Source organism: Talpa occidentalis, unplaced genomic scaffold (genome assembly GCF_014898055.3).
Source record: "Talpa occidentalis isolate TD23 unplaced genomic scaffold, MPIMG_talOcc4v2.1, whole genome shotgun sequence".
NCBI lineage: Eukaryota > Metazoa > Chordata > Mammalia > Eulipotyphla > Talpidae > Talpa > Talpa occidentalis.
Window position 1 is genome coordinate 36,547,479 of NW_026555331.1, and position 144,179 is coordinate 36,691,657.

The window sequence follows — 144,179 nt, forward strand, 5'->3', positions numbered from 1 at the left end:
TCAACTTTTACTATATATCAAATGTCATAATTTAGTTGGAATTTTAGAAATAGGCTGGAATTTTGGAAAAGAATTTTCAAATGCTATAAAAATGTTTCTAAAACTCTCTAAATAAACACATTTTTAAATTCACAACTGGAAAACACTACATACTACTACATATACATAGATATACATAATTTCAAAAATTTTTATTTTAACAAAATACTATATCAGGTCAGCTTTTGGTAGAGCAGTATACAGTTAGCGTTTATATATTTTGAGTGGAATATGCCACCCTTCTTGAGGAAATGTGAAAATGTTGAACATCTATGTTCTCCACAAGTAAATAACACATTATATGGCTACATTATGACCAGATTATATCTATTAGTTACTGCTGTGCACCATGTAAATCTCTAGATTCCCCTGGGAAATGAGAAAATCATTTCAGACTTCAATAACTAACAATCAGTTATTGCTCTGGGCAATAATAAAGCTGAATGCAATTACCTAAAGTGAAGTTAGCAGTGTAACAAATGAAATTCAGATTTTTTTCTCCTCTGTTAAAATAAATGTAGCATCTCCTTATCCCACACTACTGTGTATTATAATAGGGTCTTCTAAACAGTGTATTGTTTGCATAATCTGTTTGATATTTGAAATATGTGATTAAAAGTTGCAAAGTTACTTTTTATGGTATCACTTGCTTGTTGTTCAAAACAACAATAACACAAATATCAAACATTAAGACACACAAAATTACGGAACCTCAAACGTTAATTTTATTTTAAAGATTTACTAAGATAAGTTTGTGTTTTTAATAACAAGTTTTGCCAATGAAAATGTCTACATTTTTTTCCTGGTCTTTTTTCACATAATAGCAAAATGATCATAACAAAAAAATGATAAATCATTTCAGAGTTATCTACAATGGGATCACATGCGTATCTTTAGATTGTTAAAGTACTTATTAAAATGAATATTAAAAAGAAAGAAGAAATTTACACTAAAGGCAAATTCACAAATTTTACTTAGAATTCCTTCTCTTTTGTAACATTATTTATCCAAAATTGATTTCTAATTCATTATTTGCATATATTTCCTATTTGTCACAACAGAATGCAATTATACTGAAACAGATTTCCCAGTAGAAAGTTAATCCTGCTGTTTCACATTTTGTTTAACCATTTTTTATGTATAATTGTAGTCTGTGTTTTGGCATAGACCACTCCTGAAACAGTAGATTTTCTGGTAATTTGGCTGTTAGCATACATTTGATGGTGAATATAGCCTTTCATTAGCTCTGTATTCAAATAGCACTGCCAAAGTATTTTTCATGTTCTTTACTCATTTCTGTTTATAATAAATCCTTGGAAGCTTAAAGCTGACATCTGTTTTCTGAAGTAATCCTTTCTTTTTCCTCTGTATGGGCACATACTGACTTATTATTGTAGTATTGTTTATTAGCATTGGGCTGCTAGCAATTATTATTATTTAAGAAAAATGGATTGTTTTGTAGGGGAAAACACATAGGAAAACTGCATGAATAATATTACAAAGGGATATGTAAAAACTGGCACCTACAAACACTGACAGCATCTGCTTAACTGCATATTTATTTTATGTAGTTTTATTATATGCAGAGTAATTTGAGGGATGCTTTTATTTCGTGGACCACACGCTATTTGAAAATCAGAGTCATGTATCAGAGTAAGATATTTATTGAATTTACTTATCTAAAAACCCAATTTTAACTTTTTATCTCATTCAAGTTGGTTCCTTTTTCTTTCCCTCCCTTTCAATTTCTCTTCTTACTATCCTTCATTCCACTACCACTTACTGTCCACATAGTGTGTTCCAGACTCTGTCACTGACAAAGACCATACAATGGTCAATAAGATATGATCCCTAACCACATAAATCTCGCCATATAATACGGAAGAGACTAATAAATGGTAAATGAATAATTATTTTATATGTCGATGAGAATCAAGTCAGTCAAAGTATTACTAAATAAAGCCTTATTGAGTAAGCGCACATTTTTAACGAGGGGCCTTATGAAGATGGGATGTTGGGAAAACTCTTCTTTTCTCTCTAATTACCATTGAGTGATTGAAATGTTTCACATAATGTAAAGGTTTTAGAAATCTTCTCATGGTGCACTGTGGACAATTCTGAAGAAATTCAGCAAAGCCAGTGTGGGTGATTCATCTTGTGTGTGATATCACTTTTTTTCAATACTCTCTTCCCATTCATTCCCTGCACACACACACACTGTATTTGTAGCTTTCAAAGTTAGCATGCAGAACAATAATGTCAAGGGCTTATGAAAACAGACTTTTGAGCCTCAATCTCCAGTGTTTCTGGTTCAATTGATTTAGGGCAAGGCCTGAAAATGTGCTTTCTGACTAGTTTTCAAGTCATGCTGATGCTGTTGGCCTGTACTTTGAGAACCGAGGCATAATATCATTTTGGAATATTTTCCATTCTCTGAGAAGGCTTAGTAAAGAAACAAAACCTGCTGACAAAGTGTTACAGGAGTTCAAGATTTAAGCAGGTGCATCACCTTGCTAGCAGATGGCAAATTATTGCTCATTTACCGTCTGCTCTGATATCAGTGAACAAATAATTATAAGTTTTTAAATACATCTAACTTTTGGTTTAAAATTAAAGAATAAAAAGAAAACAGAATTAAAGACCAGAGAATATTTTCACTATTTTGTCTGGTTTCTGAAGGTGACCAAATGGTGTACTGGATTCACAATCATAACAAAAAGGTTGCTCTCCAGAAATCACTGTGTCCACCTGCAACCACAAATTTTCCCTCCAACATATACATTCATTAGATTTTGGCATGAGGGCAGAGCCTAATCACAGAGGTATTTCAAACTATGTTTTTCCTTTAATTTAGGATGTTTTCTGGACCAATGAAAAGAGAAAATGCTAATCATATTAACAAAGATATAATAATTTTAGAAAATGTAATTATGAGATAAAAATAAAAGTCATTATAAGCGTGTCATTCAGTGATATTACTGAGAACCATATACCATATCTATATCTTTTCTGTATCTATGTCCATCTTGATTTGGCTATATTAATACTGAGATCATAGAAAACACAGTTTATTTTCTTGATTTTTCACTTAAGCAGTTACGCCCATGTTTTCAATATTTTAAAAATAAGCTCTTAATAAGGTAAATAGAATCCTAGAATATAAACACACTGTGAAGGTTTTTGCATTAAAATTAATATAGGTAATTTGTCTAATTATTGTTTTCAGAAAATTATGGTTTTCATTTATTTTGATGAATCATATATTTACCTGCCATAATTCTGATCATTATTAACTATACCAAGCAATTACTTCTGGTAATAACTCACCAATAAACTAAGCTGCTTTTTTAGACTGCTAGTATTCGAAGATAGTAATAGTACACATTCATTCTATGTTTGTGTTAAATATATAGGAGAAACCCAAATACTTAACATGTATAACCAAATGACTTACTTATGTAAGCTATATGTCACAACACTGTATATGATTTAGGAGTACAGATTCACACATCTTCAAATGTGTGTTATCACAACACAACCACCACTAAGGCCCTGCAATCCTACACCACTTTCTAGATTTGAGGCCAAAAACACCTTCCAGATAAACTGAGTTATTTCCACATAATTCAGATATATGAAGAAAATATAGTAGTTGAATAGAGAGAGACATAAGATATCCTTAACATTTAAAATACTCATTGTAAAGATTATTATATTGTTATTAATTTCTTTAAAGATTTATTTATTTATGCATACAAGAACTGAGGTACAGACCAGAGGTGTGGGAGGTGAGAGGATTCAACAGACACAGAGTGGGGATCAAAACAGGCAGATTGACTGAAATGCACTGTTGAGGGGAGCAGTGGGCGAGTCAGGAGAGGTCTGCTGCACCATGTGGTTAGCTCCCTGGCCAGCTGGGCATGGAACTTGTGCTGTAGTGGCTGCAGACAGCTTCACAGTGCTGTGCCTAACCCTTTGCGCCACCATGGAGGCCCATTATTAATTTTGGTAAGCTGATAAATCACAGTTCTTAGCCTGAAAATGTGAAGCATTAGAACCTTGATCATGCTAATGTTTATGTTATTTCAGAGCCTGAGCATGAATGTATAAAACAGTTCCTTATGAACAAAAACAACAGAAGACTGATTTTACAAGCATTTCCCTCATCTAACAAACATATTTTTGGTCAAATTTGTTTGGCTTTTTGTGACAACTAGGTCAGGTGAAACCTAGACGCGCTCTAGGAAATGTCACCCATGGATGGACAAACAATAAACACTTGAGATTAATTTTAGCCTTTGGCTCCCATAAAAATGGCAACAAAAATACGGAAAATACAGTGACATCAAATCTCCTTCAAGGTCTCTAAATTAAGCTAGTCCCAGTTTCTTGTACCAGGAATAAATTAGGTCCACTGATTTCACCTACCACTTGTATGATGGACATTGCTAGGAAATCAAAGGGAGAAAGCAGCAGAAGAATTAGGGATAGAGCCTTGAAGCAAATGCATGCTCATGAACGCACAGCATGATTACTAGCAAAATTCAAAATGAGGGCCACCCCTGGTGGTGCAGCGGTTGAGCACTGGTTTCGAGGCTGCCCGCAGCCTCTGCAGCGCCGGTTCGTTCCCCAGCCGCTGGCAAGGGTCCCACATGGCGTACAGACCTCTCCTGCCGCCCGCTGCTCCCCTCAGCAGTGTACTTCGTCAGTCTGCCTGTTCTGTTCCCCGCTCGGGCTCTGGTGAATTCTCTCACCCTCCCGCGCTTCTGACTGTACCCAGTGCTTGTATAAATAAATAAATCTTAAAAAAAAATTCAAAATGAGCATTTATAGTAGTCTCTCTTTCACTCGCACAGGTAAACACAGACTTCTTTTAAAGATAAAAAAGTTATGCATTTAATAAATGGTCTTATACAAATGAGGAGAACAATAATAGACATTCAAAATCAATCACAGTGTCTGTTGACTTTGAAAAAGAAACCGAAATGAAACAAACATATAGTCATAGCTAACATAAGTCCAATAAAAAATAATACAATGAATCTAATAACCTTTGGACATATGACTGGTTGAGAGAGATTTGTCATGATAGTTGGCAGAAGAACTACCTTATTCTTACTTGGAATTTAGCTCAGTTAGAGGTAACAAGTGCAGCATTACATATAAGAGTTGAATATCATTTTGTAGTTTCCACATTTTATGGAATAAAGACATAAACTATGAGGTCTAGAAAATTTGAGGAAAATAAAGACTATAGACAAAAAAGAGAAAAAGGCAAAATGTAAAGTAAGAGAGGAGAGAGAAAATAAATATTTTTTCATTTCTCCTAAATACTACACTATGGAGCTCCAAATAACTGGTACACTCCTAATTTGCATGAAAAAACTATTACTATTTGATCTTAAATTTCCATTCAGGTAATTAAAAACAGGGTTGTGAATGTTAAATAAGTAATGATTTATTGCAAAGAAAATATGTTTTGAAAGGTAGGCTAATGTCTATAAAAGAATAAAAGGGAAATAGAGAATTAATTTCTCCTTTTCAATTCTTTGATGAATAATTAATTTAAGTAGGATCCTATATTTATGTTTCTTTTGTATTCCTATCTCTAATCTAATGTAGATGACCAACTGAACTCCACTTTTTAAGCCCCTGTCCTAATTGACCTTTTAAAACTCTTTTCTCAACTTCATCTGAATATTTATGTCCCAAATCCTTAACTCATGTGTACTGGTAAGATCCTGTCTCCTGTGTGATGATTTTGTTGTTTTTATATCATAGCTTCTTGGAAACCAGGAGGTGTAAGAAAGTGTTAACTAAACATAGATTCCAACTGTATAATACATGTGAAATTCAAATACATACCTGACATTTAAACAACATGATTTGCTCAGTGATGCTAATGGACTTGATGAAGATAGGGCAGAGTGGAAAGGGGCTGCCAAATCACTATTATAGTAATTTTTCTGCCATATTTTCATTAGCAAAAAATAATGCCCCATGCCTCTTAATTTACAAACACATTTTCATGGATTATCTCAATATGATTTTCCATTTCTATGATTTAGACGGACTTTTTCAGGTAACTGAAGCTTGGAGAATTATGTAACTTGAAATTTACTAAGCTAGTCATAAGAATCCAGCACTGAATCAAGATATGCCAATTTGAACTGATTAGTAAATCATAAACTATTCTTGGATTTATTCTCCATTTTAAGGAAAAATTTTATGTTTGCTTCAAAGATCATTAGAAAGGAACATGAAAAAAATGAGGTGAGGAAATTAAAAAAGATTTAGTGCATCCCTGTCCTTATTCTAGCATTAGACCATATGGCATTTGTGGCAAAAACAATGCTGTATGTTTATCATACCCTATTTTCTTTCCACCTTCTGCACACAGATTAATTATGTCTCCAAATCTCTTTTGTCCTAATAGGTGGGACCATGTAATTAAGTTCCAGTTAGAGCAATACGAAAATGTGGAAATGATACATGCTTCTAAGTAGGGTCTTTAAATACATACCTGTGTGAGTCTCTATTCTTACCCTCTTTTCTTCCCTTTCCAGACATGATAAATTCACCTAAGATCGTAGCCACTCTGGAATACTGGAAATTCTAGATGAAAAAATCCTGACTTCCTGTTTTGACTTCCTAGAGCAGAGGTGTCAGCGCCTTCCTGTATCAGCTGCAATGCTGGCAAGAAATAAATCTTTATTATGTTAAATGACTGAAATCTGGCACTTGTTTCTTATAGAAGTTAATCTACTGTGCACGTTAACAGCAGCAAAATATTTTGTCTTGACTTGACTGAAATTACGTTCTCTTATTTCCTGTCTGCCTAATACTTTGTGTCTGTTGTGGCATTACTTGCAGAAGAGAGTCTGATGAGGCTAGCAGAATCCCAGTATGCGTCTCTTTATCTTAGCATTTCTGGAGTAAAGAAAAGTAATTTAGATAAATTTAATTCTACAAAACTGTATCATGTATACTACAGGCCTTGTATTTACAACTTTTCAAACATCATCTAATAAAATATTTATAGCAGCATTGTGAACTGTATATCATTATCCTAATTTTATGGATGAGAACTTTAAGGCAAAGAGACATTAAATAACTTGCTCGATCTGTTACATATAGATTGGATAGACCTATCATTTAAATTTGATTCTGAAAGGTTTCAAAACCCTTCTAAATCAGTTGTTACTGGGCCTCACCTTTCTCTTACTATTTCCTTTAGGCACTATCTCCTGACACCCAAGAAGAAAAAGAAACTCAGTATCACAGTACAGCTTTATCCTTTTCTGTGCTTTTAACATGACCCTCTTCAGGAAGCATCATGGAAGATAGCTAGCTATGAGAAGAAAGAATGTAATTATTCCAAATGATATGTAGGGTATTTGCTTCTACAGGAATACTTAAAAGATCAAGGTATCCTTAATCTAATATAACATATAGATATAGAAAAATTATTCCTCTCAGATTCTCTCTCAGAATATATCTCAGGACAGATATATTTTAATATTTCATCATAATTATATTATACATAAAATTTTGATTTCCATTAACATTCAAAGAATATATTTTACTAAAATTTTCAATGTGACAACAGTCTAGGTTTTTCTATTTTAAGTCTAATTGACTCAAAATATTTTCTATAAAATAATCCATATAAGGTAGTATAAATAACACATGATGCAATGGCTAATCTGTCAGATTTCAAATAAAAGTTCACCAAAGACAAGTCAAATTTCCCTATTAATAATCTTTTTTACTAGCAATCACTAACATTTCTAGTCTTAATATTATCACATAAATGGAAAATTTTATTTATCTGATTTTATTTGGTATCTTGAAAATGGGGTTTTATTGTATGTTCTGAAATGTGCAATGAATATTTTCACAAGGAAAAATAATGCCATTTAGATGTGATGATAAACTGTAGAACTTAAAAGTGCTGTAAAATATTAGGATCAAAAGTCATGCTATATGCACATTATAGGTGCATACTGTAGTGATACTTCATTGGTAATGCCAGTGACTTCAGTAACACACTTACCTTGAGCTCTGAGTCTCGCTGAACAGATCTCATGTATCCACCAGAATTCTGTATTCCTGGTGTATTCTGCACTCCATGTGCAAGTAGGTCCAGAGAAGGGGGGAAAAATAGCATATTGTGCATCAATTATCCAATTAGATACCTTTGCAAAACAAGAGTGCAAGATAAAATGCATTTAAGAGAAACATATGACAAAAATACAGAAGACACAGTGGGGGAGAAGATACATGTAATTATAATGTTACAGTTCTTATATTTGTGGAGTGTGGTGTATTTACTGGAAGAACAAAGCATTGTGTGTGAAATGTGAAACTCTGACTTTCAGCTCCAAAAAGCTTATGTTGGGGAGAAAAATGAGAGTATTGTGAAGTAGGGACATAGGTCACTCTTAAATATGAAATATTAAATGAATATAAGTTGATGAACATAATTTAGGGTTACATATCATTAATAATATGTATATATGGCTAACCAGCCATTACAAGAATAAAACCAAAAAAATTAAACATATTTGACTAAATACAACAAAATAGGAAAAAGGAAGGTAAAATATAGAAAGGAAAATAAAAAATATAGAAAAATTGTAGCTGGAAACACTCATATCAATAACAACAGTAAATACAAATGGAATAAATATTGCAATAACAAATCAAAGATTATTAGACTGGATGAAAATGCAAACTCAACAATATGATATTTATAAGAGATAGAATGAAATAAAAAGACATGGTTAACTTAAAAGTATGCAAATGGGTCAAGTAGAAAAACAAACCTAAGAAACCTAGTCTAACTTTATTAATATCAACAAAGTTAAAAAAAAAATTCATGGACCTTCCTGGTGGCGCAAGGGATAGAGCACGGCACTGTGGAGCGGTCCGCAGCCTCAGTAGCACGAATTCAATCCCCCGCCAGCCAGGGAGCTGACCCATATGGCACAGCAGACCTCTCTTGTCTCGCCTGCCGCTCCCCTCAGCAGTGAATTTCAGTCAATCTGCCTGTTCTGCTCCCCACTCTGTCTCTGGTGAATCCTCTCACCCTCCCGCTCCTCTGGCCTGTACCCCAGCTCCTGTGGTCATAGATGGATGAATCTTTAAAAAAAAAATCATGAAAAGAAAAGAGTTGATTCATTAGGAGCACAACAATCCTAAATGTGTAGGTACCTAATAAGAGAGCTTCAAAATACATGTAGCAAGAATTAACATAATTAAATGGAAAAGTAAACAACTACATAAGTATAATTGGAGATTTAACACCTGTCTCTCAGTGATAGAATATGTTACACACATCAATAAGGATATAGAGCATATTTGACATTTATAGACGACTACATGCAAAAATTGCCCAGTACACATTCTTTTTTTAAGTACATTGGGAATAGTTATTGAGATAAGCCATATGCTGGGATATAAAATAAGGGTCAATAATTTTCAAAATTTGAAATCTTATACAGTACTTCTAATAGCAATGGAATAAATTAAAAGTCAATAACAATAAGCAATTTAGAAAGCCACCAAATACTTGAAAACTAAGCAAAATAATTCTAGACAAATAGTAAAATGATTTAAAAAATAACTGACAGAAAGGGGAATATATGAAAATATTCCCCATGCTAATTAAAACGCAACATGACAAAATTTATGGGATAACACTAACAAAGTCATTAGAAGAATTTTTTAAGCTTTAACTGCCTGTATTATTAAAGAATAAAAGTTTAAATAAATTATTTTAGTTTCCACCTTGAGGACACAGAAAAATCAGAGAAGTAAGCAGAAAAGAAACTATAAAGCTAAGAACAGAAATCAATGAAATAGAAAACAAAGAAGTGAACAAAATCAGAAGTTGATTTTCTGAAAAGATCCCACAGAAATAGGACTATGTGTGTTTGATCTATTAAGTAACTAATTCCAGCTTTTGAGAGAGCCAAGTTGAATAATTCAATTTTTAAAAATTAAGGTAAAGGACCACTGAGCAAGAGTAGGTAATTTGATATTATATTTATTAAGATATTAGATGAATATCATACATTTTTACAGAATCAATCTGTAAATGATCCAAATTGTTCTCCCAAATTTTAAGTCATATGTATGTCATCAAATTTGTTGGCATATTTAATTATTAGGTTTTAATTTACATTTCAACTTACAACAATTTAGCTTAATAATATGTCTCTCATTACATGGTAAAATAATAAATATATTCATAACATCCACACAGGTGTTTTAATTTTTCATGAAGTCTTTATCTTGTTCAATATCCCTAAGATTTATTTTATTTAGTATATGGCTAGTCTGTTTCTCATAATTTTTCTTACACATTTCTGTTCATAAGAAAATTTAAAATTATACATGTTCCACATATTGGAGCAAAAGGTAAGCTGAAAAGTTAATGGAGTCATGCTTAACATGAGACTCTCCTCCTCTTCTAAAAGTGGAAATAATAATAGGCAGCAGGAAACATTCTCTTTTATTTTATTTATTTTTTTTTTTTTAAGTGACAGTCTTTTTTTTTTATTTATTTATTTGTTTGTTTTGTTTATACAAGCACTGGGTACAGTCAGAAGCGCGGGAGGGTGAGAGAATCCACCAGAGCCAGAGCGGGGAGCAGAACAGGCAGAAGGACCGAAGTACACTGCTGAGGGGAGCAGCGGGCGGCAGGAGAGGTCTGCGCGCCATGTGGGACCCTCCTCTGGTGGCCGGGAAGCAGCCGGGGATCGAACTGGCGCCGCAGAGGCCGCGGGGAGCTTCGCAACCCAGCGCTCAACCGCTGCGCCACCGGGGAGGCCCAAACATTCTCTTTTAGAGATTATTTTGAAAGACACTTCCAATATTACTTTACCCATTTTATGGATCAGTAAACTTCTTACAGAAAACTCAGCAGGACAAGCTCTCTCATAATGTTATGTTAAAGATAAAAACTTCAAAGGCAGAGACATTATTTTCTGGTCTAATCTTATTTCCTCACTGCAGATAAGTTATTAAATTTATTTTTATGTATATGTAATACAGCATTTTTTACTGGATGTTTTACTAAGTGCCAAGGTGTAGAGTTCCAGAAATTTGAATGTATGCTTCAAACATCTGGAGCTATACATATGGGGAATATACAGCTGTGTTTATTTCAATGATTACACATTTACATGCATACAATACATTTATTTAAATGTATAATCTCTTCTATATGTGAGAATATTCAAACAAATACATTTCTGTACTTATTTGAATATGCAATTGAAAGGGATTCAAAGAAATAATTCACCACTTTTATTTAAATCTTAAAGCATTTATTTATATAATATACTTATTAATTTGAAATTATAGTTTCTTATTTTTATTCTAAAATCCAAATATTTTCAAAGATTAAAAAAAATGTGGGACTCACAAGTCATATAAATCAGGAAATTTTCATAGAGCAATACAGAGTAAGCAAGTTTTTGGAAAAATTTCAAAATTCAGCAGGATAAGAAAATAAAATTATTTGCAGTTGAAACATGCTTCCTCCCTTCAGAAAAACAGTTCTATCATATCATTGTGGACATATTAATTGAATATCAAAGGTATTATTTTTTGTTTTTACTGGGTATTGACATAATATAGCATATCAGTTTTCACTTTTTTAAAGCCACAGACAAATCCATTTAAGTGTATTAAGATAATGTCATTTAACTCTACCCTTTTTTTTTTCTTTCTGGGAAAAGTAATGGAGACTAGCAAATGGTTTCTGGGACACAAAATGAAATTACATTTTGCATTCTATTCCTTGCCCTGATATCCTCAGAGATATCGGAATACCTTTTAGTTAGTCTATTTATAGTTCTCTTAGTTCTTTCACTTGCTATTTCCTTTCTCAAGGGTTTAGTTTGTTTGTTCGAGAACTAAGATGGGCTGGCCTAGAGGAAAGCGCAAGAGAAAAATTAAATTGGAAGTTGCATAATCTTCGGAAATAATTTTAAATTCAGCTTTCCACAGTATAAAAATAATGACTACAGGCACTTTTTCATTTGTTGCATGATTGAATAAAAATAACCTCTCTGAGTCTCAGTTTTGTTGTTCATAGACTGAATAAGTAACATCTCTCATTGGATGTTGTGAGGATTGCATGAGTATAAGGTAAGAAATCATTAAGTTGTCCAATGTTTTGCAAATAACTAACAGCTTAATGTTTCATTCTCATTTTTCAGTTAGATGACTACCTCCAAACCATAATTGTTGGTCATGTTTTTCTGGATTGATTAATCTGTTAAAACATAAAATGCTTTTTTGTAGTTATTTGACTTAGCCCACTACAATGTTTTCTGAGACAGTTCATACTTATATGTAGGGATGCTTCCAGAAATGTAGATTAAAGAGTGTGTGCACGTTAGGTGGGAAGTGTTTTAATGGTTTGCATACATATATTTAAAAACCCTCACATTTATATTTTTAACTTCTACAATCACTTTGCAAGACATGTAGGAGAGCCTGGGATTCTCCAGAATAGGAAGGAAAGCAGCAAGGCTGGTCATTTGCTTCCAGGACCAACGCAACGGCGGGAGAACGGCCGACCAATCGGGGCGCAGGCTGAGAAATGGCCCCGCCCCCATCTCCCAAGCCCCGCCCCCTTCCCCTGCCGCCTTGCAGGAGCAGGGGCTGTGCAGTTGGCTCGTCCCGCCCCTGCCTGTGAGTGACAGGACCGTGGACAGCATCATTTCGAGCCGGACCTGAAGTTTGTGGGCCCCTGCCTTGGCTGAGCTGAGGTGTGTGTGTGTCCGGCGAGGGCGAGGGGGCTGGGGAGGCCCTGCCCGGGAGGCTCTGGATCTGGGATTGAAAGCGGGGCCCTCCCCGCCCCCCCACGTCGCTAGCCCCACAGCGTTTAGGGGATAATCGTTCCGCCCCGGGGTGCAGCCCTTGAGCGGGCTGGGCGGAGGGAGGCTGTGGAAAAGGGGGAACCCGGAAGCCCAGTGGGTACGGCAGAAGACTTAGGGAGCCCTGCCCGGCGAGCAGGGCGCCCGCGGTGGGGGCGGGGATGGCGAGGGGCTTGTCCCCTGGGTGGGCGTGGCCGCCGCGGTTGGCGGGGAACTCGCGGTTCCCGCCCTGCCAGCGTGTCCGGCGCGGGCGGCTGGGCCCTGGGCTAAGCCCCGCCCACCTCCCGAGTGCCGCTGCTTGACTGGCGATTGGCTCCCTGGGGCTGTCAATTAACTCTCGTCCCTTCATTTCACTTTCCAGCCGTCTAGTTTTAGTAGTTCCCGCGGAGGTCTGCCTTTCCCGTGTTACTGCTCCCCACACTTTCCTCCTCTCCTTAAGGAGCAGGTACCTGCAGACGAAAACATTTGCAATGAAGAGTTTCAGTTAGCATGAGATTGTTCTGCTGGTGTCGGTGGGGGTGTCTTCTCCTCCTGCTTGGTACATCCCTGACCCCACAAAGTGTTTGTGCCACGTGGATGACTTGAAAAAGGATACAGGAGATCCGGTTTCTTCTACCTGGAATAATTTTTCTCACTGCTACCTGTTTGAGCTCAAAGAGTTAAGGGATTTGAGGCGATGGGACAAGCACCCATAGAGGATCTTCCATTAAATCCTTCCTGTGGGGAGGGGTCATACTAAGCTAATAAAGCAACCCCCCCTTTTTATTTGATTTATTAGGTCATATTTAATGATTGCCTTTAAAATAGTAAGCAAAGATAACCGTGTCAAATCTCTGCTCCTATCAGCTGCCTCCATTTCATTCAGCAAAACAATATTCCAGAGAAATAACAAAGGACTAAAAGTCTGCTTTTACTTCCTTCTGTTAGGTTTACTGTATAAAACCTTAGGAAGGAAGATTATGCTGTTTGTTACCACTGGGAAGAAACTTGGCCTCGAAGTCAGGAAACTGGCAGGTTTAGGAAGTGTTTATCCCCAGGCAATAACCCTCATAATTGTTTTCATATTTGTAAAGTGGGAATTATTTGCCCTTTGTTCCTAAAAAGTAATACCAAATAATTGATTGCAACTGTATTAATTATCTACACAGATGTAAAGTATTGATTACACTTTATTTTTTAAAGATTATGTATATTTATTATGTATATTTATTTATGTATACAAGAGCTGGGGTACAGGCCAAGATGTGGGGGGTGGGAGGACTCACCAGAGAAAGAGTGGGGAACAGAACAGGCAGACTGACTGAAATAAACTGCTGAGGGGAGCAGCGGGCGAGACAGGAGAGGTCTGCTTCGCCTTTTGGGTTGCTCCTTGGCTGGCTGGGGATCGAACTCGTGCTGAGGAGGCTGTGGATTGCTTCATAGTGTGCTGCTTAACCCCTTGCGCCACCAGGGAGGCCCTCATTACACTTTTAATCTATGTTTTTATCTACATGATTTGAATTTTTAAATGTATTATCATTCAGCTTAAAGTATTTTCAAATTTTCCTTGTGATATCTTTTATATTTGGATTATTTAGAAATGGGAAGAAGCCCAATCACCTGTTATTCTTTGTTTTGATTAGGTGGCATGAGAAATACCTTTGCATGACACTTTTTCCCCCACACCACAATTTTTTTTCAAGTATATGCATAGCCTAAAATTACTGAAAATGATTACCTTCTAATGTTAGGTAACACTACAATGACAAATAACATCTTTGCTGTCCTTTACCACTTTGAAAAGCCAAGGAAATCTATTGACTCTCTTACAAAAAGACATAATTTCAAACATAAGGGGAGCCTGGACTAAGAGCAATTGTTTGTAGTTAACTTTTTGTGAGATGAGGAAAATATTCTTCCTTTTTGACTCACCCAAAGAGAGACTTAGTAACTTATATCAAAGCTTTATAACTGATAGAGTTAGATCCTTTTCCTCTCTGTCACCATAGCTTACCTTAGGTTAGTGTCTTCAGCCAATCTTTTCTTAGCATTTAACAAGTAGGAACTACCAGTGCTCAATAAATTGTTGCTATCTTTCAACACCATGTGGGCTGTATTTTATTCCAGATGCACTTTGGTAAGTCTCTTAAAGCACTTCCTTGTTTTAAGCAAGTGAAAAGAGAAATCATCACTTATTTTTTTGAAAAAATTATTTGTAGTTTTGATATAAAACATTAAGTGCACGAACTTTCTTTACAATCAATCAAAGTGCATTTTAGACAAAGAAAGTTCATTACATTTAGTATATGACACTATGATGATATTACCTGACTCCTAGAACTCTTCACCTTAAGTGAATGATTTTTTATAGTATTTTAATTTCCTGTGGCTAAAAATTATTTTGCTTGGTTCTACAGTGGCTTTTCTCCTGTTTTCTATATTCAAATAGAAGGGTGTAAATAGCGTTATTTTCTTTGCTCTAGTTTCTTTATATAGCTTTACCAGTGAAAGTGGGCATGAGTAGTAGGTATTAGATAAGGAAGAAATGAAGAGGAAAAATGTATTGCTTTGATAACAAACAGAAGAGTATATAGGAAACCTGGTTCTTCTCTAATACTTGTATTATTCAAACTTTAGTGTTTGAGTATTCCATTTTATTTACTTATTTTACTTCTGATAGAAGAACTAAAGTAAACTAAAGAAAGCATCCCAGTGAAATTAGAAATTTTTTTAGGTGCTTAATAATAGCTCTTTCCTTTTATTGAATGTTTAAACAGATTATATTACCTTGTTACTAAATTGCTGGTTGGGGATAGTACTTTAGATGGGAGAACAAAAATGATTACTAGTATTTCTTGCCCCTTTCAAACTCCATTCCTTTTCTTAGAACCTACACTTTAATCTAGCTAGAGAAAATTTCAGTGTGATACCAGGTGAAACCACAGGGAATCAGAACTGATAATCTGGAAAAACTAAGGCATACCACGGAACTCCAAACTTTTAAGGAGAAAAATCCATGTTGCACATTCTATGCCACTTGTGCTCATAAAGCAAAGTAATTAAAAAAAGTTTTTAATCAGTGAGGTGTTCAAAGGCGAGAGGGGGATGAAAAGGAAGAGGAATAGGGGAGAGAAGGATTTTAAAATACAGATTCCTGATCAAACTTCAAAATTAACCATAGCCTTATGGGCAAATTCAGCTGAAGAAGCAGGGACTAAAGCCGAGCAACCAAGGTTCAAGAGCAGAGCCATTAGGAGAATGAATCCAAGGCATTCCACAGCGAGAAATACGAGGAAGAGGTTGTGCAGGATCCAAAGGACTGGGAGAGGAGATAACTAAACTTTAAAAGTACCACCCAAGCTGAATCCATCACAAGGTCAAGATGGCAGGAATCAGTCTCTTGAGAACTGTATTGTGTCTCCTACTAAAGTGCTGACCCTAGAAAAAGGAAGTGGGCACACGTGTGTTTTTAAATTGTGTTCAGTGTTTTTAAGTCCAACATAGCTGCTCAGCTGGACCCCTAGTTTCTAGTGGTCCCATTTTGGAAGTCAGGTTCATGTCATGCTGGGAGCTGGTTGCCTGATATCTCAGTAGCACAGAGATGGCAGTGGGAAAAATGGCAGGAGGTGGAGTTAGTTCAGGAGGTCATTCACTGGCTTGGAGTTTATTCCTCACTGTTCTTCTAATGAATTTGCATAAAAGATACATCTTCCCAGGATTACTGCTCTACAAGTGAATTTCAAATGAGTTTCAGCCACTAATCAGATAACTCTCCTACTGGGAAGCTATGAATAAGGAGTGGAACCCAAGGCCAAACTGTTAAGCTGGTGGTCTGGTTTTCCATATTGGGTAATACCTCTGGCGATTGAAATATGTGGTAGTGATTTTAAATTCTTACATTACCTTTAAAAAAGGTGCTACTGGTTTTTGAAAATCTCAAGTTTAGGGATTCTAAATATTGTGTAATGCGGAAGTCCATCTATCTTCTCTAAGAATTTCTTTCCCCCACTCCACTGCCCAAATGCCTTCATTTGGGCATTTGAGAATCACTAGAAGTCCTCTGTGTAGAAACATCAGACACAGATTGCCCTTGAGTCTGTTAATACGTATCCATGATTTTATAACAATAGATTTGGCTCTATATTTGGAAGTCTTTTTTTTTTTTAATTCAACCTTTATATTTTATTTTAAAGATTTATTTATTTATACAAGCACTGGGGTACAGGCCAGAGGCGTGGGAGGGCGAGAGAATTCACTCGAGACAGAGCAGGGAGCAGAACAGGCAAAAGGACCAAATCACACTGCTGAGGGGAGTAGCGGGCGCGACAGGAGAGGTCTGCTGCACCATGTGGGAATCTCCCTGGCCAGGAATCAAACCAGCGCTGCAGAGGCTGCGGACAGCTCCACAGCGTGGCGCTCAACCTGCTGTGCCATCAGGGAGGCCCATACATTAGCAAATCTTAATAAAAATACCACTTAGAATCCAGGGGATCTCTCTCTCTCTCTTCTCTCTCTCTTTTAGTTTTCTCCTCCAATGACTAAAATGGTATTAATGGAAAATAGACATATTTTATCATATTCAGTGTCCTCAAGACATTCCTTATTGAACAGATTAGGATCATAGTCCTAGAGCCAAATCTCTTCATATCTATTATATACATTTAATCTTTTCTTATATGGTAGAAATGTTAAGTGTCTTTGCAACAATAGAGTGCAATAGGTATATATTTTCATGAAAAAGAAAATATTAAGCTTACCTCTTAATTTTTTCAAAAGTTAAATAACAGTAGAAAGATTATTCTGAGAAGTTTAAACAAATTGTTTTGTTGAGGCAGAAGGTGGAGAGAGCTCCATGAAGGAAAGGATCTTGTCAATTTTCTGGTTTTCGTGCCACTCAATTGGGAAATGTCAGCAGAAATACAGTAGCTTAGTTCCTCAATGGTGGTATTACGTAGTAACATTGATACAAAAATGGCAGAGCAGTTACATTGAACAACTTAAAAAATTGAAAAAGACCAAAGGAAGATGGGTTAATCCAAATAACATTTTAAAACATAATTTGAATATTAAATATATTCAGTGTTGTAGGATGTAGAATAAATTATGTGCAGACCTGTGACAAAGTCATAATTGTGCACTACAGCAATAGGTATGCTATTTGTTGGGTCTTATGATGTTTCCAGGTACCAGGTTCTGTATTTATGAATCGGAACAGTCGAAGATTTGTGATATTCTACCATTATTTTCTGATCAATATGCTTGAGTATTATAATACATTCCTATTATTCACAGCAATTCAGTATAGCACTAATCTCTCTGGCCAGAAACATATCAAAAATTTTTTTTTGCACAGGAAGGTGTAATTTTAGAGATTCTCCTATTTTCCAATTCCATTTTGTCTGTTTTCCTAGAGGCCCATTGTCTATCTCCTCCCCTTCCCAACATTGCCTTCCCTCCCCAAGGAATCATTACACCTTTTGAAAACACTGAACTTTATAGACATGATTTGTATACTCTCTTCCTATGCCAAAATATTGTGAACAATTTAGCATTTGAAAATTAATAAAGTGTAACAAAAATCCCACAAAACCAAGAGATGCAGGTATTCCTATGAAAATTTGAGAATTTTAAACAAAGAAAGAACATTTTTAGGAAATTTTTTAAAATGTAACACATGCAAAAATACATGTGTTACAAAAATACAGATAGGAAAGCTTCACATAAAAAGAACAATGACTAAGTGTGAAGATAGTAAAATAAAACAAAAAGGTCACAAAGGAATTAAAAATATGAGAGCTATATTTTTTATTCTTTATTTAACATGTTACCACAAATTTAGTGTCTTAAAACAATATAAATTCATTATCATATAGTTCCACAGTTCAGAAGACAGACAGATTTCATTCACCTAAAATCTAGGTATTGGCAGGATTACATTCCTTTCTAGATGCTCTGGGAGAGAATGTTTCCTTGCATTTTCCAGCTTCTGGAAACTGCTCCCATTCCTTTATTATGGCTCATTTCTTACATCTTCAAAGCCAACAATATTGCATCTCTCTGACTATTCTGTAATTAAATGCCCCACTGACCACAACTATGAAAAGTTACTACTTTTAAACACCTGACTGGATAATCCAGCATTGTGTTCCCATTTCCAGATTTTTTTAAAATCATATTTGCAAAGTACCTTTTGTCATGTAAGATAATATTCACAGGTTCTGGTGTTATATCTCAGCAAATTATTGCCTAATCCAAGGTTATGAAGTTTTACTCCTATGTTTTCTTCTAAGCATTTATTATATGAAGGTTTTTTTGAAAATAGTTTTAGCCTTTACGTGATATTATTAGAATTAATTATATGTGTATTCTCAAATACTTGGGTTAAATTTTGAATTGATATTGTTATTAAATGAAACCATTTAAATTTGATTCTCTTCTATATGAAAGCAATTGTAACATAAAACTAAAGGGAAGTTTAGTGCCTTGCACATAATCAGTAAATATTCATTGGACAAAAATGTATACCTCATGTACTACTGGATTATTTTCCTTGTTGCTTTTTTATTAGGCATTTAGTTTAGAAAGTAATATATATTTAAAAGTTTATGATAGAATAAACACAATTATTTTTATTGGTCAGCTCTGTACGAATTGCAGTAACCAAAAATAAATTCAGATCAATCCTTTTACATTCATATTTGACTTTCAAGTAAAATGGAAACATCTCTCACTACTTTTCAGGTAATCACTATAATGAACCATTCCTAAGGTGTGATCAGCAAAAACAATGTTGCTATTTATTAGCATGTAAAGGGGGGTCTCTACTTAAATAAATCTGGGACATATGGATCAAATAAATTTAAATAGGCTTTTCTATTTAAGTAGACTTTTTAATGAAAATGCACCTTGTGAAAACAGGACATAGTATACGGCATTTTGTTTGGTTATAGAAACTTAATTAGATTGAACATATCACAGAGTTAGCAAAAGAATAAACACTTTTTGGAAAATGCTACCACAGTGACTTTATTTTGTGGACAATTAGGGACCTAGAATTCATTGATGTTATTTTCATATACTCTATATTTAATTCCAGTAAGAAAAACCAAGAATATTATATTGGTACCTGGCACTGAATTTGCCAAGAATGCAAGCACAGCTTCCTCAGTAAAAGATCTTGCCTCTGGAAACATCTTAACCCTTGGCAGCTCTCCAGAATTCAGACTTGGCAGCATCAAGGACACAACACAAGGTGTGTTTATTTGATTAATGTTTGGTGAAAGGTGTTTTTTGATTTGTGGTTTGTTTCATTCATTTACTTTCTTGTTTTGGTTTGCTTCCGGGAATGAGCTTGGGTTTGGAATGCAGTTCTTTCTTATGGAAGGGAAAATTTTTTCACTAAAATGATATTCTGTGGTACTTGGTTAATCCAAGTAAATGAAGCAAGACTCACAGAACTCTAAGTCTATAGCTGATTTATTTGTTAAATTAGTTAATGTTATTGTCTGTTAGGATTTGCTGCTGCATTCATTCATTATTTAGTCTCTTGCTATTTGAGACACTATGATACTAATTATATATTGGCTGTAATCAATGTTGCTCTAACAGGTTAAAAACATTATAAAATATTTAAAATTATTTTTTATCTTTCTTAATTTATACATCTATGTTTGCTGGGAGAGGTAATATGTCTAAAATGAAAGAATTTGGTCCCCAATTACATCTGACCTTTTTTTGTACTGTCCTTTTCTTGTACTGTATTTACCCATCACTCTACTCAGAATTTTTCAATGACTCCCTTTTTCACTCAAGATGAAAGCTAGAACTCTTCAACTGGCATATATGTCTCTGCAAGACCTGGCCCCCTGTCATCTCTCTAATCTTACTTCTACACATTCGTTTGCTTAGCCATACTGACTCCCCTACTGTTCTTTAAACATCTCAAGGTTTTTGTGCCATTCTTTCTACCGATTTCCTGTAATTCTATATTTCTACATACAGAATTTTTCTTTGGGTCTTTGCTAAAGTTTCCCTTCTAAATGAGGTCTGCCTGGTTATCATCTAAACATCTTTGCTCTATATTTTCTACATAGCATTTATCACTGTTTAATAAAATTATATTTTATACTTATTTGTCTTGCTTTTGCCTTTATCCTTCATGAAAGCATTAGTTCCTATTAAACAGGGGTTTTATTTACTCTAATTTTACTGCATCTCTAGCAACTAGAGTAGTCCCTGTCTCTTGAAGAGTTAATGAATGAATGAAGAATTATTTAGCAAACATTTTTAAAGCATTTTCCTATGCAATGTGGTGAGGATACAGGAATGAAATACATGGCTCCTGCCCTCAAACAGTACTGTATTAGGAGAGATGGGTAATTACAGCAGCCATCTCACAACTGTTGTGTTGTGAGAACAGTATAATTAGTACACTGTCATTTGGAGAAACAGCGTTCTAATCAGACTTTGTCGAGCTTATGAAAGTCTTCTTGAAAAAGGTAACCTGTTGTATCAATCAGAATAGTCTACTTTGTGCTGGGAGCAAACCATCCCAAATCTTAGTGTTTTAGTACAGCAAATATTTCTCACACATGCTACATGTCCAAAATGGACTGGTAGGAAAGCTCAGGGACCTAAGACATCAAAAGCTTCCTTTGATACGAAACACTTGCAACAGTGTGAGGAGAGTGACCAATTATGTCCTGGCATTTAGAGTTTCATGAGTCAAAGCAAGTTTCTCAATTTCATATGGGGAACTACTGCCTTCTTCCCAGAGGAAGAGGGGAATTAGAAGATATGTGAATGGAACTAACATCTGCCATACCTTTCTGCCATTTTAGAGGAGTGTAAGATCACCGGGTAAGGAAGAATTTGAAAGCATTTTCAGGGAAAGGAGTAGCATGGGCCAAGACAACAAGCTGTTATATATTATGATAATTTCAGGGAACTGTATGTATTTCAGAGTAGCTGGAGCATGGTATGTGTGCGGGATAAAGAAAGATAAAGAGACTTAGAGGGAAGATAGAGGTTAGATAATACCAAATTATGGAATTAAAACTCTCCTAAAGGACATTGAATGATGTAGTTCAGGAGACTTTCTCGATTATATTTAATATGTGAGAAAGCGTTCTGGAAGAAGTGTGCAGGATAGGTTTGAAGGAAGACCAGATACAGTAAGACTGATTATGATATGAAATACAGAAATGCTTGTGTGACCCCACATGAAGACAATGATAGAGGACTTGGAAAGGAAGGAAACAAAAGGTAAAGGCAGAGAAAGAATATAGGGACGTGGGCTCCAGGGTACAGATGTAGCCTTGGCAGGGAACAGGACACTTCTGATACTAAGATCAAAACAAAGGTACTTACATGGTGAGTACTGTGCCTAAGTACTGTTTGTTTCTGAGCATGTGTGTGTTTAAGAAAGTGAGAGCAACCCTAACGTTAGCCATTCTTTTATCTGTGTCTGTCTATCTATCATCTTTGTGCCTTAGGAAACAAACTCATGTGCTCAGATTTAAGTTTGGTAGGAGGACTTTAAGAGAGATCTTCATATTGGAATGGCTGCTGAGTCAAATGGGAGATATGGTCAACTTGGGGCAGAGAGGTTGCTGAAAAATTGCTGTAAAAATTGCTTTGGAAAGGTCAGTTGCTTTTTATTTAGAGTTCAGTAATAAATTGAAAATACATATTTTTAAAAGAATTTATAGGGGCCTCCCCAGTGGCTCAGCGGTTGAGCGCTGGGTTGAGAAGCTGCCCGTGGCCTCTGTGGTGCCGGTTCAATCCCCGGCTGCTCCCCGGCTACCGGAGGAGGGTCCCGCATGGCGCGCAGACCTCTCCTGCCGCCCTCTGCTCCCCTCAGCAGTGTACTTCGGTCCTTCTGCCTGCTCTGCTCCCCGCTCTGGTTCTGGTGAATTCTCTCACCCTCCCACGCTTCTGACTGTACCCAGTGCTTGTATAAATAAATAAATAAATCTTTAAAAAAAAATAAAAGAATATATATATATATATATATATATATATATATATATATATATGCCATTCCCTCTAGAGAGATTCGTGAGATACAATCTAGTCCTGCCCCCAATTTTTGTTTAATGTGTTAAAAAAAAAAGGGACCCAGTCATTTTATGAGGAAAAAATTTAAAACTTGTGAATTAGTTATCTAGCACTTTTACAAAAAAATTCTATGATAGACTTTTAAACAATGTAAGTATAAAGTTATAGTGAAATTTAATTTAAAAAAATAGAGAAGTGATTGGGATACTTACAATATTTTTCTTAAATGTTTTTGGAATACATTGTCTGCAGTGTTCTATAATTTAAAGGAGATTCTACAATCATGTTTTTGTTTGTCATTGTGTCTTAGACCCAAGGTTTTTTTTTTTTTTTTTTTATTTTTATGTTCCCCTTACAATTACCACCCCCTTATTTTGACCCCAAGCACTCCTTTCCCCGCCCCCCACCCCCCATAGAGTGTCTCTGGTTCATAGTTGTTTGTTGATTTTTATATTTTCTTTCTTATAGTTATTCTTTTTCCTGGTCCCTTATTTAAGTTTTCTAGATTCCTGCTATGAGTGAGACCATCCGGTATTTTTCTTTTTCTTTCTGGCTTATTTCACTGAGCATGATCCCTTCCAGCTCCATCCATGTTGCTGCAGATTGCATGTGTTTATCTTTTTTGAATGCTGAGTAATCTACAAAGAGCTGATGAGACTCAACAAAAACAAAATAATTTAGTCAAAAAATGGGCAGAAGAGCTAAAAAGAAACTTCTCTGAAGAGGAAATGCAAATGGCCAACAGGCATATGAAAAAATGCAAATCAAAACTACCATGAGATACCATCTTACACCAGTGAGAATGGCACATATTAAAAAAACTAGCAACAACAAATGTTGGCGAGGTTGTGGAGAAAAAGGAACTCTCCTGCACTGTTGGTGGGAGTGCAAACTGGTCCAACCACTATGGAGAGCTGTGTGGAGATTTCTTGACATAGAGCTTCCATATAATCCAGCAACTCCACTCCTAGGTATTTACCCAAAGGACACAGAAACATCAATTCCAAAGACCCAAGATTTTTAAAAACATTTAGAAGGCTAAATTAATGATTGCAAATTGAAGTTTTGAGGGCTCAATAACAGATCCAGTTTTAGCCAGGCCACTGCTCTAGTAGAGGGGACCCCACTGATGTGCATAATGCATGTAGTATGTGAGAAATGGTGACGTACAGACTTAGTAGAAATAACATCAAAAGCTTACAACTTCTGAGGAGAGAAAAAAGAATTAGTGGAATTTTTGACCTGAGAAGATTCTTTTCTTAGGAGGGAAATTTGGGACTTTTTGACAAAGATTAGAGATCTGGTTTTCAGTTTGAAAATAGGTACTAGTGGATATGGTTTGTTGGTGTTAAGTCTTCCATTTAAATAAGTAGCTATATTTGGCACTGATCATGTAAGAATATACATAGAAAGTAAGCATGGATGTGATATTCTGTTAAACCAGAATTTCCAGTACTTACAGAGAACAAAAAACACATGCTATTTGGCATCTTAAATGTTAACCAAAGATACTTTTGTTGAAGTCACTTAGCTGATAATGATTGAAGATGATTAATAGAACAAGTAATAGCAGAAACTGTACAATTAATATCTAATTAAGTTGTTACAGCCTTCGTATATTATGAGACCATGTGTATATCTAAGAACCTTAAATATAAGGGAGCTCAGTGGCTTTTTAAATAGTACAAGGTCATCAGGGTTGTTTTTTGTCTATACAAAGCTATTTGGACTGTGTGGTGCTTCACCAGTGAGTAACTGATTAAGCCAGCATGATGTTATCATAGTAATAATAGTTATTGAGCATGAGAAGCACCATGCTAAGTACTTTTATGAGTTAGCTATTTAATTTTACCTTTACAACATTATGGGACAGAAATTCTTACTTACCTCTTTTTGACATGTTAAATGAGCTTAACTATGTCAAGAACTAAAAAGTTACAGAACCAGAAAGGAAACAATTTAAACTAGGGAAGAGTTAACCTACTCTGTATAAGACTCCTGTTCATATAAAACAGCGTGCTTATAGTAATATTTTAAAATTCAAAGCATCTTAAGTTTATAATAACTAAGCATAAATTATGGATGTTTTACATGTTCAAAACTGTACAGAATATTTACTCAAAAATATGTATTGCCTACTTTGTGTCACACTTATTTGAATAGTGTGGATTCTTCATTGTGCAAAACAAAAATCCATGCCCTTTACATTCTAGTAAAGAGAATCAGAAAATAAACAGAAGACTAAATTTAATGGGGAAAAAAAATTTAATTTTGAACTAATAGTTGTTAGGTTGAAGGCAAAATAACTTTTCTGTTGCAATCTTGGTAATCTAATTGTTCATATCATTTTGTAGTGCTTGCATCAAATCATGAAAAGAATGAAATATTGATTGCTATAAAATGGTTATTCATTTTAAATAATTAATTTGAGATTAAATATTATTGACCATTACTTTGAAGACAGCTCTCCCACTCTGCTGCCCTACTTACACACTAAAGATGAAGCATTCCAAGAAAGCAATTAAATGTCATTTGTCATTTGTAAAAGAACTTTGTTTTCTTTAATTACAGACCTAGGTGGTCCATGACTAAAACAGAATAAAAGTAAATAAAAAGTGCCCTAGGACATATTTTTCCTGTAAGGGCACATTTAATTGTAGTCTAGGCACCTTAAAATAACTACAAATGCTCATGATTAAGATTTGATCTTGTTCTTTTTGTTTGCAGTATGTAGGTGTGTCTATGTGTGTAAGAGAGAAAAAGAAAGGGGGAGAATAAAAATGAGAATGGGCATGAATTTGCAGTGTTTCTGTAACTGCTCTGTTTCAGTAGCTTTTCAGAATTCTACCACTATAATTCAGGGAATTGACTGAACATTTACATATATATTTATTTATTTAAAATAGAGGATGCCATATATCTCCGTCTTAAATTTCTTCTGCTTTCTCTCTAGTGATCTCAGTATTAGTATTCTGGATTTCCATTTTGTAGGTGTCTCTGTTACACCACTCTGAACCACTCTCTTTGGAAACTATCTTGCCTTTAATTTTTTCTAGTGAATTCTTTAAGGAGTTAAATAATGGATATGGCTTATGGACTTCATTACTGGACTAGTAATGATGTGGTACAGTGAAAAATTAAAATGTTCAATCACAAGGTCATTAACAAAGAAAGAAAAATAATTAAGGGTAAAAGAAGGAAGGTTTTAAGATAAAATCCAAACTCGCATATAAAAAGACCACTGTATTAAGAGAGGCATAGGAAGGATTTTTTCAGAGGATAGAATTTGTATTAAAAGAAAATCCCAGTTTTGTTACTAACCAGATTTTTGTACTGAAAGTGGTAACAGGAAAGTTTGTTGAACAGACTCTAAAAATGTTTTGGAAACAAAGTAGAGGTAACAGAGGTGACAAAAGTAGTTAAAAAAATCAACAGTGACAAAAGTAGTTAAAACAATGAACAGGAGGGATTATGACGCATTGAGAAGAAATAGGTCTGTCAGAGATTGTGATTGTAGCCAATAATGTAAAAAATCAGAAAAGAAAGCTCTTCTTGATTTCTTTATTAATGGCTGAAAGCAGTTTATTCAAGAACCAAGAGTTATATTCCTTCATGAAATTTCCTTTTCTGATCTGAGCTACATAGGGCAAGTTTAAAGCTAGGGACTCAGAGCAGTTCACAGCCTTTTTTACTACATTCATTTTTAAATGCCTTGTTTGAAACAGAATGTCCTGGTTTATGATTTTCATATTTTTTCCCTTTTAGAAAGAGGCAGATGGTATGAAAACTGGACTCACTTATTTAAAGGGAATGTTGATATTTATAACCAAGCTTATCTCCAGCAAGATTTGTTTTTTGCAGCTGTTCCAGGTTGGAAAAAAATATTATATTAAAGTCCTGGCTTGTTTTTCTTTCCATATTTAGGGGGGGAAATCTTTCGAATGTGAAAAAGTGATGTTTGATTTAAAACATGAATGCAATGTAAACTGTGATTTTTTGCTTCTATATGTGAATTTTCTGTTTGTATGCTGTGATGATATTACTCTTTTTGTTTCACTGATCTATTTCCTAGATACATCACACTTGAGAAATAATTTAGTCATCATTTTCATATCATCAAAGTATTCTAGGAAGTGTGGTAGGTTTTCATTAAGAGTTAGCCTATATTATTAAACAAACCACTTTCTAATTTTCTGTTTTGATATTTTAGGCGTTTTCTATCTGCCCAAAACTTCTTTTTCAATGGAAAATTAACTTTTTTGGTTTTTTTTTCTTATAATTACATTCTTTATTATATGTCTTTTCCTTTTCTCTTCTATTCTTTCCTTTTAGTTTTAATTATAAATGCTACTGCTGTTCTCTGGACATATTCTAGTAGTAACTTTCCTTTATAATTTAACTGAGCATTAATTTTGTTTTAGACACTAAGTTTAATTTATGGAGCTATGTATTTGGACACATGTTAAACTAGAATGACTATCTATGCCTGTACACACAGAATCTTTATACATATGTTTTATATATGCACCCACACATGTAAAATTTTCCATAAAGAAGAATGTTTTTCTAATAAATATTTTGATTTATTATAAGTGACTATTATTATGTAGATATAGCATAAACAGCTTGCTTATCAAATTAAGGCCAGCATCACTGTTTATATAGAGTACCTTCCTTAGTATGAAATACTATGCAAATTATGATTATGCCAGACCTGTGTATTTTTCCTTTATAATAATTGAAAGAAACCAAAACTTTTATTTAACAGTTTTTATTGCCTCTCTGTCAACATTCCCAGTTTCACTATTTACTTTATCATCATGAACACTACCATATTGCTTAAGTCTATGAAATTGATATTATAAGCAGCAAATAATTTAATTATTTCCAGAGAGATTTCTGGTAGTTCTCTGAATAATCCCTTTAAAATTCAGTCTTCAGTTCACCAAAGAAACAATCACTCTCTCTTTAATCACATAGAACATGAGAGCCTTTAATAGCTTTTATCTGTTCAGTTTATTCCATATATTTTATTTTGCCCTTATTCTTTGTAACAGTATTCACAATTAATCATATTAGGTGAAGAACATGAGAACTCTTTGTTGGTGTATCACCTCTCTCTGCTTTTCACTTTAGCATTTCATTGCTCAAATGGCATTCTACATGGGTTTAATAAAAATTTAAATGAAATTTTCAAATTTAAGAAACAAATTGACGTGAAACAATAAAAGCCACATTCTATTACTCTCTACTCTCACTGTGTAATAAAGCAAGTGATTCTACAAAAGTAATAAAAATCTTGTCCCTCACCATCCCTGGTTTTGTTGTTAGGGCTATATGTTCCCCATGGAAACCTATTTAGGTGAGCATTGAAGGACCATGTGACCTGAGGATGTCTATATTCATTTTCTACTTCCTTAGCCAAGAGGCCCAAAGTATGTTTTTCTGAAATTATTTGAAAATAATAAAGATGAAAAGATATCCCAGTCAGTATCTTATATATCTGAATGACACTTAAATTCAGAAACAAAAAGCTAGGGCAGAAATAAAATACATTCTTTTTTATTATATGACATGGCTGAAGAAGGAAATGCTGTTCAGTTTTATAACTATAGAAACAATCATGAATAAAAGAAATTTAACTAAAATATATTTCTAAACTACAGTAAAATAATTGAATTTCTATTCAGATAGCATTCATGTATTTCCTGAACTTGCAGACTCATTATGAACATCAATGATCATTTTCTATTAGTTCATGTGGGCAAATAGCAAAATGCTCATAATAGTCACCCTCTTTTAGAAACACTCTTCTAGAAGACCTGATTCAGTGAGAAAATGTTAGTTTCTGAAAAAGAGAATTTGATCAACATTGCTGAAAATTAACCAGTGGGAAAGAGAAGAAAAACTACAGAGAACTAATGTCATTTTATAGTAGAAAAACATTCTCATGTAGAAACCATTCAAACATGTTAACAGGTTATAATTACATTTTAACTTCTTAATATGAATATAGTTTAGGAAAGTAGCAAATTATACAGTCTCTCCTCTTTAAAAATAATTACTAATAATAACCTGTATAGCTATATTAACTAATTCAATAATCTAGATATTAGATGACTAATATCCAGATATACACTAGATTTCTATTGCTGCATAACTAATTGCATAAACTTAGTGGCTTGAAACAATTTTGTAAGCTAGAAGTCTAGCATCTCCTGACTGGTTTCACTGCTCAGGGTCTTATAAACCTGGAATCAAATGTCAGTCAGGCTGTTCAAGACTGTGGAAGAATCCACTGAGTTCATATAGATTATTAGTCAAATGTAGTTTCCTGTGGTTATAAGACTGCAATCCTCATTGACTGACAGAAGTCCTGTAGACTATCCATATTTGTTGTCATGTGGCCCCCTACAGCAATGGAGAATTTCCCATTCATCAAATTCCTTTCATTTGAATTTCTCTGAAGTCTTTGACTTTGACCTCTAGACCTTGATTTAAAGTACACAGCTTTAGACTAGGCCAGTTCCACTTAGATAGTATAATATTCCTACTTTAAAGCCAGTTGATAATGGAATGTTAATTACAAATATACACAGGAGTTATATTTCATCATATTCATATATCCCTGCCCCACATTCTGTGTGTGTAAATATGTAAGGGTAAAAGTATTGAAGTCATCTTATAATTCTGCCTATCATATTTGATATAATTAATGCCTTTTGATGTCCATGTGTGGATCACTTAATTGGCTATGTGATGGAAGAAAACCTTGTTATTTTTGTAGCTTACCCTAGGTCTTCTTTGTTTATCCATGCGACATTTTTTATATTTACACTTGGCATTCCTCTTCCTACATCTATATTGCTTTTATCATGGGTTTCTTCTTATCTGGTTTTAGTAGAATAGGGTAGACATAGGGAACCCACATATGAAGATTCTAGTCTTAAAAAGCAGCTTATTAATTCCTAGGGAGAGTTACTCTGGGTCTCTATTGAACATTCAAACTGCTGTAAGAAATCACAGAGTATCCCATTTAATCGCAAGAAGATGTGATATATTTCGAATTATGGGTCAAAAGTAATGAATTATCTACCAGATAACAGAGCCAGATAACAGAGCCAGAGGCCTATTTGGGTGCAATAGTAAGTAAACAAGAGTGAATGAAAAATGGAGGCAAACCCCAGTTGATAAGGAGGGAAAACAAATACATGAGGTTTACTAAGCTGGTCATATCTGCATGAGAAAGCAGGCTTTTGTGTAGAGTCATATGGGGCATCTCCTAATAGACTCTACAGAACCAGTTAGACTGGGGAAGAGAAAGAAATTTATCTGCCAGTATCTTCATTTTCTACTTCTTTAGCCAGGAGGTTCTTGTTTCTCATTAGTCAAAGCTAATTTTACTGTCCATGTACTTTTCAGATTGTTGCTGGGAAAGTCAGATCTCATGCAATGTGCTATGTACTTTATTGGAATCTGGAAGTGGTGGGAGGAGCTGAACTTTTATTGGTCTAGGTACAGGGTATTACTATGGCTGTGAAGTTGTTGATAGTAGCCGTGCCTTTATTTTTACCCTAAGCAGAAACCAAGTCAGCCAGTTGAAGCCAAGTCAGCCAATAGTATTAGAAGATGAGCTGAAGTAATGGCTGGTGCTTCGTTACTTGACTAAGAACCTGGTAGGCATAAATGTACACAAATGTGTCTAATTTAGGATGATGTGTAGTGATTGCCTCTGGCCAACTACTTTGAAGATTGTTTATCATATATAATATACTTTTGATAGTATGTAGGCCACAGATCTCATTAAATGTCCAAGTTTAATTCTTGGCTCTTAGTTTCTTCAGTATTTGATAGTTTTTTTTTTGTTTAAATGGGTGAAATACTGGATTCAAAATAATGAATGTGAGAAATAATCAACTTTATGCTCTTGTATATCCTTTGGTAGTTGAGATGTAAAGTTAGACCGAAAGGCATTGATCTTTTGTATGTGTTGCTTTTTAAATGTGAGTACACAACCACTTTAATATTTTTTTTTTTAATTTTTACATCATTGTTCATTTTTAAACAATATTTGCTTCCCCCCACTCCCTCGGGTGTAGTCCCCATAGAGTTTCCTTCACCAATGCACCCGTGCACCATCACCTTAGCCCCCTGTGCGCCTCCCTCCCTTCCTCTGATCCCTTTCCTGCCTCCTTCTTTGTTGTGTTTTGTACTGTTATTATTTTTTTACACTGATGTCTTATTTGGTTCCCCTAAATTCCTCCTATAAGGGAAACCATCCGATATTTTTCTTTTTCCTTCTGACTTATTTCATTGAGCATAATTCCTTCTAGTTCCATCCAAATTGCTGTGAATGGCATGAGTTTATCTTTTTTGATTGCTGAATAGTATTCCATTGTGTATATATGCCACATCTTCTCCATCCAGTCATCTATTTTTGGGCATTTGGGTTGTTCCCAGGTTTTACCTATTGTAAATAGCCCAGCTTAATATTCTTTACCGATATAGATAAAAGTCAGTTGTCTGATTTCCACAAACTTACTAGAATAGTAGTAGTTAGATTCATATTTACACGGCATTCTTAAAGAAAGATTGTATATTATTATTTTGTTATCATTGGTGACAATATTGGATAGGGTTAAGCCCAGATTTTTCAATAAAACTATTGGACTTTGTACTAGACTTAAATATATTTCTACATCTTTTAGCTAAGTTCTCTGGTTTTAATCATCATTAGATTTTTTCCTTCAAATTAATCTTGAATATAGGCCCTTAGGACTACATTTTATTTGAATTTTGGAAACCTTTACTATGAAGAATAACTATAAAGAAAATATGTATAGCTTTGTATACATTTTATGGTTGATTGAATGAGTGAACAAACTAAATTTTCATAAGGTCAAGTAAATATGCATCAATGTCAATTGTACATGAAAAACATACTATTTATTTTGTAATGAAATGTTTCATTGTCAAACAAAATATGATGATATAATCTATAAATGTCTATGTCTCATTCCTAAAATTGAGAAATAAAATGAAAAATGGAAGACTACTTCTAGGCCATGATGTGGGCCAGATTTTGCTCTTTGTAAACAACTAATAATAACAAACTTGTTTATTTCAACAGTTTTCAAACATTGGACCACAAACAATGTGGAATTATGATTTTTGAGAGAAGGTAAACAAAAAAACATAAGCATTGACTTTCTTCTTGAAATTTATTTCCTGATTGTGGGTATAGAGAGGATGAAACCAAACAGAGTACAGCAACCTCAGAGAGGCTAGGTAACAGAGATTGGAGTTTAGAGAAGCTGAGGGGACTATATATTGTGGGACAGTTCTGGAGAGAGCTATGTAGCCAAATCACTTCAAAAATTTGCATAAGACTTTTCTTGAGTCTTTGTTAGTTATGAGACCTCATTTTTCCTTTCCCTTTTAAGAACTGATGGATATTGAATCGTACTTTTTTTCCTTTGTCTATTAAAGATTTCCAATACTTTTCCTTCTTTAATCACATAGTATGGAGAATATTATTAATGTATTATATAAAGTTAAACTATCCTTGCACTTTTGTAATAGCCCAGCTTCATCACAATACATTTTGTTATGATGCTTGTACATACCCGATTTCTAAACATATCAGATATTATATTTAGAATTTTTGCATCTCTCTTCATAAATGAGATTGGCCTATGTTTTTTTCATTTCAAGGTTTTGTTAGCCTCATGAAATGAACTGAGATGTGTGCCTATTTATATTTTTCATAAGAGCTTATTTTTAATATATCCTATAAGGATTATCTGTTGCTCTGATGGCTGAGAGAACATACATCTGAAACTTAGTTTTGTTTTTGTGTGTGTATCTTTTTTTTTTAAAAGAGTAGATTTTTAAACACTGACTTTCTTTAATGACCATAGACATTCATTTTATTCTACCTCTGCCTTCTTGAGCTGATATGGTAAACTGTTTTCTAAGAAATGTACATTTTATCTTAATTTTCAGGTTAATTGATAAGGATATTTTTATATTATCCTCTTGTTATATAATATTAATATCTGTTAAATATTTAGTTATGGTCTCTTTTATTTCTAATACTATATATATATTTATTTTTTATTTTAACATGACAAGTGTTTATTCCATGTTATTATGTTTTAAATGGTAAGCTTTTGTCTCTTGATCATCTCATCTCTTTCACATCTTCATTCTCCTTTTCATTATTTATTGTTCTTAATTTATTAGATCATTCCTTGTAATTTGGTAGGCTTCACTCTTCTTTTTCTACTGTTTTCTTTTTTCAATCTTTGTCTATTCTTATTTCTTTCTTGTAAGTATCATATTAACTGAATCATAAATACAGCAACACACTCAAAACATAAGACTATAGATAGTCGATATTTTTAAAACAAACTCTCACGTAAGCACAACACTGACTATTCTATATATTTTGCAGTTGAAGTATTTTAATCTCAGCAATGGATAATTTTGATGGAATCTGGAGTCTTTTGTATTTTTTTTGACAATTTTAATTCTGTATTTTCCATATTTTCATTTGATAGCTTTTCCTTAATTATTTCTTTTCTTGTGAAACTAAATGGTCTTAAAAAGGTTAGTTATCTATCAAACCATACTTTGACAATCTTTTGAAATGAAATGCCTTAAATTTGATAGACGAGGAATTAGGGAATAGGAGATGGGTAATGGAACCAGGAACAAAGTATAATTTGTGGTTTTCTCATTTGTGTTTGGTTCATATTTGGAATAGTTTTTTCTCTAGCAGTCCATTGTTACAGAATTATTTAAATACACTTTTTTTAATAAAGTGCTTTTTCTATATTCTTTATTTCTGTGGAGTTATCAGTTATTAACTCAGTACTTCTCCCTATTAACCTTTTCTATATTGTTTTTTCAATTTTTAAAACTCAATACTCTTTATTGTATTTCTCTAGTAGTATAATTTGGTGGTTTTATAAATGTGTAATTTGCATCATTGTTTGTAAATACAAATTTTAATAACACAATCTGTTTGAAAACTACCAGTCTGAGAAATACTTATTTTAGTAAAGTGGTAATGATTTAATCACATGGGACTTTATATAATGAATGCATTTAATGCAAGTTCTATGAAATTGAATGTATGGTAGTTGTTTTTATACTCTTGTCATCTATTTACTAATAAAGCTGTTTTTTGGTAAGTCATGCAGAATTATGAAGCTAGTAGAAACAAAATAACCATAAAGGGCGTTCTGATGGTTGCCTTGAGCTGCTTATTTCCCCTTATATACTCAGATTAAGCTTACCTCAGTGAACATATCTTTAATTGGTTTTGAAAGATCTGTGTAAAAGTATGTAATATTATTACTTGGCTTTTCCTAATATACAAGCATGTGTTTCTCTGCATGAAAACAATTATCCTTCACCTGATACATATGTTCCTGTATACAAGGCTTTTAAATTTGAAGAATTTAAGAATCAAATAAGAAGAGAATTATCATGGGCCTCCCCTAGTGGCGCAGGCAGTTGATCGCAGCGCTGTGAAGCTGTCCGCAGCCTCTGCAGCGCTGGTTCGATCCCCGGCGGCCGGCGAGAATCCCACATGGCGCGGCAGACCTTTCTTGTCTCGCCCACTGCTACCCTCAGCTGTGTATTTCAGTCCGTCTGCCTGTTCTGTTACCCGCTGTGTCTCTGGTGAATCCTCTCATCCTCCCGCGCATCTGGCCTGTACCCCACTTCTTAAATAAATAAATCTTAAAAAAAAAAGAGAAACATCATGACTTTGTCAAGGTCATTCAGACTTTTATTGAAAAGACTTGGCTAACCTAAAGCCTGTGCCTTCTGGTCTGGTATATTTCCCTATTATTATTGTATTTTATCAAAGCATAATCATTAAATGTTTCTTGGAATATATTCATATGCCAAATTAGAATTTACCTTATCAGTTCGATATTTTTTTAATTAACATATTTATTTATAAAAGAATTATTTATTTATACAAGCACTGGGTACAGTCAGAAGTGCGGGAGGGTGAGAGGATTCACCAGAGACAGCGGGGAACAGAGCAGGCAGGCTGAAGAAATACACTGAGGGGAGAAGCGGGCACGACAGGAGAGGTCTGCTGCGCCATGCACTGCAGGGGCTGTGGGCAACTTCGCAGCCCAGCGCTCAACCCCTGTGCCACCAGGGGAGGCCCATCAGTTTGATATTCTTAAAGTAGTTAGCCAAAAAGGGAGAGACATAGTGAGTGAGAAAGAAAAATAAATCTAGGTTATATTTTGCCTTCTGTAGAAGGACTTAAGTGTATTTTCCAAAGATATTTTTGTTAAACTTGGAAGCCAAACTATTTGAAATAGGTAACACACATTGAAATAACTGACACTTAGTGTAAGTGATGATTGCCATTAACTAGATCAAGGAAGTTAGGTGAATTATGTGTGTGTATATATACATTTTTATATATATATCTGTATATATATATATTTGCAGTTGAAAAATTTTTGAGTATCATTTATTTTTAAATTTTAAATTAAGTGATGAATCTTGAATGTTAATCTTTTTTTAATGTATGAGCATTTACATATGTATAATATGTGGCTGTCTGTTTAGTTACATTGTTTATCCCTTTCTCTTCAAAGAACTTTGATTTTATTCTCTTATATACTTCTCCATCAGACAGTCATTTGCTTAGGGGAAACAGACCCATGACCAGCTTTAATTGGATATGACAGGTATTGGTACGTCTAAGGTAAAAATCACATTTTCCTTGTTGTTGAGTGGAACAGATGCCTATAAGGTGTAAAATAGTGTAATAGGCATCTGTGGAGATATTTAATATCTGATTGCAATTGTAAAGTTGGTCTTCATCAGCACAGGTTATATATTTGGTAGATTTAGTTCAAATAGGCTTGTTTGTCTATTCATAGGTGATTCACAAGTTGAAAATATTTATTAACATTTTATTGCTAAATATTGTACAAAATATTTGATATGACAGGTTTGCATTGATAACAATATTTGACAGATTTCTTACACTTGGAGAAGAGAGTTACAAATATAAACATGGCAAGCACAAAACTATAATGAATTGTGTGGCATTGGCCTGAAAATTGGAAGCATTGAGTTCATATCAATACTTATATCCTCTGATTCTATCCACTGAGAAGTCTTGTGGACAGTCCATTAAAGTGAGTGTATTTTGTCCCCCAAAATCTTCATTTCTAAAAGGGAATTGGGTTCTTTGGAGAAATGCTGGTTTCAGGATAGGAACAGGAATAATGTAATGTGTGGTAATATGATAAAAGGATACAAACCACTTGAAAGACCTCCATAAGCAAAATACAGGATAATTTGAGCATAAAAATAAACAAATTATATTAATGGATTCTGATGCATTGAATGAAGTGTTAATTTACACACTACTAGTAAAACAGAAAGGGATATATATATATAAATGGGGAGAAGAAAATGAAATAGGGAGAACAAATAGAATAAATGAAAATACAGTAGATTACCAACTAATAAATGTAGAAGGAATGAAGAAATTAAAAAAAAATCATCATTTGGCAACCATCTGAGTATAATTACTTCAGCCAAGAAACATCATTTAATGATGATATAACAGTACAAATTTGAAGAATAAGAAATCTACATAGTTCAAAGTACCTCCCAACCAAATACTAATTACAAAGAGAAGACTACATTCACAGTGAAGAAATGAGGTAAAAATCACCTTAACCAAGTGATCAAAATTAGCACCCTTAGTTGAGGAAACATGACTACAACATTGTTTCTGTGACATTCCTGTGGATTTAATTAAAAAATAAGTGAGGTAGAAAACAGGAAAAATAACCCAATCATAGAGAGAATGAGAAATTCAGGTTGGCTTATTCTGTTCGATGCTTCTGGATGTATGATTGAAGAAGTCAGGGCTAGATCATAAGTCCTTGATTTATATAAAATTCAGTAACAGCTAAATACCAATGGATTACTAAAGTACAGGCTTCCCCTGCTATTCAAAAGTAGAATGTTCCTATTTGGAATGATTTGATTTGATAAGTTAGTTTTGGGGTCTGAGAATGTTCAGTTTATGTCCATCCATATAAACTAATGGTAATAGTGTTTCCAGACTCCCTCAAAAAAATGATCTATCAAACAGGAATGTTCAACTCTCAGCAGGGGAAATCTGTTGTAATTAGTCCAAGTTTATGTTGCACTCACCAAAAAGACAGTTTGCAGAGTGGTAGATCTCAAACCAACACATGGGATGAGTCTCAGGGCTATGTGTTATAAAGCAGCATATAAAGTAAGGAGGTAGTGACTGTTTATTATTCATAGTCTTCTTAGAGTTTTCTTAAATGATAAAAATTTGGTCAGTGGTTACTGCAGATCAGCCTTAGGAAACTGTATCTTGTCCCTAAATGATTTCCAGAGTCATAAATGAGAAATGACCCAGGTCAAATTTGTCTTGAAAAATAATCTAAATTGAAATTTGTTTCTGTGACTAAACTGATATTGTTTTTAGCTCAGGGAATTTTCAAGGCCGTTCTTCATTTGTTTTTGATTTTATCATAGATATTTGAGGGAATGAAAGAACCAAGGAAAGCATGTATGGAATGGATGAACTGTGGAGAAATCATTGTTAAACAGATCAAGTATTTATGAAGGAATTCAGGAAGAAATGGGGCTGGTGGAGGAGAATCAGAGACTACTGCCTTGGAAATCAGTGGCTTCAAAGTACTCATTAATGCTACATGTCACAGAGATATTTCATATGAAAAAGGAGTTTGTTCTATAGTGTAACCCTGCTTTTTTGATATTCTCATATCTACAGCAAACACTGTCTAAAATATTCATCTCTTTCCTAAAAAGCAGGAAGACTTGCTATTCTTGCAAGTGGAAACACCTATGAGGGACACAACTGGTTGAGCTAGGTACAGTGTATTGTGAATTGTCTTTGCATGTTTTATAGTTGGAATAAGAAGGTAGCCCGTGTGGTCCAAGACAGTCTTGGTTAATACTCTTTGTCCTGGTGGCATTAGGCCTCTTTTCATTTTTGAGTGTCCCCACATGGATGATAAAAGGTATGATCACCCTATTTTAGATTCCTGTTGACAGAATATCTTTTCATATCTGAAGCTGGGGAGCTGATTGATACGCGTGTCTTTCAGCCAATACTTGATATCTTTTATTATTTACCAGATCCTTACTAGTCCTTTCTAGTCCTTCTAAATCAGTTTTCCAATAATGTAGGCCTGTATCTCACCAGCCTTTACATGAAACAAGCTTTATAAATGATAATGTGAAAAATTTGAAAAGTTGGACAATATTGGTAATATGATAGATTCAAGTCCTCTCTTAGAGACCCAAGAAGGCACATGATGTGGAGACTCAGATAAACTTCAAGAGACCTCCTGAATTTAATATATCATCCTAAAAGTACTAAATTTTTAGTAACCTAGATCGTGTTTACTGTGGTATAAAATATACATGAAGTAAAAAACCCAAAACTTTGAATAAGTAAAACTTGGTTATATATAATGATTTTGAAAGATTTTGAGTATATTACATCATTTTATCTATATTGATATATAATTTAGAAACTCGCAGCCAGGGGCCTCCCCGGTGGCGCAGCGGTTGAACGCTGGGTTGTGAAGCTGCCCGCGGCCTCTGCGGTGCCGGATCGATCCCTGGCTGCTCCCCGGCCACTGGAGGAGGGTCCCACATGGCGCGCAGACCTCTCCTGCCGCCCGCTGCTCCCCTCAGCAGTGTACCTCGGTCCTTCTGCCTGCTCTGCTCCCTGCTCTGGCTCTGGTGAATTCTCTCACCCTCCCGTGCTTCTGACTGTACCCAGTGCATGTATAAACAAAACAAACAAACCAGCAAACAAATAAATAAAGCATGCCTCTATTAAAAAAAAAAAAAAATTAAAAAAAAAAAAATAGAAACTCGCAGCCAAATGCATTTAACATTTGAGCTAAACATAAAAAATGTATTTTTTGCTAGTAGACCTTTGTTTCAGTTTCAACTTATAGAAAAATCTAAATCATATGGATTTACTAATATTTTCTTAGAATAAGAATGGAGAATTCATATTGGTGAGTTATAAAATAGATATAAATCTGCTTAGTAAGGCATTACAGAGATAAGAATAGATGCAACCTGAGATGTGTGCATCCAGAACTTAATGTTCTCCTTCACCATTGGCCACCAGTTTATGGTATCATCTAGGGAAATTAAAGTTTTTTATTATCAATATGATTATTGAAACAATCTTGGCATTTATATAATTACCTTTAAAATATAGTTTAATGGGATTACAAACATGGGAAAATCAAGGGTTGTGACCTTTAGATCTGTAACCCTTTCAATTACTCTGTCTCATCAGGAAAAACAATCTGTGTGTTAGTCGGGTCAAAATGGAATGAAACTGCCCTTTCTCTACCTCAAAATCCCATAAGCCAAACTTACCTTTGGTGCTTCACATTCCCCTTGATGAGCCACCTGCCTTACTGGTTTTATGCCAGAATTGTAGATGCCCCCGCTCTTTTTACTTGGTAGAAAATGTATTTCTTTTTGTGTCATCACAGTGTCATAGCAAAAACAGAGTTTGAAGTTTCATGTAGTTGGTACCAAAACAAAGTATTATATATAACCTTTAGAAACTTCTTGAAAGTAGTTTGCATAAAATTAACCTTATTGAAAAGATAGTATAATTTATGTCATTAACTATTTTCTTGACTATTAAAAGTTAAGTCATAGGCCAGCTGTAATTTAACCTACCTATCTCCTGTCTCCTTTTGCAAATACAAGAAATTAACCATGCATTTTTTTCTGAATTTAAACCCTGGTGGAGCGAATGAAAATTTTTCTGCTTAGGAAAATGATCACTTGCTCAGTAGAAATACTGTCCCTCCCAGAATACCCCTTTGATATTTACACAGAGTTCAGAATTAAAAAAAAAAAATTCCATGGGTCCCAGCTACCACAACACTCTCCTCCCCCAGTGAGTACTGTTGTTGATGGTACATGCAAGGCAGCTTTTTGTCTATTCTGGGCAGTATAAATTTAATGTGTTGTTTTCAAGTATGTCATGTGTCCAGATGCCACAACAATCTGTGCATTAAAAAGACATTAAAATAAAAGTAAGCAAAATATTTGTGGGTATTTTTTGGTGACGGCCAGGGAATTTGTGATACAATTATGTTTGAATCAAATACTTCTATAAAGTTTTAGGAAAAGCAAGTACGTTGTTTTCTTAGAGCAGTTGTAAACATTTTATAATATAGGTTTATAATGCCCCCTTCCCCTCACCATTTCCCCCATACCCACTTTTTTTCCATATTATCTATTTCTGTTAATGACATCACCATCTGTCTACTCCATATTTTGCCAAGTATGGTCCATGAACCACCTGAGTTTGAAAATCCTGGCAGAGGGTGGTGTTTATTTAAAATGCAGCTTCCTTGGCCTCTCCCCCGACCTTGCTGAATGATAATCTCTGAAGAATAAAACTCGGGATTCTGCATTTTAACTTATCACTCACAGGTAAAAGCACAGTTATCTTCAGCTTTTCCTCTGCCTCCTCTTACCCCCGAACCTGGCCGTTCTCAAATTCTGAAAGTTAAACATTAAATGTCATTTCCTTCTGGTCTCTGTATTGTTCTCTTAGTGGATTGTCTTTGGAATAGATTTAGTTTTGGTTTTTTTTTTTTAGCTTATTAATTATCTTCAAATTTCCTAGTCTTTCAAATCTTATTAAAAATTGACTGATTTGGACACTTCATTGCCCAATATTTTATGATTTCTTGTTGATCCAGGAAATGGCTGTAATATCAACTAATCATTAAAAGCTCCCATAATTGTCATACTGCCCTATCCAGATCTCCAACACAGACACTGAAGAATCTCACAGCCCCTGCTTGTGTCTCACATCTTGTGTCTAGCAGTGTTTCCCAAGTGCTAGCACACAGAATTACCACCTATGAGTTTGTTAGAAAGAACAGAAATTCGGGCCTTCCTGGTGGTGCAGGTGGTTGAGCGCAGTACTGTGAAGCTGTCCGCAGGCTCTGCAGTGTGGGTTCGATCCCTGCCAGCCGGGGAGATGGGAGATGGAGCTGCAGACCTCTCCTGTCTCGCCCGCTGCTCTCCTCAGCAGTATATTTCGTCAGTCTGCCTGTTCTTTTCCCCGCTCTGTCTCTGGTGAATCCTCTCACCCTCCCACACATCTGGCCTGTACCTGGGTTCTTGTATAAATAAATAAAAAAATCTTAAAAAAAAAAATAAGTTCTCCAATATGAGTGTCATAGCAATCATAGGGGAAGTAAAAAGAAAAAAAAAAGAACTTAACCCTTGAGATTCTGGTTTGATAGGACCCAGGAATCTTCATTTTAAGGAGCATTTTAGGCAACTGATGGTGACGCATGGGCCATAGTGTGACAATTGCTCACGAGGGCCTCTAGTCACTCCTGGTGAATCAGGGTGCCTGACTTCACTCTTGAGACCCAAGTTTTTCCTCTGAGAGGCTTAGTTCCCACCATCTGAACATTCCCAGAGGGACTGAGATCTCCTCATATGACCCAGGCACAGCTGACTCCTGAGTGACCTGAGTACTCATTGCAGCTGTCACATGAGCTTTGCATATGCTAGTTCAACACAGTATACATTCCTGCTATCTTTATTCTCTTTCCAAGATGACCCATTTGGACTTTTGTCCTCCTCTAAACACTTAATGTCTATAGTGTGCCGTGGTTTGTTTATTCTTTTTCTTGAACTAGACTCCTGCTGTTCCCTTCTCTTCCTGTGTTTTTCTTTATATCCCTTTGGAAGCTCATCCATCCTGAAGCATTTAAATGATTATTCCTTTCACCTGTTGACATTAATTGAACTCTGATTCTTCAGATAGGCACCATTTCTCTGAAGTCTTCTTAGGTAGAGACTGTTCTTTTTTTTTTAAGATTTATTTATTTATGCAAGAACTGGGGTACAGTCAGAGGCGTGGGAGGGCGAGAGAATTCACCAGAGACAGAGCGGAGAGCAGAACAGGCAGACGGACCTAAGACACTGCTGAGGGGAGCAGCAGGCGAGGCAGGTCTGCCACAACATGTGGGTTTCTCCCTGGCCGGCCGGAATCGAACCTGTGTTGCAGAGGCTGTGGACAGCTGCAGAGGCTGTGGACAGCTTTGCAGCACGGCGCTCAACCCACTGTGCCACCGGGGAGGCTCCGACACAGTTCTTTCTTTAAGTCACCCCTGTATCTCTGGATCAAGAAGTTGGTTGGTATCTTTTTATTTTTTATTGCAACTTCCTGATTATTTACTTTTCCATGCATATGAAAACAAAAAAGACAAACAACACCTGGAGCTCTTATTTGACTACGGTGTGCTCTATCTTTCTTTTTTGCTGTTACCTATGGATATCCAGGTCACTCCCCAGCCTTTACAACATAGTCTTTCTTTCTTCCCTATTCCAAATCCCGCCACTGTTCTGGGTGCCTTCACTATTCACATACATGCTCTCTATATTATCTGGTCTCTCATTTTCTTGACTTCTTTGCATAATGTTTTCCTGTCATGTTAGTTACCCTAGATCATAATCCATTCTATCTCAATAATGCAGTCAGTCACTTCACAATTTCTGTTAGTAACCTATAATTTTTCTCTAGTGAATATTCCTCTAGTTCTTTTACTTCCAGTGCTTTGGTTATTTGACCTGATCCAAAAGTCCATATTTCACTTCCTTTCTCTAGCTTTATTTTCCATGGTGCATTACTCCACCTACTTTTTATGCTAGCCCATGCTTCTTTGTCCTACTGTCTTTCTGTCATCCCTGCCAGGAAAACCTAAACTTTGCTAATCCAGCTGTTCACTCCTTTCCTATGCCAACACTGAGAAGCTGAGCACTCAAAAAAAAAAAATATATATATATATATATATTTAATCATGTAGGTCAGTGTTATGTTAGATTTATGGCTCCAGAATTCATTTGATCACTTAGTGTTTCATTGGTCTTGTTCTCCGCAGATGAGTTTCCTTCTCTCCACAACATCAATTCCAATCACTAGACTCAACTATCTGAAATTTCCATCTACCATCTCACTCTTAGGAGATAACTTTGGCTCTTACTTCATAATATAATTAGACCTCCCAAATAGCATTCCCTCTACTTTGGGGCATCACACCTCAAACTCTTTGTGTATTTATACACACCCATTTTTCCTCTTTACTGCTTAAGAAAAGAAGTAGTCTGTGATTATTCTTTCAAGTGTGCACTGAATTCTGTCTCTTCCTATCTACTTAAAAACCTCAGTCATTTTTTACTACCTTTCCTGTAGCTCACCCCCTCATATTCTACTACTCTTTCCAATTACTATTTAGACAGACTAGAATTCTTTTCTTTTTTTGAAACAAACCCTCAAAAGTGAGACAAAGCAAAACGACAAAAAAGCCTTGTTCAACCTCAATTATTCTACTTACTTTCTCTTTCTTACTTATTTTGTTGTAGATTTTTCTATACTTTGCTTCTCTGCTTTCTCACCTCTTATTATTTCCTGAGCTCTTAAGAAGTAAGTGTTTCCATACATGTGCCAGGGAAAGAGCCAGGACCACCATTGTCAAATGATTTTACATTTATACATTACAGATAAAACTAATGAATGCCCATTTGACATAGACACAAAGGAATTATTATATTACTTCTTTCTCTCAGCATTGTAATTTTGAGATTTATCTACATTGGTGCATATTGTCAGTAGTTGTTAGGCTTGGTAATATTACTCCGTGTGAATACACCAGTTTGTCAGTTCTTCTATTCATCAGCATTGGGGCTGTTTACAGTTTTTGACTATTATAATGAAAGCCTCTGAATATACTTATACAAAGGTTTTTTTGTGACCACATGTATTAATCTCTCTTACATATCCATCTAGGAGTGTGATTACTTTTGTATTCCAGCAAATATTGCTGCAACAAATGTATGTCCTTAGAGGGGACCAATTTTTCCCTCCATAAAGATTACAGTTGTTTTAGCAGTATTTGTTGATACCATACTCGTTTTATTTCTATAGTTTGTTTGAAGAGTGGCTACAACAACTAATATTCCTTTTCTAGAATCTGAAATTTTAGAATTGTGCAACTATCCTTTAGTTATTTTTTGAATATTTGTATTGAATTGGCAAGTGATCAGGATTTTAGAAGTCATTTTTTCGCATATTCAAGTTTTTAAGCATTCTTTCTGCACCCTAACCTACAGGCAGGCTGATAAAGGCCTAGGAGAGCAAGAAACAGCAATGCAGGGGAAGGGTCTGCCCCAATTGGGGTCTGCCCCAATCTGCTGCTGGGGGCTGATACAACTATCCCCAGGAGCATAGAAGAAGGGGGAGTGACTTAGTAACTGCTGCCTGGATTGATCAACCAGCATCCCAGGAGCATTTACACAGTACACTCCAGGCCTCCTGCTCACTCCCTCCATTTGAGCCAGGAGTACCACATATTCCCTTTCAGTTTTTCCATGGAGTCTGCCTGCCCAGACCTCTCCCCAGGTGTAGTACCTCTAAATAAAGTTTGCTTTGCTTTGCTAGACATGGTTTTGAATTCTTTTATGGTCATAGTCAAGGACCAAGGAACCCCCAAATGCAGAAACTCCTAGGAATCTGGAACATCCCCCCAAATCTGGAAACATCACTAGTAGGGTAGTATGGAGAGGACGTTTAAAGTCAATTGCAATGTGAGTAAATTTATGAAAATGTGAACAAGTTTATCAGTTTCATGGAATTAAAAGATGAATTTGATAATACAATGGAACAGTGAATAGGGAACAAATGACAAAATTGGATCATTAGTGGTTCTTCATATTAAGGCTTTTTGCTGTATCTAGGAAATGGTTGCTCATTTGGATGACTTATATATGTCATTTACATGAACAACTTTGAAGTTTTAAAAAAATTACTTTGGAAATAATGAATGTACCTTAAGATCAGGGACAAGTTATCTTTTTTATTTACTGTTTTATTCATTCCTAACATCTAGCAGGAGTATGTATTTTCATGATGTTTCTCAATTTTGACCCAGTCAAAATGAAGTAATTTTTTTCTGACTATTTATAAGTTCATACTTAAGTAAGGGCTTTTCTTTTTAGCCTTAAAACTGAGATGATTATTTTTTTCTGTGGTCATGGGTTGAATTTTTTTAATAACCTGTGTTTTGATCTGTATTTAAATGTCACAGTCTGGATTGAATGCTTTTTCTGGAAGCAGAGACATATGTGAAGGCTTCACGTTTCTTATTTCTTTACTTGTTCATTCTGGATTTCATAAAAAAGGTATAAGTGAGCAATAAAATGAGTTGGATGGAATACAATTGCATTTATATAACACTACCTTTGTTTGTTTTTAAAGGTCACTTTTTCGTCTAAAAAATACATGTGGCAAAATTGTTCTGCAAAATTCTGATTAAGAAAGAATACTAAATACAAAAACACTATCTTTAATCTTAAAAGTCTTAAAGAGTATAAAAATTTAATTTAATAAAAAATTATGAATTATTTCAATATGCAATTTAGGCATTAAATAAAATTAGCATTTTTTTCTTCCTTAAATATGTATTAAGTTTCGAGAATGTTAGAAACTTCTCTGATGATTTAATCTAAAATCATTCCTACAGCAAAATTCATAAATAATAAATATTATCTTATTAATCCATATTTTAGTTTTGCTGGGTCTCAGAGCAAGATAGTTCCTCAGGGAATGCAGTGTTCTTTATAAAAGAAGGTGATGAGATGTAATCTCTAAGGAATTAAATTGTGAAAACAATCTTGGTATTGTACATGCTAATATAAATCTGTTATTCCCTTTCCGCATCTATCACAACACATTTTAAATTGTGGCTGATCTTGTATGCAAATAGCTGTCTTATTAGAAATTGCGGCTGTATGTGCTAATGTCTCCCTGGATTTCTTGGGAGTTTGCTATCTAACCATCAAAGCAATAGAAGTGAATGATGATTAATGCAAGGTTTTGAAGAACAAAGAAAAGTCAGAACATTTTAGAGGTTCTAGATGTCTGAGGTATTGACAGCTTGCACCATACAGATGAATGAGTCTCTTTAGGTTATTTAAAAAAGTCTGTTTGTTTATTAGGAAAGTAAATTTTTCCCACCTTCTTTTGCTTGTTTCAGATAATAAAATATGAGTCATTTGTATATGTATAAGTTCTATAGCTTCTTTTGTTTCAACATTTTGATGAATGTTATTTTGCTTTTTAAGGAGACACTATAATAATTTCAAAGACTAAAGTTTAAATTTTTGAAATTTTGAGTAAGTATTACAAATCATAAGATTATTAGGAACAAAAAATTAAAATCATTTCTTCTTTAATGTATCTCCTTGGTTAAAATTCTTTTAAAGTTTTTATATTCACTGGTTATCAGACACTTCTGTGTCTGTTCATAGCACATAGGCCTTTGTAAAAATTTAGATTCCTAGGTACCTTTATCTTTATTTAAAGTGCATTTTAAAATAAATAAAATCCAGTTGATTTTAATGAAAAGATATTCTCTACCTATCCCTTACTTTTTAAATTTATTACAGATAATGAAAGAATAAAACACTGACCTCTAAAGTGTTGTGTCTTTGTGTCTACTAGTTTTTTTAAATTTTTTTATTCATTTTTCATTTTTAAACAATATTTGCTTTCCCCCACCCCCTCAGGTGTAGTCCCCATAGAGTTTCCTTCACCAATGCACCCGTGCACCATCACCTCAGTCCCCTGTGCTCCTCCCTCCCTCCCTCTGATCCCTCTCCTTCCTCTGCAGTATGTCTCTGATTTATAATTGTACATTTTTACTTTGTTGTGTATTGTACTGTTATTTTTCTTTTACCCAGATATCTTATTTGATTCTCCTATATTCTTGCTATAAGTGAAACCAGCCGATCTTTTTCTTTTTCCTTCTGGCTTATTTCACTGAGCATAATTCCTTCTAGCTCCATGCACGTTGCTGTGAATGGCATGAGTTTATCTTTTTTGATTGCTGTATTATATTCCATTGTGTATATATGCCACATCTTTTTGATCCAGTCATCTATTTTTGGGCATTTGGGTTGTTTCCAGGTTTTATCTATTGGAAATAGTGTGCAACAAACATAGGGGTACAGGTGTTCTTTGGAATCACTGTTTTTGTGTCCTTTGGGTAGATTCCAATCCCTTTGGAATTGCCGGGTCGTATTGTAGCTCCATTTTCAGTAGACTAAGGAACCTCCAGACAGCTTTCCATAATGGTTGGATCAGTTTGCACTCCCACCAGCAATGTAGGAGAGTTCCTTTTTCACCACATCCTCGCCAACATTTGCTGTTGCTTGTTTTTTTGATACGTGCCATTCTTACTGGTGTAAGGTGGTATCACAATGTGGTTTTAATTTGCATTTCCCTGATTATAAGGGATGTTGAACATTTTTTTCATATGCCTGTTGGCCATTTGCATTTCCTCTTTGGAGAAATGTCTTTTAAGTTCTTCTGCCCATTTCTTGACTGGATTGTTTATTTTGTTTTTGTTGAGTCATTGGGCTATTAGTTTAAATGACCAAAAAGGAATTGGAGGAAGCATAGTGAGTGACCATTTGGTGGAAATTCTTAGTATATTGCTTAAAATGCTAAACATTTTTCATAAAGGCAAACAGAAAACTACCTTGAAGAGGGAATAATGTATTAGTGCTTATTCATTAAACTAAATTCTCTGTGAAAATGGAGTGATGTCTTTTCTAGAATCACACAATCAAGTTTAAAATAACTTCACTATACTTTAAAATTAACAAATGCAAAACACTATACAAATGAATTTGTACATGAATAAATTGTATTTATTGTCATTTTTGTGGTGCTTGTATTAACAGAGTTATTTTTAATGTTATGAATTAGCAAATGAAAGTATAGGATGAATTGATGCCTTGGTTTTATTCTGAAAAAAATTTTTTTAAAGATTTATTTATTTTTATACCAGAGCTGGGATACAGGCCAGAGGTATGGGAGGGTGAGAGGATTCACCAGAGACAGAGCGGGAGCAGAACAGACAGATGACAGAAATACACTGCTGAGAGGGGAGCAGTGGGCACGACAGGAGAGGTCTGCCACACCATGTGGGATTCTCGCCAGCCGGCGGGGATCAAACTGGCACTGCAGAGGCTGCAGACAGCTTCACAGCGCAGTGCTCAAACCACTGCGCCACCTGGGAGGCCCTCATTCTGAAATTTTAAGGATATGTTAACTTAAATGTAATGATTATGTGATTTATGAGAGATAGTTTATTTGACATTTTGTCTTTGTATATCCCCAGTTAATACATAAGTATTAAATCTGAAGATTAATGTGAGTAGAAAATAGATTTTTAGCTAAACTTACAGTTTTCATATACATAATTAGAAATTATTAATTTGGGAATGCCTCTTACAGTATTGAGTGAGATCATTGTTAGCATTGCCTTATTTGTGTGGCCATATATAGAGATAGATAAACAGTGCATTTTGAACTAAATAAATTTCAAATACATATGACATTTGAGACCCTTACTAATGCTCACTAGGAAAATTACAGTTTGATGATTGCATTAATTTGTATGGAGACACCTATACATATTTGTTTTAGTTTGAGTGGTACTACTGAATGTAACAGAGATCCCAAAATGTCTAAAGGTTCAAGTGATACAGATTTATTTGTTATTCTCCCAGTAGCATGAAAGAGGAAAACAAATTAGAAAACAAGTTGAATAACAAGTTGAATAATTCTGTTCCATATAGTCATTCAGGATTCAGGCTGTCGTAGGCTCTGCCATCTTCTCATAATATTTCCACTGTCCTTCTGGAAGTTATTTCCCTTTCAGCCAATGAATACATATAAAAAGTTTTTCTAAGTTAATTCTAGTAGGAGTAAATATTTTGGTTACCTTCTCACAACTAGTATCAAAGGAAACTGGAAAATGTAGTCAAATATGCCTAGGAAGAAAAAGAGGACATGTATTTGAGTGAACAGAAGGTAACAGTTTTTCCCATAGTCTGCTTTTCTGGTCATGGAATAACCATGCACATTCTTTTTCCTGCTCCCTATTTAGGAGGATGGTAAAATTCCACACTTAACTATATCCAGTACTGTTAACACATGACCAAGACATCCAGGGAGGGACCCCAAACTTTTAAGGGGTGTGTGCTCTAAAAGGGGCTCAGCATGTGCCACACAAAGGCAAAGGGGCAGACTCTTGGTGTGAAAGATCTATAACAGAATTGGTGTGCATAGAAAGAGTAGAAAAGAAAGATTGTTCCTATTAATAGTTTCCCAGTAAAACTCCCCAAATTACCCATCCCCTCCTTGGGAAGTGCTCACTCAAACAGAGTGGGCCTAAAGTAAGACCCAAAAGCCTTCTGCAAGTATAAGGCACCTTTTTTTCCCCTTCATTTGTTTATTACTTTATTCTACTTCCATTGTTTTTTTTTAATTTTTTTTATATTCCCCATACAATTGCACCCCCCTTATTTTGACCCCAATTCCTCCTTTCCCCACACCCCCATAGTGTGTCTCTGGTTTATAGTTGTTTATTGATTTTAATTTTTTTCTTTCTTATAGTTATTCTTTTTCCTGGTCCCTTATTTAGGTTTTCTAGATTCCTGCTATAAGTGAGACCATCTGGTATTTATCTTTTTCTTTTTGGCTTATTTCTCTGAGCATGATCCCTTCCAGCTAAGGCACCTTTTGATGGGGCAACATAAAGGAGCAAAAGGGGCCAAGCAAATCTGGGACAAAAAGAGATTTGATTTGCAAAAATACAAATCAAAGTACCTATCAAGATAATGGCTACCCCTGTCTCTGCCAAGGACAGTCTCTTCATATATTTCTCACCCATATGTCTCTTTCAAGAGTCTTTACATGTCTATCCACCTCATGTCTCCTTCAAAGTCCCTTCAAGTCCCTGGGTGCAAATCAAAGCCGGAGAAGCAAGAGCCCAAGAGCCTACCTGCCTTCTATGTTACATATTCAGCTCCACCTCTGGTTACCAGTAGCTCCCCTGCTCAGAAAGTCAGGTGGATGGCACACTGGGGTTTGTAGTCCAAGGTAGCTGCATGTAAGAGGGCTGGGTAAAATGGTACCTCCTCTTTTCTGTAACAGTACAGTGTCAAGGATCTCAAGTCAATCCACAGTCCTCCCTCTCAAGTTGCACTGTGACTCCTTGATGTTTATAGACTATGAAATTTACCTACTCTTTGCATGTCATCAAGCCCCTAGTAAATAATGGCGAACAAAGGATGTCTGTAGATTGTAGATCTGCAATAATCATCCCCATTTAGAAAGGGAAGACTGGGAAGAAGCCTGGGAAACACACAGGAGTCATTGGTTCATTGTGATGATGAAACCTGCTGCACAGGAAACCACTGAGAAAGCCCATTGTACTGACAGTAGAGGTTTCTTGTTTAAATCCTAGTTATGATCTTTTAGAGAAATTCCCTTGTCCATTGTTCTCTATGGTTCTGCCATCTGGATAGTTCTCCTTCCTGGTCACATATGAAATGGATATTACAAATCTGCAGTTTGTCTTCCTTGGGGGCTACTCCTCTGGTTTAAGTTTAGAGGCCTAAACTTGATTTTCATTTAGATTTTTTTCAGAAGAAGTTTCTGTTTTCCTTTTCAATACTGCTCCTCAGGTTTTAGAAGCCTTCTTGTCATTTCTATTAGATTCATATGCTTGTCATCAGACTGCAGTTTTTTTCCTAGACAGTTCTCAAAGCAGCTTTCTTTCTTTCTATGCTGCAGAACTCCTCCACTTTTCTGTATGTACCCAATAGCAGTTTTCTCCAGGTTATCTGAAACAATAGGTATAGGTAGAAAAAGTTGCATCCTTTACTGTACTTTGTCTCTCTCTTTTTTTTAACGAAAAAATCTTGATGGGTTTCTGTGCCCCCACGACCATTGTTTTTAAGTCTTTTTCAATTTTATTTTCTGTATTGTTTTCCAGAAGTACACTTTTCTAACCTTGTGTGTCCCCAAATTACTGGACTCTGTATTTGCTTATATTTTTGCTGACCTCATCTTTATCTTAAAGCTCCTTACTAGGACTGGTGAGGAACAACTTCCAGCCACTACTCTGGCCTATATATAATAAATAGACTCCCGCTATTGTGTGATGAATCCATCACAACAGAATTTATTTTTCATAACAGTAAACTACTAAAATGGTAAACAAGTAGAGCCAATTGGAAGGAGAAAGAGAATGAAGGAATCTACATGGGAGTTTCTTTTGCTTGTTCTGGAAATGACATCACTTCCATCTATACTCTATTGACAAGAATTTGACAGCATGCTTGAATTCAGGCTGGGAAATGTAGTTTAACTCAGTTAGGAAGTAAAGGAGAATATGGATTTTGCTAAGTTGTCGTCTTTGTCACAGTATTTAACTTAAAATAATAGGACATATATTTATGTTACATATGTCATGTTTTTTAAGACAGAATCTAAGCTAAAATTCCAAACTTTAGCCTTTACTTTTTGTGTGACATAGTAGGTAATTGGAAAGAAATATGCTGCCTAAAGCAAGCCTACAGCCCTAACCCATCTGAGTAAATAGCACATGGTTTTCACATTTACACACAATGCTCTCTAACAGTGTGATTTAATTGAGCATTGATAATACTTGATAAAATGAATGTTACCAAGAACAAATGATTGGAAAATTTAATTACCAGCAATTGTATCCTTAATAATTTATTTGAAAGAATTTTGTGTTCTTTACTGATATCTAATGGGAATAAGTCAAAGGCACTTTTTCCCACTGCTTTTAAAAATGAATTTTATGGAATAAATTATTCCTGGTTTGTAGATAGTCCTTTTGATTTTTAGGACTTCATCATAATTATTTTCTTTCTTTGCAGCAGGCATTTTGGAGATCAAAGATGGGTAGAAAAGATGCTTCCACTATAAAACTTCCTGTTGATCAGTACAGAAAGCAAATTGGTAAGCAAGAATTCCCTTTGATACATTCCTGTGAATTAAGATAAAGAAAAAAGCAATTATGTGTAATATTAAGAAAGTAACTTTTCTCTAATACATGTGATTGACAAAATCTAAATAATGAAGAACTGTATAGAGTTTTTAAAAAAACAAAACTAAGTGTATCAGCTTACCAATGAAGATATACTTTGTATACTTGTGATTTTTCAGCATCTTCTAATTTTATTAATAAAACCAAAAATAAATCTTACTGTTTTTATTTTCAGGGTAAATGTTCTCATTTAGTTAGTAATTTTAATATTATCATCTATTAGATAATTTTTATCTGTAAAAGCCTTTTATTCTATTGACTTTTAATAGCAATAATTTGTTGACCTCAGAATTTTCCATTAAAATTTTAATATAGTAAGTTGTTGGATGAGAGAAAAGTCTACTCATCAGTACTAAAGATAGCAGGATACTCATTGTTTTAGAACAGTTTGTAAACTAAGGTGTTGCATGGCTATGAGATATGTATACTTTGCAAATACAGATATGTATACTTTGCAAATAATAGAACAAATTATAATAAGAGCTGAGATGTACTTACTTTTATTGACGTCTTTAAAGAATAACTCACTGAAGTCCTAATATTCTCTCACATATACTATGTGGTGTATTTTATATATATATATATTTATATATATATAAATATATTATTCTTCCCAAAATGAGATGGGGACAAAAAAGCAACTAGATTTATCTTGGAGAGATGCTTCAGTCTCGATAATAAAAAATAATAATTACAAATAAATGAATGGTGTATCATAATGTTTTCTTAAATATTAAAGTTTTTAGTAAGTTACTTTGAAATGCTAGTGAGCTTTCATGTAGTGGCATTATGTACAATGTCCTCTTGCTGTTAAATTTCATTTATTTACCTAACTTTGGTTTTTCACTAACTACATTTGGTAAAACCAGTGTCTTTTTTTGAATAATGATTTTAATGTTTATTTATTATCCACCCAAAGTTTTGTCTTTTCAATTATGTACTAAGTGACACTGGTTAATGGTTTTCACAAAAATTCTTCTTAATGTTATTCTTTGCTCAAGTAAGACTGAAAGGCTGAACTTATAAATATAAAATGAACATTTGATTATCATAGCATCGTCTTGAAATATGGAGTAAACTAGGATTGTATACCATCTTACTTTCAAGGTATGAAATGAATAAAAACAACATTCTGAAATGTTACTGACTGCAAGGGAAAAGAAGTTGCTTTGGATCTCATCATTTCTTCAGAAATAGTATTTTAAAAATAGATGGTTGGGATTGGCTAATATTACATATATTTTAGAGTGATAAATTATTTAAAAATTGAAAAAAGAATTTTAAAACATTTAACATAATTAAAATATTTTATAAACAGGCATTATTAAACATACCAGGCAAAGTAATATTTACAAGTGCTAGTTAAATCATATAAAATTATAAGTAGTTTACTTGTAAATCTGTATTTTTTTAATATAATAGATGTAGCTAGTAATTATTAGGGATATCCTGCCAGACATATCTTGTTTTATCCTAACAGTGGTCACATGAAATAGGAGCTATTGCTATCTACAGTAATACAGCTCAGGAAAACTCAGCATATATGGGTTAAAGAACTTTCCCAAGATTCAACAAGTAGTGTGTGTGTGTGTATATATATGTATATATGTATGTATATATATGTGTGTATATATGTATGTATATATATATGTATGTATACACATATTGTCTATATGTGTGTATATATATTTATATACACACACACATACACACACATACTTACACACATATATGCACAATGGAATATTACTCAGCTATAAAAAATTAAAATCTTGCCATTTTAACAAGATGTATGAAAATTGAGGGGATTATGCTAAGTGAAGTAAGTCAAATGGAGAAAGACAAATGTGGTATGATTGCACTCATATGTGGAAATAAAGAAACAAAGTAAACAAAACAAAAAGGAACTCTTAGATTCTGACAACATAATGGTGGCAATCAGAGAGGAAGGAGAATGAGGGGGTGGGTAAATTAGATAAAGAGGGTCAATTGTATGGTAGTGGATGAAAACAGATTTTCAGTGGAGACCATACTGTAGTATATGTGTGCACTTGTTCTTTGTCCTCTCACATGAACTTGAAAATTAACTTTATATATTCATGAAAAAGGCAATCGGTGGTCAAAGTGGATTCTACTGGATTTGCAAATTACTTTGTAGGAGAATTTATGAAATTCATGTCAGTTTTGTCTTTTTGAAATGATTATATAGTTGGCATATCCATGGTTTCATTATTTTGTTTATAAATTAAACAGAAGTGCTATATAACTTAATTTTTGTTATTATTGTGAATAAATATTACAAAAGTATATTTTGTAATAGGGTTTGTTTTTATATAGACATATTACTGGGTTTTAATTATTAATCTTGAATTAAGCAACCAACTACATCACACAAGGTTAATTTTGTTAATCCAATAGTCATTTCATTTGGGTATATTTTTATTTCCTCTTTTTAAGGTTTTTCTTTTGAATGTTTTTTAGCTCTAATATAATGTGGACAATTATTTTTATTTAGTAAAAAGAAAAAGTGACTTGGGATTTGGTGTGCTACTTCATCTAGGGATCTTATCTTTCTTAAATTCTGAAAGAAACACTGCCTTTGATTTTTTTTTGAATAATTACTTTCCCCCTTTTCTCTAGTCTCTTCTTCTGAAATCCCTATTATATGAATTGTTACATTATAATATCATTATCTATTAAAATCACTCTTATATTTTTTTCTTTATTTATCTCTATCCCATTCTGGGTTTATTATTTCTAAGACCTATTTTCCCTTTGATTAATTGTTCACAAATTAATTCTCTATCTCTCTCCATTTATTCCTATGTCTAACTTGTACCCATAATATATGATTTCAATGATCGTTTTTGTCATGTTTACAAGGTCTACTTGATCATTAAAAAAAAAATCATTCTTTTTTAAAGTTCTCTTCCTTTGTTTTTCCCCCCTTTAAATATTTGAAAAGCAGTTTCATAAATTCTCTCAGATGCTTCCTCTCTATTCTTTCTTTTTATATAATCAATTTTCCCTTGTATTATATTGGCTTATTCTGCTTCATGCTGTTTTCTTGTTTCTTTATTTTTCATCCCTTTGTGTTTTATAGTTTTGTGTGTGTTCAATTTCAGTTTGGGGTTGTTTGTTTCTGTTCTGTTTTCTCCCTCTGTGAGAATCCCAGCACCTTAAATTGTGAAATATTCTTGCAGAGCAATGTTCACTTATTCATCGACAGTAGGGATTTCATAGATTTGTGGACTATTATTACAACCTAGAATTATTTTGGACTTATTTTTTGATGTAGTCTTCTATAGAGTAATTTGACGTCACACTTTGTTCTGGGTCTAATGGGCTTCAGACATGTATTTCTCATCAGAGACACATCTTTCCTTCACATCCAGAGCTTAGAGGAAGCAGAAGGATTGCTTGTTATTTCTCCAAACAAGTGCAAATTATTTTTCTGTCCTCTTTGTATGGGTCAATCCTTTAAAGGCCTAGACTTCATCCATATATCTCAGTTTCAGCTCCTTTCTCACAGTGGCACTTTGTATACAAGTCATTGACCATTTTCTTGACATGTGGAAACAGACACTAACACACCACTCTCTACCTCCAAGCCCAGGGCTACAATAGCACTTTCTTGCTTTGAGTTTTGTCCTGTTCTGGTATTCGGACTTTTATTTCCTTTTGTAATCATAAAATTACATATGTGTATTTATAAATACACACATATAATTTTATGTACACATGTGTATGTATTTATGTGTGTATACATGTATGTATTTACATGTGGAAATACATGTATTAATTACATGTGTGTATATACACACACATTTAGCATAACCGTATAGAATCTGTTTTTTCTTCCTGTTTCTCTGTAGTTATATAAGAGAAGGGTCAACCTCAGCTCAATTTACCATGTTTTCAGAAATGGAAGACTCTGACCATTTTACTTCTTTGATTACACATACCATTTTCCACCACTCTACTTTGTTTTAAATGTTTATTTTTTATTTGTACAGGTTGAAGCTCTCTCCAAATTTATTTTTCTTTGCATCCTACTGATGCTCATAGAAGGTACTAAATAAATAGATGTTAAAATAATCAATACAACAATGTTCCTAATTCTCAGGTAATTAAGATTCTACATACCCTTTGTTAACTTACTCTGTTCATACTTGTCTTAAGTGTTCTATCATTTCTCTTGAAATAATAAGCATTATCTTTAACTTGTAAACTCATTATAATGTGCTGTTATTTTATTTCCCTGCAGTTTTTTGTTTTATCTTCCCAAGATTTTTTGTTGTTGTTGTTTCTGTTGGATTTTATTTCTACATTCAGTGCATTGCACAGGCAAGTACTTAAAAAATGTTTGCTGATTGCTATTTTGCTTTATAATATCTTCCACTTAACTACACTTTCTTCTATACATAAGCTGTTGCTTGGTTAGTGTTTTAAATATGATTTTCTGGGAAATTAATTTATATCTCACAAACAACTTGCCGGTTTATCTTTGTAGCAACTCAAAGCATAGTGCTTATTTCTTAGTACTTGATGTGTTGTTAAATGATGGGGCATTCTTTGTAATGTATGATTAATGTTGAGCTGTTCTGTCCAAACACTGACAATTATCATTGGTTTACATTGCCTTTATAACGTAGTATTAAAAATCTTCATGAGATTATTAAGGATAACTTCACCAGTTTGCTCTCTTTAGCTTATTTCAAAATAATTTTGAGAAAAATCCTTTTTGTGAATTTAACTTTTACAGGCAATGCTTCCTTCTTTTCCTTAAGGAAATATGTGTTACCATTTTGTATGTCTGGCTATATATAAATTACCATCACTATGCCAGTGATAATCCACTGCATCTGTACTTTTTAATTGTGTTTCTGGTTTTATGATTTTCTTTTTACCAAATTGATTAATATTTTAACTACTCTTTGCCTGTGACCATGCCATTTGTGATTTTATTCATTTTACAGCTATCAAAATGCAGGCCTTATTTTTTTTTTTTTATTACATAGCAACTGAGTTTGCTACAGAGTTCCATAAGAAAGACTGTTAACCCTTGCTTTGTAATGAGTTTTCTACATTCATTTGTGGTTTGTCATATAGTAACTAGAATTTTTGTTCATGTGATAGTGGGGAAATTATCTTGTATGCCAAATTGTATTTCTAAATTTTATAAGTAATTTTGCTAATATGAAAAAAGTAAGATTCCAAATAGTGTTTTGCTTTTTGAAGCTGTTGATGAGAAATTATTCTAAAAATGTTGAAGGAAATGTAAAAGTCTTTCTTGTAGATAAGCAAATTTTATTTGTCAGTGTTTTTGGCATGCTGTAAATAACTCATCTTCCAATAATTCATTTGAGTAATTAAATTTAGATTGCAAATTTTTCTTTTCAAATATTTTGACTCTTATCTCTTTGCTTTTCTATTGTATCTTAATTGGTGTGGTCTATATAAATGGACAATAAATTATATATCTTTGTTATAGAGATCAGACAGTGAATAGAACTTGGTATTCATCCCAGACAGAATTATGATTGAATGTATTTGCAAGATTAAAGCACTGAATTTACTTTTTTCTAATTAAAGGCAATTAAAGATTTCCAGACACAAATAAAAGACAATGAATTGAGGAATAAGTATAGGAGCAAGTCCATTTGCAGGTGAAAAGATGTGCCTTTGAAGCAGAACCAGCTGTATTTTCATTGAAAGAATAACAGTTTAGGAAGCTTTTCTGCATGTGCTTGCTTGATAGCATAATGTACTCATAAGCAGCTTATGCAGTATTCAGAAAATAACAGTGCATTAATTTTTAAAGCAGCAAAGGCAGAGGAAGAGCAGTACTGCCACATGATGATAATGAGTGTGGCTAGTGTAAAGTCGACTGTTGAGAAAGAAAAAAACAGTGAGCTCCTGAAAAAATGAACATTTATAAAACAATAACCAGATATTCACATGATAATGAGCTTAGGCAGCAATAACAACAAAGGGCAAAGATACAGTCTTGTTTCTGGGCAAACCTAAAGAATTGAAAAGCAAAAAGCCAAAGCAGTTAAGTAATTATTCTTTTATCAAACTAAGGAAATTCTCAGTAAAACCATGACATAACATATTTAAAACTATTGCTTTAAATATGAAATAATTCAGTATAAGTATAGGTTTTTATGTTGGGTTTAATCCACACATTGTACTAGCCTTTCATAAGTTAATATAATTTCTAAATTACTTTATCCTTTCCTAAATTAATGTAACCTAGTGTAATATGAGCAATAATGTATTATTATGGCACCAACATATCTGTCATCTTTATTAAATATGTTTTTGTATCCATTTGTGATTATTTAGATTTAAATATCTAAAAATTTAAATATATTTTAATTATACTGAATAAGAGAGGAACTTTTAATGCAGCTAATATCAACTGATTGGAAATTATAACTGAAAAATGGCTTTTTAAATTATTGTGTTTAAAATGTAAAAAAATAAATTTTTCTGTTTAAAAAACTGATACTACACAAATTGTGAAGTATATATAAATGAAATTATGAATATATGTGGCATATCTTTGTTATCAGGCTATCTAAGCATAGTTTAAAAAATCATAATCCCTGTTTAAGACTTGAAGGACATTCTGTTGATTATGTGTCATGAATTTTCAAATATATTTTTTCCACCATATTATTAGGTTAAATCTTTGTGTTTTGTGATTGGAAGAAATGTGATTGATAATCTTTTGGGGTATGTGAATGATTAAAATGATTCCAAAGAAAAGCATCCATTCTACTTGTCTCTCTCTCTCTTTTTTTTTTTTTAGTTTAGGTAAAGTTGGTTTACAACTCTGTGTATGATTTTGAGGTACAGGTTCACACTTTCTCATATGTACCTTATCATACCACACCTATCACCAAAATACCAATTAATCCTCCACCATTGAACCCCCTCCTTCCTTTGCTCCCCAACTCACTCCCACTTTCTGAATGATTATAGTAGTTACAATTTATGGTTTTTCTCTTCTGAAATAATTCTCTACCTTCATGTCCCTGGCAAGCATCTTAGTTTGATGAGCATCTTTTCCTGTTTGGGTAATCTAGGTCTTTCTTCTAGTTATAAAGATACGTGGAAATTTCATTAAACTTTGCCATCAGTCATCATAGTACATGGGACTACCCCAAGAGTTTCCTCACATCTTTCCATATTACTTTGGCCATCACTGTATCTTAACAAACCATTGTATCCTTGATAACCAATATCATTTAACCATAGCTAATACTAAGTTTCCCCATTTGCCTACTTACCTAAAGACATAAGGAATCCAAACTGACTAAGTGAATAGACTAAGCTTCTTATTCAGAGCTAATATTGTGTCTTTTCTCAGGTTACTTCTCTTTTCAACTAATGTGCAACTAAATATACCACTCAAACTTTGGCCACTGAGAGAATTTCCTTTATAGATTGTGTTTTTTGGACATGGATAGCAATCTACTCTAACTGGTGTCAGCATAAGTAAAAAGCCCTCCATAAACATTTCTTTAACAACTAAAATGGTACATCCAATTTTATGGCTTATTGAATTAGATAACCCCCAATTCATGACTGGTAGCTCAGGCCAGATGGTCTTGGAGTCTCATGACCAGGTAGTCAGTTTCCATCAGAACTTGGTTGCAATCCAGGAGTTGTTTCTTAGCAGCTGTTACCTGCTGAAGGATGTATGGCACTGTTCCAAAGCCCTAGAGATTGCCACTTCTTTTTTATTGGGACCTGCTAAAGGCTTGTTGCTATGTCTCATCTAAAAGCCCTTCAGGCTTGATTGACTCTACCATGTCATAAACTCTAAGAGGTAGAATGCACAGCATTCTACTGGAGAACATTTATTGTTCAATGCCCTACTCAACACTGGTATCTTTTCATGTTCTCTAGATATGCAAAATATTTGTAGATTTAAAAACCATAATAATATGAGTAACCATCAAAAGCTAAACAACTACATCCAGGTTGTTAAAAATTACATATATTAGTGCCTTAGAAGGCTCCTTTGCCCCTTACCAATTGCAATATATTAGATGCTTCTGGGAGAGAACTGCTATTTTGATTTTCTATTCTTTCTGTTCATGAATTTTCTCTCTCTTTATGTGTCAAACAATATAGTCTTTACATTTGTTGGTATTTGAACTTTATATAAATGAATTCATGTTGTATATATTATGTAATTTGCCTACATTGAACACCATGTTTTAGAGTTTTATTCTTCTTGATGAATGTTAATCTAGTTCATTTTATTGTATGTATACACAGGTAGTTTTCTATCCTCCTGCTTTTAACAATTGGATCATTCTTAATTTCTTTTTTCTATGATGTTATTATGAGCAAGGCTTCTGTGAACAGTTTTAGATATGTTTGTTCTTTGGTTCACATGTACAATAGTTTCTCCACAGTATATACCTTGTAGAATAATGTTGGAGCAAAGGTACAGTTATGTGACATTCCAATTATCTTAAGAAGTTGTCCTTTATTCCCTTTCTTAATGGTAGATAGAACATTAAATACTGCAAGTTGACCTTTACATCTCAGAGATAATCCCATTATTCACTAAATCAGTGAACTCCTATAAATCAGATTTAGATGGCAAATCTCTGTATTTCAACAGAATTTTCTTTTTTTCTCTTTTGCAAACATATGTACTAGGCATTTCAGGTAATTTATGCATATTCTCCAAGGCTTATATCAGATCACTGTGATATAATGTAGGTTGATAATGCAGTTCAAAGTTTCTGGAAATCCCATTGTAGCATTAAGAAAGTTGACCTATTTTTGGAGCAAAGTTGTAAGTATAATGCTACCCCTTCCATTAAAATTAGGGCCTTGGTAATACCTGTCATCAGAATTTAGAAAAATGCATTTGCTAGTTTATTTAGCTAATTGTGACCATGTAAAATGAATTTTTATATTCTGCTATAAGAAAATTCTACTGTAAGAAAATTCTACCAAAAGATTAAATTTAGTAGTTCACAGTTGGCTCTAGAGATGCTCCACAGATAGAAAAATCAGGGACTATGAAGAGAGGGTAATTGAGATTATTCAGTCTGAGTGTTACGGAGCAGACCCTATATATAAACGGGTTGCCTGGCTGTGGGTCCTCATCCACGCGCTTTAAAGGGACTTATACTCCACTACAGGCACACACAAAAAGGTTAATAAAAGTTTTATTTACAAGGATAAGGGAAATGAGGAAATGTACAACTCGGGAGAAAATAAGGAAATAAAGTCTTTAATGCGTCCTACCCGATCCACCGACCTGGAAACCCAAAGACACTCCAAGAACTGGCTGAGCAGTGCGAGCTGGCAGAGAGCCAAAAAGGGAAATTCCCAAAGCCCATGTGTCTGGTTTTATACCAAACCTGGCTACTTAACCCCACCCTCAGGTTCCAGCAATCTTCCCTTTGGTGGTGATGGGATTTGTCTCTCCCAATGTCTTTTGGCTTTGTTCTGGAGTGGGGATGGAGTCCACAAAGCTTGTATGGAATTAGCTTTAGGACATCCTTTTCCCCCTAACATGAGGACTATGAATAAAAAAAGAATGAAGGAAAAATTAAAAGAAATGAGCAGACTAAGACCCCACTGAGCATACCAATTTATGCATAATAGATCCAGAATGATGGAAGGGAGCAAGTCAGTAAAAATATTTGAAAAAATAATGTCCCCAAACTTCCCTAATTTGAAATAAACCATTCATTTGTATACTAAAAACCCCACAAATTTCAATTAGGACAAACTCGGAGATCCAAACCTTCAATCATAGTCAAACTGTTGAAAGTGAAACACAGAGTGAATCTTGAAAAGTGCAAGAGATAAGTAACTCATTACATATGATGTGCTAAATGTAAGATGCCAACCAACCGAGAATTTTATATTCAGCACACTGAGACCTCACCAGATAATTCTAAAGAAATACTAAAGAAAGCTCTGCAGACTGAAATGAAAGTACACAAAGCAATGACTATAATCCACACACAGAAAAATAAGTTAACAAAATAAGTTAACAAAAGTAAAGATAACTGCATAGGTAAGTATAACAGAAGTCCATATGTGTATTTGTGTATAACTTTTTCCTTCTCATCACTGAATTATGAGATGCTTCTGAAGAAGTACTTAGGTGTAAGTATTTATCTATTAAGGCTATATTAAAAAACAAAACAGAACAAAACATTTCAAATAAGTGACTCAACTCTTTCCACCCAAAGAAATTAGAAAAATATGAAACTGAACCCAAAGCAAACTAAAAAAATAAATAAATAAAGATCTGAGTAGAAATCAACCAAACAGAAAAGAGAAAAAATCAATGAAACCAAGTTTCTTATTTAGAAAGAGCAACATAATTGAAAAATCTTTAATTATATTGAGAAAAAATCAATTACTGATATTAATAATTTGAGTATTCTCAGTCCCTCAACTTGCTAATAATAATGAAACAGTACATTACTGTCAACTATTTGTATATAAAATAGGTTATAAGGAAATGCAGTATTATGAATAATTTAGACTAAGAAGTTAGGCAAGCTAGGTAAAACAATACCAAGTACTAGTGATGATGCAAAGGTACCAGAGCTCTCATTCATGTTAGTGAGAATGCAAAATGATATAACCAGTCTGGAAAATGAGTTGGTGCTTTTTACAAAGTTAAATATGTACTTACCATACAATTCAGCAGTCCTACCCTATATATCTTTTCAATTTTGAAATGTTTATTTAATTGACTGGTCAAAATATAACTTATTTTAATTATTTTCATCCGTGGTTTATACATCTATATTATTTTAGGGGTACATTTTTATTCTTCCATGTGTGTATTGCTTCACTCACCCTCCACCAAACCTCTGGTGCTAATGCCCTATCCCCATTCCCTATCTCCTCCTCTACCCCCCTACCCTATATAAATGAAAACTCATATTCACAAAAAAACCATACATCTTTAAATATTTGCCAAACACTGGATATGACAGAAATGCATTTCAACAAATGAATAAATAAAGACTCTATACATGCAGTTAAAATTGACACAACTATATACCAAGAGGAGAAAAGTCAATTTTGCTGCATGATAGTATTAAAATATAATAAATAGGCTTATTGAAGAGGGGAAGCATGAATCAGCCAATCAGGAAGTGTGGTGGAGAAAAATGTTGCATCATAGGACGTGAAAATACATAAATGTGATTGAATGTTGTTATTTATATAGAACACTAGATGATGAGGCCCCAGCTTGGCTTCATAGACTTGCATTATCCAATTTTTCTCTCATGCAAAATTTACTGAGCAATTACTAAGTGGCTACTTTGATTATTACATTATTGATAAAACCAAAATCAGATCCACTGTTTAAGAAGCCATCTACATATAAAAATCTAGATTACATGTGCATTCTTCTAGATGGGCTTCTGTATTTTGTAGTTTTTACAATCATGTGGGCATGGGTATCTTTCTTGAAGCCAGAAAAAATTCAAATGTTGAAAACTTCTTTGGGTGTAATGGAACAATCTGGTTTCAGTTATAAAGAACTTAAGATACCCCTGTAAACATTTTCACTTAGTACATTGAAACCACATTTTGCAGTATATCTTTTTGAATATCATAGTCAGCAAGGAGAATGCTAAATTAATGACAGATGCACAATTTGAAGAAATATCAGGTGTACTACAATTTTGAAAGCCATCTAATTATTATAAAGACAGTTTTTAAAGTTCATATCAATGTTCCTATAAATTTAAAAATATTATTCTCTAAGAGATTATGCAAGTTGAATTGAAATATTTAACCAATTTTTAAGTGGCACGTGAAGCAGAGTGATATTCTCACTTAAACATCGACTGAGATATATATGAATTGCTGTTATGACACACACATCACCTAGAGTATTGCATATGTGTATGAAAAGGATATGGGTTAAAATAATCCTTTTTTGTTTGTTTTTCCCCAATAGAGATTATTATAAGGCATATATAGGATCAATCAAGAAGTGATTTTGGGGCCCCAGGTCTATAATCTTTAAATTCCTTTTTAGATTCTCATTAGAAACTTGCTTTGTAACCCTGAGAAGAGGCATTTGATGTGTCACCATTTCATTGTTCTGAACTGTTTATATCTCAGCAGGAATAATGATTTGAATAGTTTGACTGTTGAGATGTGAAATCAAAGTGAACACTTGTCAAGGTCTTTTTCAGCAAAATTAAATGTTGCTAATTTAAAATGGGTCAGAGTAATATTTTTCTGTATTTTGTTCATTCTGTAGTTTAAATTTAGATCATTTGACATACATTTTTTGAATTGGCTCATTTCTGGATCATTAAACCCCATCATCAAATAGTATTTATTAAGCTTCCACTTGCCCATAGATCAAGAATGACTACTAAGCAATAGCAGTTAAGGACAAAGCATATATGCTTTCATTTTACAAAAAAATATTAAAGTTCTTCACCAAAACAAACATGTTTCTAATGGAACAAATATCATTTATTACTCCCACTTATTTCACTAACTTTTCCCTGTCATTGCTAATTCTAAAAACTATATGGAATTTTTTTTAAAGATTTATTTATTTATACAAGAACTGGAGTACAGGCTAAAGATGCGGGAGGGTGAAAGAATTCATCGGAGACATGTGAGGAGCAGAACATGCAGATGACTGAAAACACTGCTGAGGGGAGCAGCGGGTGAGACAGGAGGTCTGCTGCACCATGTGGGTATCTCCCTGGCTGACCGGGAATTGAACCCGTGCTGCAGAGGCTGCGGACAGCTTCACAAAGCTGTGCTCAACCCGCTGCACCACTGGGGGAGGCCCCTATATGGAATTTTAAAGCAACTTTTGAATTACTAGCAAATACATCAACAAATATATTTTACATTAATATTTTTGATATACTTTACTTCAGGCCAGCAGCTTTCAGATTTATTTCAGGGTGAGGAAGATGTGGACATTAAAGTTAGAAGGTGTATTCAAAGTTCAACTTATCTGTTTAATACAGACACGTCGGGGTAGGTTTTAGAAAAGGATAGTCATAAAAAGGAAAGGGAGTAAGTTGGAGACAAGAAAGCAAAGGGGAATATAAAATACCTGGAGATATATGGTCTTATAAGAACTCCCACTTGGACTGTTATTATATTTCTATTTTTGAGACTACTTTGACCTAGTTATATAGGTTAACATAGTTAACATAGTTTGACTTAGTTGATTTAGTTTGGTTAACAAAAAAAAGTATGTTCTACTCAATGCTTATTTTGATGTTATTATTAAATCTATTTCTCTGCTGGCTATGTAATTACATTTTGTTGCTTATTAGTGGGGTCACCAGATGGTACATAAAGAAGGAAATTTGCTTCACCAACTCAGTTTTGTTCATCTTGGGTTGTGCAATATGATAGAGATGATGAAAAGTACTATCTAAATGTAAATGTCCTATATCTTTTATCTAGTCGCATATATTCTGTGCTCTATTAAGAGCAAACAAAAATTAACTACACATTTTAAAAAATAAATCCAGTGATAATAACTAGCGGTCTCTCTCCCTTACTGAGACTATTTCTGAAATTGATGATTTGAATAGTTATCTATAATATATTAAACTTATAGTAAATTGTTATTGTTCAATTAGAAAGACAAAACTTGATCTATTAATGGGTTCTTGTGTGTACTCATTTATTTATGCATTTGTTTCCGAAATGTTAAAATATTGTTAAGCATCTAAATTATTTTTATCTTTTCTGATATTCACTGCACAGCAATTCAAAGATATCTATCAAGCTTCTTCCTGAAAATCAAAGTAACAGAGGAGGAAACATTGACCTGAGGGTGACAAGTTTATGATTTTCATAACTGGGACCTACTTTGAAACTTTGTGTCCATGTTTTATTCTATTTAAATAGTCTTTCACATTTCAGATGGCTATTAAACTTGAATTATATATAATCATAGCTCATTGTCTGAAATTATTTCTTTTTAGGTAAACAGGATTATAAAAAAACCAAACCCATTTTACGAGCAACAAAATTAAAAGCAGAAGCAAAGAAAACAGCAATAGGCATAAAGGTACCTGTATTTGATAATTTTAAAATTTGCAGTAATGAATGCCATTTTATTTTCTAAATCTGGATTGCATAAATGTTGAATTCTAAAAGTTTTATGACCTTTCAAGATCCAAGTTGAATGCCAGAACTGAAGATTTTCATAAGGAATTTACTTAATGGAGAAGTATCCTTTTTGTCCTGAGAGATCAACAGGTCTTAAATTAAACACAATGTCACTTAAGAGAACTAGTTATATATAAAGTTACATTTAATTTTTTCCTGCTACTATATACATTATTCAAACATTTTGATGATTTATGTGGCTTGAATCAAAAACTCATTTTCAATAAATTTCACTTTATAATTGTTAATTTTAGTTGTAATTGCATATGCTTGGATCATTAATATGTAATTTTACACTGTGTATATTTTTTAAAGATTTATTTATTTATGTATACAAGAACTGGGGTACAGGCCAGAGGTCCAGGGGTGAGAGGATTCACCAGAGACAGAGTGGGGAACAGATCAGACAGACTGACTGAAATACACTGCTGTGGTGAGCAGTGGGTGAGACAGGAGAGGTCTGCTGTGTCATGTGGGTAGCAACCTGGCTGGCCGGGGATCCAAATTATGCTGCAGTGGCTGTGGACAGCTTCATAGTGCTGTGCTTAATCCCTTACGCTGCCAGGGAGGCCCTTTCTGTATTATCACTGTCCTCTATTTTGAAATTCTAAATGATGTTCCTAAATTTGTTATTTTAGAAAACCAGGTTTTGACTGGCTAAGAGGGCTAAGTGAAGCTGAGGATGATGTTAATAGATATTAATCCAATATGCTAGTGAAGTGCAACAAAATTACATTTATATTGTTACCCAATGTCAACTCTTTGCCAAGTATTTAGAGTTGAATTAAACTATAAATAGAAAAAATAATTTGGCAGCACTACTGGTAATGTGTAAAATTAAAGTGACTAGCATATATATTATATTTAAACATTGAAATGTTAAAAAGAGATTTTGGTTTTTATCTGGCAGATGAAAAATCAATTTTTCTAAGTTATAACTTGTAGCAAATGCCAAGGTATTACTACCAAGCTGGAACAGCTGTTGAACTGCCAGATGATATATTTGGTTGTCTTCCAGAATTTGCTATTATGATCACTAAACATTGCCTTCTTTTTACTCCTGATTGCTGATTTTGATCAAGCATTGCTGTGTGATGCGTATGTTTTCACAACACAATCTTTTCAGTTAATGCTATGTCAGTTTGTAATGAAAAATATTAAATTGTCTTTTTGTTTAAAAGAGAGATGATTAATCTTTTGATGTTTTTTTCTAATTTCATGTGAAACTTCATCTTCAAAATTATTTCCAGAACATGACCTATCTGAAAACAACGTCTTGTTTTTATTTTACAACTAATTACTTGATAATTGTCTCTTGTGAGAGAGTCTCGTTATTTTCCACCGTGGCAGTATGTCACCACTCTCTTCCACAACGTGGGATTCTTATTTTGGGGATTTTTTTTTTTAAGAAAAATATTGTATAGCAAACTCCACTCATAGCATGGTACACTGAGCAGTGTAATTTAGTATTCAGAAATCATGTAACCATTCTTTTATTTATATACTACTTTCTTATAACCCATACTCTTTTTCACTTGTTCTTACAATTTTTGCTATTATTTTAATTTGAGGAAATAGTTATGTTCCCAGGATGAGATAAGTCTACCTCATAGTGTAATTGTCAAATGGCTCTTATGAAACAATGTAGAATTTATCTTTCTATCAGAAAAAATTTTTCTTAGATTTCACTTATGATTTAAAGTATGTACAAGAGTTTCTGACATCAGACTATAGCTCCTTTTTTAGCAGGTTGACATATTTTGACTTATAAACCTGTGGAAAACAAAAACCATAATTTTAAACATTGTTTACTTTGCTTAAAAAATTTTTTATGAGGAGCCATTAAAATGATATGAAATATTTTAGAATCAGAACCATGAAGGTGTTTTACATTTCAAATCTGGCATACTAATTAGTTTGCCCTGTCAAACTTTGATTGCCTTGTCATTTTAGCATAGGATTTTAAATAACAAAGTTTCTTTCAGCAATTGCCATTTTATGCTATTTAATTTCCCCAGTGAGTGATTTTATCTGTATTGATAATGTCAAAGAAGCAACTAAGGACTAATAAACATCAAACATCTTTGACTCTTATCTATTTGATAGAGGATGACCATAATATTCTAATATTTTATCATGACTATTCTTTAGAATGAGTCATAGTTATACTCTTAGAATAATTTAAATCTACAGAAAATATAAAGAGCTGCATGAAATAGAAGAAAAATCAGTAACAACAACATTGAATACAAAATAAAGAGGCCTAGGGTCACTTCCTCTTGCCTCTAACTGTTCCCATGACTTAGCAGACTAAGCTGGCACATTTGTAAATGGAGATTATGCCATTTACCTCAAAGTATTGTCAGGAGGTTTAAACAATGCATTGAAAACACTTAACATTGAACCTAGCATATAGAAGTCATTTGTCAATTGTTAGTTGATTGAAAAAGTATTTCTTGAAATTGGCCCTAAAGATCCCCTTCTTTAAGTAAATCTGCATTGCTTGACTCTCTCTCTCTCTCTCTCTATATATATATATATATAAAAATAAAGGGAAACTTTGGTAATATACATATATTATATATATATTTATTGTGGAGATTGTATAATGGATATTGCTATTATAAAGTTTTGCAAAGCATTATGTAATTTTAATATACATGTATGAACAGTAAATACATCATATTTAGTCCTTCATTATTTATTAAAAAGTTACAATCAGTATTAGATTGTTGTAGAACCTGTGGAAAGATGAATAAGATATGATCATCTTGGAGGAATTTGTTGAAAAAAATCACCGTCAAATTTAATTACCATATCAAATTAGCAATATTGATTGAGAAATCATGTACTGTAGATGTAAAGAATTATGCACAATAGGGTCTTTACCCTCAAAGACTTCCAGTACTTTTTTGTTGTAAATATATGTTTAATAATAGAAAATACTTTGAGGAAAGAGTTAATGATCAATATAAGATGTGTCAAAATAAATGTGTAAAAATGTAGAATTGATTTTTATTGAGAAACTATATTTCCTATATCTTACAAATAAAAATAAAATGTCATAATTTATGATCCTGTAATTAAATGCCACCTAAAAGCATTTGCACAACTAACGTGTGATATTTGGTTGCTGTTTATTTAGAACATTGTTTTTTAAGAACTACAACACAATTAAGATTTTTTTGGTTGTTTTGTTGTATTTTGTTCAAAATATCCATGTTTTCTCGTAGTTAGAAGGAAAAAGAAAATCCGTTAAATTGTTGTATAAATGGTTTATTTGCAAAGAATAAGGATCGAAAATTTAGTTGTTACATAAGTAAAATAATCAAGTGTCAAACAGATCCTGCTAACAACCCTTTGGAATGAACCAGCTGGAAATATTACTTTTGGCCTTTTTTATTAGTTCTAAATTAAAACTGAAAATGGCTAAGGGGTAGAGGGAGTAAAAACATGCCTATAGGGCTCTAAGTTAGGTTAGTGTCACCAGCATTCTAAAAGCAATATTTTCAATTTTACCATTATTTTAACTTTCCAAAGATTCAATCTCTGCAATACTGATCTCCTCAATAGAATAGGGACATTTTGAAAAAATAATTTACTATACCTCACCACCTAATTTTTTTTAAGCCACCAGTCCCTGGACTGTACACGATATATACTGAATTGGATTAATGAATCCCCTGAAGTTGTATACTATGAATATTCTCTGCTTCCTGCCCTTAAATCTTTTTGTGTGTGTGTGCCTCTGGATAGTCTGAAAATGTACAGTGAAGGTGATGTGGAGTTATTTTAAAGGACAAGAATTTCAAAAACAGCAATTAAAAGTAATTTTCAATGAGATGAGAATGGTGGTCTCCAATCAAGAGTAAAAACTCTATTCTTGCATTAAGCTTATACGAATGGTGATTGCTGGTGAACGATTTTGTTGTCCACTCTACAGAACAGATGGAGTTTGCAGTTGTGTGTCACTTGTTTATTACATCCTCTTAAAATTAGTAGCTGTGTAGCCAGATGGGTCTGGGAGCACAGCTGTGGATATAAGAATATAAATGAAACCTGTCTGATATGGCCATGCCCTTTTGAGATGCCAAAGTGTTGCAGTTGCAACAAAGAAAAATTCATTTTCATTTAACATTATATTGATATATTCAGTTTAAAAAAATCAAATCTTACAAAAATAGTTGACATGGTCTCTCAACCCCATGTTTTTCATTAAATGTTTATTTTCATAGTTTGGAAATCTAAATACATGTATTTGTGAAGCTAAAACTATAAGAAGTATCCATTTATAATTTCATCATCCAGGTAAAAATTCCACATTAACTATAAACCAAGTTCATCTTAATTTTAAAATTTATTAGGTGACATGTTTTTAGTGATTAACTTTACATTATTATGAGACATAAAATATATTCATATAAATGCAAATAAATTGCTTCTCCATAAAATAATGCTAGGAAAGTATGGAATACACAAGTGAAAATTAGAAGGGAATGTTAGGCCCTTTAGTACTACACTGTCACAATTTGCTATTGCTTTTTAATCAAATGATATGTTAATATTGATACTATTCCTTCATACACACACACACACACACATGAAACTTACAGACTCTGAAAAATGATATGATCTTTTGCTATTATATCAGTAGTATATTTGGGAGATAGTATTTCAATATAATTGATTAATGTAAGCCACATCAAATCATCAAATGAAATATCAAGAATCATCCATCACAGTTGTGATAAATTATACTGTATCATGTTTCATTCATGTAGTGCTCAGTTTTGTTTCCCCATTATAGAACTATAGAATTTAGAATTAAAAAATTAGTGTTTCATCAAAATAACATTTAATAAAGATGTTTTCAGAGACACAATATTATTATAGCAGTTTATATATATAGCAGTTTATATATAGCAGCTCCATTATAAAAGGAGCGATTTTTTTTAAATCGTTGTCCAAATGCTATAATAGTACATATTGAAGCAACAAATGCAGTTAACATACTCAAGCAGAGAATAGATAAGCTGGAAGCACAAACTATATTGCTTGCACCCAACATTTTGATATCCAAGCTATGAAAAATATTAAAATTATAAACTTTAATTTTGCTGCTTGAGAAAATACAAAAAAATAGAAATGATTCATCCACTCATGTAAGTGCCATGCTACAGGCACTGTCAAGTACAAGTTTCTTCATTTAATGGAGAAAGATAGTAAATGAAAAGATTGTGATAATCAATATATAATTAATCATTGTATATGTTATGATTATTTTATCTGATGAAACTGTGAATATTAAGCAGTCCTTTTTATCAATACAAATCTATTTTTTTCTTCTTCAGGAAGTTGGCCTTGTACTTGCGGCTATTTTGACCCTCCTAGTGGCTTTCTATGCTTTCTTTTATCTCAGACTCTCCACAGATGTTGACCCTGATCTGGAACCAGATGAAGATTAACTGAGGAGCAATCAATGCATGAAACAGAAATAATTTTATAAAAGCATCCACTGGGACCAGTGCTCTCTGAAATATTGAAACTGTAACATCTTGAATTCTTTCTGCTGTTATTTTCAATTTGCAGAAATATCTTTTTAAATAGTTTCATAGGTTATCAAGAAAAACTTCCCTAGCAATGTAATGCAATGTATGTTACTGGATACTTTTATAAATCTTTCTACTATGACAGGCAACCTATTCATGGTGCATTTAGATAAAATGGAAAACAGATCCTAAATTCTTTGGATGTCTTAGCCAATTTATGTGTATAACTCCATCACTTACAGATTACTAAATTTATTTTTGTTCCATAATCATCATAAGTAAAACTATATATCCTCATTTACAGAAACACACTCAAACCACATTCAGAACCTCAGAAGGAGTGAAAAGTCAAGGGAAAATTTTCATGTTACAAAGAAGTGTTGCTTTCTTTCCAGACGTATTTTATATCATTAGAGACACTATCTGCACATACATCTACAGTAATCTTTTTCCTTCTTTGCCAACTGTTCGGTGCACATGTGCTCCATCAGAAATGGCACCTGGATGACAGAAGCTCAAAGAGTCACATATGTCTCTAAACTAGAGCTCCTTTCCTCTTGGGCTGCCTGAACTGGTGTGAATAGAAAGTTCAGTTGATCCTGATTTTAATTAACTTATTACCCTATTAATATAAACTTGGAATTCTATTTTAATTATGTTGTTCTGGCTGCTTGCGGTATCAGTTTGCCCCTCTTGTTAGGGAGATGTGTAACAATCTGTCATTAAATGGTGCAGTCTTTTTCACACAACAGTAATAGCAGAAGTCCTACCTACTCAAAATCATTTTCTTGGGTTGTCTCTTACATCTGAACAATGATGTTTTACTACATTAAATTTTGTCTGAAAAGTTAAGCAATTAGAACTCTTTCATGAAAAATAAACAATAGAATAAAATACCTCATATTACTCACATATGTAGTATTTTGTTTATGTAATTTTTCAAGGTAATTTGTATTCATTGGAGTGTAATAACCAATATATTCAGTTCTTTTAAAAAAAACTGAAAATGGTCGTTGAAATTATTTTTAGAATACATGAACACAAAACTTAGAAATGGGAAAATGGCAAAGTTATTATATAAAGATCTATAGAAACTGAAGAGTTTGAAATGTGTACAAAGTGTTTTATAACATATACTTTGTATTTACGAAGAGTAAATAAAATATTAGCAATCATTTACATAGTGGCCAAAAGAAGAAAGCTTTGATAAATGGCCTAAATATTCTTTGAGTACTTTTGCAAAACAGTTGAATATGACTGTAGCATTATGTAGAATTTTTTCAAGTAGCATAATATATTTCCTCAGTGTGAAAACGGCAAAAGTTCCAATATCCTCACAAATCATTTATGCCAGACATCTGAGGAAAAAATTTAACCAGTGTTATTTACTGGATTCTTCTCCTTTGAAGTCACAAACTCAAGAGCAGACCAAGAGTTCTTACACACTCACCACAGTGGGCCAATCCAAGTGGCATTTTTAGGAAAGGTTGCAGCATTTAATGCCATGTGGTATGTCTGTTCGTGAAGTGGGAGGCAGGGGGATATCCAAGCTGGCATTTTGGATATGATGGGCCTTTTACTTTCCTGAGTGACATGCCACATGTCAAGAAATACTGCTTTTCCCCACTCCTATCATATTTACGTGAACAATTTTCATTTAGTTATTTCCCTTCCCATATGGTGTTAAAAACAGTCATATTAAATAAAGATTATATCTAATTTCAGTAGTAATTTAAATGAGAGATATATAATAACTGCTTATTAGAGCCCTATCCAAATGAGATCTAAGAGAATTTATAGTACTTAAAATAGATGATGATATTCTTGGAAATGTTTGAAAATTCATTACCCCGAAAAATCTTTACCATTCTGTTCTATTCTTTCGGTATTCTTTTGGGGAATAAAATGTTTCTGATAGTAATAAATGCTAATATAAACATAGTATAATTATAGGCAAGTTTCATTGCCTAGAACTCGGTCTATGGCAAGTCCTTTTGTATGACTGATTGACTTATGATGGCTTCACAGAACCATAAATCCCAAATGCTAAATAAACCATGATTTTAATAAATAGCAGGTAAAGTGAGACAACGTATGTTTACACAACACTGTTTTCGAGAAATGCAAATTTTTCAGACTTACATCAACTGGGTAGCAGCCAATCCTCTGTGGAGAAATCCCAGATTGAAGTCTGGTTTGACTCTCTGGTGACAGAGAGGCGATATCTGGTCTGCTGTTTCAGGGGACCACACTTTTGAATGGTGAGTAGTGTTTGGCATACATCTTAGACTGGCACCAGATACAAACTTTTAGGCACGGGTTTTTCCCCTCCAATAATTTTCTGCTCAGAGTAATTCAGAAGACACAAACAGAAAAATTATCATGACTTTTCAGAATGTTAAAATCTAATCAGACTTCACAGACTCTGCAGAATAAATTTCAACAAATGAAGCACACTTAACATATAGCCCATGAAAATACTGTGAATGAGTCTTGAAGGGTTGCTGGGTCTTATTTGGCATGCAAAATAAAAACTATATAAATTGATTTGAGAGGAGATATTGTTAAAATACAACTTTTTATCTAGAATTTTTTTAAAAAAACACATGAACAAAAAGCTTATGTTAGTACCGATTTAGGGACTTAAGGAAGCAAGTACTTGAAGACTTTCTATCTTTTCAGTTTTCCATAAAGATGGAAGAAATGTTTTGACCTCAACCAATGATTGTAATGTCCTGACACTGTGTTCCTGTTCACTTCTGTAATTCTAATAGTGTGGTGAATGCATATCAGAATTTAAGTTAATCTCTTTTCCTCCTTTCAGAGTCTGACAGTTTTTTATGTTGTAGGTGATCAAAAGTCTTTTGCATTTAATAAATAAAACTTTAAAATCACAATAATGATCAGCTCTTAGCCTATATGGTCTTTGATTGTATTGAGGCATATATATATATATATATATATATATATATATATATATATATATATGTTTCATCTTCGATCTCTTTCAGATCAAGATAACTCACATTAAATTTTGTGTGGAACAAAAATACTTCTCTAGGAAATCAAATATGCAGTTTTATTTTAGTATTATTAAAAAACACACTCAATGTTTTAAATTTAACTTAACGTACATCTTAACTCCCAACTAAAATATAACTAAATTTTCATTATAGTGTTTATATTTTAATGCATACTGAAGCACTGTATTTTCAGATTTAAAATTATATAGGCAATGATAATACAGTGAGTGAATTATGCTTTTAATAAGCTTCAGAAATAAACTTCTAGAAATTAAACTTAAATTTTAATAGATTTTATCTGTGGCATATGGTTGTTGAGCCTTAAATTTTGATGTCTTTCATCCCTAACATAAGGTTGTGGAACCAGAGACTAAAATAAGTTTTTATTTTCTCTTTACCATCAATTAGATTTCTTAACACTTACCTGAAGCTTCTCTGGGGAGATGCTACCACTTTTCCCTTAGCAACACTTGCTTCTTTTATTACAATTGCTTCAAGCTGGCCTGGATAGAATGATGTTCACTAGATTTTGTTCCATTAGCACCACAGCTAGAATCGGTTCAACCCACAGTTCAAAACATAATAATAATTGTAGCAGTTTAATTCAGTACCTACAGAAACATTTTTCTACAGGTTTTGGCTATAAAGGTACATATACGGGAAACTGGGAGAGTCACTTAAAACACTATGTCAATATGGAAGTATCCACAGTGGGTCAGTAAATTGATTTAAAACAATTAAACTGCTGTATTCAGTAGAGCCTCCTTGTTAAACAATTTTTTTTAATCCCTAGCAACAGACATGAGATCCTTGTTTCAAGAAAAATAAGATACTTTACATGCCAGAAGATTTTTTGATGACAGTACCCCCTCCTATTCTTCATTTTTAAAAACAACAACCAAATTGGTGGGGAGGCAGCCAAAATCTGAGGTACCAATGCCTCTCGAACAGATGTCGCACCATTATTTTTTAGCTCGTTTAGATGAATAAACATGTTAAACTGTGAAGTATTACATTTTAGATTTTTTCATTAAAAAAAGAGACAATCTGTTTACTGTCCTAATTGAGACAACAATCCTTGTGGTTGCCAGTTTTGGCAGTCATAACAATGAACTATAAATATTTGGACCAACCAAGTAAATGGTGACTATAAAGGCTATAGCCTGTATAGAGTTCTGTTTGCACGGGCAACCATTTTAGTGTGGCTTTTGTTTTTTCTAACTCCTTCAAATACAATTGTTAGTGTCACACTGAACTTTCATGGTAAGCCTAAAAGACATTGACTTGAATAACTAATTTTGTTCGAGTTTGTCATCCTTTTTGGTACTTGGTTATCCTTCTGCTCGTAACAAATTGTTTTCTGCAGTTGCTCTATTGAATGTGGCAGGGCAGTTCTTCCTGAGATTGTCTTCTCTGTATATCCTAGGATAACAAAAAAATTCAGAGACTTTACCCCCATTTTCATATTATTAAAATTGTATGCATAAATAAATAAATCTTTAAAAATGGAATTAAAGATATTTTAAAAGTCTCTTAATTTGCAGCAATTTTTTTTTTCTAAGGAAGGTTTTATAAATCAACAATGGCCAGAAGTAACTCTCGCCCTGATGGCCATGAGGAGGTCAGAATCTTGGGTCCTATTAGAGTGCTTTCCATTAAACAATAGCATGGAGAGGTTGATAGACCAAATAGAAATAATCCAGGAATAAAATATTATTTACTACATTATTTCTTAAAGAATTTGTGATCCAGATAGCCAATACCCTTCTTATTTGAGTACTCTTGTTGCTTTCTCCTACTCTTCATCTTCTTCCCTATCTGCTTCCATTCTAAATTCCGGGGAATCCCTTACATTTCTTCTCTCACTTGGTATGAACCTGACTTCTATTTTGCCATATTTAACTCTATACTCCTATATTAACTGCCTCACTCATTACTTTGAGTCATCATTTATCCTCACCTTTCCCATCATCTCTTAATTCATACCTATCACTTACTACCAACTGCATGTATTACATAAAACTGGAGAATAGTATGGTGAACCTCAATCTATCCATCACCTAGTTTCAATTAGCAATATTTTGCCACACTCATGTATTTCTCCCACTTTTTGTAACCTAAGACATTTTATTTTATTTTTATTTTTTGTTAAAGATTTATTTCTTTATGCATACAAGAGCTGGGGTACTGATCAGAGATGCAGGGGGTAGAGGATTTACCAGAGACAGAGTGGGGAACAGAACATGCAGAGTGACTGAAATACACTGCTGAGGGGAGCATCAGGCGGGACAGGAGAGGTCTGCTGCGCCATGTGGGTTGCTCCCTGGCGGGCCGGGGATCGAACTCATGCTGCAGTAGCTGCAGATTATTTCATAGTGTGGTGCTTAACCCCTTGAGCCACCAGGGAGGCCCCAACCTATGGCATTTTAAATGCAAGCCTCATATATGACATTTTACTTGTAAATATCCAGTATGCATTTCTGATAAGAGCTTTGGTTTTCTTTTATTTTTACACATTACCAAGAAGCTATTATTACAGCTTATGTAACTTAGTAGTTATTTCTTAATATCATTTCAATCCAAGTCTTAAATTCAAATCCTTGATTGTGCCTGAGGCATCTATTTGTAACAGTTTTTTTTTTTTTTTTTTAAAGATTTACTTATTTATTTATACAAGAACCTGGGTACAGGCCAGATGTGCAGGAGGGTGAGAGGACTCACCGGAGACAGAGCGGGGAACAGAACAGGCAGACTGACAAAATACACTGCTGAGGGGAGCAGTGGGCGAGACAGGAGAGGTCTGCCATGTGGGACCCTCGCCCGGCTGGCTGGGATCAAACTTGTGCTGCAGAGGCTGCGGACAGCTTCACAGCACGGTGCTCAACCGCCTGCACCACCGGGGGAGGCCTGTAATAGGTTTTGAATTAAGATCTGCACTATATTTTATTGCATGGCTGTTGAATTTCACTTATTCTATAACAAACCATTTTTTTCTTACACACCATTGATTTGTTGAAGAACTGTTATATATCCTTTCGAATATCCAACACTCCAGATCTGTCTTTTTTCACCATGTCACTCATTTTATTGCTCTTTTTTTCTGTAAATTGTGGATTAGGTCTTGGACTAGATTAGAACCAGACGGCTTTGTTGGTATTTGCTTTTAAGGCACGAGTACTTCATGGTACAAGACAAGGCACATAATATCTGTTTTTCTCAGCTATATGGTGATGATATTTATCGATGGGTTTGCATACTAGTAATCTGATTCCCTCCAAAATAAAGTTTTACATTAATGTTTCACCTAAAGTTTTTTCCATTCATTCATGATTATTTCCTAGGTCCATTATCTCATCAGACATTGCAAAATGTGTGGTTTTCTGTCTTTTCTGCAGCTGTTATTCAGCGACATTATTTAAAAATATTTACCAACTATTTTATTATCTTAAAATACAGCTCACATTGGGGCTTCCCCTGGTGGCACGGGCTTTTGAGTGCCGCGCTGGTCCCACATGGTGCGGCAGACCTCTCCTGACTTGCCCACTGCTCCCCTCAGTAGTGTATTTCAGTCAGTCTGCCTGTTCTGTTTTCCGCTCTGTCTCTGGTGAATCCTCTCATCTTCCCGTCTATCTGGCAGTACCCTGGCTCTTGTATAAATAAATGAAAAAAAAAATTGAGCTCATACTGAAAAGAAAGTATAAAACTTGAATTATTTGCCCTTATCAAATTTTAGAGTAATGTGTTAACACTCTTTCCAATGGAGATTTGTCATTGCTATTCCTGTTCTTGCTTTTATTGTCATAATAAAATCGTAGTTTTTTTTTTAATTTCAAATGTTTTGTTTTTCTTATAACCTTAAAGTAGTGTATTTTTAAGCCATTGCAGTCATGATTCTTTTTATTACTGAACCAGGAATTTCACTATCATGTTTACTATTAGAGAAATTCTCATTAAAATCATGAATGCAACTTTTAAGCTCTTACATGCTTTACATTTTTCTGAAAGTGATATCCAGTGCAAAAATATTTTCGAAACAACAGGAATGGGTTTTGACTAGAAATCTAGGAAAATACTGGCTAAAATTTATCATGCTCCTTTAGAAAATGCCTTTGTGAAAATCAGTTGCTTTATCTATCTAAGCAATTACAATAATTAGCTAAATATCATAATAAGATGTAAAGCTCTCTTTCATAATTGCAATCAAAACTATGAACTGTCTTGGAAAAATGATTAAGAAATATAAAGATTCTCTATTGGAAAAAAGAACTTTCTTGAGTAACATAAAAAGATTTTAATAAAAAAGAGACCAACTGTCTTCCTGGATGTGATGATTCTATACTGTAAAAATATGAAATCTCTTCTAATCTAGAAAGAGAAAGGAGAACTTTAATCCACCAGATATTGACTAATATTACAAAGTTATAATAATTAAAGTGATACCATGCTTAAGAAAATAGACTAAACAATAAAGAATGTTTAGTGTCCAGAAATAGATTTAAATGTAACTACTCATGAAGTCATAAAGATGGATAGATTATTTATTGAATGTTTTGAAAATGTGAGTATCCATTTGGAAATTTAAAGATGCTTATATCATGACTTAATATGAGATAAATTTTTGGTGAAATTTATGGTTTCTATATAAGAAATACAACTATAAACAGTATAGGGAAAAGATCATAGATATTTTTAGAAACTTTTGCTACAGCAATTATTTCTAGTCATTGATTCATGAGTCAGAAAACATAAAGGAAATATTGTTGAACTATAATGCATTAAATCAAAACATAACACATAGCCTGCACCCCATATTAATTAAGGATGTAAGGAAACAATCTCTTTCATATATTACTTGGAGGACTCGTAATCTCACACAGTAATTGGAGGAGTTTTGGAGTGGTTTTTTTTAAGAGCCTTAAACTTCATGTTTGTGTCAGAAATTTGTTTCAATATAACAATATCTGTACTGTGCAAAAATGCACAAAATATGTTAATTGTACATTGTTCATAATGTCAAAAAATCTGAAAGCAATGTAAATGTAGGAATTTTTAAACGATTGTGTTACATCTATAAAATAAAATGTGATGATTCATTAATAATGCGTGTGTGTCTATGTAATGACATGGAGAAAGTACAAAAGCACTTACAAAAGATTACACACAATATGATTTTATTTTGTTTGATTATATGTCTGTGTATACATGTGTGTCTTATGACTGTGTTGAAAGAATATTTAGCAAGAAATGAAGAACACTTACTTGGATAATTACAAGTGATTTTTACTTCATTACATTGAATGAATCCCTCAGTTTCCATTCATCAAGAAGGACTAAAGAAATTTTTTTTTTTTTTTTTTTTTTGTGGAACCCTCGCCGGCGGCCGGGGAACAAACGGACGCTGCAGAGGCGCAGCCCAGCGCCCAACCGCTGCGCCACCAGGGGAGGCCCACTAAAGAAATATTTTACTGAGCTACATCATGAGTCCAGACACTTGACAGGTCTCTCTGTTTTCTCCATTTTGTTCTATTTTTTGCTCAATTAATAACCTTTAAACACCCACTGGGTGCTAATAAGGCATCTTTCACAATTTCCCACTTATATTCAGTAGTAGTATGGGGAAAAGCAGAATTGCTTTTTTCATAGTAATAAATTGTACAATGTTCAGAAAGGAACTGATACTTGAATTTATTCATTGTCTATTCAAAACCAATTATTGAGCATTTACTACATGCCATGACTGTTCTTTGTGTTTGCAAAAAACTCCATAAACTTTAAACTCTTGCTTTCATGACATAGGAAATTGAAAGTCGGTGGTTTCATCAATCAGGAATTAAAAAAAGGTAAGATATTTCCAGTGAGAGAAAACCAATAAAAGAATACAAAGGAATATCAGTGCTTGCCCTGTTCTAGCTGGTATTTGGAATACAGATATGTGTGGTATAACAAGGAGGGGAGGTTATATGTTAATGTCCTGTTGTGCACTTTGTAACCATTTTCCCTTCCTCTGTCCAGAACTATTTTCTCTTCTTTTTTTTTTTTTAAATTTATTTATTTATTTATTTATACAAGCACTGGGTACAGTCAGAAGCGCAGGAGGGTGAGAGAATTCACCAGAGCCAGAGCGGGGAGCAGAGCAGGCAGAAGGACCGAAGTACACTGCTGAGGGGAGCAGCGGGCGGCAGGAGAGGTCTGCGCGCCATGCGGGACCCTCCTCCGGTGGCCAGGGAGCAGCTGGGGATCGAACCGGCGCTGCAGAGGCTGCAGGCAGCTTTGCAACCCAGCGCTCAACCGCTGCACCACCGGGGAGGCCCAGAACTATTTTATTTAATCTGGAAATTCTTTTATTTAATCTGGAAAATCCCTCCATATTTATTCTTCAAGACTCATCTGTTCCCAGATTTCCTGAACTTTTGCCTTCAAACCACTAGTCCCTCTCACCCAAGGCTTTGTTGGGTGATTCTTCTGTTATGCCTTTTATAGGATCACATAATAATTATTCATTTATGTGTCTGATTCTCCAATCAGACCCTGACGTCCTAAATAAAGGAGTCCTGGGTGTCATCGCTGAATCTCAAATGGCAAGTACTGCCCCAGATCCACGGTATAATTCACAGTAAAACTATGGCGAAGACATAGTTCCTTTCAAAAGAAAGGAAGAAAGACTTTAAGATATCGAAATTACCAAAGAAAAAAATTGGCTAGTATTTTTTTCATGAAATTTTAGATATACTTTAAGGTAAAACTCTTAAAGCATAAAAGGATTTTCTTTAAATAGTATGACCCTCCTGCATTTTAATTTTGTTTTACTAATAAAACATATTTATTGTAAACAGAGAAATCAGCTTAGAAACATATACTTAATTCGTAGAGACTTTTTGAAACTTTAATGCATATATTCTTTATCATGGATGCAGTGATTACATCTGACACCCATTTTCTCTCATGTTTTTAAATCTGAAATGACTCATTTATTTTTAAAGTATATTTTACATATGTAAATGTCTGTCATTAAAGAGTAGTTAAATAAATAGCCATGTTATTAGTACCCAGGTTACTAAGTTTGGTGCTGTCTGGATGTTTTTATTTTTGCCATTTTGAAGAGTATATAAAGACATTACATTATTAAAATTTTGTTTCCAGAATTATTGCTTCACTTAATTTTATCACTGATTTTCTATGTTTCCAAGTATGCTATGCTTTCACCTATAAAAGTTGCTTTTTTCTAGTCTCTTATTTGAATTTTTCCTTTAATTCAAGGGTTATTTAATAGAATTTTTAAGAGATGCTTATAAGTAGGAAGGTCTATTATTTAATTTTAATTTTTAAGTTAAATTTTTACTGCATTATAATCAGTGTTATTTACATATTTCTATATTATGAAAATTGTTGACATTTTATTTGACCTAATATAGTATGTTATTTTTTTAAGGTTTATTTTTATTTATTTATACACACAAGAACTGGGGTGTAGGCCAGAGGTGCAGGGGATGAGAGGATTCACCAGAGACAGAGTGGGGAGCAAAACAGGTGGATCTACTAAAATATACTGCTGAGGGGGAGAGGTCTGCTGCACCATGTGGGTGAGTCCCTTAGCCTGGAATCAAACTCATGCCATAGTGGCTGGCCATAGCTTAATAGCACTGAGTCTTTAACCACTATGCCACCAGGGAGGCCCTAATCAGTTATTTTGAATCATTCATATATACTTTAAAAGATGTATTTCATTATAAGGTGTTATGTAAAATACAGATGTAAAATCTTGTGCTGTATATATCTATATTTTCACCTATTTTTTATCCATTTCACTTGCCTCTTACTGAGATTGGTAGGTTAGAGTCTTTTATTATGATGTTTTCATTTCTCCTTACACCTTCTGTAGTTTTTGCTTTTTAGACATTATTGTCCTATTATTTGTTATATTGTTATTTGGTGCATTGATATTCATAGATATTACATCTTTATTGTGAGTTTGGACTTATCATTATAGAGTATCCTTGATACTTTTTGAGCTGAATTCTTCTTATATCAATATCACAATTCCTGCTGTCTTGTGGTTTCATTTTCCTGATATATTCTTTCCCATACCTATAATTTCAACCTTTTGAATCATAGTATATTATATGTGTCCTTTGCATAGAACCTAAAATAAGCATTGCCTTATGAACCAATTTGCAGTTGTTTTCTTGTAATACATGAGATATGCTTATTTACGTTGATGTGGCTGATATATTTGTGTGAATTCTATATGTAATTTTATGTTATAGCTACCATATGTATTTATTCTTTGTACTGTATTTCTCTAGTTAGTATTTGTTTTTGCAAAAATATTTATTTTTGAATGTTGGTATTTTTATTTAGAGGTTACCATTATGTCTATAACTTTTTGTGCACTTAATATGCTTTTTCATAAATAAGCTTGTGCTCTATAGACTGCAATTTCTTTCTCTGAATTTCTTTAAAATATTGCTCCACTATTGCTTTGTTTTGTATTTGTCCCTGGGGAAATTGATGGCAGCTTAATTTTTTACCCATGTAACTCATTTGATTTTATTGCTGGTAGAAGTGTTTTTGTTTGTCTTTAAATTTTAAGTGTTTTTTTTTTTTTATTTTGGACATGTCTTACGGTTTATTGTTTTTGAGTTTTCAAATCATACAGAGGACCTATTGAATTTGTAAAAGTAAAGTCTTTTCCCTTAGTTCTTAAATGTTTTCTTTGATTATGGTTTTACATATCAGTTATAGGACATTGATATGTTTTTCTTTTTCTGAGACTTCAGTTGTGTATGTTGAACTCTCTCTGTATGTATTACATTTCAGCCATTTCCTCTTTGACCCATTTACTTGTTAATTTATCTGACTTTTATCTCCTTGGTTGTTTTCCCACTTTTCTTCAAAGTGTCTTATTAAATTTCCCTAGAATCTATTACTTCTTGGGTAACTTTCAGCTTACTTTACTCTGTTTTGGAAATTGATTTGTTTTATTTCTCAGTTTCTTTACTGAAATCAATCAACTCATTGCATTACTCCCTTTTTTGCATGTACGTTCTTTACTTTAAATTTAATTTATATCTATATTTATATATATATATATATATATATATGTCTACATCTAACCTTAAAATGCTTGTTTGAAGATTTTCAAATCAGTTAAAAATTCTGTTATTCTATTGTGTTTACTTTCCTCTTTTGATAGGGAACATCATCAGCTGAGGTATTTTGATTTAAATTATCTATTTTCTTCTTCCATTAGCTTGGTATGGGATGGTTTGATTATTTTTCTGGTTTTGGTTAGTTTAGGAGGAGAGTTCCTCCCGTCCAGAAGTGTCCTCTTCTGTCAGTATAGTAAGGCCACTTTCTTTAATGAATCTTCTTAGTGGTGGGAGAAAGGCAAAGGATCCATATGCCTTTTTCTCCCTCATTGCTGAAATATCCTCAAATTTCCCTTCTTTTCTTTCTCATTTCTGCTACTTCTTCAAGGGAGTAATCTTTTGTTTACTTTTATGATTCTTTCCAGGAAGTATTGTTTTTTGAAACTGTTGATATCTTCAATACCACTAATTTTTTTTTTTAAAGATTTATTTATTTATGAAAGCACTGGGGTACAAGCCAGAGGTGTGGGAGGGTGAGAGAATTCACCAGAGACAGAGCAGGGAGCAGAACAGGCAGAAGGACCAAAGTACACTGCTGAGAGGAGCAGCGGGCGAGACAGGTGAGGTCTGCCGAGCCATGTGGGAATCTCCCTGGCCGGCCGGGAATCAAACTGGCTCTGCAGAGTCTAGGGACAGCTTCACAGCACTGTGCTCAACCCGCTGTGCCAAGGGGGAGGCCCAATATACCACTTATTTTTAAACTCTTTAGAGTTGGCACTCTATACTACCAAATGTCAGATCCAGAATTTTGTCACTTAGTGTTGTAGTATCTATTTTCCTTTGCTCTTATACCCCTCTTTTCAATGTTGTTTTTTAAATACCTCTCTTCCTAATTTTCCAGCACCCACAGACTTCACAGTCATCTTAGAAGATCTGTTGGAATGTGGTATTTATATCTGTATTTACAAAAAACTTGATGTTTAGGCTATTTTCTATTTCCTAGTAAGGCTAAACACTTGAGTCATTTGTGATTTTATTTATATTTTCTTTTGATATTATCATTTTTGAAGAGGACTTGAGGAGAGATTCAGGTTCAGAAGGACACCATTATCTCCAGTCCCACAACTTCCTTGGAAATGGTTTTGAAGTTGATCATTTTCTCTTTTAAATGTATAAATTCACCTTGGGTTTGTTTTCTTTGGATTTATTATATTTTGCATTTTAAAATGTTTTTGTGTTTTAAAATCATATTTTCCTAATTGAAATTAATACTTTAAGAGGAGGGATTCTGTAGTTTCGATATTCAAAGGGATTCTGTAGTACTTGATATAATAACTTATACATTATGGCTTCTCAATAAATATTAATTACTTCATGATTGAATTTTATAATTTATTGATATAAGTAAACCTTTTTATATATAAGAAATTGTAAGCAAACATTTTAGTTATTTGTGTGTCTTTAAAAATATTTTTTACATAGAGAAATGCCTTCTAAAACAATTATAACATAGTTCAGTTTCTTAAAAAGAAGCCATGTTTTAAGAGAGATGTTCATCTGAAAACAAGTTCTCTTGAAAAAAAATCCTGGAAATAACAGAGACCAAGTAATTTCTCCAATTCATATTTTTCTTAATATCCTCTCGTAAAAAACAAAAACCCCATAAGTTTTGGTCTTTATTTTAGCATGTATAAAAATTAAAGCAGCAAACAATAAGAAAATATAACACATTATTATAATCTCTGCTATTTATTAATTCATTTAATTTAAATGCAAATTATATGTTTTAATAATCATAAATTGCTTGGCATCAGGTTGTTCCTAGTAATGAGCAGTTTGAGAGATGGCACTTTTTTGAAATTCTAATAAAGCATTCCATGGAGCCCTCTTCCTTTGTGAATATGGTTGCCCCTTGAAACATACTGAAATACAGGGCTGAAATGATTTAAAACCTCAGAAGAAGGTTTTTAAGGTTGGAATTGGAAGCCACTCTTGGCTTCATGGCTAGATCTGAACATTGAAGTTAAGAAGCAATTTCAAATCAATCTGTAGAAAGATTTTACCTCTGATCATGAGCAAACAGGCTCTCTCTCCAGTAGGTGTCAGGAGTCGTGTGATGGACACTAATGATGTCTGCTGCCTTTTATCATCTGTCAGGGACAAGTCACATTTATTTCCACACAGACAGTGAGAACATTTAATGAAACAAAACAGTATTATTGAACTCCAGGTTTCCCAATCCTCTTTGGTCTTAGAAATGAAGCTCCAGGTTCATTAAATTGTGGCTTGTGGAGGTATATCACAATTATAGCCTACTGAACCAAAAATTATAATAAAATGCCAAAGCAAACTTTTAATAGACACTTTCCTCTCTCCATTTCAAAAGTTCAATCAACAAATAACACAAATTTAGGTTAAATATGCACATATATGCATACAGATCAATATGTTTTATTTATATATATCATATATATGTTTCATCATTTTAACATATAATATGATCATTATAGAAAGATACAAAGAGCAAAAACCAACCCAAATTATATTATCCAGAAATTTCCCCTAACGATATGTATGTATTTGTTATTTGCTTTTAGTCTTTTAGATGTTATGAAACATTTGTATTCTTATAAAATATGCAGTTTATCTGTTCCCACATTTCAATATCCTGAATGGCAGTAACACCTTAATTTTCTTCTTGTCAAAAGATACATAAATGAAGGCAGACCATGGTACCATACTCTTTCCTATTTGTTAACTGACTCAAGAGATATGTATTGCATTTCTACTATATGCAAGGCACTGTTAATGACTGAAAATATGACAGTGAACTAAAACAATAAAATCTCTGACCATGCAGAGCTCATGTTTTGGAGAAACCAATAAACAGAGGTATGAAATAAATGAAAAGATCTATGCAAATGCATAAGCAGCATTCCAAGTGATGAAAAGAAGGTAGGGATGGTGGAGAATGAGTGTTCTCTTTACCCCACTTGGTCTACCATAATCTCCACTCAGATTATTCTTGATTTCTTTAGAAATGCTTCCACCTGGGGGCCTTTGAACTGACTTTCTTCTATATGACTCTTTCACTTCTTTCTAATCTTTGCTCAAATGTCATCTTTTCAAAGAGACCTACCCTTCAAGCTTATTTAAAATGCAGCTTGAGGGCCTCCCCGGTGGCGCAGCAGTTGAGCGCTGGGTTGCGAAGCCGAGGGTCCGACATTGCTCGCAGACCTCTCCTGCCGCCCGCTGCTCCCCTCAGCAGTGTGTTTCATCAGTCTGTCTGTTCTGCTCTCTGCTCTGGCGCTGGTGAATTCTCTCACTCTCCCGTGCTTCTGACTGTACCCAGTGCTCATATAAATAAATAAATAGATAAATAGATAAATAAATAATCTGTAAAAAAAGAAAGAAGCTATTATCTTTATAAAAAAATAAAAATAAAATGCAGCTTGATGTACACTATCTGCCCCAGCCTCCCCAAGCCACTTGCCAATCTTATTCTTCATTACTTCATACTTAGCACTCTTGAACATGCCTCATATTTTACTACGTTATTATACATATTGTCTATTTTTACTCTTCCTCCACTGTAATGTGAGGACCAAAAGATTTTGTCTGTTCACTTATGTATTCCAAGTGCTAAATCTAGTGTATAGTTTATGAAAGTTGCTCAAAAAATGATGTGTGGTATGACTAAAGTGGAGATGCTGAATAAATGATTGACAATCTCAAGTTTGGGGAGAGAAATACAGGCTAGAAATACAAATTTAAGAATCATATAGGGTGACATTTGAAGTCGTGAAACTGGAGGAGAATGAGTGAAAATAGGGAAGAGGAGAGATACTTCCAAAACATCCTTAGGCATGTCGGTGTTAAGAAATCACAAAATAAGGACACGGCAAGGAAGAAGGCTGAGAAAAACTGGTAGTCAGGTGAGAGGAGAACCAGATGACGTTGGCCCTTATGATACAAGTAAAAAATGTGTTTCAATGAATAAGAGGTCAAAAAGTTGACCTCATAAACTTACTATTCTTTTAACTACTGTATTGCAAGATAAGCTCTGTATTCGCATTATAATTTTTTTTATTATAACTTCAGTCTCATTGAAAACTATTATAAAGATCCTGGTTGTTATAAAATTAGCTACATACACTGCAAGTGCGTAAACTGCAGTGTGGCCCAGTAAATGGAAAACAAACATCTGAATGTCTTAAAGTGCACAAACTCCACTTTAGAAATCATTGATGTGCAAAATGGATGTGCAAAATGGAGACTCAAATGGATGAGAGTGAGAAATTCAAATAATTCATTGCCTGCTTTCTCCATTGCTTCCTCCCTTAATGTTTTCTACTCTTTTCAATGACACATCTTTCTGTAAAGGCTTAGTTGCCCTCGTTTCCAGCGAGCCAGGACTAGCATGTGTTAACTTCACATCCGCTCCACTTTATCTGCGAGCTCTCTCTGGCCTCCGGTCCTCTTTTCCCTCATTTAGAAGGAGGCATCTTCTTCTAGGCCCTTACTATTACCTTCCCATCTTGTAAACCAAGTGTCCTATAAACCAGCCCTCTTGAGCTTCGTCTCTACTCCTTTTCATCTCCTTTTTATACTTCACCAATTTCATTTTAACTTATGTGCTAAGATGACTAATAATTGCCTAACTATCCAATACAATGGACACTTTTTAGTCATTATTTTGCCTGTCTGTGGCATTTGACACTGTTAGAAATTGTCTTCTACGGACACCTTCTTTCCTGGGCTTTTGGTATCCTATGTTATCCTACATCTTTACTTTTCATCCTTATTCTGCATTCTTCCTCTGTGGCAGGCATCTTTTTCCTCTCTCTGGCCCTAAATTGAAACTCATGATTCAATCCAAGATCCTCTTAACATGTCTCAGCTTTTAATAAACATGAACTTCTTACTTTAATTAAATTGAATTTAGATTGTTCACTTGTTAACGTTCCCTTATTTTTTTCTCTATTCTTTTTTTCATCTCATCCCTAATGTTGAGTCTTTTCCTACTTTCACTACCATCCCACTCACAGATCCATAATACTGGTGCTTCAAATCTCAATGGAATGGCATTTACTCTTCTCCAGACCATACAAGTGTAGCATTCATACAGTGCTGACCACAGTTTATCCAGCACTAGAAATATTTATGTAGCCTATCATCTTCCTGTGTGCTGGCTCCGTATCTAATTCATCCTCTCCTATATTGGCATTAGGTAGTTGAAAGTTAATAAATGTACTGAATCAAGAATAAAAAATAAGATTGACTTCATATTACAATGACCCAGTGCAGGCACTAAGAAAAGGTTATTTATTTAACAACTTCCAGAACTGCCTATCATACTCCCAAATTAAGCACTGTGCAAACTAATTACTATCCTCTTGAAAAAAACTATGCTTGACAGGGTATCTCAGTGAGGGGATGTGTATGCACAGATTCACTGAGAAGTAGGTACCTTTTTCACAGTTCTGACTAACTGGACACTAAAATATATAAACACATTTATAAACATGCAAATTTTAATGGTCATCTTTTTTCCAGTTACTTTCAATGAAATATTTATATGTACACCAATACTGGTCTTTCACATGTTTTTATAATGTTTTAGACATTTATTATGTATGACTTCACAGTTCTCAGAGTACCTTGGCAGAGCTCACTATGAAATAAAATTAACATTAATGATTATTAATTACATTTTAATGGAGCATTACATTAACATGTGAGAGGATTATGCTTATTACAAATAGTCCTCATATGATAATTTCTTTAACATTTTAAAATTTATTATGCCATTATATTGACCCCTTCTCCTTAAGCATTGGTTGGGATAATACTACCAAAACCATGACATTTAATTAGCTGGGAATAATAACAGCTACAAAAGCTAACATTTATTGAGCACTTGGCCAGCCTAGGTCTACCAGTAAGCACTTTATGTATCATTTTCTTTGATCCTCACAGAATGCTGCAAGGTGGTAATATTGTTATCGCCATTTTACATAGAAATTGAGACTTAGGAAAATGAAGTGAATTTTTTCAGTTATAATTCAAAAGTAGTGGACCTAGGATTCCAAAATAAATGTCTGATTCCACAGCCAGTCTTTTATCCATGCTGATTTATTTTCAGTAAGACATATATTTGAGTAGGTGATACCACTTCCATTTAGCTTGCTATCTTTCATATTTAACACTTGTAAGATCATGTTGTATGTTGCTCTAGAAAGAACTATATGTTCCCAAATAGGAAATGTATGAAACACATTATGGTGTGTAGTATAGAGTTTCCATAATCTTTTATTCGAGAAACATAACTTAAAAGAAATTGAGCCTGAGACAGACTCTTACTGTACAATGTTGAATTCATTTTCACTGTTCACAAGATACATTTGAAGTAGTCCACTTTCACTTGCTGACCTGCTTTAGAACATTAGAGATGTTTGCCCACCTCCGCTTTTCCAAAATTTCAAATCTTTATGATTGCTTTTGATATCCAAGCTAGCCTGGTAACATGGTATTGTTTCCTTAAAGTTCTAAATAAATAATTTTTTTAAAGATTTATTTATTTATACAAGAGCCGGGGTACAGGCCAGATGCGCAGTAGGGTGAGAGGATTCACCAGAGACAGAATGGGGAGCAGAACAGACTGATGAAACACACTGCTGAGGGGAGCAGCGGGCGAGACAGGAGAGGTCTGCTTCGCCATGTGGAATTCTTGCTGACCAGCTGGGATCGAACCTGCCCCGCAGAGGCTGCGGATAGCTTCACAGTACAGCGCTCAAACACCTGCGCCACCAGGGAGGCCGTAAATAATATTTGAAAGCTAAAAGACAAATGCAATTGAGTCACATAGACGACCTTACTGTCTTCTTATGGATTTCATGCTTCAATTTCTTCTTGCCAGCACTCCTATCTTTCCTATCTGAAAATCACCTTCTCTGACAACCACAGCAGAGCAATCATCACATCTGTTCTCTGATTGTCATTTGCCAGTACAGGTTTACCCCAAGATCCTACAGAAGAGTCCCTAAAAAATCTTTGGTAAGCCAAAAACAGGGTAAAACAAAGAAGCAATTACCATTCATTAATAAGGAAAAAATTTTGAGCCTTCCAGGACCCCCCAAATACCTACCAAATCATGTCTAAATACACAGTAAAAGCATTTGTGATGTGATGCACATGCAGCCGATATAAAGTTGTCCCCAGGGATGAAGTTGGCACGGCCACACTTACTGCTTGGGTACGTGCTCCCTCTGACAATTTCTGCTAAACAAATCCTGAAAGCTGTTTTCTTTTCGCAGCTTTTGTTGGAAAAGCAGAAATCCTCTTCACTTCTTTCAGTTAGTGAAAACAGGTACTATTATTGTAGGTTTTCAATAAAACTGAAGTGGCCCAACATGAACTTTCCAAAAATGGGAGATAACTGAATTATACAATAGGACTTGAGCAACAGACATGCTCCGACCTCCCTTCTCTCCTTTGGAATATTGTGAAACTTTTTATATTTGTCCCTTTCACTTTTTACTTCCGTCATTTCATTTAGGGGTTGAGGCTTTCTGGTGTTATACTTTAGATGCCTCTGCTGCTTTTTTGGTATATGTTCTTAATGCACCTGTTTACATTGAAATCAATGGGAAAACTCCCTTTAGGTATATATGTGATTTCTAAAGTGATAGTTCTAGAACATTGAATTAATACACTTTTGGGAATCTGATGAAAGCTGTGGCTCCTCCTTCCCCAAATAACACATCTAAATTCAAATTTTCAGTAAGTCCAGGGAGTTTGCAAATCAAGGTCTTTCACCCGTGGATCCTTATGGACAAAATCCTAAGTGAAACTGTGAATATTAAAATGTTCTCATTTTTATCTTATTAGAGTCACCACAATTTTATTAAGGCCATTAAATATTTTTAATATAAGAAATGTAATTTGGACATTTTTAGGGTCTCATGTCAGTTTCATGCCTGTATTTACAGTCACTATTTTGAAGACACTTTGATCAGATTAGGTTTTCACCTGTATTTTCACCACCACTGTTTTTTCTTTCTTTTTTTTAAAATAAATTTTATTTTTATATTCCCCATACAATTGCAATCCCCTTATTTTGACCCCAATCCCTCCCCTCCCCATCCCTCACCCCCCCCCATGTTTTTTCTTATTGGTTCATGTAAGGCAGTGTGTATAACAGCAAAATCCAAGACTTTGAAGCACAATGTTGATCAAGTTATTTAACATCTATAAGTTACAGTATTCTTGTCTGCTAAAAGCAATTAGGGTCAATTTCATTGTTTGTTTGATCATTAATGGATGAGAATTAGATGGGAATGTCAGCTCTCCCCAATAGCAGATAGGGCATTGGTTTGTTAATTGCTCTTCCTTAGCACTTTTCCAGAACAGTACCTGGCACATAGTAAGAAATTGATGAATATTTATTAAATGAATCAATGAACACAAAATTCTTAACAGATGTCATGCCCTTAGTAATGCTTTTTAAATCACAATTATTATAATAATGTTTCAGAAATGAAATCATCACTAGGAATGTCAAAAATTCTGTGTAACATTTCTCAGAGCTGTATGTTACTTGCAGCAGGTGTTTCACTGACTGTAAGTTCCCATGACTACTTTATTTTTGTTGTCACTTCCTTAGAGATTCTTTCCTGACAAACCTAGCTAATAGTCCCTGTTTGTGTCCTACAGTAAGGAATGTACTGTTTTGCACAATCTCCATTTCTTCACCATCTGAAATGACTTTACATATGTGTTCAACCAGCTTCTCATCTCTTTGTCGCAACAGAGAGTAAATTTTATGAGAGTGAGGACTGTCTTGTTCACATGCTGTGGCCACAAGTGATCTTCAGTGTCAGGCACATGGTAAGCCCTCAAGAAAGCCAGCAGCTTTCTGCAGAAGTAGTGCATTCAAGAAAGAAGGTGTGCTGTGTAATGCTGACTCCTGGGGCTAGTTCAGGCTTGTCTCACACCCGCTAACATGTGTAGGTCTTCTCTGACAGAACATGGCGCTCTTCTTCCTCTCGAGAGGGTCAAACTTTAGTCATGCCATTCTTCTGGAAACAATTCTCCTTGCAATTATTCAGATCTTGTTCTTTCCTCTGTTTTCCGTGCTCCGAATATTGTTTATGAGCCTCAAAACAGAGGATTCTCAAAGTAGCTATTGGTTGCTGACCAAGAGGGCCATTTTGCTCTTTATCTTTCCTACCAGAATCTGAGTTTTATTCAAATGCCCACACTTCTTCACACAGCTATTTTTCAGGAGAAGTCAGGCCAGCCCCAGCCCCAGGAAACAATCCTAAATCCAGTCAGATGGCCTAGTTCCCTCTTCTGTTGATTGGTTTGAGTATGGACCTTTGATTCAATGCTGGCCAATGAGACATGAGGAGCATTTCTTGAAGTTTCCACAAAATGGCAACACCATAGAACATAACACCATATTATAAGTGTCAGAGAATGGTGAAGGGCACTAGAATATACAAGTACAAGAGAGCAAGAGTGAGGGAAAAGAAATAATGAATAAATTCAAGCAACTGAGAGAATGAAAGACAGACTCTAAAAGAGACAGACTATGAAAGGGATAATAAAAGAAAGAAGAATTTACATACAGAAAATGTTAACTGAAAAGAACTAACTCCATATCATTTTCCAACAGAAATAGCAAATAAAAAAAAAAAAGCCCACAATTTAGCTGGCAGCCAGCAGCTTTCTGCAGAAGTAGTGCATTCAAAGTGGATTTTTCTACCAGTAGTTTACTATTAAAGACCTGTATAATGAACTTCTATTCAATTTCTTATATTATCTTAGAAACCCTAAAGATGTCTTTAACTTAGCTATTGACACGATTTAACAAACTGTGTCTTCTATATCCAGAATCCTGGATTTACTATAGAAAAAATTTGATGACTTTCAGCATCTATTTGCTTGACATCATTATACACTCTCTGTGAAGAATGCCAAGGAATGGCCACAGGTGTCTGGCACGTCCTGCCTATGGCCAGGAGACCCATATTATTAGGATAATGACCACGAGTCATCCTGCTTGGCTATGTGTTTGAAATCAAAACAAGAGGCAAAACCAACATAAGCGCAGTTAATTTAAGGCGCTTTCTCTCTATTTATTAAAGCTAATTGCAAGTCTGGTTTACAATTAACAATTGCCCAAAGGATTAAAATGCCCATGGCACTTGACATAAAAGTGTCCATGGCACTACCTGGGATTTCATATTTCTAGGAATGAATTTCATTGCCTGTGAGGAAAGTGTCCCGCTGTAAAATAAATATCAACACTATCTCGGCGATGCCAAAGCAATTTATGATTTTTATGACAGTCTATTCTGGTGTCTAGTATTAAAGCAATACAGCTGGAGGCTAATTAATGGATGCAGGTAGGATGTTCCATCCTGGAAGAGGGAGGCTGCCTGTTCCCTCACCGGCTGCTGGCTGTAGCTCTCATACTGATAGCATGTTGTTGCCAGTGTTGCCACCTCATTAGAAAATTAGCTTTTAATTAACTTTGGAAGCTGTTGCATGGGTTTCGATAGGAGGCCTACATTTGTACACATCTTGTTGCAGAATTAAACCGCCCCTTCATGTTTCTAATGGGCCTCTCCTGCCTTGCAGAAAAGCAGCGGTGTAGCCGCTTGCAGGCAGCAGCTCCATGGGTAGCGGTGGCCACGCAGCTCTTGCTTGCTCCCAATTACAAAGAGAGGTCCGTTAGTGCCCTCTTGAGCAGCCCCTTACTCCAAGGCCACTTGAGACATTAAGCAACTACAGAGAGGACCACAATCCCAGATGCTCCCCTTTCATGCTTCTGACCCCCAACCTTGCTTTAATGGCACAGAGTCTGGCAAGAATGTGCCTTACCTCATTTTTATATTTAAACATCTCTGCCTGAGCACAGTGGTGATAAACCTACAGACAAGATAAATAGCTAGATTATCACTCTTCTCCCCAGGGGAAAGTCATGCTGTCAATTAGGCTAATGGGGGTTCCGGGTTCAGCCTTGGCATGCCCTAACACTAGGGAAGGTTTTTTTGCCTAGCATAGCTGCAAAGCCCAAAGATGGATTTGAAAAGTGGCTACGACCCTAGGGTGGCCAGTCAGCAAAGAGGGAAGTCAAGAACCCGATGATTAATCATCTGCCACAACAAAGGGAGGGCAAGCAAGATGAGGCCCAGGAGACTGAATCTTTTGAGCTTTATTATAATTATACATTGCCTCTTTCAACTCTATTTGGTGGCTTTAAAGGGGAGATGGGTGCTTTCTGTTTAAGAAGTGAGGCGCCATCCTTTACTGAAATAAGTGTTCTTTTGTCATACTTTTTCAAAGCGCTTAGTCTGACATCTCATTTGATCTTATTACCGGTCTCTGAGGGACTTAGGGCAGGTGGCATTTTTCTCATTTTGCAGATGATGGAGCTCTGCAACACAGCAGTGTTTAGTAATTTTCCTGTGATCACACAGCCAGCTGGCGAGGATGCCAGGAGAAGAATCCAAATAATCTCATTGTCCCCAATCCTTATTTATGGTTTTCCGTTGTATCATGCTTCATCCTCCAACCACAGAAATTATGGCCAGCGAGCAAACGTTTTTTGTAATTTTATCCATTATGTTGTTTGTTTTGCATAGGAGACCTGAAAAGTAACTCCTGGCAAACACTCTCTGCTAAACACACAATAATTTATTTAATTCAGAATCGGAAAGCACAGTGTTAGCCCTGATTTACTCTACAACTGGAAGGATATAAGGACCACTTTTAAAGACCCCAATAGAAAATGGCCCACTGTGTGCATATTGTCATTTTCCATTCCAAAGGACATCTCTGCCTTGCCCTCTACTCCACCCCCGAAATAATATCTACTAATAGAATTACCATATTTTAACAAATAAGTGGTACTTTAAAAAATATGCTCATAGTAGTTTTAGATTCACAAAATGTAGTAAATCCCTTCAACAGGATACTAGTCAGTATTAAAAAGTAATAAATTACAGATACATGCACCAACTCAAATGAATTCCAAAATCATTATGCTGAATAAAAGAACACAGACACAAAAGGATGTGTATTATTTGATTCCATTTGTATAAAATTCTAGAAAATACAAAGGAATCTACAGTGACAATAAACTGGTGATTGCTTAGGGCCTGGGTGAAACTCAAATGACATGATGTACATTTCTGTATCTTCAGAGAGGAGGTGGCTTTTTTGAGCATATTAGGCAACTGTCATCAATACTTTCAAATTGTAAATTTTGTATAGGCAGATTTTATTTTATATATATTATACTTCAGTAAACTAATTTTAACTAATTCAAAAGGACACATGCACTCCTATGTTTATTGCAGCACTGTTTACAGTAGCCAAGACATGGACACCACCTAAGTGTCCAATGACAAATGAGTGAGTAAAGAAGATATGGTCTATAGACATAATGGGATGAACTACTATTCAGCTATGAAAAAGATGAAATCTTGCCATTTGTGACAACACAGATGGACTTCAAGGTGACTATGCCAAGTAAAATAAGCTAGAAGGAAAAAGACAGTTACTGGGAGGGTGAGGGACTGGGTAAATGGGACTGACAGTTTGGTGGGGGAGAGTGATGGGACATTTGAGGGGAGACGTGGTGAGAGATATGCAGTTTCTGAGGTGAAGAAAAGTACTCCTAAAGCCTACATAGCTGGTATGTTGATGTTTTCGCAGTAAAAATAAAAGGAAAAACAAAGACAGGCTCTTTGTGGAATAGAGGCTGGATTGTAAGCAGGTGACCACATTATCTATTGTTTTGTCTGGGAAGATTCCATTTTTCAGTTATCTAGTCTTTTCTCAGTTATTTTTAGCATTTGTCTTGGAAAAAAATGGTCCAGTTGGGTAGTAAATTTTTATGGCATCTCAGTTTTAAATTAATGTTTTATCTTCTAATTATGTTGTCCCACTAAGGAACTGGTTCTTTCGTAGCATGTCTGTTGGTTATTTTCAAGAAATGTTTTATTAACATACACTTCCGGTACTTTCCTAGGAGCAGATGACAGGGGATGTTGAAGACAACTATATACATGCACTCTTTCTGTCACATGCTTTGCTTTATATTTTACTTAAATTATTATCTCCTTTAATCATCCCCAAACCTTCTGAGGTATTTACCATTAAAACCCATATTTCATATGGGAGGGAACTGAGGCTCATGGTTGTGAAGTAAGAGGCTTAAGTTCCAGCAGTATGTTGAAAAACTAGGCTTTGAATTCTAGTCCTTCTGGTTTCAATGTCCAGACTCTTAACAGCTACCATCCAGAGTAAGCAGAGTCACAATCCAGATCTTTCATCCATGAGTTTGACTCTCACAAATGGGGAGAACTACAGCACTAGCATGCCTTCTAGGCTTTACCCAAATAATTGTTTATTGGTCTTTAGCAGGAACTAAGTAGCATAAGTGCTTTATTGAATGCACATTTCTGTGTCCTTTTTCAAAGGGGCTGATTAGAAGAGCCTCAGAATTGCCTTTCTTTAATAGATATTTCTGATATTAGTGATCACACTTCGAGAAATGCAGATCTATCTATTTCTAAGTATTAGAAAATTTAGGTCTGAATAGATTGGGGGAGGAAGAGCACAATTTCATTCAAAATTCCTGCAATGAATAGCAAAAATAACGGTAGATATTAGGTGCCTGCTTTGCATTAGACACTTTCACATATTTTATTGCATTTAATCTTCACAACAATTCTGTCAGAGGCATGAGTATGTGTGTGTGTGTACATATTGTTCAATGAGAAAATTGAGATTAGAAGTAAAATATCTTTTAAGTTTTACATCTTTGGTGATGGTGGATGCAAATTTGGATATTTAACATGATTGACATACTTTATTTTTATGGGTAGAAATACATTGAAATTTTCATTATTACATGTCCTAGATTGATGACCTACCAGTGTTTTCTTTTCTGCACTGCTACATTTTCCAAATGACCCTCAGTAAACTGCTATTTTTACAATCAGAAAATAATAGCAACATGAAAATATTCTTCTCACCAATTCACTTTACCTGCAGCAGACTTTGAAATGAGCATTCAAGAGCTAACCTTGGGATGTTTCCTTAAGATTCCCTTGGAAGGTAACCACTGGAATTATAGGCAGGGGGTGGAGAAATGAGACAGGAAAGGGACTGATGCATACACACAGCATGCTTATGGGTACTTTACTTTTTGTGGGAAAAGTGACTCAGTTCTGCTGAAGACCTCTGGGAAACCTCAGAGACCACCACTCAAGATTATCCCAGGTGAGAGCTGAGAAGTCGGGGTAGTAATCCTCCAGTTTTTATCCATCATCAATCCCTGTCACTTCCAGCCTCCCCTGTCCATGATATGGACATGCTCTTGTCATCAGAGAAATTCTTTGGGCAAAGAGATGAGGTATTTCAATAAAAAACTCATCAGGTGCAGGGATACAGACAGAGTTGGCTTTGATTAATCAAAACAAAGAAGATGTAACTTTATTTATTTTTTTTAAAGATTTATTTATAAAAGAACCGGGGTACAGGGCCAGATTCGCGGGAGGGTGAGAGGCCTCACCAGAGACAGAGCGGGGAACAGAACAGGCAGACTGATGAAACACACTGCTAAGGGGAGCAGCGGGCGAGACAGGAGAGGTCTGCTGTGCCATGTGGGATTCTCGCTGACCGGCTGGGAACGAACCGGCACTGCAGAGGCTGGGGACAGCCTCACAGCTCTGCTCTCAACCATCTGTACCACCAGGGGAGATCCAGAAGATGTAACTTTAATAGTGAACACTAGCATGTCTTCTGGCCAGAGTTATAGTTTCAGATGTTTACTGCTTCCTCGTTAGTCAATTGGCCTATTGAAGAAGAGTGAATTACATAAACTTCCCCTTCAATTTATATCTAGATTATACAGTAGGCATAGTTTCATTTTACTGTTACTAAGATTTTTATTTTCAACACTTTGTTGACAAAATATAATGTTTTTTTTTCCAGGAAAGAATCAGCTATATATGTTGACTGACTTTTCAAGTTCAGTGTGCAGGACACACTTACACTTGAATTCCCCTATCAGTTGGGACCACAAGATAATGAAACAAGGGAGATGGGAGATGTAGAATCGGATATTTCTTCCTCGTGGAAAAAGGCAGGAGATCTGTGCTTCATTCACTGTCTGGGTCACCCCAACGAAAATCTGAATCTTATTGATACAATGAACTGACAGGCAGGACATGACAGGCCCCATCATTTACAACCTAAATCAGCTGAAATGCTACCATTTCTCTTTGGGGAGAAGCAGCCCAGCAGAGAGGCTGCCTCCAATTGTCAGTAAGGAAATCACCTTTGCTAATTGAACCTCTTCTCAGGGGAATTGCTAAGTTAGTGCTAGAAGCAGCTGTCCCTGGTCTCTCCAGGAAAGAACAAAAGAGATGGAAAAGAGGACCTATAGTTCTTGGATTGCCACCATATCCCTAGATGTATTTGCTCCCCACAAATTGATATCAAAGTGAACACTGAACTGTATAAAGAGAGGCAATTCTGTCTCTTCACTGTTATTAGACATTAAAACATGAACAAATTGAGAATGAACACTTTTTGAAAACTCATTTGATAGGGAAAAATGAAGCCAGTACCAAGAGAACCTCTTGTAGTTCTTCTCAAAAAGTTTATATTATCTTGAGCTATGCAACAGGAAATAAAGCTTCTCTTCCTCCATTTTATATTTTGGCCAAAGTCATCACTTGTAAGGGAACAGTTCTCTGTTTATGTCAGTCACATCCTTCCCCTGAGACCCCTTAGATCATTCATTAAAACATTTTCTTCTTGCAAATCTTTCTCTTCTTCCAAATCTCAGCTTAGCTGCTATATGGAACAAGCATGAGTCCTAACTGCCAGATCCTCAAGGCAATATAAATATAGCTGGTTCTGAATATAAAGATTACATATGGGTGCTTAAAGTATAATAAGTTACAGATGTGAAGGGAAAATCCACAGGTAGAAAGATTGGGGGATGGAGAACAGGATTTTGAGTTCATCCTCACAGGCCAGGCTTCTTAGCTGTCTGTTTCTGAGCTGAGTGCCCCAGCAGCGCCCCTACTGCTCTTCATGAAGGACCCAGTGATTCTCCAGAGAGGAGTCACCTCTGTTGGTAATATGTTTAATTCACTCTATCAAGTTTTGTTGTTGTTGTTGTTTGTTAGATTTCACTGTGAGAAATTATTTCCTGTCTGGAAGCTTCTAACCCTTTGGCCTTCTCTGCACTCCACCCAGCCCCACCCCAACAGCCAACAATGACCTTTCCCTGGAGACAATGTGTGTTGCCCAAGCCATTCCTTTTGTGAATGGCTCTTACTACCCTCTTACTATTTGCGGTTTCTCCAAAATCATTTTTGTCTTGCTGTATCTTGGATTTTCTCTTTTGTTTATTTTTTGAAAAAACAAGGTGCTGTTTCCTTCCAATTTCCGTTTGAGTGATCCAAACAGGGAAATCTAGAATTTCATACCTGATAACTTAATAAGTGGGGTGATGAGCTCTCTTCAGTGCGTGAGTATATATTGCTCTCCTTTCTAGTGTCACTACTTCCTCTAATGTTTCACAGATTTACACAGAAATTTTCTTTTCCCTGAGCTTGATTTATAAAATGAATCCCTGTTTACTCTCCTTCCACACCTTGCCTACAACTCAGATAGCTTTTAAAAGTTTTTATTGCTTATGAGGTTAGGCTTCCACTCTGAAATTTAACCAGGAAAAATCTTGTATGTAACACATGATTAAGTCATTTTTCCTAATGGATTTATTATAATTAAAATAACAAAATAAGTGATTGAAATATTTGCTATTAAGTGTGTCTGAGAAAATGATACCTCTTTCGCTATAATTTAAAAAACATAAACATCTACTTTGGTGTCTAATGTTGGGTTGTGTTCTGAAAGCAACTTATTTTTTGATGTGGTTTCTCCGTGATTCTAATCTGTCAGGCAAGGTTTTGTGAAGTTAAAAACACAGAAGTCTTCTTTCAAGTATTGCTCTGCTCCAGCCAGGAACAAGCAAATAAAATATGTTTATTTCATTAAGAGATGTTTAAAATGTGAATAAAGCAAAACAAATGGGCCACACTCTGTAGTAACAAATCAAATACTGCCTGAAATTGGAATTGAGATTTATAGGATCATAGAAATTCATTTTAAATAAAGAAAATACTTTCTGAACTAATCTTTTAAAAACTCGTTATGGTCTCAATGACCAATTTCCAAATAAAAGTTTGTGATATTTTTACTACTGTCATAAATTTTAGAGAAATGCAGTGAGAGAATGTACTTGAAAGTACTTAGCACACACTGTTCTCATGGTATGGGAAACTGTTCTACCCTTATAAGTGCTGCAAACTTTTTATTATAAAGTTGTGAATCAATAGCTCCCCATATGCCCCCTGTAGTAAAATTTTATACCAATGCACCATCAATAACAATGGTCAGTACATTCAGTATTTGTGTGTGTGTGTATGTGTGTATGTGTGTGTATGATTTCTCTAGGAACTAATACAGAGAGATAGATGTGATATAAGAAGCTATATTCATATACATACTCATACATATGCACACACAAAAAAATGCATTTTGTGTGTATTGTTTTATGAGGCAATGGCATCTATTAACATCTCTAGCACAAGGTTCTGCCTCATTCATCTTATAATAACTACAACTCTCACTAAAACAGAATAGACCTGACCACATATTTTTAATATTGATAAATGTAGTGTTGTAAATAGAAATATTAAGGAATACTATAATCTATTAAATTTTAAAAGTCAGCAATAATTAAAGGATGTGAAACACAGAACACATGGCAGCATAAAATAAAAGCAAAAAAAAAAAAGTTAAAATAAGTATTAGATTTCTGCCAAACTTGAGATAATAGGGCAATATAAAAGACTATTAAAGAAAGATAACTTTTAAAACATTAACTCCACAAAAAAGGAATTTAAATAACAAAAACAATGTCATTCAAATATGACAAAAGTGCATGCATATCTCTGACATAACCAGATATACTTCAACAAAAAAGTTCAACAGTGAAAATAACAAATCATGTCATTTAATTTAGTACCTTATAAAACCAGAAATAAAGAAAACTCTCAATGTAAGAAAAGGCAGTATGAGAAAAAATAAAGATATAGGAAATAAAGCATATTTTATTTGCTTGTTCCTGGCTAGAGCAGGGCAATACTTGAAACAGAGTTCTGTGGTTTTCTTTTTTCTTCACAGATAAAGGAAATAACCACAATAAATGTAAATGGACTTAATTTACCTTTTTGACAGGCAGATCCTTATGTTGGGTAAGGAATTAATTTAAATTTTAACTATGAGAGACGTTTAATGTGTACGGATCTTAAAAACTTTAGAAGAAAAATATATACTAGGTGTTTTCAAAACAAAATATGGTTGCTAGATGAAATACAGGATGACATGTTAAATTTTAATTTTAGATAAATACTGAATATTTTTATTATAATAAGAATGTCTCAAATATCACATTGGACAAGCATACCAAAAAGAAAAGAAAAAGTTTATTGTTATCTGGAAGTCAAATTTAACTGTTTATCCTATAACTTTTATTTACTAAATCTAGAAAACCTAGATCAAAAGAATGTTGATCTAGGTATATTAATATCAATTATAATAAACTTTTGTTCAGAAAAAAACTACAAAAAGTGAAGTACAAAAATAATAAAGTTATGTGTATGTAATAGCTCATTTTTAAAAATTCTGACACAAAAACCTCACAGATAACTCAGATGTTGAAGTTCTAGCAGTCTACTAAGGGGCACATAGGAACCCCGAACTCTAAGTTTACCAGCTCTAAAGGCATCTGGCCATTCATACACACAAAGGTAAAGAAAGCAGACTCTTAGTGTAAAAGATCTTTACTAGAATTATTGCACGTGAAAGAGGAAAAGAAGAAAGGATATTCCTAATAATAAAACCCTGAAATTATTCAACCCCTCATGAGCAAATGCCAGTCAAACAGGGTGTCTGAAGCAGAGCCACTAAGGCCAAAACCTTGCCACAGATTTAAGTTACCTTCTGGCATAATAACAGAAAGGGGTTAAGCAGGTCTCAGAGAGCTGGGACAAAAGGAGGTACCACATCAAGATAACAACTACCATTCTCAGCCACCCCATTTCTCTCTCACCCATGTGCCTCAAGTGTTTTATATCTCTCTCTTCCACGTGTCTCCTCCTATCAGTACCAATGTACAAGTCAGGGCCACAGAAACAAGAAAGCACGGGCCTGCTTGCCTTCCATGTTATACACACTCAGCTCTACCCCTAGTTTCCAGAAGCTCCCCCAGTAAGTAGGTTCAGTTCATAACATACTGGGACTTGTAATTCAAGGTGGCTACATGTAGGTAGGGTGGGGAAGATGGTACCACCCTTTATCTGTAACAGAAGGAGATAAGCTATAAAAGTCAAATCATTTTTATGCATAAAACCAATTTCGAAATCAATTTGGCAAAATCTAACAAGGATGTATATGGGAGTAATATCCTTTGAAACAGATGTTCTGTTATAACATATACATCTGAGGCTGTGCTATTCAATACAGTAGCTATTTACCACATGTGGCTATTTAAATTTAAATTTGAATTAAATGAAATTAAATTTAAAAATTCTGTTTCTTACTTGTATCAGTCCCATTTCAAGTGCTTAATTGTTACATGTAACTAGTGGACAGAGCAGATATAGAACATTTCCACCATCACAGAAACTTCTAGGTGACAGTTACTCCCAGACATTTTTTAACAAAAAATTTCTACAAGGAATATTTCCTTTCTTTCTGACTTTCCTCCTACCACCTAGCTGAACTGTCTATTCCTTAACCAGCAGCTATTGCTTGATAATACCTATCAAAGGCATTTTCCTATCTAATTTGGTTTAAACATCTTATCACCATTAGATAAATAAGTTACTTATGTTTAATCACATAAATTAATGAATAAAAACATTGAATTTAAGGAAAGAAGTTGAAAGTGACCCATCTGCTTAAAACAAGTTTATTAAACTGGAGACACATAAAACTGCAAATGTGTATTGTTTGCCCATAGTTTGCTTCTGTGTTGTTTTATTTTTTTAAATGAGCTAGTGTCCAACATTTAAAATAATGAAATTCGCTGTTTGAAAAAGTTGTGTGACGTCTTCTAAAAATAGAAAAAACTAGAAAACTGAAACAACATCCTTTGACAGAAAACCTTTGCCAGTGCTGAGTAGTGAGGTCTTCCTTTCCGTAGATCACGAGCTTCCCCGTGGGCCCCAACCTTTCACCTTTCATTCATTTCTCTCATTCCCCTGACCCCTGTAGGCTTTTGAGTTTATGACTCCTGGTTCCAGTCTAGAAAAATGATTTTAATTTCTTGCTGGCATACTCCAGCACTCAAGGGCTCTCCTCTACATTGTTGCATGTGCTTGCCCACATCAACCAGCACTGAAATAAATTTTTGTCACTTAAACTTGAAAAGGCTAAAACATCAATTGATTGAGCTGTGTTAAGATATTTTAGTATGAGCATATGAAGCATATGATTCAGTGCTTTTGTTTATTTCTGAGGTTTTATTTATATAGACATGTCTGTATTTATGCATCTGACAACTGTTATTTTGAAGAAATAAAGTAGAGGTGAAAGTCCAGACATCCTCACCTGTTATAAGCTAATATTGTGTTAACAGATGCACCAGAAAAGGCTAACACTATTACTTTGTTTATACCTGAATTGGGGAGAGAGAGGGGGAAGGACAATGTAAATAAACATAATGTTTTCAGGTAACATAAATGTTAAAACCAAGCAGGTAATTGCTCTTGGGGAAGAATACCTGACTATTCATATCTGATCTGACGTCCTTTACTTAAATAATGAAACAACAAAATCATTAACAAAAGTATTCAGGTATTATATGACCATTCTTCAGGAATTTTATAAAAAGCATTGCTACTTTGTTAAATTTGGACACGAATGACTTCATTTATAAATTGATTTCTTGAGATCTCGAGGATAAATCAAAGTAAGTTTAAAATGTTTGGGTGATTGGGGGTAGGGCTAGAAAGAATGGTGGAATTTAATTTCAAGATTCCAACAACTTGGACACACTTATGACTTCCTCTGCAAAAGAATATATAATAATAATAATAATAATAATAATAATAAAATAAAAATAAAAAGAATAGAAGAGCAACAGTCAAGACAGAGCAACATCTCTGCAATGTTATTAGCCTTTGATACTAACAACCAAAGGTGGTGGACGAATTAGAATGTCCTTAGAACATGATGTCTCTAGGCCAGTTTTCCAAACTTCAGTTCATAATCCATTTGTAGGTCCTGAAATAACATCAAGAGATAAAACATTTTTAAAAAATAATCTTTTTGTATAATCTTTTTTCTAATACTTTTTTCCCTATTTTTTTTCTAGTCTTTGTTTTATACTATTTTAAAAAAATAATATCTGTGATTTTCCCATTCTCCTCCATCATGGTCTCTTTTAATTATAATCAGGACAAAGAGATGAGGCAAAAGGAAGAAGAAACAATGCCACTGACTACCCATTAGACATCTTGTCTTGGGTTTCTGCGATTGGGGTGTGTGTGTGTGTGTGTGTGTGTGTGTGTGTGTGCGCACGCGCGTGCGCGCGCTTGTGCATGTGTAGCCCTATCTCTTGTCAGGTTTTCTGAGTTTAATTACAAACCCTTTGGCACTCCAGTAAACATACAACAGGTGTGCACATTTTTCCTGAAAAACCTAAAACTTTAAGAACACTAACATGTAAATGATGTGCTGATTCATAAATTCCATTAACCTGCTGTGTTTATATTAATACCAATAAAAATTAAATAACAGAAGAGCAATCCACTCCATTTTCTTTTAACAGGAAGGATTTTCCCACAGGGAATTAGAGAGGTTACAAAATTTTTCTGAGACTTAAAGAAATGGATTCTTGATCAAGCTCACAAGAATTTAGCCCTTCTATATAGGGCTCAAAAAGCCATGCCACAGATCTTGGTCCATAGAAAGTGGTACCATGAGCGAATTATGTGTAAGAAAATTAGTCTTTCTTCGTATCTCTGCCTAGAGTATGGCGTGGTTATGGTTGGCAGTGATGACAGACCAAGAGCCCAGGTTTATCTCATTTGTTCTGTATCTGTGTTACTACCACTCTGTGCTCAAGAGAGTCAGACTACTGGCCTAGTCTGTGTGCTTTGGCAATTGACTTATTCTCAGAGAGCTTTTAATTCTTCACTTATACAATGGAACTGATACTACGTCCATAATGTTCTTTAAGAATCAAGTAAGCAAATTCATATCCAACCTGGCATAAGGAATTTTATTCCATTTCTTTGTTAAAAGACTTATTTATATTTTACATGCAACACCAATGTAGTAGTGTTTTATTCTGAAGCAAACAGTCAACTTGATGGATTGGAAAAATTGAAGAACAGTTGCCTTTTGAATCACAGAGGTATTTAAAATCATAAACCCATGCATAGCTTTGAGTAAGTGTGATTGAACTGAAATTAGCATAGATCCTTGCTACATAAATAGTGCTAGTAAATGGCAGTGGGCTAGAATCTACATAGTTTAGATTTTCTGTATAAATGAAACACAAATGGTCAATTTGATGAGTATAACTTTTTCTTACAGGATTAGCAGTTTAATGGAAAGAGTGTATTCTTTGATAGACTGGAGTTACAGCCCCATGAACTATGAGATCTGTGATCTCACCCAATGTTCTTCACATGTCAAAGCTTTTGGGTAGACCCAGACACAGAGTAGATACAGAACAAATGATGTGTATTATTGTTGTTATTGATTGTATCTTGATATTAATTTACTTTGTATTATATTTAGCTGATATAGTGCTTAAGTAAACAAATGCTAATGCAGGTTGGTGGAGAAATTACAACTTTATAATGTATTTTCTTCCTTTTGAAAGCCTTGAAGCTCATATAACCATCATCCTGATTCCTTGCCATTTTCTGACTGTGGGTCAATAGCTCTTTGACTGCTGCAATCTCCTTGCAGTACTTTATTTCACCATCTTCAACCTCCCAACTAATAAACATCATGGGATATTCCCAAACAAAAGTAAGATAAAGTGCTTGTCTTTTGGTATTTCTGAAAGAAAAATTGTATGCATAGCCTTGAGATACAAGAATATTGCTTAGTTGACATTCATTACTGTTATTTCAAGATCTGAACTATAACAATTCTTCAAAGAAAGGAATATTTACATTGTCCATAGGCAAACCATTAATTGAAATGATGTAGTCAGAATCCATTTGTTCTTAAAAGATATAGAACTGAATTATTTGCTCTTGATTGTGTTGATAGTAAATGTAATAACTGGCTAAGGAAGCAGAAAATAGAAACAAAACTCTTTAAATTGGCTATCAGTTGGAAATGAAACAAATCCTGGCAAGCTATTTTACCATGTAAAATAGATTATGCTATGTCATATTCACTGATAGTAAATCTAGGTACTTCACATATACTAAATAATAGCATCCTACAGTATATGACAATTATAAAATAAGACTTGACTTGCTTTTGAATGGTAAAAAAAATCTCTTTTCATAATATAAGTATTGTGACAAAACCCTTGGGTATCAGTAAGTTGAAGCTATCAAGTGAATAAAAGACACACAGCCTATATTTTCCCATGGAGTGAATGGTGCCAGACATAAATATTGCAGCACTGAACATAAAACACCCTATGCAGAAATATAGACCTTGTTTGTTTGATTCCCCTAATGCTTTAAAAAAGCTTACATCAAGGGTACTATAAGTACTATATTTAAGAAACTAATTCAATTTAAGGGGTTCTATACTGCCTATAAATTTTTCTATTGAATTACTGCCTATTTTCAATTCAAGGCAATGTATTGTTCTATGCCAACAAATCTTGTTAGGTACTTAATAACAGCAATAACATATAAGGAGTGACTACAGTGCTTGTTGAAAAATTAGCCATTATTAGTAATTACTGGCAACTTCTTCTCATTGGATTTCAGACATTATATTTCAAAGACTATGATTACATTTTAAACTAATATTATGGAATACCTACTGTGTGTATGGTCATATTAGGAGTTTTTCCTATGTACTTTATTTAATTTTTTTACCCCTCCTGCCAGGTAGGCTTTTTAGAGAGGAATCCTTATCCTCTCTCTTTATATTTCCATTGAAGGGGTCTTTCAAATTCTTTCCCAGCTTGGGGAATTCTGAAGGGAACATTTCTGACCTTATTATCTCTGCTCCATATGTGTTCCTCCCCAAGGGAGGAAGAATGAGCAATGTAACTGTGAGAGCTTAACAACTAGCAGGTCACATCCCACACAACCCACGCATTTGTGTGTTTCAGAAATGGAGTGAGTTCTTTGCTCTCTTTAGCTGCTTATTTGAATGAATGAGAAAGACTGGATTCTTCCTCATCAACTTTTGCTCTTGAAGTAACAGATCCAGGGCAAATCTGAAATCCTCTGTCCTCTCTTGGGCTCCCTAATGCCTTCCCCTTTGGGCAGCAATTATTGAGTATCAGTGACTGTTACAGGGAAGTAGACAGATTCTCTAATCTGCAGGCATAAAATGCATCCTCTGAGGCTGTTTTGCAGACCCTTTTCTTCCTCATGGCTGGCTACTGAAGTCTTGATTTATGGGAAGAGGTGGGAAGGTAAGAGGCCTCAGTTACCACTAATAACATAAACATAAAGATAATACTAATCATCTTAATACAGGTGAACAACAGGAAATTGACATTAGTGAGATGGTATGTCCTCCATCCATCTGTACCATAGAACCTTGTACTTTGGGAACAATAGTCATCCCTAAACAGGTTGAGACTTTGATTTCTACTGAACTCCCATTAGACCTTGTAGAAGATGAGGGGTATGTAACTGGGAACCCAAAATACAAAGTAATAATTGTGGGATGATTGAGATAAATAAGTTGTCTCAACTGATCCCATAAGTAGGATATGATTTAGAGCAGAGGTCATCAAAGTGGATGGTGCAAGATGACTCATTGGGTGCATAAAGAAAATATTTCAAGTTGCATTTCTTTTTTAGTAAAAATATAATGAACATATTAAACTTTACTAATATTTAATATGGGTTTCAAAAATGATGCCTATGTTACATTTGTTAGGTCATTTATCACATGCAAAATACAAAGTTCCTTCAGAAGTTTACAGCCTCCCTTTCATTCTCCTATTTGCTTTTAGTGTCTTTCAAAGTATTATGTTGATATGTGCCTCATTAAGCAGATTTAAAGATTATATTATCTGCTTCTAAGTAAATGAATATTTTCACACTGATAAGTGGCTTATCTATATAAATTTCTGTAAGAAAGGCTTTGTTGGCCATATTTAAAGGGGAGAAATGAAAACTACTAAGACCCCAAAATTAGTTGACCTGAAATTTAGGAAATAATATGAAGAGCATTTTATATAAAGATTTTATCAATTATATTTGATTAATAAACTTTATCTTGTCTTGAGATGTTAACTAGTGATATTATTAAAAAAAACAAACTTGGAAAAACACTTGAAATCCAGGCATCTAGACCACGAGACACGCCTCTTTTCATGATGTTATTATGGAAGTTCATCCCAATATCACACAAACCTTAGGTGATAATAAGTATTTAGAAATCTTTGGGGGGGCTTAATTTAATAATAATATAGTGATACATATTTTATCCATACAAATATAGACTTTTTTTTATTCTTCAATTATTTTTTATTATGGTAGTGAAATTAAAAAAAAATCATAGACTTCTGGATTAGAGGATTAACGTAAACCTGGAGGGAAATTTCAGGTGACATATTAGAAAATGAAGTGTTGCATAACATTACAATAGTAGGTTAGATTTGCCAAATGTGTAAGCAACCTAAATCTGACAGGCATCTATATAAGACACTGGGCTAAAACAGTTGATTGAAGCAATGGTTTCAAAATAACTAGAATACATTTTAAAAGTTAAATTTCAAGTGCTACTCTTAGGCAGTGAAAACCTCCATGCTTCACCTGGAGGATGGGTAAACAGCAGGGTAAGAAAAGAAACAGCTTCAAACCTTTGTCAAGACAGACTATGTTACGTGTCCCAGAAAAAAAGCATTGCAGTCTCTGGCAGCATGGCCAGAGCAATCCAGTTGGACACCTAGCACATGGTTTGAGGTCAGAGAATTCTTTTTAAATAGACCAGAAACACATAGAAGAACAATCAAATGAGAGGCAAAGGGGTTCAGTCTAGAATTAAGGATATTAACTTTAAAAATCCTCAGACCTCTGGAACCTATACAATGTTGTAATTTAATGTTACCTCAACAAAAAGAAAAAGAACTAATATCCTCCCCTGAAAAAAAAAAAATCCTCAGACCTCTCTCCAGCAAGGAATAACTTTGTGAAAGGAGACTCCCCAAAACAGTATCTCTGCTTTTGCCCTTTACTCAGAGGCCCTAGGTAAGAATAACTAGTTGCCAGAATGTTAACAAGTGATTTGATGATAATAAAAATACAGAGGTATTTGGAAAGCTTTGGCTAAAATACAAATAATAGATTTACTTACTGCAGAACTTCTTAAATGAGGGCTAGACCATGCAGTTGTTTTCATATTTTTTAGAAATCTTTTTTTCAGGGAGAATGTGTGGTGTCAGTGAAATACAGCGAATTTGAGCAACGCTGTTCTAATTGGCAAAGTGAGGAGCTGTTGTTCAGCTCAATTTGAAAAACAGTTGTTTTTTTTTTTTGTCAGAATTGTTCAAAGATAGAATAAAAGAACTGCATGAGACTGTTAATGCCCTGTTGTTGAGAAAAAGTATATCTTGGGAATATCAATATAGTAAGGAGACGAAGGCAGTTCAACTCATCAGATAGCCTCTAGCGCCCATTCTGATAGCGGCGTCTACTACTTCACTTTGTTATCTAACATTATTTTTTAAGAGAAGTAAATTTTACCTGATTTGCTAAATAATTCAGACACAGTAAATTCACAGCGCATTTGATAAAATGGCGTACATGGATTTGACTCTGGGTACCCAGTGCCTTGCACTTCACACCCAGAAAATATTGAGTTACTTATAATTAAGTGCCCTGATCATCCCATGCTCTCACAAACGTTAACTCCTTTATATGTCCTGTCTCTTCCTTCTGTAATACACTGTTTTTATCCATATGGTTAGAAAATAATCGCTTGTATTTGAAGTAGCAATGCAAAAATGTATTCTTAACTTCCTGAGCCAGAGTCAACAATATTCTCTTAGGCTCCTACAACATTTTATGTCAGGCAGGGTCTTGGCAGGAAGCACTACATATGGTTCAAATAAAGAAACCATTACAAAGGAACGAGCAAAGGATGCTAATGCATTCAGAGACTAAAAATGATGAAAAGTCATTATGAACTTTAAAGAGGCAAGAGGAGAAAGGAGCTTTACCAGGGCCAGTGAAAGCTGGAGCTATAGAGAAAAGCTTCTGTTTTGGTAGAACTAGCTACTGCCAGAGACATGCCCTTAAGCAGTTTTTCATTGGTTGAACAAGAGATGTGTTTCCCAGGGGTCTGCCTGCCCTCTGTTGTATAAGGAGAAAAAGGATGTAAGTCGAAGAGGAGACAAATAGGGAGTAAGTTTCATATTGACATTTTTTCCTAACTTATTGCACAAGATCGACTTTATTTATATGCTTTCTTCCCTCATATTGAACAAAAAAGAAGTGTATTTTTATCTCTATACCCTTAATACACAATAGTGAAGCAGAAAATGTATGTTAGAGGAAAGGAAGCTTGGAAGCGAAGAAAGAGGAAGAAGTGAAACAGGAAGAAAGGAAACGTAAAGGGGAGAGAGGAAGGAAGATGCAAGAATGGAGAGAAGGGAGGCAGGGAACGATGGAGTGATTTGCATTGTATGGCGGGAAGGAGTCATTTGCATTATATGCTAAGCATGTTTATATAAAGTTGCTGTGCAATCCTAGCGAGACTTGTAAGAGGCAGTAAGAATTTAAAGTCTTAAGCTGAAGTGAGAAACAAATATGGGCACCAAACAGTGCCCCATTTGCACAGTGTGCTCACAAATTAGCAGCTTCCTTTAGCTCAGCACAACCATGGATTCTATTTTTGTATGTTAGTTTTAAACTTCCTCTCATAACATTCCTTCACACAAAGTCATTATTTTGGAGGTAGCACAACTTCATCACCTTTTTCCCAATAAATTAGAAGTATTTTCAGAATAAATTTCTTTGAACCGGGTTTTTCTTAACCTGATATTTTATGTATCTAAATTTCTTTGAATCTGATAGTCTGATACTTTATGTTCCAATCTTGCTATCTCATTCTCCTGATTTGGATATTTGGAGGATTTGAAAGTTTTTACTCTTTGTCTCTTATCAAATTCTGCCACTATGCTGGTGACCAGCTACTATTTTAAAAGATTTTAGTTTAACCAGACACAAAAAAAGATAAGGTTTCTTAAAGTAGCTGTATGGTGATGGTGGAATATTAAATGTTTCTGAAAGACTTGCAGTATTCAGTGCAAATACTGAAAATTGACATAATGGTTTAAAAAATAGCTTTACAGAATTTGGGAAATACCATTAAGATATATGAGAAGGCACAGGGGAAAGAGAGAAGGAGAAGGGTATACATAGGATGGGAGGCATTCCAAAGTATTTGTTTATTTAGTATTTTTCCTCAAATACTGAAGTATTAAATCTTGAAGAATTAAATGATTCTTGCCAAAATGACTACCAAAAAGTAGGAACAAAGTTGTAAAATCCATTAATATAATTAATAATTCTGAAAAGTTTCCATAATACTTTATTTTTTTAAAAATATATATTTATTTATTTATACAAGCACTGGGTACACTGAGAAGCGTGGGAGAGTGAGAGAATTCACCAGAGCCAGAGCGGGGAGCAGAGCAGGCAGAAGGAGCAAAGTACACTGCTGAGGGGAGCAGCGGGCGGCAGGAGAGGTCTGCGCGCCATGTGGGACCCTCCTCCGGTGACCGGGGAGCAGCCAAGGATCGAACCGGTGCCGCAGAGGCTTCGGGAAGCTTAGCAACCCAGCGTTCAACCGCTGCGCCACCGGGGAGGCCCTCCATAATACTTTCTTAAGACCAAGTTGCCACATATATTGAAAGCCACACTACTTATTTTGCAGGGGAATTTCCTATAACAGAAAAGTATTTTAAGGAGAAGACAGTTATTTCTAATATTGGATACAGAGTGACTTAAACAACTTCTAAAATATCCACATCCTAGCTATAAAAATTTGTAAACAGAATCCACAAGTTCTTCCCCAAGTAACTGGGGGCTTCCCAAGAGAAATTAATGTCATTTTGTGTAAATACAGCTATTGTTTCCATTTTTCAGAAAGCTAGAAAAGTACATTTACTTCCTAAGAAGAGAAATATCTTGAGGTACAAATCAAACAACGACACTTAAAATTATTGTATGGGGATTATTTATTTATTTTTAAAGATTTATTTATTTTTATACAAGAGCTGGGGTACAGGCCAGAGGTGTGGGAGGGTGAGAGGATTTACCAGAGACAGAGTGGGGAGCAGAACAAGAGGACTGACTGAAATACACTGCTGAGAGGAGCAGCGGGCGTGACAGGAGAGGTCTGCACGACATGTGGGCTTCTCGCTGGCTGGCTGGGATGGAACTGGCACTGCAGAGGTTGTGGACAGCTTCATAGCACTGTGCTCAACCCGCTGCGCCACCGGGGAGGCCCAGGGGATTATTATTATTTAAATAATCTAATTCTTTCCTTTGGTAAGAGCAAAATTTAATTTAAATATTATACTTATTTAGGGATTTATGTATTTAGATTAACATCTGACCATGATTGGGTAACAAAGACCAGATTTATCATACTAACTCATACAATCAAAAACCAAGCAAATACAGGCGACAACAATTTTAAGCACTAGATGTCTGGCAAAGGCAAAATATTCCCTGATGAAAAAGAAGTAAAATGAACTGTATAATTGTCCCAGCTTATTGCCTTGAGAGAACTTCCAGCCACAATGCAGGGAAAGGAAACCCAAGTAGAATGCTATACAACCATGAGTTGAAAAGACATAATTTGAGGCTCTAGAGAGATCAAAGCAGCTTGAGTTTTCAGGATAGAGTAACACAGAGGTGAAACTGCAGAGAGAGAGAATTTGAGAGAACTAAAGAGATGTTTCCTTGAATATTCAGCTAAGTAGTGGTCAATGCATCTGTGCTTGGGGAAAGAAGCACTAGAAAGTACTAGATGGACTAGTACAAAGAGCTCACAAAAGCTTCACACAGGTCATAGTTATTCTCAACAGTTAGACTAGAAGAATCTCATAATCTGAAGATTATTGAGTAAAATACTGAGTCTGATATCAGCGTTAGGGAATAATTGACTAGAAAAAAACTGCTTTTGTTCCATCTAACAAATATTAAAAAACAACATCCAGAGTAATCATCCTGTTTCCAAGTAACTTCACCTGTTCCAGAATAAAGCTCAAAGACACTTATAATAAAAAATTATCTCTGAAAGCATCCAATAAAAGATTACCAGACTTGCAAAGAAGGAGGAACATATAGCCCATAATTAGAAAATTCAAGCCAAATTGATCTGGAACCAACACAGATATTAGAATGGCAGACATAGACATTAAAATTTATAAAAGTATTTCATATTTTTAAAAACCATGAGGCAACAGCATTCAAAAAAAGATAAACACATGCAATTTGTAACAACATGGATGGAGCTGGAAGGGATCATGCTCAGCGAAATAAGCCAGAAAGAAAAAGAAAAATACCGGATGGTCTCACTCATAGCAGGAATCTAAAAAACCTAAATAAGGGACCAGGAAAAAAAATAACTATAAGAAAGAAAAAATCAAAATCGACAAACAACTATGAACCAGAGACACGCTATGGGGGGCGGGGCGGGGTGGCGGGGAAAGGAGGGGTTGGGGTCAAAATAAGGGGGGTGCAATTGTATGGGGAATAGAAAAATAAAATTAAAAAAAACCATGAGGCAAGATAAATCATGTTAATTAGAGACATGAAAGCTATGAAAAGGGCACAAGTTATCAGTCTACAGATTAAAATTATAATGTTTGAGAAAGAAAGAATATGCTGGAAAGGAAGAACAGCAGATTAAATAGATGAGGGAAGATTAGTGAACTTGAAGACAGCAGTAAAAGCTACTCAAAATAAAACACAGAAAAAAATACTTAAATAAATTAATATAGTACCAAAGATCTTTGGGTAAATTCCAAATGACCTAAAAATAAACAAATCATTGTTTCTTGTGGAATGCCTGGGGGCAGGAAAAAGGAGTTCAGGAAATAATGTTCCCAAATTTTGAAAGCTGGTGAAAATTCTAAATCTACAGAACTAAGAAGTTCAACAAACCCTAAGCATAAGAAATAAAGAAAACTATACCACAGCTAAATATAATCAAATTGCTTAACATCACAGATGAAAACTCTTAAATGAGTCAAGGGAAAAGAGAAAGCTGGTAGCAGTTTTCTCACTGAAAACAATGCAAGAGAGAAAATAGTGGAGCACCATATTTAACATACTAAAATTAAAAAAAAAAAGTCAATCTAAAAGTCTTTACCTAGTGAAAATATCTTTCAAGATGGAGGTAAAATAAGACTTCCAGATACATATATTAAAGAATTCAGCACCAAGAAACTGTTCAAGGAAGTGAAACAGGCAGCAGATACAAGTAAATGTGGATCTACACAAATGAATGAAGGCTAGGGGAATGGTGGCTACACTGGGCTAATGTACAAGATTTTTTTTTATTATAACTTAAATGTATTTTAAAAGATAATTGACTAGGCAAAGTTAAAAACAGTCTAGTGTGAGGATTGTAATACATATAGTACTAAAATATATAGCAGCAGTAGCATAAAGGCCAGTAAGGAAGAAATGGAAGCACGCTGTTGTCGGATTGTTATGCTACAGGTATAGTATTGCTTGGAGATAATTGCACTAATAAGGTAAAAACTGGCACTGTAGGGTCTCCCTGGTGGTGCACAGGGTTAAGTCTCAGCACTATGAAGCTGTCTGCAGCCACTGCAGCACAAGTTCCATCCCTAGTCAAGAAGCTAACTAACCCACATGGCGCAGCAGACCTCTCCTGACTCACCCACTGTTCCCCTCAGCAGTGTATTTCAGTTAGGTCTGCCTGTTCTGTTCCTCACGTTGTCTCTGGTGAATCCTCTCACCTCCACCCACCTCTGGCCTATACCCCCGTTCTTGTATGCATAAATAAATAAATCTTTAAAAAAATTGACACTATAAACTCTATAAAAGGCCACTAAAATAACAGTGATAGCTAATAAACCAAGTAATATAAATATTTATACATTTATAAAATAGACACATAAAAATGTTCGTTATATAAAGATAATGTATTTTAAATACAATAGTATTTATACTATCTCATATGAATGCAAAAGGATTTAAATGCATCATAGAAATATTTTCACCAAGGAAAACCAATGTCATTCATAATGATCCCCTTTGATGTGCTAATCTGACAAAGGTATATATCTCAGAGGATAAAATGGAAAATACTTTTTTTTTAAGATTTATTTATTTATTTCTATAAGCACTGGGTACAGTCAGAAGCACGGGAGGGTGAGATAATTCACCAGAGCCAGAGCAGGGAACAGAACAGGCAGACTGATGAAGTACACTGCTGAGGGGAGCAGCCGGTGAGACAGGAGAGGTCTGCGCACCATGTGGGACCCTCGCCAGTGGCCGGGGATAGAACTGGGGATCGAACCAGCGATGTAGAGGCTGAGGGCATCCTTGCAGCCCAGCATTCAACTGCTGCACCACCGGGGAGGCCCTAAAATGGAAAATAATTTTTTTGACCAGGAATCCTTTACCACTTTTGTTTGCCACAACACACATGAAGGATGACTTCAATTAGCTTGAAATATTTTCACTGAGGTAGAGACACATGTGTAACTGTACTGCTTAAATGTCTATGGCATCTTTTTCTGCCATATAAGGGAGATTTTTAAAATACAAATGAAAGTGACAATATTGACCTCAGTTTTCTTTCATTAGAAGGAAAGTATTCCCATACTCCAGTTATTCCTCATTGGGAATGGATTATCAATTTCACGTCTATCATCTATCTAGAATCCAGTCCGTCTGTCTGTCTATGCTTAAGAACAGATGACTTGAACCTTTCCCAAGCACAAACCCAGCTCTACCAAGAAAATTCTTGCCAGGCAATGGTCATTTCTGTTCCATTCTCAAAAACTTGGTTGCTTTCCTCTTTATTCCCTAAACTGTTGTATCTGTTGTAAAAACTTTGAAAGTTTGCCAGTCTATAGCATAATCAAGTTAGGAAACACTGCCTTCAACAGTGTTTTTTAAATATGGATTTTCTTAACTGTCTTTTTGATGGGAACTGGATGGCTGCCAACACAAGATGGAGTTTACTAATGAGACTAAGTACAGGCACTTAGTGTTCTTGATTGAAGAGTTCTCCTTTTCAGGTCCTTGATGGTCTGGTACAAAAGGAGAATCAATTTTCAATCGAGAGGTGTGAAAATTCAGTCATTGCACAAATCTATTGAGTGACAACTTGTGCCTTGCCCTGAGCTCGACACTGGTGAAATTACAGTGAGCTAGACAAATAGCAAAGAATTATTGAGGTGAAGTCCCAGTGGAGAATTCAACAATGAGTAAATGTGTGTGTGCTAAAAAGTTGTGTCATGGGGAACTCTGAAAGGAGTTGGAGGCAGAGTTTGCTTAAATGTTCCCCTTTGTACTACTCTAACTTTTAAATTTTAGGGCCATGAAGTACTGTTATCACAAAAAGTGTGTAATTTTAAACTACTAACATAGTTTCTCTTTTGCTTATTCTATCACTCCAATATTTTGTATTTGATATTTTATTACTAATTTTAGGGGCTTGGTATTTGAAAATAATTCTTTTCTGTTAGGGTATATTTTTTGACGCCAAGTAAGAAAGAATCTATGTGTTTATGTCTATGTGGAAGGTCCGTATATGTATTCTCATGCCTCTGTTTGTGTGTATGTTCAGCAGAAGAGATGCAACTATCTTATTTCATAGAGGCTATAGTTTTAGCGGAAGTAAAATGGTGCTACTGTAAGTAAAATTCTTATAAGGTCATGATGGTGCTTTAACATTATTTACTGTGTTTTGAAGAGGCTCTCTTTCAATTGAATGCTCAGGGGAAACCAATGATTCCATGCATCTCAATATTTCTGTTTAGAATCGGGTCTCTCAAACTTAGAAAGACTGGCTGGGAGCCCAGCTGACAGGTGGAGCCCACCATGTTACCACGACAGTCTTACCCTGAGCCTGGCCTGTCACCTGACAGGTGGCATCTACTAATGAATATGGAATATTTTCAGCAACAAGCCCTACTTTTTCAGATAGGCAGTGTCTCTCACCACTTCAGGTGTGACTGGAAAGTGGCATAGAAGAAGCCATTTCTAAAGATATCCATGGAAAGCAAACCTGTAGGGATAAACACCACTTACCATCTAATAAACAAAGAACCATCACTGCATTTGTACTTCATATTCCAGATTGTTATTCTCCAGAATGAGACATAACCTTTCCTGGAGAGGGGCAATATAAAAGAGTGACAGTGACAGCTGACAGGTGAGGTGGGTCCTTTTGCAGTGCAAGCAACTTTCTGATCTTGGGCCAGTGGGTCTCACCTGTCAGCAATTGTTGACAGCACAAGGCTCACTGCCAAGAGCAGGAGCCCTGTGACTCTGACATGGCAGATGGGAGTCAAATGTAATAGCTAACATGTGAGGTGGGCAACCAGGGGTACATTCTCTGACATTTTCTAGGACCAGAGTTTATGGAAAAGGTCTGTGACTCTGCCCAACTAGGCCACTGACTCAGTCATCTAACAGAAAGGCAGAGACTGAAAATTTCCAGTAATAATCAGGACTTAGTGTCTATTACATAGCTGGTATTGAAAATATTTTCTTTGCCCTCAAAACAACCCTCTACGGTGATAGCCACCATTTGCAGATGAGGAACTGAGGGTCAGTTGGATGAGCACTTTGGGACTACAGAGGCAGGGATTAGACACAGCCCTGTCTAACTCTCAAAGTTCTGCTGTTGCCTTCCCAACAAAGTCCAATTTTTACAGTTCATTCTGTCATTTCTATTTCATTTTTTAGTGAAATGGAGGGACTAAAAATAATAATAAGAAAAAATATATAAATTTAAAAATAAAGCAATCAGAAGGAGAAATATATGCTCACTCCTGCTATGTATAATCATTTACTTGTTATAAATTGAAATAATTTTTCAAAACTTGACTTATTTCAGGCATCTAGCAGAACTTTTCAAAGTACCAAACCTAAATACAAACAAGAATAAGTTGAGATCAACTTTTAGACGTGAGAGATGTAATTCATAGGTAATATGAATATAATTCGGAAAAAAAAGAAAAATGGAAGATATCACTTAAAGAATAAAGAGTATTTTTCAGGGAAAGGAGGGTTTGGGGTCAAAATCAGGGGGTTACAATTGTATGGGGAATATAAAAATTAAAAAAAAAAGAATATTTTTTTCATATTCTAGAGATTAACACAATTTATTTTAGGAAGAGAATTGGCTCTTTCATGCAGAAAATATTTTACTAGAAATTTTGACTATACCAAGATAGGATCAGTTGTATGTATGGAGTGGGGAAGTTAAGAAAAAGCAGAAAACCAGGGCCTCCCTGGTGGTGCAGGAGTTGAGCACAGCGCTGTGAAGCTGTCCGCAGCCTCTTCAGCACAAGTTCCATCCCCAGCCAGCCAGGGAGCTACACACATGGCACAGCAGACCTCTCCTGTCTCACCGGCTACTCTCCTTAGCAGCATATGTTGGTGGATCTGCCTGTTCTGCTCCCCACTCTGTCTTGTGTATCCTCTCGCCCCCACACCTCTGGCCTGTGCACCAGCTCTTGTATGCATAGATGGATAAATATTAAAATAAAGCAGAAAACCAGATTGTATGATTTAATAAGATAAAGGTAGCTGCCTTTGGGAGGGGAGGAGGGAGAATAGAATGGGAGGAGAAAGAACTGAGAAATGGAGCCTGGGTTTGGAAGAAGCCAGCAGAAAACAATGTCTGCTACCTAAACACTAAGGGTCTGGTCACTCAGTTGAGCCCATGTACTTTGAAAGCAATGATAGTGGATACTGAATTTTCAGTTTTTCTTCAGCAGTGATAGTGAATGCTGAATTTTCAGTTTTTATTCTTAAGTTATGAAACATGAATTTTTTATTATGGGTCCTGGTTTTTGTCAGTCTTCTTAACACATATCCACTCTGTTACTGCTGCCATTGGCTCAGAGAATAAAGGACAGAGGTTGTATAGATGCTCAGAAAAAGCCAGTGAAGGGAGGGGCAGCGCAACCCACTCTGAGACTAACCTGCAGAAGCAGCCTCCAAGTAAGGAAGGACTGGGCCCCTTTGTGAGTTTCAGGAAGTGACATGCAGCTGAAATTACTCTCCTCTTGGGTGGGGCTGAGAGTGTTGGACATGAGCTAAGAGAGCATGGGGGGAGCCAGCTATCTTGCCTAGACCTATGTAAATTACTCACTTGGTAATCTCATCCCACATCATGGTCTTAAATACTGCCTATGTGCTATTGCTATTGAAACTAATGACTAGCTCCAACGTCTCCCACCTACAATCTCCATTTGTATATCTAATAGGCATCTCAAACTTAACATATCCAATACTCACCCCTTAATTCACTAATTCCTCCCCGACCTGTTTCTTTCCTAATATCCCCTATTTCAGTGAATGGCATTACCATTCCTCCTCAGATAGACCAAGAAAAGCATAATATCATCCTTGATGTCTCTCGAATAGGACCCCACCTCCACATACTACATCTAAAGTCTGACTACTCATCATTTTCACTAATGATGTCCAGCCATTGCCCTAACTGAACTGTCACATTAGCCACTAACAGGGTCCTTTGTCTTCACTCTTACCCCTTCCTGTCCCCCAACTTGCACCTCCCCATCTATTGTTCACACAGAAATGAGAGTGAGTCTTTTACCACCTAAGTCAGAGCTATCCTCCTTTGCTCATCATCCTTCAATAAGCTCGCGAAGAGGTGTGATTGGCACTCATCTCAAGCATTTTGTATCTCAGTAACTAGAGCATTACATAGCACAGAGTGTTTAATAATGCCTGTTTGTACACTGACTAGAGAAATAAAATATTTTTCAACCCAAATGGGAAGGCAGTAGGAATTGGGGAGGTGTGTACTACTAAGGAAGGTGCTATGTACTCTTCAGCAGCTTTCTTTTCAAGGCTAATTTCACAGCAAACACGGGATTATGTTTTAACAGTTTCTGAGAAATGATAGCAAATGGCAGGAAATCTGTACATTAGCAACATAGACAACTTCATGGCTCAGGAAATGAGAAAATGCAAAATTGTGATAGCATAAATAGGGGGTTTTCTGTATATATAGCTTCCTCTTAGCCCAATCTTGTGTGTTTTGAATATTCATTGGGGTATGTTAGAACAGTGAACAATATTTCATGAGCTTGGCAAAGGGATAAATTGCTGAACGGCTTTCATTTTTGCTACTGAGAAAACCCCACAAGATGGGCCCAAAGTGGGTATCAGCATATACTAGTCAAAGGTGACTGAAAAATAAATATATTTCACTGCCCTTATCAGCTCAGTCACCTTCTCTACTGGCTAACTCCTCCTATTTTATACTCAATGGCCATCAACGTCATTTTTTAAGGTTTGGTCTTTTATCTCTTCTAATAAATACATTTCTTCTTTGATAATCTTAATTTTTACCTATTTTATCCTCAAAAGATTTGCACTGATAGTCCTAGTTATTTTAGACTATTGCGGAAAAGGATCACCTTGCTTTATTACTATTTTATCCCTAATCTATATAACCATGACCATTTATTCTTCCATCTGAATTGAGATTTGAGGGACTTTTCTTGCTTTCCTTAATCTAGTGGAATTTATTTGCTATATTAAAAAGTAATAGTGTAACAGCTATTTCTATCCATGAGCTATTTATTGAAGTTTTATAAATATGCTTTGTTACGGTAGCAACCCTCGTGAAAACTGAAATAAAGTATCTCACCAGAGTGAGCATGTAACAAACTTCCTTAGAATGAACAAAATGACTGTGACAGTGAGTAAGTATGTGATTTAGTAGCAGTTAGACTTGACATGCTTGCTTGTAGGCAAATGTGAAATTTGAATGCAATTTGAATATGATGTTTTAAGTAGCCAATAATTTTAATATTGTAATGCATTTCAGAATGGTTTATGATGTAGACCATAATCCTGTCACGAAACATATGATCATTACCTAATATAGTGTTTGAAATCTTGCCAGCCAAAATTATCAATAAGAAGTAATTTTTATCCTAATTAAAATCTAACTTTGTTTCATAACCATTTTATCATTATGGCCTTTAAAGAGTTATTAGCAAATTTAATCATTTATCTAAAAATATTGTCCTGTATATTTCAGATGAATAAAATCTAGGAGAGCAGTATTTTAAACTTACCCATAAAAAACTTTTTTTTTTAATTTATTCACACTTAACTAGATAGTGAAATGTCATGGTTAACTTATGGTCAACTTAGTTTGCTTAGAATTTTCTTTCTTTTTTTTTATTTCTCCTCTATCTGCCTTTACATATGACTTTAAAACTTCTTTCCAAAAGATTTCCACTTTTGTTTCTCCACCTTTTCCCTTTATTTTGCTTCTTTTTCATTCCCTCTAATTAATAACTAATGATGTTCCTTCCATTAGTCAGTATCACAATATCATTATTCTATTTTTGCTTCTTTTTAGCCACAACTATGAGCAATCCAGTGCCTTGAAAGATACACTGTGGAATATGTATGTCGTCCTGATAATGAGTAATTCTTTACTTCTCTCTGTATCCATTCCCAGGATCAACTATATTATTTGCAGAACCTAATTCAAATGTGCACAATCTTGTTAAAAAATGGCTAAGAATTTCAAGATAGCAACAGCAGAGTACCAAACCAATCATGAAATTGTCTAAGCATGGGGACCTATGTGACTGTCCAGGCAGCACACTCATGAAAGCAGCCTCTTCCACAGTCCTTGCCATGTGACTTTGTAGTTACTTGCTCTAGAAGTGATTATAACCCCATCATATTGTTGTTGGCTGCTATGATCTCAATGTTTGTGTGTTTGTGCCCCCCCCCATTCATATGTTGAAATGCTAAGCCCCCAAATGCTGGAATTATTAGGTGTGCCTTTGGGAAATGGTTAGGTCAGGAATGGGATTAGTTCTCTATGACTAGTTAAGAGTCCTGAGAAAGCTCCTTTGCCCCTTCCTCATGTAAGGTTATATTGAAAAAAAAAAATGGCTATCAGTGAGGAAGTGAGTTCTTACTAGACAACAATATGATGGAACCATGATGTTGCATTATTCAAACTCCAGAACTGTGAGAAATGAATGTTTTTTGTTTTTTTTATAAACCACCAGTTTATGATATTTTTGTTGCAGCAGCCTATGTCTCTTACTGGCTGGTTATATTCTGGAAGAGATCAGATCAGCAAGGATATTAAAAATCAAGTGAAAAGGGAATAACACAATAATATAGAAAAAGTAGTGATAGCAAAGAAAAGGGACTACTGATCAGATTTTGGACTTACATCCTCTGAACTTTGAACTGAGAAAGCAGAGAATCTGAAAATATGTCAGTTCCTATTTATATTCTCTCAAATATGTGAATTTCTCAAACAAGAGAGTCTTCCATTTTTTCTACCTTTTAAAATGAGTTTTTCATATTTCTGCTGCCTCATATTTATATTTCATTTTCTTGACTCTGGCAAAAGGGTGTCAATGTCTTAATTTTGGATAAGAGTATTAACTATATTTGCAACTATATATTGCAACTTCATAGTGTTCTAAAGGGAATTTTATAGACACTATATGAGAAAGAAATAGGAACTTGTAAGGGGCAGAGAAATTTTGCATTAACCAATTATAGTGATGGACCTATGTGAGGACTTAGGTACAAAGCATATAAATCACAATCAAGGTCAACAGAAATAATGATTAGGGCTGTGAATTTGACAATGTGAAATGCACTGAAACTTTATCAAGCTTAGGGAAGGATCATAATGGCCAGAGAAGGTGGACAAAACAAAGAAGGGATGGGTTCCTCCAGGGTTAGGTGGAGATGAAACTGAAAGAGTGTAATTATAAGCAGAGCGAGCTAAATAGTACATTCATTGGGTGGTATATGGGGAAATAATGATGTCCCTCAATGAAGGTGGGAAGTTCAAGCAAGGCAGAATGTTGTGTCTGGATAGAACTTAAGTCTTTGGTATGTTCCTTCTAAATAAATGAACAGACCAGAAAATCGGGAGGAGGAAAGAACATTCTAACTTAAAAGTATCTTGTCCAAATTAACCTGGGCTATAACAAGGAAATAATGTTACTTTGAAGGGTAATTTAGAATATATCCTTTACTGTGCTTTGCATTATGTTCATTCATATAGTACATTATACTAACCTTCCTAATGAAATACATGTATAGCATTTAATACAAAAATATAAAATATATGGGTTAAGTTGATAACAAATTTATGTATCTAGTTATTATTGTATGTCTTTTGTTTAAGTAGGTAGAATATTTTACTTGCAGAAATTTAGGAAAAAAAAGCAAAAAGCAAAAAGATATTTGTCATTTCTCCAACTAGAGTGTTAATGTATACTTGTTTATGTAATTTGGAATAATTTTGATCTTATCACTGGTGAATTTTATTATAAATTTTATCTTCTCTAGCTAGAATTTTCAATGAGTTGACTTTATGTTTTATCATCAAATCTTTCAAAAATTTATTAAAATATAATATTGTATTTAAAGTTTCCAATTTTTTTATATCTAAATTATTTGCATTTATAAATTCTATGTATTAGTGCATCTCCTGATTGGGTAAATAACTTATTTAAGAAATTTCTTTCAGCAAAAAAAATTTCATAGTAACTTTGTGAACCATTAACTATTTGAGTCAGACTCCCATGGCTGGGTATAAAATTCTTCAGTTACATTGTCCTTAAGTATGCTAAAGAAATAGTTCCATTTCTCTTCTGACGCTTGGAGACTGGAGAAGTTGAAATCTGCATGATTTTTATTCTTTTATATGTGGTCTACTTCTTCTTTGATGCTTGCAGGAGTCTTCATTCTTAAAATGTATTTTTCAAAGCTTGTATCTTGATGTTTACCTATTTGTCTTATTTAAAAAATATTTTTTATGAAATTCTTATACTATATGTATAATGCTTTGGATGGGAAATTAGCATATTTGACATGTTATTTCATCTGTCATCAGGACAAGGGAAACTTAAATCAATGTCAATGTTTTATGCTACATCAGCTTTTAATTCAATAAATTTATTTAGCACCAATTTGATAGGAGGTACTGTGGTAGGTAAAGAAAATAAGAGAATAATAAAGCATGTTTTCTGTCCTCAAGAAATTTTAAAATATTCTTATGTGTGACAATAATCACAGGGGATAGCCTAAGAACTTAAAAAATGACTTAGTCTTTGAAGAAGAGAAATTCCATTCAATTGACTTTCACATGCTTCCCTGAATAAAAATATCATCAATAGTCCTGTTGTATGCTTAACAAATAACAAGATATATACATAAATCTATGTGTAGCAGTTTATAAATATAGCCATATAAACAGATGCTTTACAATAATAGCTTCTGTGTTTATTGTATGGCACATGCTGTGCTAAACCCTTTTTAAGATCATCCGACTTAATCTTCACAATAACCCCATGCGTTATATTTTATCTCTTTTTTACAGTAGAGGAAATGAAACTGAGTTGAGTTCCAGGAACAGTCAATACTTATCACAATTTAGACACATTCAAAATTTACTGGGAAAAGAAACTGAAACTTGTCAGGACAGTGTAAATACAAACCTTTGTCTTAATTGCTATACTAAACTACTCATCAAAAGGATTCAAACAAAAATAACAACACAGATAAAAACAAAACAGTATTGGCTAATGTTCAAAGATAAAAAGACTGGAATTTAAGTATCATAAGTTGTGATTCTATTAATTAAGATCAATTTTCTGCCTTTTTTTCCTTAAGCAGAATTTAATCTAAATTAGACATTTTAGCACATAAAGATTGGTAAAATTTGTCTCAGATAATAAAGTCCCAAATATGAACTCATCTAAGACTTTGAGACCTCATAATCAATAATGAAATTAATAAAGGTTAGATGAGAGTTTTAAAATGATGAATTTTAAATCATAATTAGGTATGTAAATTTACATTTGAATAGAAAAGAAATTTAAGTATTTAAAAATTAGTTTGAAAGATTATTCAGTATTTAAGTTGATATGCTCTTTCTTCATATACACAAGGAACAAAATGATAGCAGGAAAAAAACACTTAAGTAAACACTATATATAATGAATCAAACACTGTGAGAGGTAACAATTTCCACCAACCCCTCCCACAAAACACTTCTTATGAAACAAATTTATATAATTATTTATTTCACTTTTGAAATATTAATCAAGTACATTTATCTTTAATATATTTAACTATAAATAAAATTTCTGTAATAAATATAAAATATGAAAATGTATTTTTGTGCTAATAAATATAATAAATACTTATGGAAAGTTTCAACTAAGAAAATAAAAGAACATCAGTGTCACTCATTATCATATATAATTGTCAGTTACTCCTATAGCAATAGATAATGACTGTTGACATTTTTCTGTCTTCAGTCCTTAAACATCTAACACAGTGGTGGATATTGACACAAGGTAACTAGTAATGTAGTTGTACAATTTGATTGCTACATTGACTACTTTCCATAAAAAAATTGAAGCTTAATTTATATATTTTGTTTTTCATTAGTTCTTTTATGAATACACACTGTACCTTGAAATAAAGTAAGTGGTTGCTATATTTACAATATGGTTCTACAAAGTATAGGGAATAAAGAAAATAAATTTAAGCCAGAAAGGAAAAAAAGCCAATACAACCATTGTAATAGAAAGAACTGGTATTTTTTGACAGCTGAATAACAGCAAATAAAAAGAATATGCTCAACACATTTGGACCAATGCAGAAATTCCCACACTTCTTTCTTCAGACAACTCATTATATTGGCCCCTGAAGAGTTCCAGTGTAAAAACAAAGATCTGATTGTTTGCTTTAAAAACTGGTTACACAGTTTACCTAGTTTAATAATCTTGAACAACAAAGGAGGGATTTGGGGGGAGTGCTGGGGGTTGGGGGGTTGTTGATGATGCATGGCTTGTGGCATGAAAAAGAAGAGTCTGGTTGGGAAAGTATTGCATTTATTGCAGGAGTAGATTACTAAGTGGATAATTAATGGTGGTAAAGATAGGAGATCTTCCCTTTCTCCTTGGGCTTATTCTCACACTAAGGTTATAGCCCTGAGGAAGGTTTGTGCTTTAAAGACCATTCTTTCTGAAACTTTTGGTCTTTCTGTGGTTTATTGAGCTGGTCTCTAAGGTTCAAGAGGGGTCAAAAAAAGAAGATATCTTCTCCAAGGCATTCAATTGACATTAAAGGAACAGAGCTAGTCTGAAGAGTTTTCACAGGGTCTTCTTCAAAGATTTAATCTACAAAGGAGATTTTTTTTTCCCCCTCACATAAGACTTTTACTTAATGACTTTAGGAGTCTTAATTTATATCTATTTCCCTTAGTAAAAGTTTCAAACTCATCAAATTTGAGCACGTAATTTAATATTAACCATGAAGATAAGCCTAAAGATTAAGCTAAAGGTTTGGAGAGTAGGATATAGTTTGTGAGAGATTTTTGCCTTGATTCCTCTCACATATTGGAATTTTTCAGATGCATTGATACACACTATATAAATACTTACAATAAGAGCGGGTATAATGCTTTCCAGCTTCGAATGACCTATGTGTTACATACAAACATGCAAATTTCATTATTATTTTATATAAAATAGTATTCATTTCACAAAATCTTTCTGATGTAGATGTACAGGCAACAACAACAAATAAAGCACAGATACACAAGCTATCAAAGAGTTTTTGCCGTTGATGTCATTGTTACAAATATACAGAACTAGATAAGAATGAGATAACATTAACATACATGTTGATTAATATTTATCAATTTAGTCAAAATGGTACTATCATAATTGCATAATAATGGTGATCTTGGTATATTCTTATAGTCATAGCTGTTGTGTAAATAAAATAACCCGCACATTATTTGAGAAACAATGTTTTGCATTTGAATCATGTTATAAATAATTACAGAAGAATAACTTTTCAAATGTCTCAATTTTACTGCATGTGTGTGTATGTTCACACTCATGCACACAGATCATGTGTCTTCATTTAAAAGCCGTGGCTTCTATAAAATTTAATTACATCTCCCTGCAGCTTTAAATTGTGAGTGGCTTTAAATCAAGTGTGTCTTCAAAATAGGGGCAGCTTCTATTAAATTTAATTATGTTTCCCTGCATCTTGCACAGTGGAGGTGTAGCAGCTAAATGAGGGCATCTTCTATTAAAATGGCACAGGAAAAATGTAGGAGCACATGGGATGGTCCTGATGGTTCTTTGAAATGGATAAAAATACTGTTGTCTTGCTATAGTCAAAACTCTCTGGAACCAGTTTTAGTAAAGTAAGACAAAGCCAAGAAGATTGAATTTTTCATGCTATTTTCACGTATGATATGTACATTTTTGGAATTATTCCATTTATGTTAATTTTCAATACATTAAATATGAATTGAGATGATTGAAATGTAGAAAGTCTTTTGCATTATATTTGAATTTCAGAACCATATGCGTCACTAATTTCTAGACATACAAAAGGGATTAAAGAGGCAAAGCAGTTTGAAATTATACTTTCTTTTGTTAAAAAACAAACAAAAAAGAATACGAGAGAGGATTTTTTTGGTAATCTTCAAAGATGAAAACTTTTTTTGGTTTAAAAAATTATCATTTGATCGCTCTTAATAGTTTTTGGATTATATAAAACTACTTGTGACCAGGGTATATATATGTATGATCATGTATGTGTTAAATATTAAAAGCTGGATTTTTAACAAATGGGCAAAAACAGAAATAACTGAATCACCTGTAAAATGGTATTATCTCTGAGTATGTGCATTTTTAAGCACTGATGTAATACAGTGTAATACACATGATGTAATACACATTGCTTAAGGAAAATCTCTACAGGTATAGTCTAATTAAATGGCTAAATACTTTTCTGTGTTTCCTAATATTTAATAATATAAGTCATTTATTGTTACTGCTATTATTATTATAAAATTATTTCTGGTAAGGTGTCAGGATATTCCTCTTCCTCAATGACACAGTTTTAAATCATGTTACTATTTGAGGTGTGTCATACTTAGAGAAGTAGATCTAATTAAAATAAACAGGACAGAAGGTCATGTTCTCAAACTCACTCGTAAAGTGGCCTTTTCCTTTTTTCCCTTTTCCTTTCTTCTATAAGCTCAGTTTCTTTCCTAGAATGGAAGCAAAAATAATCTTTTGACCCTTCAGCAAATTCAAGTCCTGGCCAAACATTTTCCTAACTTCTCTCAAAATAAAATTACTTCACTCAATTGACATTTCTTGTGACATATGGACCCTGCAGTGCTCTGGTTAAGGATTGCCAGTGTTGGAGCAGACATGTTTACACGTGAAATAGGAACAACTTGTGATAATGGAGGCATATTCTCACAGTCAGTCTATTTTCTAGATTGTATAGAGGAGTACTGGATACAAATAGTACCGGTAAATTGATCTTAATGTCATGTTATCTTTAATTTGGTTTAAAACAATGATTTTGGATATCTTGTCAGTTGTTAGAGGTGTGCCTTACATACGGTATAGAAGTGAAAATTTAAAGTGATAGACTTCAAATTTAGGTGGAAACTTCCAAAAGAAAGAGAAATCAGTGTTCAAGTGTCAAATTTTTATTATAACCTAGTCTACTGGCTGAAAATAAGAACAGGATTTTTCACTCTAGAGATTCTGCTTCCTGCATTGGCTCAGGTTGAGAATTCTCTGAGAGTTTACATTTCATCGGTTGATTTTTGTATGATTCAGATTGCATGTTTATTAGGTCCCCCTCACTTGCCATTATACTTTCTGTTAAATTTATCAACACATCACAACTTAATAGGCATAGCTTGTAAAAATGATTTGTTGATTATTTGTTTAAATCATGGTCATCGAGCTGATTGGCTGACTGTTCTACAGTAAATGTGCCCAAATAAATTACAAACCAAGATGTTCATTAGTAAATTGGGGCCGTGAGGGTAGAAGAAGTAAAACCAGCTGGGCCCACACAGTTAGCTGAGAAGGGATGTGCTCAGGTACCAACATCTATAACGTACTCACCAGTCAGTAATGAGCTTTTTTTTTTTTCACTAAATAGCAATAGAAAAGTTTCCATTTTATAGCATGTAAGAGTGTGCTACATACATTTTCCTCTATATATGCATTAAATTGCAAAGCTTTCCCCATTCCATTTCTACTATTTCTAAATACTGTATAAAATAAAATGATTAAAATGTCACTGGATCCACATGCATTCCATTTTTGCAATAAGCATTTCTTTCTACAAAAGAGAAATGCTGTTTAATTTCAATGTGATTGTGAATTTTGTAAAATGAGGATGTAATAGCATTTTACTTAAACTTATAGCATCTTCTGCTCATATTGTGTTTCAGAATAGTTCCTTCATAATTAAAGTGTCAAAAAACACATTTGTAACAAGAATGATGAAATTCATTCTGAATAATCCGTCAGCAAATAATAACCTGCATTTCCTGCTCTCAAACAGAATCATTTAATACCTTTCAATCATTTGGTTCTTCCTTCTTTTTTCTTTTTTCTTGTTACTCTTAGAAAATAACTTCCTGTAACGGCTTAAAAACGATTTTATGGGCTTAATGGAGGTCTTTCTTTAGCTGGAATGTTATATGGTTAGCAAATGTTTCCATAAATATGTAAAATGCTCATCCCTGAATCCCCACTGGATACCTCTCACCCCGAGCATTTCCAAAACTATAAACAAAGCAAAGAATGCTTCAAAATAATCATAACTTCTCATTTCCCCCAAATGTTGTCCATCCATTTTTCTATTTTATTTATAAAAGCAGGAATCATACTGAGTGAAGGATCTCCTTTGACATAGCAATGAAGTCAGGTCGACATTTAGGTGTTACAGAATATGATGTTTCTGAAACATTGAAGAAGCAGATCAGATTGTTCAAGTGGATTTTCTCCAACTAAATCTTGTTTTTGTTGTCTTTTAAAAATGGCATTCATTTTATGTTTATTACTTTCCAACATTTGCATAAAAACATAATTTTTATATATATTTACATTTATCTGCATTGGAGTAAAACACAATTGTGAACAAGCAAGTCACATCCAAGTAAATAATTCAGCTTCTCTCCTGAGTGTTAGTTTTCTGATCTACCTAATGTTTTCATACTTATGTTTGAAACTTAACTTTTGGAGAATTATTGGACTATGTACTCTATTTCAGGATGATAAACATATTTATACAGTTCATACAGCCTCACTTTTCACATCTCTCTCATTTACATGTTTCACATCTCTCTCATTACAGTTTAATATTAATGCAATATTCAGACTTTAAAAAGCACAGAGGCATAAATTGTTTTATAGTGTATCTTAAGATTTTACCCCAGCACAGGTCAAACATAATTGTAGGAGGGGGAAAAGAGAATCTTTCTAAATAATTTATTCTTTAAGAAAAGCCTGTACCATCCACTGCAGCTGCACAGCCATAATGCTTTCATTAAGGCTCACATCTGGGCTGAATTAAAACAGGAGCCTTTCCCAGCCCTGGAGTGCTTGTCAGGTTGAAAGTTTTTCTCATAGCTCCTGAAGCTTTTCCAAAAACCGAGGGCTAAGACAGAGAACAGACCTTGTCACGAGCTGGTACCGGGCTTTAAGTACATTCCTGCTATGTTATTCACCGTCTGGCTTTAATTTGGAGGTACATCTCCCTTGTGTTCACTTTATTAACTTACATATGACTAGCTCTTTTGTTTAATATGGAAATAAAGAAAACAGGGTTTGTCAAAGAATGGTGCTGTAGACTAAGACTTTTATTTTTCCACACATTTGCTTTTTTTCCTTATGTGTTTGTTCTTTGAAGCAATTTCCCCATATTTGAACCTCTTGTATAATAATAAAAAAAAAAGGCAGATAATACAAAGCATGCTTACAAAACCCTGTTCTCTCCATTTTATAGAAAGGAAGGAGAAAACAGCATAGATATTAATATGTTGTATTTTTTCTTGTTAACCATTAATTTTATCTTAGAATTATAAAAAGTCAATCAGTGATATTCGTAGACACAACAAATGAAAGTACAATTATCTAAATTTTGGAGAAATTATTTTAGCAATGTCCTGTAAAGTTGAATAGAATGTCAGCTAAATGTTGAGATGCCATAACATTAAATAAAGGGTAGAGGGATATTTAAAGTTTTCAAAAAATCCTAAGGTCTATTAGTTTGAAATAAGCCACTAAGCAAAGAGAAAGGAAGATTAAAAAAAAATAATAGAATTTTTTTTGATTTAGAAAATTTTAGTGCTCTAGATTATTAGCATATAATCATTATCAATTTGTAGCTCACACATCTGTACTAAAATCCCAAATCTTAGGGAAAAAGGAAAAATAAACTCTGTGAGCTCAAAGTATCACATGGAAATAGGCAGGTAAGCAAATAATTATAATGCAGTGTGATATGTACTGAAATACTGGTAAGTGTGAAATAGGCGGTGTTTAACTCTGCCTGAGCAGGTCACTTTTGAGTTGGTCTTTGAAGGATAAATAGAAGTTCACCAGGCCTTAAGATATTCAGAGTTTAGCAAATTTTTAGTAATGACTCTTTACCCGAAATTACCAATGGGTATTCTTTTAGGATAAAGAATGCACCTTGCTACTGCATTAATTTATTTTCCACTTTTATTATCGGCTCTCAAACTAACATTTTTCTGACAGACCTTTTTCCTAAGTACCTTAATAGTATTATAAATTATAAATGTGCATTTCCTTCCCATATGGAAGTAGAGCTTACTTTCAGCACATGTGACAGGAAAAAAATCTGGAGTCAAGTTCACTGAGAAGATGTGTGAGAATGACAATATAATTAATCTCTCTCACCCTTAACTTTCACATTAAAAAAGATGGGAATACTACCTATTTTGTTGCATGATAATGATAAAATGAGATGATATATTTTGTGAACTACCACAATAGCTAACATCTAGTAAAATAACATTAAAAAATAATTCTCTTATTTGGATTTTTTTCTTCAAATAGATGAATAAACCTTGACTCAAACTATTTTTCTTTTCTAGTTTATTAATCTTATATTTCAGGGTATACTGAGATGTGTATATGATGGGAATGCTACATACTTGCCAATTAGCTTAATATAAAATAAGTTAATGGAGAAACATACTAAATAATAAAACTCTGATTTCCCTACCAGTATTTTAAGAATTAGTCTCTTGATGGACAAAATGATTTGTGCAAGCTCCTGATCTGTTCTTCTTGAAAAATCTTATAAACTTCTTTAAGAGCAAAGGTTACTTCCTTCATTGCTTTCACAGATACCCTCTTACTAGCTACTAAAATACTCCACCCAAGCTTAGATGTTTAATAACTGAGTTACTTTACTACCTCTCATCCTTGAAACTCAGAATTTTCTAGAGAGCATTAGTACACTTTTCTGTCACAGAAAACACTGAGACCTGAACTTCTAAGTAGAATCAACTCTTGTGTCTATATGTAAGAATATGATAGTTTATAAAATGTAAAAACAATAAACAAACTTTTTCAAATGCATATCAAATTATATCAAATGCATATCAAATTTCAAATGTATACCAAATTAAATAGTGCACCTATGAAATGATAGGATCAACCCCTGGGCTATATGAAAGGTCAACATTTAAGAGGATATAGATTGGCTGCACAATTGAGGCTACCAGGAGGGGAGTGGCTAGTCTGAGGGGGAGAGGGCCCAGTGGACTATGGTGAAGGACTATGGGTGGTGTGTACGGTGGTGGGTGTGGTTTGGTGATGTACATCTGAACAGGTGCGAACCTGTACCCCTAACTAATATACAAACAATGTCGTCAATGAATGTTACCTTAGTGAAAGAAGAATAAAATTTAAAATAAAGAGCTTATTGATTGGAAACCAGGTTCCTTGTTTCTCATTCCCTGCTTTCAATTGTTCTTCTTTATTAGATGTGAACGTAGAAGGACCTGTCTTACTTAACAAAGCCAGCTAGCTGTTTTTATGGAAATTCTTTTTCAGTTTATAACTCATGTGAATGTCAATGTCAAAGTAACAACTGCACCACTGGGATGAACGGATAAAAGACGCTTGGTCAGATGAAGTTCTCTTTCCATTAAGATTTACCCTTCGTGCTTTCCATTAAGTATTGTCAGCTTCTTTCTTCATTGAAAGTAGCCAGCTGATGGATGCTTCCATATAGTAGAATGCAGGATACGAAAACACTTCGATGTGCTTTTAGAAACCCTTGTAAGGAACACAAAAATTGACAACATTGCTTTACACATGAAAAGGCAACATTACTTCACACATGAATTGTGAAATATTTCATATATTTATAATATATGTCTAATCTTTCAACTTATTTATATATTGTGATTTATTCCACTTTACCTGTGTGAAGTGTATGATTTGGAAACCAAAGAAATGAGTATGTAATTTGGCAAATTCATTCAATGTATACTCCAAAAATTTTTTCTAACTGGTGATTTTCTGTTACTTACAATGAAACATCAAAAAAAAAAAAAGACTGAAAATCACTTTTTTGAAAATGAGTTCAACCTTTGGAATGATAACAATGGGTCTGCAATTCCTATCAACTCTGATACCCATAATCAAGTTCAGAAGATGACATCTAAAAATAAAATTTTACTATAATTAAAATTAGAAGAAAAATTTTATCTCAAATATTACATTTTCCATTCAACAAGGGAAATCTTAATGCAATCTCTGATTATGCTTGATAGATTTTTGACTCAGTCTTCGGTGTTTAAAATGGTTTTCCATGGGCAGGTTGGGAATATCAACAACTATGTATTTGAAAATTAAGTTTCATTATAATGGCATATCTTTTTTTTTTAAACATTATTGCTTATTCCTATGGCATATTAGTTACATACTCAAAGTCTCTTATTTCTAAAGAAAGACAAACACTCCAAATCAAGGAATGAGCAGGAAGGTCAAGACAGTCATTGGTAGTAAACTTACCATCAAAAGGTGGCAGCTAGAAGGAAAAGAGGGATCCGTCCAAGAAATATCTTGAAGTGAAAAATCAATAAACTGTGGTATATTGTATTTGAGGAACTAAAGAATCAATGTAGTGATAACACGTAGCATTGAACACATAGCAAGCACTGATGATTACAGAAGGGAATATTCATTGCATGTATATTAGTGACCTCCGATTGTGATTTCTCCTTTCTTCATCTTCCATATTTAGTCAGTCAGCCAACCAGTCTGATTTTAATACCTACATATTTTTCAAATCCTCCCATAACTTTCCACTTTTGCAACCATTGCCTCACATGGCATTTGAACTAGTGTTCCTACTTCTAGACTGACTCCAGGCTAAGTGTTACAGTTGTTTAGAAAACATAGACATATTGCACAATTTCAATGGCTTCCCATGAGTCTCAGGGCAGAGTCAGTATCTCTTCCCTAATAAAACATACTCTTCAGGGTCTCTACTCACTTTGCTGCTTCCTTAACTGATTGCACTTCCCTCATGATTCCACAGTTCATATTACTGTCCCTTTCTGTGTGCTGCCACCTCTACTCCCCTTTCTCAATCATCTTGTCATTTCCTACTTGTCTGTAGAGTTTGGTTCAAGTATCACCTTCTCTGATACTCCTTCACATTCTGTTTTAGAGCTCTCCTCTGTGCTTCTCCAGCTTTAACCACTGACAAATGCATTGAATACAGATAAGGATTCTCAGTATTTTTGATACAATGAATTCCTTGAAAACAAGCACAATATCTTTTACATCTTACAAATTTATGCATGGGTCAAACTCCAGGTTTGTTTAACAGTGAGTGTTCAAATTATGTATTTAATACATTAATTAATGAATGGGTAGAGTAATAATTATAAGAAAGACTAAGTCAGAGGCAATGTATATATACTTCTTACTTTATTCATGGTGTCTACAAGCAATATGGAGCACATAGGTTTTCAATATTAAGTGCCATGAATAGAAAATGCATTTTGGAGACACAGGTTAGGTCTACCTGCATTTTCAGTTTGAAAGCTTGAATTTTATATAAAGAAAAAAGAAACATTTTTCAATTCATGCTGTGATTAGCCCTTTGACTCATTATGTTGTTCTGACAAGGTCATTTAATTGTTCAGTGGTTTAAATTTTCTTTCTTGGGAAAGTATTCTGGTAATTCCACATTACTATATCCTTAAAATTCTGTAATTAAAAATTATGTTGTCTATTTTTTTGAAAAAAGAAAAGGATGAAACATTAAATATCTTTATGTATTTATACATATATATGTGTAAATATGTATATATAAATATGTATATATAAGTGTGTATAATACACACTTCCACAAAGCTAAATACTTGAGTAATCATTTTAATTTCTTATCATGTAACTAATATTCCAGAATTCTCAGGAGTCTTGATTATTTTCCATGTTTTCAATCTTAGAAAAGAGCAATGCTATTCACCAAATTGCTCTCAAATCCATGATTTATAATCCTCTTTTTTCATCATTGCGATGAATGAATAGACACATTAACTATGTCTTCTCCATTCCGTATCCTAAACCACACCCATTTCCAGAACTCCCTACCTCAGGCTACCATTAACTCTCAGCTAGACTTTTGAAATAAACTTCTCACTGACACCTATGTCCCCACTCACCATTCTTTTCTAAAATTTTCTTGAAACTATAGTCAAAATAATTTTCCAAAGCTCACCTCTTTGGAATTCCCTACTTAAAATCATGTTATTCCCCACTTAAACCCGTTCAATTGGGTCATTATCTTCCATAACATTAAATTCCATAAATATCCAACTTTCAAAGTATAAGTCTCATCTCTGACAACTCACCTTGTAGTCTACACTCTCACTACACAAGACATCTCTCGGTTCCTTATTTCCCACTCATTTTGGAGACTGGATTCAAGTAGATATTTTCTCTGTATTCTAAAGCCATCATCATCTGCTGTTTCTTCATTGGACTAACTTCACCCCTTTTTCACTTAGGTAGTTCTGTGAGGTTTTCCTGGTTGCTGGATCTTTAGTCACTCAATCAATAGAAATAATCATAATCTCAGTATTAACATTTCGTACACTTCATTCTAGTTGCTTGTTTTGTATCTCTCTCTTCCATATAAATAGCAAAGTCCGTAAGGTCAATGCTCTTTTTCAATGCTTGACAAATTACTTTACTACATTACCCTTCTGCATTTCTAAAGTTAATCCAAGCAGTTATTTTAGATACTATTATTTACTTGAAATATAAGGAAAATGAAAATTTCACTTATTTTAATCTCTACAAAATTCTTGGTTTCTTGGTGGGAATAAAATTTAAAATCATAAAATAATTAATAATCCTCGATTCCCTATTGCTTAGGATTTTAAAGACTAGAAAAACATTTAACAAAACTAAAAATAAAGCTACATTACTTAATTATCTACAGTTAACCTAAACCTAGCCTTCATACAGCTTAGAAGATCAGTTATATATAAAAATCATTTACCCCTCTAACTTTAAGAGTAGTTTTTACTTTCTTACATGCCTTTTAATTTCAATGCAATGAGAGAACTTGTTTCCTTTCTCTAATTGAGTGTTGCTTAAGGTGAATTTAAATGTCAAGTTATGGTATAGTGCTTGAATACTCTCCAGTAGTCTCTAAAATCCTTTCTTACTAGGTTTCAATCTTGTTACAATTCCTTTGACTGGACTGACTGCAAATTACACTTGGAAAATGACTGACTTCTTCCTCTCTGCTAATATTGTTAGCATGAAGCTACAATAGCACCTATCAGGATAACCAAATTAGAGCAGTTCACATAAGGCAGGCATGCATACAAATGTACTTATGTACCAGATGTATCCCTCAACAGGAAAATGACAGCCATTCAGATAAAATGCTTTTATTATTTACTTTCAACAAGTATCTATAGCTGTGGCATGACTATTGTTGAATCATTTCAATAATCTTGTTATAGGGTTGGTAATAAAAGAAAAAGCACTTCAACAGAGAGAAATGACCTGCCTTCTGACATCTTCAGAGGTACTGGATGACAGTGATATGTAGATTACTTTTCTGTTCAAACAAACAAGAGCATTGCCAGACCTTTTTTTAGCCTAGTTTATTTCTTCAAAGCACTGATATAGGCTTGACAAGAAAGACAGGAGTCTAACCCTGCAATTTCGCCACTGCCAGTAGGTGTAGCAGTTGGTGTAGTTTGACATGTTAAGTAGAAGATGGAGGTAACCTTGCAAAAAGCTTTAAAGTTACTGGAAGACTTCTGCAAAGACTATCTTCTATATATAAGCAAGCACTGATGAATAATGATGTGTGGAAACATGAAAGGATTTGGGCCTTATTAGATGAAGCAGAGACAAATATCTCACCATTTATGTGTGTTTTGCTTTTCAAGGCTCAGTATGTAAGTAATGTATTAGTGTTTTAATCAATGACAATAGCTAGAAGGCATGCATGTTTTTGACATTAATATCCATACATACACAACCAGAACACTTCGAGAAAATTAGCAAATCTTAACTTTTACAAATTGTATTGGGTTCCTCCTCTCACCATTGCATCAATTACTCAAATAATCAATGATATCAGAAAATAATCTTGATATCAGAAAAAAAGAAATATTTCATGTCCTTTTTTTCTCCTCTTTTTCTAGTAAGAGTACATTGATCTAGGCCTCCCTGGTGGCGCAGTGGTTGAGCACTGGGTTGTGAAGCTGCCCGCAGCCTCTGCAGAGCCAGTTCGATCCCCGGCTGCCAGGCGAGGGTCCCACATGGCGAGCAGACCTCTCCTGCCTCCTGCTGCTCCCCTCAGCAGTGTACTTCATCAGTCTGCCTGTTCTGTTCCCCGCTCTGGCTCTGGTGAATTCTCTCACCCTCCCACGCTTCTGACTGTACCCAGTGCTTGCATAAATAAATAAATAAATCTTAAAAAAAAAAAAAAGAGTACATTGATCTATTTGAGTCATTAAATATTGGCAAACTGAAAAATTTGGAGACAAGGACCAGCAAGAATGAGGCCAGTGTATCATGTGAAAATAAAAGGCCAAAAATAAAACAACAAACCCCAGGGGAAAAACAACAACAAAAGAAATCAGTGATCTTAAATTTGTATAAAATTTTGTGGATTTTTTTACTTGATCTTTGAATAATCAACTTAACATCAACATCTAGGACCTGAAATTTCCAATTGAATTTGACTCTTTGAGAATTTATGCTAGCCTCCTTTTTTATCCTCCTTATTTAGCCTTTTTTATTTATCCTTATTTATCCTTTTTATCCTCCTCATTTATCCTCTGTCCTTTTTGTACACTGGAAGGAAGTTATTAGTTGGAAAATTGACTTGATCTTCCCAAAGCCCTCCTTCACTGAATCTATGTCGGACTGGAAAGTTGATTAACTAAATGAAAATGCCTTTTTTCAATGCTAAGTTTATCAGTAGACAAGTCTGGCTGGTCCCTAAAGAAAAGACACTTCACAGTATAGGTGCTAGGAAGCAGAATCAGTCCAACTCAGAAGTCAGAGCTCATTACCATCTCCCAGATATTTCTCATTTTCTGTATTACCACAATGCATTAGTATATCATAGTGGATATCATTTAATTTCTGCCTAACAAAGTGGGGATTCATAAAACAATCCATTTTTCCAGGTAAGAGATTTTGAGGCAATTTATCAAGTTAAGACCCACATATGAAACTAGATGGCTAGGTCACCAAATTTTAAGTCAGAAGATTTGAGTTTGACTCCAAATTGTGCTGTGAATTGACTGGTAATCAGAAGCAGTTAGTCATCAGCTCTCTGAGCTCATTTTTTCAATGGTAAGATGAAGATAACAGCTTTCTTATCAGGATTAAATGCTATTGCATAAGATTTTGCAGGTGGTACTTTCTATTATTATTCTTACCAAAGTTATTGTCGGAATATTAATGCTAATTACATTGACACTATTTACTTCAGACCAATTTCTTTTTGGAATTTGTAATTCCAGGAAAAAGAAGAGATAAGGTTTCTTGGGTATATCTTTGTAGCACAGAAACCTAGTAATTACTTTAGTTCCTGTGAATTTCGCACAACATCCCCCTGAGGCATTTTTTCCCCTCCCTTTGTTGATAGGGGAGGAAACCAAGACTTGGAGTATTCAGTTGCTTTCTTAGCCATTGATCTAATTTTTGGCAGTCAGTTTTAGGTCTCACTCGAGCTGTCTTTGTTGTACCATTCTAGACAACAGCCATTCCAATATTGAATAGTTGGTGGAAAATAACTTTAACATGGGCTTATGTAGAACAGGCACATGGGTACACTTCATTGTTATAGTAACATACCACCAAAATATGCTCCAAATTCTTGACAAATCAATAGTGGAGAGTCAAGTGAAAGGTTTACATTACAAAAGGCTGTTCTCAAAAAACAACATTGCATATTATTGGTTAGCTTTCATGTCAGCTATCTTATAGCATTAAATAAAACATATTGTCCCAGTGATAGGAGCATATGTAAAAAAGAATTGATTCAGTACATCTAGTATCATATGGACAATTATTTATTATTTATACATACTACTGGTAAGTGGTAGCATCATTTATTCAATTAAATTATATTAAAATTAAGACAAGGGGTATTTAACATTTCATTTAGTTATCTCTTAAACATTGACATGACCTCATGATAAAGCTGGATAATATATATGAGAAGTAAATAATCTGATCTGAAACATACTGAGTGAATGATTTGTGGAGGAACTGGAGCCTTGAGAATTTTCTAAGGCTCATGTCAATTTTCTTAGAAGGTGCTGTGGTCTTTCATTGAACAGCAAAGATATTTATCAAATTCATATCCTGACCTCATCAGTCATTCTCTAGGGAGATGACATCTTATAGGAACTGTAACAGAGAAAATGCTCTCATTTCCATGAAGTAACCATAATCGCAGAGCAAGGGTTAACAATTTTCCAGGCAGCTTACATGAGCTGGGAATCAAAAGGCAGAGATTCCCCAAGTGGCCCAACCTTTATAATTTGGGGTGCTGTGTGGTGACTCAAAACCCTGCAACCCTAGGGCTCCAGCTTTCCCAGTGACCTTGCCAGTTGGAGACTGTCCATTCTGTCCTGGACCTGAGGCTTTGGAGTCTTTCCTGACTCACTCTCCTCTTTATGATCCATGACTACAACTTGGCTTTTTAGCTGCAGTTGGCTGTGTTATTTGAATTTTCAAACTTTGGCTTCAGTGATCAGATTCTGGAATGAAATAATGACTCCCAGACTGAACCCTTAACACCTACACACATTGCCTGTTTGCGCTTGTCATTTGTTATGGACTATCTTCTGTTGACTCAGGCACACATCTTATAGAATAGGAGTTCTGTGTCAACTTTGGCTACTAGGCAGAAATTACTGCTGTGTAATTTCTTACCTGGCCCCATCAGTAAGATGTGAGATAGTATAGAAGCAGCATTTGAAATGGAAATTGCCAGTATATACTGCACATCTCTCTTCACATTAACTTAATCTTAAAAATAGTAATAATCACAATACAGAAATTGATATTTATTGCACATGTACTAAATGTGTTCCAGTCATTGTTTGTGTGCTTTATGTATTCTGATTTATTTAATCCTCTAATAACCCTATGATATGGATGTTATTATAAGAATTCTTATAAGAGTGAGAATTATAAGGATGTTATTATAAGAATATAACATCTTTGCTGATATTGGACCACATTTGATTTACAAAATTGGCAATTTTCATATGGATAATACAAATGCTGGCCCCATTTGACAGATGAGAAATCTGAGGCATTAAGGAATTAACTTTCCATATGTCACAGTGGCAACTATCAGAAACAAAATCCAATGTCTAAGCACTCTAAACCTTTCTTTTCCATCTGTAGTACACCAGCTTCTCAACTCCCCTGTTTGAAATTACTTTTTGGATCAGCTACTTGGAGCCAACAACCACTGTCAAACACGTAACATAGTTCTTTCAGCCTGAGAGACTTTTATGTATTGGAATATTTTACATGAGAAAGTACCAGGTAAAACATGAAGCAGGACAATTTACTCAATTCAACACTCAACAAGCCAACGTGCCACATATATTTGTTCACACCATTTCAAATATTCAGCAAATGGGCCATATGTGTAGCACTTATCCAAAAATTAGGAAAAGCACCTTTGTAATTTAAACACAGTTTTGAGTAGACAAATCAGATCATCCCTAATGAGTGAAATGAAATAACTTTCAGCTATCTCCACATGTTTATAGAAGGCTGTAAAGTAATTTCCCCTTTGTTGAGAACTTTGAGCACACATTTTCCTGTCAGACTTCCTGACTGTACAGGTTGGAAGTGGAGTCTAACTGAGAATTCTGCAGGTGAAGCAATTAGTGTGGGGGCAATGTGGAATCTTTGCAGAACTGCCAATTAGCACTGAAAAAAAAATTTGCTTCTACTACAAAGACAAAGAAATAGACAATAAATTTGGGGAGCTGTTGTACCATTGAAGAATCTCATGTTTTCATAACAAGTGAGGATATTTTCAGGCTCTCAGTGCTGACCCTCCAAAGTCACATTAATTTAATCAAGACTATATGTAAGTTTGGATGGAACTTAGTTGATGCAAGGAGTAGTTTTGTTTATGGATTATTATCAAAACACTTTACACAGTTAGCTATGATTTCCAACATTTCTATTTTATGAAGTAGAACCTGTAATCACTAAAAATTATCACAGCTACATTATAATATACAAATGAACAACTTTGGCTCTCTTTTTACACTTCCTCTACTGGCTGCATAATATTTTCCTATTCCCAAGAAAGCAGTACAAAGTTGATCCACACATGCGCCTAAAAATCTGATGTCTATGGTAATTCAAATATTAAAATGAGGTTATTACCATCCTTTACTAACCTGAATCAACCAATGACTGAAGTATAGACCTAAAGGTCAGATTATAAGGATGGGGATCATTAATTGTTATCATCTTGTTTTGTAGAAAGCCTTCTTATTATAGTCATCTCTGACAACTCCTCTCAGAGGAAGGAGTTCACTGTAACTTTACCCATTGGTTGGAAAATGTGCTAATGAGGTTAGGGTTATCAATTTGATCTCACACCAGTGAATGTAAGTATGCTTTGTTCTAGCTCTGTGCTTTTTATGGCCTGGGTAACCAAAGTCAGTCATTTTTATTTATTTATTTATTTATTTTAAAGATTTATTTATTTATTTATACGAGCACTGGGTACAGTCAGAAGTGCACGTGAGAGAATTCACCAGAGCCAGAGTGGGGAACGGAATAGGCAGACTGACGAAATACACTGCTGAGGGGAGCAGCAGGTGCAGCAGGACAGGTCTGTAGCACCATGTGGGACCCTCGCCGGCGGCCGGGGATCGAACCTGTGCTGCAGAGGCTGCAGGCAGTCTCGCAGCCCAGCGCTCAACCACTGCGCCATAGGGGAGCCCCAAGTCAGTCATTTTTAAACTCATGCTTCTGGTTGTAGGAGAAATACATGAGAGAATTCATTTATCAGAAAACATTGTTACTATAAAAACAAAAAAAAAACACTCAAATAACATGTCTTACTGATAATGGGTCAGTGTTACCATCTTCACTTCTGAAGGATGAACAACTCATAAAATTCCAAACTGTGCTTTCTTAAAATGCTTGGTGATCATTTAAAAGTTATAAGAACAAAATGCAATCGAGCCAAATGGAGGCTTCTATAAAGTCTCCTCTTTTATTTTGAGTGATCCCCTAATTAATTTCTATTTGAAGGAGCTATTGATTGATTTTTACTGTGGTATATATACCTGTTCCCTATTGCTTCCATTTAACGCCCCC

At 34.5% G+C, this 144,179-nt stretch overlaps 1 protein-coding gene across 3 annotated transcripts; it reads left to right on the top strand.

Annotated features, from left to right (window-relative positions):
• Positions 1-12,689: 12,689 nt before the first annotated feature.
• On the top strand, positions 12,690-74,735 carry TRIQK (triple QxxK/R motif containing). 3 transcript variants are annotated; one of them, XM_054692115.1, is made up of 6 exons: positions 12,690-12,827; positions 20,011-20,166; positions 22,409-22,558; positions 51,870-51,951; positions 66,037-66,122; positions 71,575-74,735. In XM_054692115.1, the coding sequence occupies exons 3-6, from the start codon at positions 22,475-22,477 to the stop codon at positions 71,686-71,688; spliced, it is 366 nt and encodes a 121-aa protein (XP_054548090.1). In that variant the 5' UTR covers positions 12,690-12,827; positions 20,011-20,166; positions 22,409-22,474; the 3' UTR covers positions 71,689-74,735. The 3 variants fall into 3 exon arrangements, with proteins under 3 accessions (XP_054548090.1, XP_037360137.1, XP_037360142.1); XM_037504240.2 differs by lacking the exon at positions 22,409-22,558; XM_037504245.2 differs by lacking the exon at positions 22,409-22,558 and having other exon boundaries at positions 51,873-51,951.
• Positions 74,736-144,179: the final 69,444 nt, after the last annotated feature.

Bases quoted from the DNA above. Each gene is read 5' to 3' on its own strand.
- TRIQK (XM_054692115.1), top strand. From the start codon at position 22,475: ATGGCTGCTGAGTCAAATGGGAGATATGGTCAACTTGGGGCAGAGAGG. The intron at 22,559-51,869 runs GTCAGTTGCTTT...CTTTCTTTGCAG, and splicing joins GTAAAAATTGCTTTGGAAAG to CAGGCATTTTGGAGATCAAA. The intron at 51,952-66,036 runs GTAAGCAAGAAT...ATTTCTTTTTAG, and splicing joins TCAGTACAGAAAGCAAATTG to GTAAACAGGATTATAAAAAA.